The following is a 130,140-nucleotide window of genomic DNA, read 5'->3' on the forward strand; positions in this document are numbered from 1 at the left end:
CTGCCTCAGCCTCCCGAGTAGCTGGGACTACAGGTGCCAGCCACCACACCCGGCTAATTGTTTATATTTTTAGTAGAGACGGGGTTTCACCGTGTTAGCCAGGATGGTCTTGATCTCCTGACCTTGTGATCCGCCCGCATCGGCCTCCCAAAGTGCTGGGATTTGAGGCCTGAGCCACTGCACCCGGCCAAGAATTTAAAATTCTTAAAGCTAGTGGTGGGTGAGCTGAATGCATTTTAACTGTTTGTGTCATTGCCACACAGTGGCACCATCTCAGATGATGAAGAGGATATCCCATAATGGCAACGTTCCCTGGATCAGACCTCCTCCAAGTGGCTAAAGGGACATTCGTACCTGGTTTTCTCCTTCCCTCTTTCTCCTTTCATCTTTTTCTTTCTACACTTGCCATAATTAAAATATAAACCTACAACACTATCAGACAAGTTTTCTTCTTTTTTGGGGGGGTAGGGGTGCGGGGGAGATAGCGTCTTCCTCTGTTGCCCAGGCTGGAGTGCAGCGGTACAATCACGGCTCACTGCCGCCTCAAATCTCCAGGGCTCAAGCCATACTCCCAACTCAGCCTCGTAATCGAACACAGGCCTGGGACCACAGACGTGCTAATCTGACTACATCCAGCTAATTTTTTGATTTTTTGTAGAGGTCTTATTATGTTGCCCAGGCTGGTCTTGAACTCCTGGGCTCAAGCAAATGATACTCCTGCCTTGGCCTCCCAAAGTGCTGGGATTACAGATGTGCGCCACCACACTCGGCCCCAAATTTTCTTTATGTGGTGATGCCAAGGCTAGTGCTGAAAATGTGCCCCCAAGTGAAAAAAACACCATGAAGGCCAGATGCCAACCACAATACCCTGTGTCTTTCATACAGAGAGGTGCTTGCTACAAAATATTACAAAATTAAAAGTAGGATTGTGAGGTTCCCTGTTGTAATGGTGAGCACTCTGGACTCTGAAAATGAAAAGTAGGAATAAAGCAGAATCGGCTACAGCAGTCATAAACTTCAGTGCTCTGGCTGATGCTGACTGCTAGCTGGAAAGGCTCCTCCATAAACAGCCCTCTGCACTCACCTGGTGACCAGAGAAAACGCAGGCACCTACTCTCTCTCCTCCCAGAATCCCAAAATGTCATAAACACGGGCAAATGAGCATCTCCACTCTCGCTGCTTCTGTTGATGGCAATGGTCTCACACTTGAGGATCTGACTCTAAATATAGGGGTCAGCACCTCAGCACCCCAACTCACACCTCTACTGCTAGTCCCTGATCAGACCCAGCCATCCCCTAGAGGATCAGATTGGCTTCCTCCCTGGTCTGTTTCTAGTCCCCCCAGCACAACCCCTACCCTCACCCCATCTGCTGCTAGAAGGGACCTTACAAAGGCATCCCCTTCTCAAGCAAGTTCAGTGCCAAGTCCCAGACCCTCAGGAACATGCGCACGTTTAAGGTTCCTCTTCTCCCAACATCATCTCCCCTCAGCCCCTCACCTGACTTCCCAGCCCCTCAAACACGCCAGTTTTTTACAGACTTCTACCCTGGCCCAGCTAGAGAACTGTGAACAACTCTGCCATCTCCACGGCTCATTTTGTGGGAAAGGAAACCCAGGCTCAGGAACTGCATGACCTGCTAAAAGCCCCAGGAGTTGCAGCAGAGAAGCAGGACTCAGAGTGCCAGGCCAGCCCTCCACGGACACTGCCTTCTGCATCCTTTCGGGTGGAGCAGGCAGGCAGCAAGTGAGATGCCAAAAGGAGCTGGGTGCCGCTGCCCGCCCCCCTGGATCCTTCTGCTTGCTAGTCGGCTGTGTGCTGGGCCAGGCCTGATGTCCATCCAGGCGGGTTCCTGCTTTCAGTGCTGTGCAGTGAGCAGGGTGAGGAGCCCCCGCTCGGGTCCAGAATCTGCCAGTGTTTTAGGGAATGGGGTGGGCATGCACAGGACTGCAGGGCAAGTGCAGGGCAAGAGGAGAAAGGTTGGCCGGGCGCGGTGGCTCACGCTTGTAATCCCAGCACTTTGGGAGGCCGAGGTGGGCGGATCACGAGGTCAGGAGATCGAGACCACAGTGAAACCCTGTCTCTACTAAACACACAAAAAATTAGCCGGGCGTGGTGGCGGGCGCCTGTAGTCCCAGCTACTCGGAGAGGCTGAGGCAGGAGAATGGCGTGAACCCGGGAGGCGGAGCTTGCAGTGAGCCGAGATTGCGCCACTGCACTCCAGCCTGGGCGACAGAGCGAGACTCCGTCTCAAAAAAAAAAAAAAAAGAGGAGAAAGGTTTTCATTTCTTCTTTGTTTATAAATTGCCCAAGGGCAGGTGGGGTCAGCCAGTTGGGGATGCAGGGGGAGGAAGTCCAGGAGGCCTGGGTGGGGATGCTGTGACTAGTCTTAAAGCAAAACAGGAGGGAGGTGGTGTGTTTTAGACACCGGAGGACAGGCAGTGTGAGGGAAGAAGGAAGTTGATGGAAACATGACTATGAAAAAGTAGCTTTTCGGGAAACCACAGGCAGAGCCAAAGCTAATATAAACCAATCAGCAGATTTTATTAACCAAACAAAGCCTCCTGAGACTGGTTCTGTCACCTTGGAGCCACAAGCTGGGAAAAGATGACCATACCCACCCAGCCAGCTTCCCCCAACCCCAGCTGTTTCCAGGCCTGGGACTGGAGCCCTGCTGAGACCTTGTCCCACATCTAGGACCCTCTAGGGCCTTTGGGCACAGACAAGTAGCAAGGGCCTCTGCCAGGAACACCTAGAGGATGTCCAGCTGGGTGCTTTTCCACTCTCAGTGTTTCCTCAAATGTGGAATCCTAATCCCTGGCCAGTTTGCATCCCAGGGAGCCCTGAAGAAATCCTAGGAGGGGAGTGCTTTGTGCACTGAAGGCCTAGAACAGGGCACTGGAGGAGGAAGGCCCAGAGCCCTGGCTCTCAAGACAGGCCTGGCTCCAAGCACCTGCCATCCTTCCCAGGGAGAAGGAAGGCCTGATGTCTGAATTCCCCATTCTCTTCTGAATGCCAAAGCACCAGAGTGCACGTGTGCCCCTTGGAAGACAAACCACAACCAGGCCTGTCTGAGCCCGGCCATCCACACATTCCCCCGAGGCTCAGACCTGGGCCAGTCTGTCCCTAGGACCCTCTGAGGCCTCTGCCCAAACCACACGACTGCCCAGACCCCAGAGCAAACTGAGACAGCACAGGTCCATTCCTTGACTTCAAAGTATGGAAGGTGAGGCTGGGCCCACAGGGTCTTGCTCAAAGCCCCCACGATGTTCACTCCTGAGCCCCCACCTGCAAGTCCAAGCTGGGTGCTGGGTGCTGGGTCCCAGAGGCAAGTCTGCTTTGCTGCCTCCAAGGGCTCCCAAAGCTCCAACCTGGACGCCTCTCCTCCCTGCACACATTTGCCTCCGGGCTTGACTGAGGGCTGGGATTGGCCAGCCCCGCCCTCAGGGAAGCCAGGAGGCAGGGGGGCCCCTTCCCCATCCTCACCTACACCCTGGCTACCCCCATCCCCACCAAGCCCACCCACCTCCAGCCAAGGCCTCTACCCCAGCGTCCTCCTGACCTGGTCCTGCCTGGGCCTCTCCTTGTGGCCGCATGGAGCGTCCTCAAGCAAGTCCCTTAGCCACTAGGTCCCAACTCTCTCACTCAGACCTTTTCCACAGTCCTTGTGGCCCTTAGGCTCCTTAGAGAGGGCCCAGCACTGGCCACTCTCCCGACTTGGCCACCCCCAGTCTGAGCTGCTCCCCACAGACCGACCATCCCAGGCCTCCCGCTGTGTGATGGGCTTTTCCAAGCCAAGAGTTCCTCCTATTCCCAAACAGCCTGAGCTGGAGCCCCAGGCCCCAGGAACAGCCATCTGGCCCTGACCCTGAGCTCCCAGACACTCCCATGACCCTGCAGAGGGCAGGAGGCCAGGCCCCATCTTGCCCAGGGGCTGCAGCCGCTGACCATGGTTCCCCACTGGAGAGCTAAGCCCCAGTTCAGAGGAAGCTCTGGACTCAGCTCCTGTCCACTGTGTGCTTTCAGCAGGCCACGGTGCGGCCCACTGCAAGGAGCCCTGCCTACAGCTGCGGCCACAGACGCCACAGTGGGTCGGCTCACTCCCACCTAGGCTCCTGAGATCTGGTCCTGTCTTTGCCACACTTGAGGCTGGGGCTTCAGGGACTCCCCTGCAGGCAGTGCCCCTCAGTGACTGGCCACACATCCTAATGCCACTGTCACCTCAGAGCAGTCGGCCCAGGGAACAAGTTGAAGACATGGAGGTTTCCCTTTCTTATAAAAATCTTTAATAAAAATAGGTTTCTGCAGAACAGGTTATAAAACAGGAGTAGCAAACTCAAATTCCTGCCACCCAGGCAGGAGTGAGTGGAGCAGGTGGAGGGCGGCTAATGGAGAGCCCAGAGCAGCAACCAACACAGAGGGACCAGGTCATTGACTTCTGGGTTGCATGCTCAGGGCTGACATATCATCTCCTTTTTTGGGGGGTGGGGGACAGAGTCTCACTCTGTCACCAGGCTGGAGTGCAGTGGCACGATCTCGGCTCACTTCAACCTCCACCTCTCGGGTTCAAGTGATTCTCCTGCCTCAGCCTCCCAAGTAGCTGGGACTACAGGTGCATGCCACTACACCCAGCTAATTTTTTGCATTTTTAGTAGACATGGGGTTTCACCATGTTGGCCAGGATGGTCTCGATCTCTTGACCTCGCGACCCGCCCGCCTCAGCCTCCCAAAGTGTTGGGGTTACAGGCATGAGCCACTGCGCCTGGCCATATCATCTCATTTTTCAAGAGATGTGTCTTTTAGAAAATTTGCATTTTTTAAAATTATACTTTGGTCTGCAAAAAATTGCATTTTTAAATGTTTGCCACTAATTGATTCTTCTCCCCTCAAAATAGCAATGCAAGTCAAAATAAGACACAGGCAGCCAGTTCGCAACCTGTTGCATACACTCCACAATAAAAATAAATGGATCCACACAGTAGCAAAATATGTGTACAAAACCTACCAGGAAGACCAGGGATAGACCCATACCCTCCGGTCAACATGAGACAAGGAGAGGGAAGGAAGGCTGAGAATGGAGCAGGAGCCCTTGCGGCACCAGCCTGCCTGTCTGCAGCCCTGGGTCCTGAGGTACCACTGGGGGATGGAAGAACTCCAAGGAGAGCTCCAGCTGGGTCCTAATACCCCAGGAGCCTTCTGGCTTCTTCACTTTGGGCCTGTAGGGTCTCGCTTGCATACTTCTGGAGGAGTTCCATTTTCTTCCTTCGCACCAGTGCCTCCTCGATCTGTGGAAATTAAGAGTGCAGGGCTCACTCCTCGGCAAAGCCCTCCAACCCCTGCCAGACCCAGCCAGGAGGAAGTCCCCGCGGGAGAAGTCCATTGAGGAGTCTGATTTAAATATGCAGAGTAGTCTCCAAGAGTCTTAACTCCCTCCCATTGGAAACATTTGAACAATAGAATGGCCTAGAGCAGAGGGTCCTGCCATTTTTGGAGCCCACACCCTGAGCACAATGACAGGTGTCATGTGGTCAGGACCCTGAGCTGCCCTGATGGGTAGGAAGGACAACGAAAACCCACTACAGTGCTCTGTGCAATCTGCTTTAGAGAAGCCCCCGGCGCCCAGGCAGCTCTTAGCTGTGGTCCTACCTCTTGCTGCGAGGGAACGGGGACATGAGCAATGAACTTCTGCTGGCCGTCATCCCCTCCTTTCTCCTGGCTGCCTTCCTCGTCCGACTACAAACAGAACAAGCGAAAGTCCATCAGTAGGCGGCCAGCAAGGTAAATGCTGGCAACTCTATAAAACACACTACTCTGCAACTATTTAAAAGAAAAAAAACTAAGAAAGTTCTATACTTACAGAAAGACACTTGAGCCACAAGATTAAGTAAAAAAAGTCACAGAACACGGTGTATATTATGCTACCTTTTGTCTAAGGAGGAAATAAGAATCGAAATTACTGACGGCAGTGAGAACAAGGTAGATGAGGGACAGGAAGAGGAAAGAGAATCTTTGTGGAATATTTTTATATACTTTTTCACTTTTGAACCTTGTGAATGTATCACTATTTTTAAAAATTTAAATGTAAAATAATGCACCATGTATAGAAAAATAATCAACTCAGAGGTTGCCTATGAGTCAATACAAATTTCTAATAACAAAGAAAACAACATGGACTTGGAAAGAGAGAAGGGGTCTTGTGGCGAGTCGGGAGTCCACTGCTTGCTGTGCTCTGCCAGACACCGTGCATGACCCATTCCCTGACTGGCTCCCAGTGGCGATGACTTCAAATGCCTCTTGAGGAACCTCTCATCCACTGCTGGCACTTGGAGAAACTGGTTGTATCTAACACTAAACACATACCTACCCTGATCTGGTGGTTCCACTCCTCAGCATGTACTCAAGAGAAACACTGCACAGGAACAAGAAAATTCCCAGCAACCCTATCTGCCAAAACCCCAAGCTGGACACAACACAAATACCCATAAACATTAGACACAAAAGAGTACACGCGACTCCACATATGTAAAGTTCAGACACAAGTGACACGTATGGGTCACGAGAGGTCAGAAGGGTGACCCCTGAGGCAGTAGTGAGCTTCTGGTGTTGTGGTCCTGTTCTGTTTCTTCACTGGTATTTGCTGTGTGTGTGTGTTCACCCTGTGAAAATCCAGTGACCCACACATTTAGCAGGTGTGTACTTTTCTGTATACGGAACAACACTCAGCAGTGAAAAGGAATGAACTATTGAACTCAACAACCAGAGGGACGGCAAGGGCATCATGTTGAGTGTCAAGGCCATCGCGAAAGGTGACCCACAGCATGATCCCATTTATAAAACATTCTGGAATGACAAAATCAGAGATGGAGAACAGGTTAGGGTTCAGCTACGAGAAGAGACAGTGAGGACAGGGAGGTGTGAACTGTGAAGGGGTGGCACCAGGGATCTTTGTAGTAAGGGGATAGTTCCCAGGCTGGAATGCAGTGGTGCAATCACAGCTCACTGTAATCTGAACCCCCTGAGCTCAAGCAATTCTCATACCTCAGCCTCCTGAGTAGCTGGGACTATAGGCATGTCCAACCACACCCAGCTAATTGTTTTTATTTTTGATAGAAACAGGGCCTCATTGTGTTGCCAGACTGGTCTTGAACTCCTGAGTTCAAGCAATCCTCCCACCTTAGCCTCCCAAAGTATTAGGATTACAGGCGTGACCACCACCCCTGGCCAGTTCTGTATCTGGATTGTCATCATGGCCACATGGATCTCCACACATGGAGACAAATGACACAGAACTCCACACGCTCATTATGCCAATGTCAACCTCCCAGTTTTACTACTGTGCTAGAACTACATGAGATACAACCACTGGGGGAACTGGGTGAAGCATACGCAAGATCTCTCTGTACTCTTTGCAACTTCCTGTATCTCTATAATTATTTGAAAAGAAAAAAAAAAAATTCTGCTGTGGGTTTCCACTGCTCTTCCCCACAACGCCAGCTCCCCATCAGCCTCCACTCACACCCAGCACCCACTCTCTGCACTCCAGCACACTGGGCCGTCCTTTGTCTCTCACTCATCACAGGATCTCTCAGCACACGATGCGCCCCTGCTGGGAGCCCTCTCTCCTCATCTCCTCCTTCCTTGGTTAAGTTCACTGGATCGTCCTAATCTTAGCTGAGGGGTTAGCTTCCCAGCAGAGCGTCTGCAGGCTGTCCCTGCACCAGGCTGTATTGAGGGACTGTTGCTCACTGTCTCTCTTACTGGACTGCCTCCCCCGGACTATGAGCTACACTCCAAGCCTCTGTACCACTATGCCCCTGCACCTGGAATGGGGCTGGCTCACAGGAGCCATGAATTAAACACCTGCTGAGAGAGCAAATGAGTATTTGTACCTAAAGGAAATCCTCCTAAGGCTTGCTGCCATCCTGCTTCAGACCTGCACTGAACCCCCGTGCTGGCCCAGCTGGACATGAGCAGGAACGTCAGGCCTGTTATATCCCGTGTGACATTGATTAAGTCACTAAACCTGAGCCTGCTTCTTCACCAGTGGTGTCTCAGCAAGCTCCTCATGTGGAACCTGAGCCATCATCCGTGTGTGGGTGGTCCCCTCCCTTCTCTCAGTCCAGCAAATCAGATCCACCTAGACCTGTGCAGGCAGCAAGGACTCCAAATATAGGGCCCTGCAGAAGAGGTCTGCCTGGGAGGCAGAGATTTCAAATGCTGAGTTTTCCTTGTTTCAGAATACCTCCTTTAATGCAGTGAAGTTTTGGTAATGTTTCATAGAAAAAATAAAAGGTGTAGCACAGACAGATATGTCAAGTTTACTTACATGGTGGCTATAATAAAAAGTAATAACTAAGATATATAATGAGTATTTCCTACAGATCAGAAAATATGCAAAAGATCAGAAAATATGCAAAAGGTCTGAGAATATGCAAAGATTCCCCAACCATGACCCTCTGAGAAAGTTTCTTCTCTGCTCTGCGTTTCTTTCCATGTGTAAGACGGGGGTGTTAGGGCTGGGCATGATGGTTCACGCCTGTCATCCCAGCACTTTGGGAGGCCAAGGCGGGTGGATCACGAGGTCACGAGTTCGAGACCAGCCTGGCCAATATGGTGAAACCCTGTCTCTACTAAAAATACAAAAATTAGCCAGGCGTGGTGGCACTCGCCTGTAGTCCCAGCTACTTGGGAGGTTGAGGCAGAAGAATTGCTTGAACCCAGGAGGCAGAGGTTGCAGTGAGCCAAGATCGTGCCACTGCACTCCAGCCTGGGCAACAGAGCGAGACTCCGTCTCAAAAAAAATAAAAAAGATGGGGGTGTTCAACTACGGAAGAGCAACTGCCACTGCCATGTGAACAGAAGTGATGAGGTCATGGGCTAAAGCTCATGGCTTCCTCTGTGTTTATCAATCTAATTCTAGTATATGCAGGAGGGCCTGTCTTTAAGAAGCAAAGAAGGAAGCCCTGGTGTAAAGCACAGCCGACAGGGCACTCTCATGGCTGCTGCCTCCTGAAACCCTCCTGTAATCTCACAAGTGTTTTCACAGCCATCCTGCAGGTGAGCAAGCTAGGCTGTGAACCCTGACTGCGTTTTGGAGCCAAGCTTCCTCCCTGCCACACTTCATGGCTTGGAGCAGATGGCAGTGAGTGCCAGAGGGGGCCAACCCCAATACCTCCTCCTCGGTGACTGCATAGATGTTGATCTCTTCCTCCTCTTCCTCCTCTTCTTCCTTTTCTCCTCTTGCCAGCCGAGCCTCTCTCTCTGCTTTCCACTTTTCCACTAACTCGGCTCTGACTGAACACAAGAGAGGGTAGGTGCTATTTATTTCAGTCTCTAAATGAGCTTTCAACACTATGCAGGGAAAGGCCAACACTATGCAGGGAAAGTCTAGACATCCCCTCTAGAAAAGGACACCCTTCATTCTGCCCCCGTGGGTGGAAATGGATGTGAGGCATGGTAGTCCTACAACAGCTGTGGCCTTCAGTCACTACAAAGCAGCTTTTTAGGGAACATTCCTAAATCCTCCCCACTTCCACAACCTGAGTGGCTTCCCAACATGTCCACATGAAAACAGAGAAGGCAGGGGCAGAGCATGCTAGAAAGCAGCTCCAGCTCCAGACCACTTGCTTCCAAAGTCCTGGCTTGATGTGTCACATGGGCACTGGTATTAGCATGAATCCAGATGGTGACCTCCCATCAGACAGGGACCGGTCAGACGTGGCTCTCACGGCTTCCCCAACCTGTTACCTCTGGCCCACACAGCTTTGACTGCCTCACAGGGGTCAGGGAATTAGCAGACCCTCACGCCTGAAGACCATTAGCAACAAAGAAAACTCCCTTCTGGCATAAAGCACTATTGAAAATCCTGTTTTCAAAGGAGACAACAGAAAACAGATGCCATCTATTATGAAATGAAATGCCCAGAGACCTACGTTTCTTTTCATATTCCTGTTCCAAAGGCACAATAACACCATCATCTTCATCTAGGTAACCATAGTACTCAAAATCGATTGCCTTCATGAGCTCAGCACGTGTCTTTCTGGGAGGAGGAAGAGCTATAAGAAACAGAAATGGAGCTGAGTTTCCAAGTCATAATCACACTCCAGCGAAGCTGTCTCCTGATGCAACGCTATACACCCACGTGGCACGTATGTTCATGAAAATACCAGGTGGGCACGGTGGCTCACGCCTGTAATCCTAGCGCTTTGGGAGGCCGAGGCAGGTGGCTCACGAGGTCAGGAGTTCGAGACCAGCCTGACCAACATGGTGAAACCCCACCTCTACTAAAAATACAAAAATTAGCCGGGCATGGTGGTGTGCACCTGTAATCCCAGCTACTCAGGCTGTGGCAGGAGAATCGCTTGAACCCGGGAGGCAGTTTGCAGTGAGCCGAGATCATGCCACTGCACTCCAGCCTGGGCAACAAAGCAAGACTCCATCACACACAAAAAAGAAAATATTATGGATAGACACTTTTCTATACTATTCATGGGATTATTTAAGTGGTAGAGCCCTTTTTAAAATCAGTACTTGGACCCATTAATCCATTTAAAAGCAATCTACCTAAGTAAAAAACAAAACCAGGCTGGGCACGGTGGCTCATGCCTGTAATCCCAGCACTTTGGGAGGCCGAGGCGGGAGAATCACGAGGTCAGCAGTTCAAGACCAGCGTGGCCAACATGATGAAACTCTACTAAAAATACAAAACTTAGTCAGGCATGGTGGTGGGGGCCCCTGTAATCCCAGCTACTCTGGAGGCTGAGGCAGGAGAATCGCTTGAACCCGGGAGGCGAAGGTTGCAGTGAGCCAAGATCGCGCCATTGCACTCCAGCCTGGGTGACAGAGCAAGACTCCATCTCAAAAAACAAAAACAAAAACAAAAAAAACCAAAGACAAGATAGCAAAAAGCTTCATGGACAGAAATATGCATCACAGTATTATTTATATAATAGAGAAAACTTGGGAATAACCTAGGATTGTAAATTGCAGAATACATATGGGATGGGATATCCTGCAGCCCCTGTAATGCTATTTCACAAAGTATTTTAATAACACAGGAACTGCCACAATGTTTAATGAAAAAGCATGAAACGTAAGTAAACAAAAAAGACAAAAGAAACTATAAGCAAACAAAAAAGACACATGAGAAAGCCCTAAAGAAGATATTTTCAGACTAAGACTACAATCCAGAATATTTAAGTAATTCTTTTTTTTTGAGATGGAATTTCACTCTTGTTGTACAGGCTGGAGTGCAATGGCATGATCTTGGCTCACTGCAACCTCTGCATCCCTGGTTCAATCGATTCTCCTGTCTCAGCCTCCCGAGTAGCTGGGATTACAGGCACCCGCCACCACACCCAGCTAATTTTTGTATTTTTAGTAGAGACGGGGTTTCACCATGTTGGGCAGGCAAGTCTCGAACTCCTGACCTCAGGTGATCCACCCACTTAGGCTTCCAAAGTGCTAAGATTATAGGTGTGAGCCACTGCACCCGGCTAAGTAATTATTAAAAATGAAAAACAAAATGACAACCAACCAGATGGGTCAAATAATAAAAGCTGGCCAGGCGCAGTGACTCATGCCTGTAATCCCCGCATTTTTTTTTTTTTTTTTTTTTGAGACGGAGTCTCGCTCTTGTTGCCCAGACTGGAGTGCAATGGCGCTATCTCAGCTCACCGCAACCTCCGCCTCCCGGGTTCAAGCAATTCTCCTGCCTCAGCCTCCCAAGTAGCTGGGATTACAGGCACGCACCACCATGCCCAGCTAATTTTGTATTTTCTTCTTCTTCTTCTTCTTTTTTTTTTTTTTTTTTTTTTTTTTAAGACAGAGCCTTGCTCTGTCACCCAGGCGGGAGTGCAATGGCACGATCTCAGCTCACTGCAAGCTCTGCCTCCTGGGTTCACACCATTCTCCTGCCTTAGCCTCCCGAGTAGCTGGGATTACAGGCACCTGCCACCATGACCAGCTAATTTTGTATTTTCTTCTTCTCCTTTTCTTTTTTTTTTTTTTTTTTAGACAGAGCCTCACTCTGCCACCCAGGCTGGAGTGCAATGGCACGATCTCAGCTCACTGCAAGCTCCACCTCCCAGGTTCACGCCATTCTCCTGCCTCAGCCTCCCGAGTAGCTGGGATTACAGGTGCCCACCACCATGCCCAGCTAATTTTTTGTATTTTTTTTTTTTTTTTTAGCAGAGACGGGGTTTCACCATGTTAGCCAGGATGGTCTTGATCTCCTGACCTTGTGATCCACCCGCCTCGGCCTCCCAAAGTGCTGGGATTACAGGCGTGAGCCACCGCGCCTGGCCTAAAAAAATAAAAAAAATTTTTAAGGGCGGAAAGGAACATACCAAACAGATAATAATGGTTATCAGTTACCTCTAGGAGGGGCACTGGGATGAGTGTAGAGGTAAGAGGACTTTAACTCTATCTGTACTATTTGAATTATAACCAGTAAAATTAACTTATGCATTTTCTTTTTAAAACAAAAATCTTTTCAATAGATGACAAAAAAGGAAAAATAAATTAAAAAACCCAAAAATCTATCACTGGAATAAGCAAAAATACATTTGGAAAAATGTAAATGCAAAAAACCTAACATATAGAGCATAATCACAATATAGGAGCCGCCCCAATACAACCTTTTAGAAACTGGAAGGAACAGCCAGGCGAGGTGGCTCACTCCGGTAATCCCAGCACTTTGGGAGGCCGAGGTGGGCAGATCATGACATCAAGAGTTTGAGACCGGCCGGGAGCAGTGGCTCACACCTGTAATCCCAGCATTTTGGGAGGCCGAGGCGGGCGGATCACAAGGTCAGGAGATCGAGACCATCCTGGCTAACACGGTGAAACCCCGTCTCTACTAAAAAAATACAAAAACTTTGCCGGGCATGGTGGTGGGCGCCTATAGTCCCAGCTACTCAGGAGGCTGAGGCAGGAGAATGGCGTGAACCTGGGAGGCAGAGTTTGCAGCAGTGAGCCGAGATCGCATCACTGCACTCCAGCCTGGGCAACACAGCAAGACTCCATCTTAAAAAAAAAAAAAAAAAAAGAAAGAAAAAAAAAAAAGCTCGAGACCACTCTGGCCAACATTGTGAAACCCTGTCTCTACTAAAAATACAAATTAGTACCGGGCACGGTGGCTCACGCCTGTAATCCCAGCACTTTGGGAGGCCAAGGCAGGCAGATCACGAGGTCAGGAGATCGAGACCATCCTGGCTAACATGGTGAAACCCCGTCTCTACTAAAAAAATACAAAAACTGCTGGGCGTGGTGGCGGACGCCTATAGTACCAGCTACTCAGGAGGCTGAGGCAGGAGAATGGTGTGAACCTGGGAGGCGGAGCTTGCAGCAGTGAGCCGAGACTGCGTCACTGTACTCCAGCCTGGGCAACAGAGCAAGACTCCATCTCAAAAAAAAAGAGCTCGAGACCACCCTGGCGCCAACATAGTGAAACCTCGTCTCTACTAAAAATACAAATTAGTACTGGTCGCGGTGGCTCACGCCTGTAATCCCAGCACTTTGGGAAGCTGAGGCAGGTGGATCACGAGGTCAGGAGATCGAGGCCATCCTAGCTAACATGGTGAAACCCCGTCTCTACTAAAAATACAAAAAAATTAGCTGGGCATGGTGGCAGACGCCTGTAGTCCCAGCTACTCGGGAGCCTGAGGCAGGAGAATGGTGTGAACCCAGGAGGTGGAGCTTGCAGTGAGCCAAGATTGGGCCACTGTACTCCAGCCTTGGCGACAGAGCGAGACTCCAACTCAAAAAATATATATATATATATAAATTAGCTGGGCATGGTGGCATGAGCCTGTAATCCCAGCTACTTCGGAGGCTGAGGCAGGAGAATAGCTTGAACCCGGGAGGCAGAGGTTGCAGTGAGCCGAGATTGCACAACTACACTCCAGCCTGCGCAACAGAGCAAGACTCTATCTCAAAAACAAAGAAAAAAGAAAGAAAGAAACGGGAAGGAACAATGCCCTAATGTATTAACAATCATCACACATAAAGTGTGAAAATGTGAGTGGTTTTTTTCTGATTGTCTGTATTTTATAACTTCTTTTTTTTGTTTGAGACGGAGTCTTGCTCTGCTGCCCAGGCTGGAGCGCAGTGGGACGATCTCAGCTCACTGCAACCTCCGCCTCCCAGGTTCAAGTGATTCTCCTGCCTCAGCCTCCTGAGTAGCTGGGATTACAGGTGCCTGCCACTATGCCCAGCTAATTTTTTTTGTATTTTTAGTAGAGACAGGGTTTCACCATGTTGGCCAGGCTGGTCTCGAACTCCTGACCTTGTGATTCTCCCACCTCAGCCTCCCAAAGTGCTGGGATTACAGGGGTGAGCCACTGCGCCTGGCTATAACTCCTCTGTAGTAAAAAATATATTGCTTCATAATTAATGGCACAATATTTAAACTCTGAATTATTTTTAAGTGATGGTAGTGACCTATGCAAAACTAGTTTTGGAATAATGAATTTTAAAATAAGCAGCGTTTAATAAAAATAGAACTATATATTTTTTTAAAATGGAAAAGCCAACTAGAAGGAGATATAACAAAACGCTAATAATGGTGAAAATACTGGCATCATTCTTCTCTGCCTCTCGTACTTTTTCCTATGAAGTGTTGACTACCTTTCTAAAACACAAAATCAAAACAGACTAAAACTCCAGACTAACAGTTTCAAATTATGTTCAGGAGGTTTGGCTGAAAGAAGGAGGAAAGGTGGGGTGCCCTATTTGGATTCACACAAAGTAGCTCCACTTTTCTCCTTTTTTTTTTTTTTTTTGAGATGGAGTTTCGCTCTTGTTGTCCAGGCTGGAGTGCGATGGCGCGATCTCGGCTTACCGCAACCTCCACCCCTCAGATTCAAGCAATTCTCCTGTCTCAGTCTCCTGAGTAGCTGGGAGTACAGGCATGCACCACCATGCCCAGCTAATTTTGTATGTTTAGTGGAGACAGGGTTTCTCCATGTTGGTCAAGCTGGTCTCTAACTCCCTACACCTCAGGTGATCCGCCCACCTCAGCCTCCCAAAGTGCTGGGATTACAGGCATGAGCCACGGTGCCGGGCCTCACTTTTCTCCATTTTTACATGTTAGGGTTTGGCCCAAGATTTTATTTGTTCTTTGGTTATCATTTTTTCAACTAGTAAGTAACTGAAACATGAACCTGATTCAATGAACTTCAGAGCCTGCCCCAATTGTTCTGGGAAACTTCAAATGGGGAAACTCCTTGTCCAGACTGACAGATTAGCACCTGCCAAAGGCAGAATCCTGCACCAGCCAATCCTGGGCGTACTTTCCAGCCCCAATTGTATGGCATGGGCCTATGATTCTATCCCAGTTCTTAAGAATTCTCAGTTAAAATCTGGGAACAATAATTCCTACACTGTAAGGCTGTTATCCAACTAAGAAAAAAAAAAGTAAGAGCAATTAGCATATAGTATATCTACTCTTATGATTATTACCAATGAAAGGCTAAAACTGTTACAAACTTAGTTACTTACGTTCTTTTTCAAACAGCTCTCTAACACCAGGCAAATCTTTTGCTGCTCCAAAGTACTTGTAACCTCGGTTTCCTGGGACTTCTTTTCCTTCATGATCCAGCATTTTAGGGCCGACTTTCTTATTAGGAAGAAAAAAGAGAAAATGGATCTGTTAGTTAGTTATTATTATTTATTTGAGGCAGAGTCTCACTCTGTTTCCCATTTATTTGAGCTGGAGTCTCGCTCTGTTGCCCAGGCTGGAGTGCAGTAGCACAATCTCACTGCAACCTCCGCCTCCTGGGTTCAAACGATTCTCCTGCCTCAGCCTCCTGAGTAGCTGGGATTACAGGTGCGTGCCACCACGTCTGGCTAATTTTTGTATTTTTAGTAGAGACAGGGTTTCACCATGTTGGTCAGGATGGTCTTGAACTCCTGACCTCATGATCCGCCCACGTCAGCCTCCCAAAGTGCTGGGATTACAGGCATGAGCCACTGCGCCTGGTGGATCTGATCTTTAAACCCACTATTTCCATGTTTGCAAATACATTTTAAGATAACAGCCGGAAGCAGTGGCTCACACCTGTAATCCTAGCACTTTGGGAGGCCAAGGTAGGCGGATCACTTCAGCTTAGGAGTTCAAGACCAGCCTGGGCAACATGGCAAAACCCTGTCTCTACTAAATATACAAAAATTAGCTGGGTGTGGTGAGACACGCCTGTAATCCCAGCTACTCAAGAGACTGGGGCAGGAAGAATTGCTTGAACCTGGGAGGTGGAGATTGCAGTGAGCCAAGATCATGCCACTGTACTCCAGCCAGGGCGACAGAGCGAGACTCTGTCTCAAAAATAAAATTAAATAAATAAATAAATAAATAAATAAATAACACTTATGGGCTGGGCACGGTGGCTCACACCTGTAATCCCAGCACTCTGGGACACCGAGGTGGGAAGATCACTTGAGGCCAGGAGTTCACGACCAGCTTGGGCAATATGGCGAAACCCTGTCTCTACAAAAAAATGCAAAAATTAGCCAGGCATGGTGACACACGCCTATCGTGCCACTGCATTCCAGCCTGGGTGACAGAGCGAGACCCTGTCTGAAAAAAAATAAATAAAAATAGGCCGGGCATGGTGGCTCACGCCTGTAATACCAGCATTTTGGGAGGCCAAGGCGGGCAGATCACGAGGTCAGGCAATCGAGACCATCCTGGCTAACATGGTGAAACCCCATCTCTACTATAAATACAAAAAATTAGCCGGGCGTGGTGGCGGGCGCCTGTAGTCCCAGCTACTCGGGAGGCTAAGGCAGGAGAATGGCATGAATCTGGGAGGCGGAGCTTGCAGTGAGCTGAGATCACACCACTGCACTCCAGCCTGGATGACAGAGCAAGACTCCATCTCAAAAAAATAAAATAATTAAAAAATAAATAAATAAATAAAAATAAAAAACACGATGCTAAGTGACAAAACCTTTAAAAAGATTACAAACAACCTATATGACAATCAGTAGAAAACAAATGAAATACATCCAGAAGATACAACTATATCTATTAAAACCGATGATTTGATGGGTGCGGTGGCTCACATCTGTAATCCCAGCACTCTGGGAGACCAAGGCGGGAAGATCACCTGAGGTCAGGAGTTCAAGACCAGCCCGGCCAACATGGTAAAATCCCATCTCTACTAAAAATACAAAAATTAGCAGGGTATGGTGGCGCACATCTGTAATCCCAGCTACTTGGGAGGCTGGAGCACAAGAATCACTTGATGGAGCACAAGAATCACTTGAACCTGGGAGGTGGAGGTTAGGGTGAGCTGAGATCGCGTGCCACTGCACTCCAGCTTGGACAACAGAGCAAGACTCTGTCTCGAAAAAAAAAAAAAAAAGATGATTTGACAACTACATGTAGTATGTGACCCCGGATCAGGTCCTGTACTGCAGGGGAAATGCTACCAAGGACATTACTGGGAAAATTGATGAAATGCCACATGGATTCAATTATTGTAGCCAAGTTAAATTTCTTAAACTTGATAGCTCTACCATGGTTACATAAGAGAATATTCTTCTTCTTAGGAAATACACATATATTAAAGGGTAAAGAAGCATGATGCATTGTAACCTACCTTTCAAATGGTTCACAAAAAATAAATCTCAAGGTACACAAAGAAAATAAAGCAAATACAAGCAAAATGTTAAATACGGTAAATCTGTATAAAGGGTATATAAAAGTTCTCTGTATATTTTTGCAATGTTCTTTGAGTTAAAAAACATTTTTTTTTTTTTGAGATGGAGTCTCGCTCTGTCGCCCAGGCTGGAGTGCAGTGGCACAATCTCAGCTCACCGCAAGCTCCGCCTCCCGGGTTCACACCATTCTCCTGCCTCAGCCTCCGAGTGGCTGGGACTACAGGTGCCCACCACCACGCCCGGCTAATTTTTTGTATTTTTAGTAGAGACAGGGTTTCACCGTGGTCTCGATCTCCTAACTTCGTGATCCGCCCGCCTCGGCCTCCCAAAGTGCTGGGATTACAAGCGTGAGCCACCGCGCCCGGCCAAAAAACATTTTTTAAAATCATACAATTTGGCTGAGCACAGCAGCTCATGCCTGTAATCCCAGTACTTTGGGAGGCTGAGGCAGGATGACTGATTGACTCCAGGAGCTCAAGACCAGCCTGGGCAACATAATGGGACACCATTTCTACAAAAAATTTAAAAATTATCTGGGCATGGCCAGGCACAGTAGCTCATGCCTATAATCCCAGCAGGTTGGGGAGCCAAGGGAGGTGGATCACCTGAGGTAGGGAGTTCAAGACCAGCCTGGCCAACATGGTAAAACCCTGTCTCTACTAAAAATACAAAAATTAGCTGGGCATGGTGGGCACCTGTAATCCCAGCTACTCTGGAGGCTGAGGCATTGAGAATCGCTTGAACCCAGGAGGGGAAGGTTGCATTGAGTCGAAATCACACTCCTGCACTCCAGCCTGGGTGACAGAGTGAGACTGTCTCAAAAAAAAAAAAAAAAAAAAAAAAAAAAAAAAATTAGCTGAGCATGGTGGCACACATCTGTCATCTCAGCTGCTCGGGAGGCTGAGGTAAAAGGATTACTTGCACCTGGAGTCAAGGCTTCAGTGAGCCATGATCGTGCCACTGCACTCCAGCCTGGGGTGACAGAGTAAGATCTTGTCTCAAAAACTAAGAGGCTGGGTGCAGTGGCTCACACCTATAATTCCAGCACTTTGGGAGACCAAGGCAGGCAGATCACCAGAGGTCAGGAGTTCGAGACCAGCCTGGCCAACATGGTCAAACCCCAACTCTACTAAAATATAAAAATTAGCCAGGTGTGGTGGCGCACACCTGTAATCTCAGCTGCTCCGGAGGCTGGGGCACAAGAATTGCTTGAATCCAGGAGGCGGAGGTTGCAGTGAGCCAAGATCACACCACTGCACTCCAGCCTGGGTGATGAAGCGAGACTCTGTCTCAAAAAAAAAAAAAAAAAAAACTAAACTAGAATAAAACAATTTAATATACATATCTATCATATGATTATTTATTGACATGAAACTGTATTCCTTATACAGTTTAGAGAATAAAGCACATAGTTAGAATATTAATGAATTTCTATAATGTATATACTAATATGTATTTTTTATTTTATAATTTTTATATTTATATTTTTTCTCTATACAAAAATATGTACTGTTTATATAATGAAAACTACCATTTTGAAAAGAAAAAGAAAATCCAGAACCAAAATTGTAAATACAGTGAGTATGGTTTCAATTATGACATTCATACAAAAACAACGGAAGGAAAAAAAAAGATAAAGAGCATATTCAAGTGGCTGCACTTATGTAATGGGATTGTGACTGAGTGTTGTTCTGCTTCTTTGTACTTTTCTGAACTTAGTGATAATATATTACTTTTATATGTAGAAAATAAAAAAATTATTAAGCATTAAAAATCTCTGGAAAAAATATATAAAAATATTAATAGTGTTGAATTTGGGTGGTGGAACTTAACATTTCACATATGAATTTTTTCATACCTGAGACCACTTTTCTAGGTGGATTAATGAGCTGCTTCTAAGCCACCTCACAGGAAAAATAAAATCTCCACCACACAACTGCTGAAGAGATCAGGCAAGTGCTCACTCTGGCAGGACATATACTAAAATCGGAATGATACAGAGAAGATTGGCGTATAAAAATAAAAAACAACAAAAATAAAATAAATGAAAAGAAAAAAAGAAGTCAGGCAAGACACCCAAGAGAAGTCTCCTAGTGCAGTGCCCGGACACAAAAGGTGCTTCAGAAATGGGAGTGCCTTTCCTGTTCTGCAGTGGGAAGGCTGAATACTCCCATTTGTATGTACTAGGGTGAGAATTATGGTTATGTGTTAGACTTTCTCAAAGGTGAAAAGATCAACACGTAGAAAACCTGCATGTGTTTCTTACATAACACGTTATAGTCCATTGATTACATACTGTTTCCAGTGATCTGAGGTAGGTCTCATCACAAAAGTGTGAACGAATTAGGCTCTGGGGCAGGAGTTTTCAAAACCAAGACCCATTAGTGCGTCATGAAATCAGTTAAGCAGGTCACAAACATCAAATTTTTAAAAACCAAAATATAACAGAATAAAAAATATACCATACTTATTGTTTTTTTCAGCACCTTTGTGTGCCGGCTTGTGATTGTGTGTGTTTCTGTGTTTTGCAATGGGCCATGTTCTTAAAAGTTTGAAAGCTATGATTCTAGAGTATTGCATTTACAGAAGTCCAAAAAAAGGACAGAATGTAGTGTCTCTATGGCTCTCAGATAACAAAGCCAACAAACGGCTGTCTCCAGTTCCTAAGGCACTCAAAGAATGTGAGGAACCATGGTCATTTTATCTTTTTTTTTTGAGACAGCATCTTGCTCTGGCACCCAGGCTGAGGTGCAGTGGCATGATGACAGCTCACTGCAGCCTCCACCTCCCAGGCTCAAGCCATCCTCCCACTTCATCCTTCTGAGCAGCTGGGACTATAAGCATGTGCTACCATGCCTAGCTGATTTTTAAATATTTTGTAGACTCTGGGTCCCACAACACTGCCCAGGCTGCTCTCAAACTTCTGTGCTCAAGGGCTCATCCTGTCTCAGCTTCCCGATGTGCCAGGATTACAGGCGTGAGCCACTGCACCCAGTGAAGGACCATAGTCACTTTTTATTTTTTTTTGAGGACGGAGTCTAACTCTGTCGCCCAGGCTGGAGTGCAGTGGCGATCTGGGCTCACTGCAACCTCCATCTTCCAGGTTTGAGTGATTCTCCTGCCTCAGCCTCCCAAGTAGCTGGGATTACAGGCGTGCACCACCACACACAGCTAATTTTTGTATTTTTTGAAAAGATGGGCTTTTGCCATACTGGCCAGGCTGGACTTGAACACCTGACCTCAAGTGATCCTCCCGCCTCAGCCTCCCAAAGTGCTGGGATTATAGGAGTGAGCTACCGCGCCCGGCTGGTACATACAGATGCCCTGTCTGCTGTGATGCATGTGCTGTGAGGTCTTCCAGCATCATCCTACCCATCCTGTTCATAGGTTTCCTGTATCAAGGGACTACTATGGCAGGAATGGGCTGGGAACTGCTGCGGGTGGAAAACTAGACAAGACCCACCACTGGGGCTGCCATGTACTCACTCCATAATCAGGACCGCCCAGCTCCTTTATCCGGACCTCCCAGTGTCCTTTCTCCCTTAGCAGCTTGTTAATTTCATCATTCAGGTCACGAATTCGAAATTCACCTAAACCAGCTAGAAAACAAAAAGGTTAACAATATCATTCCATAAAAATGTACGTCAACACCTCTAACACGTACACTCAGTATCATACCCTTAAAATGAATGTCAACACCTACAAAGGTATACTACATAAAAATACTCATCTAAATTGATAAGAAAAACCACCCAAATAAATGAAAGGACAAGAATTATAAACAAATTATAAACAAACTAGTGTAAGAAAAAAAATCCTTGAAAATAACTTCATCCTCATTAGCAACCAAAAAAACATAAACAACCCTGAAACAACCCGGCAGTTCCATTTATACAACTACTGAAATAACAAGCTCTTAAGAGAGAGGGGGAAACAGCAACCAAGGCCAGCAAAGACAAAATGAGGCTGGGATACGCACCTAGGGATAGCAGCATTCTATGATGGTTTAGCGTTTTCAGGAAAGCAATGTATTGCTATATGGGAAAAATTTTTGGCAAGGATTATAGGACTAAGAATTAAGCCTAAGGGATTAATTGAAAGGGATGTGCACAACAGATTTCGCTGTGGTGCGGCTGGGGCATCACACCACAGAGAAGGTGGGAAAATGGTTAATGAACCCTAATATGTTGAAATGAAACATCATGTAACTTTTGAAAGGGACAATTTGCACACAGTGGAGACACAGCAAGGCCTTTATGAGGTAATGCTGGATGACAACAGCAAGCCCAGAAGGGCTCTTACACCTGGGTTACAGCTAAGACTGATGCTCTAGAAGATGGGCATGAGAGGACTTCTAGGGGTGATGGATACTGCTTGTGGAGGTGGTAGCTTTCACAGGTATAAAAATCTGCTGCAACTCACCCAACTCTACATTAAAAACAGGTGAATTTTATTACATGTAATTCCTGCCTGGATAAAGTCAATTTTTTTTAAAAAGTCAAACAGGCCAGGTGCAGTGGCTCATGCCTGTAATCCCGGCACTCTGGGAAGCAGAGGTGGGTGGACTGCTTGAGCTCAGGAGTTCAAGACCAGCCTGGGCAACATAGTGAAATCCCATCTCCACCAAAAATATGAAAAATTAACTGGGTGTGGTGGCACATGCCTGTGGTTCCAGCTACTTGGGAGACTTAGGTGGGAGAATCGCTTGAGCCCAGGAGGCGGAGACTGCAGTGAGCTGTAATAGCACCACTGCACTCCAGCTTGGGTGACAGAGTGAGACCTCCATTCAAAAAAAAAAAAAGTCAAGTAAGAAGAATACATTGTAACTGGGTGCGGTGGCTCACACCTGTAATCCCAGCCCTTTGGGAGGCAGAGGAGGGCAGATCACTTGAGGTCAGGAGTTCGAGACCAGCCTTGGCTAACATGGAGAGTCCTTGTCTCTACTAAAAATACAAAAATTAGCCGGGAGTGATGGTGCATGCTTGTAATCCCAGCTACTCAGGAAGCTGAGGTAGGAGAATAGCTTGAGCCTGGGAGGCAGAGGTTGCACTGAGCCAAGATCGCGCCACTGCACTGCAGCCTGGGCGACAGGGCAAGACTATCTCAAAAAAAAAAAAAAAAAAAAAAAAAAATATATATATATATATATATATATATATATACACATTTTAAAACCTCCCACTCCCATGTTCTGTTCTGTTAAGAAAGAAAAAGACCTGCCACCACCATGGTGAGACTTTCCAGTGCTAAAGACACAGAGAACTCAAGGCAGCCCAATCCTCTGAGAGCCTCAACCAAAGCAAAGGGAGAGGATTCCAGAAGCCTCTCCCAAAGCAAAGCCAAGGCATCTTGAAGAAAACAGGAATCACACTTTTTTTTTTATTGACTTTCCAAAATCTACATATAAAAACATTACTTTTTGGTACACAATTATGTGAGTTTTCACAAATGCATGTAATCATGTAATCATCATCACAATTAAGACACAGAAAAATTCCATTGCCCCAAAACATTCCCTTAAGAACCACTATAGTCAACCCCTCCCCCTACCCAACTTTTGGCCACCAGTAAACACAATGTATTCTGTTCCTATAATTTTGCTTTTCCAGAACGTCATATAAATGGGATCACAAACTATGCAGCATTTTGAGTTTTGTTTCTTTCACTCAGCATTATGCTCAAAAGCATGCTTTTGAGATTCATCCATATGTTTTAATTTTATTTATTTACTTTAATTATTATTATTATTTACAGAGATGAGGCCTTACTATGTTGCCCAAGCTGGTCTCCAACTCCTGGACTCAAAGCGATCCTCCCACCTTGGTCTCCCAAAGTGCTGGGGATTACAGGCATAAGCCACAGTGCCTAGCCTGTACGTTTGTTTTTACTACTGAATATTATTTTATTTTATAGACACACCTCAGTTTGTTTATTCATTCACCAGAAGGACCTCTGGGTTGCTTCCAGTTTTGGGGCTACTATAAACATTATGTAAGAGTTTTTGCATAACAGAAAAGTATTACATCTCTCTTGGAGAAATACCTAGGAGTGGAATTGATGGATCATAGGTTAAGTGTATGTTTAACTTTATAAGAAACCACCAAACCCCTTTCTAAAGTGGCTATTCCATTTTGCCTCCTCACTAGCAGTGCACGAGAGTTCATTACTTCACATATTCACCAGCACTTGGCATTGTCACCATTTGTGTAAGTCATTCTATTAAGTGTGTAGTATCCCACTGTTGTTTTAATCTGCATTTCCTTTATGACTATTATGTTAAACACATGAAAAGATGCTCATTTGCATCTACATTTTATTTTTTGAGACAGAGTCTCGCTCTGTTGCCCAGGCTGGAGTGCAGTGGTAAAATCTCAGCTCACTGCAACCTCTGCCTCTCAGGTTCAAGCTATCCTCATGCCTCAGCCTCCCAAGTAGTTGGGATTACAGGCGTGAGCCACCACACCCAGCTAATTTTTGTATTTTTAGTAGCGACAGGGTTTTGCCATGTTGGCCAGGCTGGTCTCAAACTCCTGGCCTCAAGTGATCCACCCATCTCGGCCTCCCAAAGTGCTGAGATTACAGACATGAGCCACCATGCCCACCCTACATATTTTCTTTGGTAAAGTATCTGTTCAAAATTTTGCCCACTTCTTAAAACAAATATTTTCTAATTGATGAATTTTTAAGAGTTGTCATCCCTTTCTCCATTGAATTGTTTTCATAACTTTGTCAAAAGTCAACTGACCAAACCAGACATAGTGGCTTATGCCTGTAATCCCAACACTTTGAGAGACACAGATGGGAAGACTGCTCAAGTCCAGCCTGGGCAACATAACAAGAGCCCATCTTTACCAAAAATTTAAAAATTAGCCAGGCAGGGCTGGGCACAGTGGCTCACACCTGTAATCTCAGCACTTTGGGAGGCCGAGGCAGGCAGATCACTTGAGGTTGGGAGTTCGAGACCAGTCTGACAAACAAGGATAAACCCTCTCTCTACTAAAAATACAAACAATTAGCTGGGCATGGTGACACATGCCTGTAACCCCAGCTACTTGGGAGGCTGAGGCAGGAGAATCACTTGTACCCAGGAGGTGGAGGTGCGGTGAGCTGAGATCACGCCACTGCACTCCAGCCTGGCGACAAGAACAAAACTCCATCTCCAAAAAATAATAAAATAAAATAAAAATTAGCCAGGTATGCCGGGCACAGCAGCTCACACCTGTAATCCCAGCACTTTGGGAGGCCAAGGTGTGTGGATCAGGAGGTCAGGAGATGGAGACCATCCTGGCTAACACAGTGAAATCCCGTCTCTACTAAAAAAAAAAAAAAAAAAAAAATATATATATATATATATATATATATATATATATACACACACAAAAAATCAGCTACGCATGGTGGCACGCACTTGTAGTCCCGGCTACTCGGGAGGCTGAGGCAGGCGAATCGCTTAAACCCTGGAGGCAGTGAGCCAAGATTGTGCCACTGCACTCCAGCCTGGGCGAAAGAGCAAGACTCCATCTCAAAAAAAAAAAAGAAAGAAAAAAATTAGCCAGGCATGGTGGCACGCGTCTGCAGTCTCAGCTACATGGGAGGCTGAGGCAAAAGGATCACTTGAGCCCAGGAGGTGGACGCTGCAGTGAGCTATGACTGCACCACTGTACTCCAGGCTGGGTGACAGAGAAAGGCTCTGTCTCCAAAAAAAAAAAAAAGTCAACTGACCATTCATGTGTGGCTCTATTTCTGGACTTCTACTGGACTTCTAATTCTGTTTCTTTGGTCTATGTGCCCTGTCCTTTCACCATTACCACATTATCTGGAAGCTGGAGCTTTCTATTACATCCTGAAATCAGGTGGAATGAATGCTCCAATTTTGTTCCTTTTCACAATTGTTTTGGCTATTGTAGTTCCTTTGCCTTTCCAATTAAATTTCAGACATAGAATGTCAACGTAAACAAAAAATCCTGTTAGAATTTTCATTGTGATATATTTGAAGAGAGAAAGAATTAACATCTATACTGTGTTAAGTCTTCCCATACAAGAGCACAGTGTATCTCCCCATTCATTCGGGTCTTCTTTGGTTTCTTTAGTCATTGCATCCTAGTTTTCAGCATACAGATCCTGACTGTATTTTGTTAGATTTATACCTAAGCATGGCCGGGCGCGGTGGCTCATGCCTGTAATCCCAGCACTTTGGGAGGCTGAGGCGGGTGGATCACAAGGTCAGGAGATTGAGACCATCCTGGCTAATACAGTGAAACCTCGTCTCTACTAAAAATACAAAAAAAATTAGCCAGGCATGGTGGCGGGCGCCTGTAGTCCCAGCTACTCGGGAGGCTGAGGCAGGAGAATGGCGTGAACCCGGGGGGCAGAGCTTGCAGTGAGCTGCACTCCAGCCTGGACGACACAGCAAGACTCCGTCTCAAAAAAATAAATAAATAAAATTAAAATAAAAAAGATTTATACCTAAGTTATTTCTTGTGTTTTGGTGCTTTTTTAAATAGCACTTTAAAAAAATGTTGTATTTCCAGCTGTTCAATGTTGGTATATAAAAACATAATTTTGAATCTGAGCATGGTGGCTCACACCTGTAATCCCAGCACTTTGAGAGGCTGAAGCAGGCAGATCACTTGAGCCCAGAAGTTCCAGACCAGCCTAGCCAACATGGTGAAACCCTGTCTCTACTAAAAATACAAAAATCAGCCAGGTGTGGTGGTGGATGCCTGTAGTCCCAGCTACTCGAGAGGCTGAGGCAGAATAGCTTGAACCTGGGAGGCGGAGGTTGCAGTGAGCCGAGACTGGGCCACTGCACTCCAGCATGGGTGACAGAGCAAGACTCTGTCTCAAAAAAAAAAAAAAAAAAAAAAAAAATATATATATATATATATATGGGTGTGTACGTGTATATATGTAATTCTGTATATTGAACATCTTTTCTGTGATCTTGATAAATTCACTTATTCATTTTAGAAGTCTTTCTGTAGGTTCCTTGGGATTTTCTACATAGAAAATTACGTAGGATTTTAGGCTGGGCGTGGTGGCTCACGCCTGTAATCCCAGTACTTTGGGAGGCAGAGGCGGGCGGATCACCTGAGGTTGGGAGTTCGAGACCAGGCTGGCCAATATGGCGAAACTCTGTCTCTACTAAAAATACAAAAATTAGCCGGACATGGTGGCGCATGCCTGTAGTCCTAGCTACTCAGGAGGCTGAGGCAGGAGAATCATTTGAACTCAGGGGGCAGAGGTTGCAGTGAGCTGAGACCGTGCCACTGCACTCCAGCCTGGACAACAGAGCAAGACTTCATCTCAAAAAAAAGAAAATTATATTGGATTTTCTATGTTACAATAAAGACAGTTTTATTCATTACTTTCTAATCTTTAAGCCTTTTATTTCCTTTTTTTACTTTACTGTACTGGCTAGGATTTCCAGCATCACACTGAATATAGTGGTGAGAATGGATGTCTTTGCCTCATTCCTGATCTTAAGAGGAAAGCATTCAATTCTTCACCATTAAATAGTTTATTGGCTATGGGTTTCTTTTTTTTTTTTTTTGAGACGGAGTCTCGCTCTGTCACCCAGGCTGGAGTGCAGTGGCGCAATCTCGGCTCACTGCAAGCTCCGTCTCCCAGGTTCACGCCATTCTCCTGCCTCAGCCTCTCCGAGTAGCTAGGACTACAGGTGCCTGCCACCACGCCCGGCTAATTTTTTTGTATTTTTAGTAGTACTTTATCAGGGCCGGGTGTGGTGGCTCATGCCTGTAATCCCAGCACTTAGGAAGGCCAAGGTGGGTGGATCACCTGAGGTTAGGAATTCGAGACCAGCCTTGCCAACCTGGTAAAACGCTGTCTCTACTGAAAATACAAAAATTAGCTAGGCATGGTAGCTGGCGCCTGTAATCCCAGCTACTCAGGAGGCTGAGGCAGGAGAATCACTTGAACCTGAGAGGCAGAGGTTGCATTGAGCTGAAATTGCACCACTGCACTCCAGCATGGGTGACAAGAGCAAAACTCCGTCTCAGAAAAAAAAAAAAGAAGTGCTTTATCAGGGTAAAGAGTTCCCTTTTATTCCCAGTTTGCTGAGTTCTTATCATGAATAAACGTCTGATTTTGTCAAATACTTTTTCTGCATCTACTTAGATCATCATACAGTTTTTCTTCTTTAGAATGACATAGTGAATTAACTTATTTTTGAATGTTGAATCAACTATGGTTTTCCAGAATAAATCCTACTTAGTTGTGATGTATTATCCTTTTTATACATTGCTAGGTTTTTTTTTTTTTTTTGAGACAGAGTCTTGCTCTGTCGCCCAGGCTGGAGTGCAGTGGTGGGATCTCGGCTCACTGCAAGCTCTGCCTCCCAGGTTCCAGCAATTCTCCTGCCTCAGCCTCCCGGGAAGCTGGGACTACAGGTACTCACCACCATGCCTGGCTAATTTTTTTCTATTTTTAGTAGAGACGGGGTTTCACCGTGTGTTAGCCAGGATGGTTTCGATCTCCTGATCTCTCAATCCACCCACCTCGGCCTCCCAAAGTGCTGGGATTACAGGCGTGAGCCACCACGCCCGGCCATACATTGCTAGGTTTGATATGCTAATATTTCATTAAAGATTTCCGTCTATATTCATAGGAAATATTGTCAGTAGTTATTTCTCATAATATCTTTTTCTGATTTTAGCATCAGGGTAATGCTGATACTAAAATTCATAAAATGAGTTAAAAAGTGTTCCCTCTTCCATTTTCTTGAGGAAACTATGTGGAGTTGGTATTATTTCTTCCTTAAATATTTAGTAGAACTGACCAGTGAAGCCATCTGGGCCTGGAATTTTCTTTTAGAAAGGTATTTAGAAATGAATTCAATTTCTTTCCATCTTGTTTTTTTTTTTTTTTTTTCCTGAGATGGACTGTCACTCTGTCACCCAGGCTGGAGTGCAGTGGCCCAATCTTGGTTCACTGCAACCTCTGCCTCCTGGGTTAAAGTGATTCTCCTGCCTCAGCCTCCCAAGTAGCTGGGACTACAGGCATGCGTCACCATGCCTGGCTAATTTTTCTATTTTTCGTAGAGACAGGGTTTCACCATGTTGGCCAGCCTGGTCTTGAACTCCTAACCTCAGGTGATCCACCCACCTCCGCTTCCCAAAGTGCTGCGGTTACGGGTGTGAGCCACGGTGCACAGCCCCAGTTTCTTTAACAGATATAGGACTACTCAAGTTTACCATTTCTTTTTGAACTGTGTCTCTAAACAGCAGAATTATTGACACTGTAGTTTATTTAGGATAATTATTTGTAGGATGCTTAGCACATCCCTGGCCTCTACCCACTGTGTGCCAGTAGCACCCTTCCAGTTCTAACAATCAAAAATTTCTTCAGGGCCAGGCGTGGTGGCTCACGCCTGTAATCCCAGCACTTTGGGAGGCTGAGGAGGGCAGACAATGAGGTCAGGAGATCGAGACCATCCTGGCTAACATGGTGAAACCCTGTCTCTACTAAAAATACAAAAAAAAATTAGTCGGGCGTGGCGGTGGGCACCTGTATGCCCAGTTACTCAGGAGGCTGAGGCAGGAGATTTGCTTGAACCCGGGAGGCAGAGGCTGCAGTGAGCCAAGATCATGCCACTGCACTCCAGCCTGGGCAACACAGCGAGACTCCGTCTCAAAACAAAACAAAACAAAAAAAATGAACTATTTCTCGGCCAGGCACCGTGGCTTACACCTGTAATCCTAGCACTTTGGAAGGCCGAGGAGGGTGGATCACCTGAGGTCAGGAATTGAAGACCAGCCTGTTCAACATGGTGAAACCCTGTCTCTACTAAAAAATTACAAAAATTAGCCAGGTATGATGGAGGGTGCCTGTAATCCCAGCTACTCAGGAGGCTGAGGCGGGAGAAACTGCTTGAACCCAGGGAGGTGGAGGTTGCAGTGAGCCGAGAACTCACCACTGCACGCTAGCCTGGGTGACAGAGCGAGACTCCATCTCAAAATAAAAAAGAACCACTTCTCTTAAGTGAGCTTTGGCCATTTGTGTCTTGTAAGGAATTGACCTATTTCATCTAAGTTGTCAAATTTATGGGCATAACATTGTCTGTAATATTTCCTTATTATCCTTTTAATGTATATAGATTCTATAGTAATATTCCCAATTTGGTTCCTAATATTCTTAATTTGTGTATATTTTTTCTTGGTCAGTCTGACTAGAAGTTTATCAATTTTACTGATCTTTTCAAAGAACCAGCTGTTGGTCTGTTTTCTCTATTCATCTTGTTTTCAATGTTATTGATTTCTTATCTTTACTATTTCCTTCCTTCTGCTTGCTTTGGGTTTAATTTGCTCTTCTTTTCTAATTTCATAGGGTAGAAGCTTAGATCACTGATTTGAAAACTTTCATAAATTTCTATTATTGCAGTGCTATATATATTTTGTTTGTTTGTTTGTTTGTTTTGAGATGGAGTCCTGGAGTGCAGTGGCACGATCTTGGCTCACTACAACTTCCGCCTCCTGGGTTCAAGCGATTCTCCTGCCTCAGCCTCCCAAGTAGCTGGGATTACAAGCATGCGCCACCACGCCCAACTAATTTTGTATTTTCAGTAGAGATGGGGTTTCTCCATGTTGGTCAGGCTGGTCTCAAACTCCAGACCTTAGGTGATCCTCCCTCCTCAGCCTCCCAAAGTGCTGGGATTACAAGCGTGAGCTAATGCGCCTGGCCTCAAATATTTTAAATTTGCTAACATTTGTTCTGCAGCCCAGAATATGTTTTATTTTGGTGAATGTTCCATGTGCTCTTTAAAAAAGACCATGTAGTAGGCCAGGCATAGTGGCTCATACCTGTAATCCCAGCACTTTGGGAGGCTGAGGCGGGCAAATCGCAAGGTCAGGAGATCAAGACCATCCTGGCTAACACAAACCTGTCTCTACTAAAAGTACCCTGTCTTTTAGTGAGGGTACTGTCTCTACTAAAAGTACAAAAAAATTAGCCGGGCGTGGTGGTGGGCGCCTGTAGTCCCAGCTATTCGGGAGGCTGAGGCAGGAGAATGGCATGAACCCAGGAGGCTGAGCTTGCAGTGAGCCAAGATCGCGCCACTGCACTCCAGCCTGGGTGACAGAGTGAGACTCTGTCTCAAAAAAAAAAAAAAAAAAAAAGACATATTCTTTTTTGTTAGGTGCAGTGTTGTGAGGTACAGTATTCTACAACTTTCAACTGCATCAAACTGACTGATTGTATTGATTGGCTCTTCTATGTCCTTACTGATTTACTGTCTACTTACTCTATTAATTATTGTGAGAGGAGTATTGAAGTCCTCAAGTCTAATTGTGGATTTGAGAATCAAGCACTTTAAAGGAACAAGTTTGCTTACCATTCTGAATCTGAGCCACTTTTTTAGAGATCTCTCCAATGATCTATTAAAAAAAAGTAATACATTTTAATGATTTTTGAATATGTTAGAAAGCACAGAAAAACTATAATGCAAAATTAGTATTTAAAAATACTTAGACATTTGGTCTAACAGTCATTTACATAATAAGAAGAAATGAGAGACTTGTTACTTCTACTGAAATCAGATTTACCCAGAACATACCTGTCGTCTCCACTTCTCAGCTTTAGGCAGCTCAGTACATTCTGAGGCCAGAAAGGGTCTTCGTTCCTAAAGGAGAAAAAAGTAACACATTTCCATTATACTATTTACAAGTTTCATACAACATTCACAACTGATTCAGGCCTTAAGCCTAAATCATCTAATGGCCTAAAAACATTTGAAGTTTTCATTCCAGATGATCCTCATCAAGCCGTAAACCTCATTCTACAATCTCTCCTTAGGAAAAACATTGATTGCATTGTATTTAGTATTGGAAAGAACTTAACTGTCCTGCAATAGACAGACAGCTAAACTAGGTTATAGCTATTTCATGGCATATTTATAGTACCTTAAGAAACAATTTCTATCAGTGTTTAAAACAAACATACATAAATATGGGTGTATTCATATACATGTGTGTATATAAAATTAAAAAAAATCCAAAGAATGGTATATATTATCTCTAATTTGGGTGAGTCTCTAAGAAATGAAATAATTTACCGGTTTCAGCTTACAGCTGTTCTCCACATCATACTCCAGTCCCTATTCAATATTAGAGCTGGAGTAATAAAGGACTCAGTCATCAGGCCAGGCATGGCGGTTCATCCCTGTAATCCCCACTTTGGGAGGTCGAGGCAGGCAGATTGCCTGAGGCCTGCAGTTTGAGACCACTCTGGCCAACATGGTGAAACCCCATCTCTACTAAAAATACAAAAAAATTAGCTGGGTGTGGTGATATGTGCCTATAATTCCAGCTACTCAGGAGACTGAGGCAGGGGAATTACTTGAACCAGGGAGATGGAGGTTGCAGTGAGCCAAGATCATGCCACTGCACTTCAGCCTAAGCGACAGAGCGTCCATCTCAAAAAAAAAAAAAAAGGTGGGGGGTGCGGGGTTGGGCCCAGTCATCATAATACAGAAGAAACTGAAAAACAAGCAGCCAGCTCCATCACCCTGCCTCAGCTATGGGGAGGTATTGGAATTCAAGTGTACAGACTCTCAAGAGCGTCAGCAGGTACAGATAAGAAACAGGAAATTTTGAAGTTTGAAGTCTGTTGACCTGGAGTGCAGCAGCGCGCTCTTGGTGCACTGCAACCTCCGTCTCCAGGGCTCAAGTGATTCTTCTGCCTCAGCCTCCCAAGTAGCTGGGATTACAGGTGCCTGCCACCATGCCCAGCTAATTTTTGTATTTTTAGTAGAGACAGGGTTTCACCATGTTAGCCAGGCTGGCCTCAAACTCCTGACTTCAAGTGATCCACCTCCCTCAGCCTCCCAAAGTGCTGGGATTACAGGCGTGAGCCACTGCACCCTGCTTTTTTTTTTTTTTTTTTTTTTTTTTTGACAGGTTCTCACTGTGTCACCCTGGCTGGAGTGCAGTGGCATGATCATGGCTCCCTGCAATGTAAGACTCCTGCATTCAAGCGATTCTCCTGCCTCATCCTCCCCAGTAGCTGGGACTACAGGCAGGCGCCACCATGCCTGGCTAGGCTAATCTTTGTATTTTTTGTAAAGAAGGGATTTTGCCATGTTGCCCAGACTGGTGTCAAACTCCTAGACTCAAGTGATCCACCCACCTCAGCCTCCCAAAGTATCAGGATTACAGGCATGAGCCACTGCGCCCAGCCTGCATTTATACTTGATACTTTACAATTCATGAGGAAGATTTACACCAACCTTCACTTTTCCCTCTTCCAGCTGAGCCTGGCGAAATCTTGCTAAGGCCGTCCTACCAGGGATAGAAAAGACTCCATTAGATCCTGCTCACACAGACTTCTCATTACCCATGTTCCTGGATGGGGTAGATATGCTTATGACCATATTTAATGTCATTCATATATATAGATTGTAATTAAGAAACCAGAGAGTAGTTGGCCGGGCGCGGTGGCTCACGCTTGTAATCCCAGCACTTTGGGAGGCCGAGGCAGGCGGATCATGAGGTCAGGAGATCGAGACTACGGTGAAACCCCGTCTCTACTAAAAATACAAAAAAAAATTAGCCGGGCGTAGTGGCGGGCGCCTGTAGTCCCAGCTACTCGGAGAGGCTGAGGCAGGAGAATGGCGTGAACCTGGGAGGCGGAGCTTGCAGTGAGCCGAGATTGCGCCACTGCACTCCAGCCTGGGTGACAGAGCGAGACTCCGTCTCAAAAAAAAAAGAAACCAGAGAGTAGTTAGGGATTTCCATGTTCTCAGGAGTAGGGATTATGAGGCAATTTGTATTCCTGAACACCCAAGAATCTATTTTACTTACACTACACATAAGGACTGTGGGAAACTCTACTTATCAGACCACTGTGATAAGCACTACATCCAGGTGTTAAAAGACTAACATCATGGTGTTCCCTGGCTGTCACTCTCACAACCCCTGCACCAACCACAGGTGAACAAATGTTCATCCAGTGTTTAAGTTCTGGAAACTGTAAGAAAACACATAAATGGAGAAAACAAATGGGCAAAAACAGGAATGCTATTTTTAACATATGTAAAGAAAGAAACAGCTTCTCAAAAGGCTCATATACCAAAAAGAGGAAATACACAAAGAGTTACATGGTGGTTATTAAGAAAAAATTTACAGCCAAAAACAAGTTGATACTTACATGGCCTTTTCTGCATTTCGGGCCTGGAAAGAGAGAAAAGAGAAGAAAAATGTCCATGTTTAAAATATATTTTTTTCTTGCCATTTACTTTTTAGTGAAAAGTTTTACAAGAATACAATCACAAGCAAACCACTTGAAGTACTATATGAACAACAATAAACAAAAATCAAAAGATGTCCAAATCCTGTGACCAAGGCTGCTCCTCCCTCTACTTAAAATCTTTACTCCTCCACTGACACTAACACCTTGTATCTGGCTAACTTGCATTATTCTTCCTTCAAATTTTACTTGTGTCATGACCACCCAGAACATTATTCTGTGACCCCTTCTTCCCAGTTAGGCTGGTGTCCTCTATCAAGGATTATACTTACTGTGGCATTTAACACCCAGCATCACAATTGCCTGTTCCCTGCCAGTGGTATTTGGGGAAAATAAGTCTGAAGACTGCCTTTCGTAAAGTAAGTTTTATGTAAGTACTGTCACACTAAATGTCAACTCAATTATCCCTGAAACACAGTGTCCGACAGAGAACGAGTTTTCTGGGTTGTAGTCTAGGTAGAAAGAGTCCTGGCTAAGTCAGGGACTTACATTCCCAGTTCTTCCACTTACCATCTGTGAGAAGTAGTCTCTCTATCACTCAGTTTCCCCATCTTTACAATAGAGATCATACCTCATCTTACAGAGCTGTCACGATATCTTCATGAGACAAATACACCAGGCATGCAATTTATAGACACTCAGCAAAATCGAGTTCAATTGAAATCTCTTTTGAGATTCTCTCCTTCAACTGACACAGAAACAAACTTGGCAAATGCTTGGTAGATAGGCGAACACAGCAGTAATTTGGGATATACCTTCTCACAGAAACGGCTACTACTTTTTTTTTTTTTTTTTTTTGAGACGGAGTCTCGCTCTGTCGCCCGGGCTAGAGTGCAGTGGCGCGACCTCGGCTCACTGCAAACTCCGCCTCCCGGGTTCACGCCATTCTCCTGCTTCAGCCTCCCGCGAAACCGCTACTTCTATTCCACTGGTTTCTCTCTTTTTCTTGGGAGCTTGTGCTCATCAATCTACAATGGCTTCCAATATATCTCTTATAACCTAACCGTGACACCCCGTGTTTCTTATAGGGGCTTCACTTAATGAAAATAAAACAGTAGCCAATATTACAGTAACCAATCATCATCTTTGTACCGGCACTACGTGTATTCTTATATTTACATGTCGTAAATGCCTCTTGAAGAAATAAAGAAACCAACAAATGACGCCAGACCACAGAGAGCACACCCTCATAGAACACTTTCTGTCTATGCCATTCATTTATTCAATAGTTACTGAACATCTGCAACGCCTCTGTGTCAGACATTAAGGAAGCAATAAGGAAAAGACCCTACCCTCGTGATGTCTGTATATTATGGAGCAGACTGAGAACGGACATAAATGAAATAATCCCAGAAACATATAGTCACAACTGCTCTTAATCTTCTCTGGTATTTAGGGACAAACAGCCGGCCCACACTATGCACCGTAACTCGGAGCGGGACCTAGCGCTTCTCTGTGTCTCAATTTCCTTCAGGTTAACGTAAAGAGCTTCATCCGGATTAAAACTGTCCAGGACGGTAAAGCGGCTCCCGAGTTTCCAGTTTTCCAATTTGTGACAGCTAACCGAGGCAGGAAGAGAATCCCCTCGTTACACCAAGGAACCTGAAGCCCTCAGCACTGCACGCCTGAGACTCTACCGAATGAGCACCCCAGGTGGACTGGGCGCCCCCCGTGCCCGCCCGCACATTCACTCGCTCCCTCACCCGCCCACCCTACTCACCATGGTGATGCTAAGGGCGCCGTCCTGGAGCCCCGCGGCCCCTGTCCAAGAAACTCCACAGGCCCAGAAGACGCCGACGCTCACAGGACCTGAAGATTCTAACTACCCACAGACACTGGCGTTTTGTCGGAAACGTAAAGGAAAGGGACCGGAGGTGAACTGGAGTACCGGAAGTGCCCAGACGAAGCGGAAACTCACAGGAACTGAAGATTCTAACTGCCCACAGACACTGTTTTGTCGGAAACGTAAAAGAAAGGACAGGAAGTGAACGGGAGTACCAGAAGTGCCCAGACGAAGCCGACGCTCACAGGAACTGAAGATTCTAACTGCCCACAGAGCCTGATGTTTTGTCGGAAACGTAAAAGAAAGGGACCGGAAGTGAAAGGGATGACCGGAAGTGACAGGCATGACCGGAAGTGACAGGGAGGGCCGGAAGTGAAAGGAAGGACCGGAAGTGAAAGGGAGATCCGGCCGGAGATTGGGAGAGAGGAAATTCCGGCGCTCCGGCATGTGATCGGGCTTGCGCAGAGGGGCTGGCCGTTTTCGGACTCAGCCCAGGCGGCGGGTCTTAGCTTTGGAAACAGGCGGTACAAAATGTCTTTCGTTCACTATCGGTACTGCGGGAGCAGGCGGCGCTGGGCGCGGTTATGTGGAAGGCTGAGTTATTGCCGCTACTCTAATCCCACTGGCTTCCTTCTTGGTTCTTCTGTGAGAACAAATATCCCCTTTTGGAAATTACTCGACCTCATCTCTGCGACGAGGGATCTACGGCCCTGGCAGCTCCCCTAGTGGGAGCTGGAGTGTGCGTCCTGCAGGAGTTGGAGCTGGCCGGGCTTCGTAAACTTCTTCACGTTTCCCTGTCACTTCTTAGGGCCATTTCTAGTTTTTCTGAGCTGGTCTGTTGGAACCGCGGGGCCTTTCAGAGCTGGACGATGCTTGAGGTCATCCTTTTTTAAAATAAAAATTTAAGTTCCAGGCAAAAAGTGCCACTTAGGGGAGGAGAGTGGTTGGATGAGTGCGGTCACTGTGTCCTGAGCACATTGCTGGGACCAGAAGATCGTTAGACAAGGACCAGGAAGACAGCAGAGGTCCCTGGTAGGAGACGTTCTAATGGTTACTCCCGCATGGTGTCAGCAACGAGGGGAACTGTGGTGGGGAATTCAGGTGAGGGCCCGCAGCAAATTCAGTTACAGCCGCTTTCCCCTTTCAAGCATGGTGCCTCAGCTGCAGGGACTCCCTCCACCACGGGACCTAACTAGTGATGGGCAACCTAGCAGCAGCCAGGAGGCACAAGCCAAAGAGAGAAGCAGCTGACATGTGGTTCAGGATCAGACAGGACAGGAAAAGTACTTAGAATAGTCACCAGAATCTCATACCTGAAATATGACAAGTTTTAAGTGGGCATACGACCACCCACTACAGACCCCATCCTCCCACCTGTCTGGTTTATGATTTATAATGGCCAATGAGAATCGAATCAGAGGAATGTGTGTCACTTAGATGAAGCCATGACAAAAATATACATCCCTTACCCTTTTCCTTTCTCTGCTGACTGACAGGTGTCCATGGGATCAGCCAACCTGAATTCAGAAATGGAAGTATTGTGAAGATGCCAGAGTCTCCCCCTCCCAGCCCTGGAACACTGAGCTCTGCAAAATGAGAAAAATAAAAACATGTCTTAAGGCCTCTGCATTTGGGGGTCTTTTGTTCAAGCAGCTTAACTTTTACCTTAAATACCTGATCTGAAACAAGCAGGGTCATTCCTCACTCAAATGAGGCCTTCTCAACATGTCCATACCACCTTTATCCATTAAGTCGCTGACTCTAGGATGCAGAGATCACATATTAACAGGATTCAAGAGGTGTTACCTATGTTGTCCTAGCATCTACTCCCCATACCCACTTATCTGTTCCATTTGGGGAGCCCTCTGGTTGTGGGGAAGGGAACTACATCCCCAGCTTTAAGTATGGATCAAGCGCTAGATTAAGCTAATCCATCCATCCCATCTCCCTAGGCATAGTGACTGGTAGGCTTAAGACCCAAGCTGACCTAGTCAGAATGAGTCTTGAGATCTGCTTGCAATGCTGGAGAAAATAGATCCTGCTGGATGTCAGAAAAAAGGTAATACCGTCAGCCACTTTAGAGCTCAGGAGACAAGATTTAGTGTTTGGTGATATCATTGGGTGGACGAGAATAAGGCTTTGCCTCGAGCCCACTTAAATCTTTAGTTATGTGAAGATTTATGTAAAATTCTTTAGGGTTGCAACCAATAAGAGTCAGACCTATCTTGCCAGTCTGCTAAATGGCCTTCCTTTCTCTGCTCACACTGATCTTGCCTTTGTTCATGAGGCTCCTTTTGCCTGCAGCACCCCATCCTTTATCCCCCCTGCCACTTGACTAATCTGACTGGTTGATGCCTACTTACCATTTGAGACAGTTTAAACATCCGGGATTCCAATCCCAACTATGATCTGTCATTGGATCACATCACTAATCCTAAAGCAGCAGTTGTAAACTGGCCAGCAGGCTGGATTTGGCCAACGAAGCTGCTATGATTTACATCTGGTTACAAAAATTAGAAAATCTCACAGATGCTGATGTGAGACAACATTGAGCCTACATTCCCGAACAGCAACCACACAGGTGAAAAAAATCTGGTTTTATTAGTTCATGTATTTTAAGTGGGATAGAATAATACATCAAATTGGGTGAAAAAAACTAATATTAAAAAGGTATTTTCCGGCTTCAGGCAGGACTTTTGCCTAACATTCACATATATGTCCCCTAGCATCCATGTAAGTGCCTCAAATGTTGTCCTCCACTAAACATGGATTCACTGGAGAGCAGGTATTGCAGGCAGAAAAACAGCCCCCCAAAATGTTCACATCCTAATCTCTGAAACCTGTTAGTATGTTACCTTACATGGCAAAAGGGATTTAGCAGGTTCAGTTAAGAAGCTTGAGATAGGGCTGGGTGTGGTGGCTCATGCCTGTAATGCTTTTGGGAGGCTGAGGCGGGTGGATTACCTGAGGTCATTAGTTCCAGACCAGCCTGTCCAACATGGTGAAACCTCATCTCTACTAAAAATACAAAAATCAGCTGGACACGGCGGTGAATGCCTGTAATCCCAGCTACTCAGGAGGCTAAGGCAGGAGAATCGCTTGAACCCAGGAGGTGGAGGTTGCAGTGAGCCAGATCACACCACTGCACTCCAGCCTGGGCAACAGAGTGAGACTCTGCCTCAAAAAAAAAAAAAAAAAAAAAAAAAAACATTTGAGGCCGGGTGCCGTGACTCATGCCTGTAATCCCAGCACTTTGGAAGGCCAAGGTGAGTGGATCACAAGGTCAGGAGATCGAGACCATCCTGGCTAACACGGTGAAACCACGTCTCTACTAAAAATACAAAAAATTAGCCGGCTGTGGTGGGGGGGTGCCTGTAGTCCCAGTTACTCGGCAGGCTGAGGCAGGAGAATGGCGTGAACCCGGGAGGCAGAGCTTGCAGTGAGCCGAGATTGCACCACTGCACTCCAGCCTGGGCAACAGAGTGAAACTGTCTTCAAAAACCAAAACAAAAAACAAAACAAAAAAGATTTGAGACAGAAAGATTATTTCGGATTATCCGACAGCCCCAATGCAACCACAAGTATCACAAGTATTCTTTTTTTTTTTGGAGACGGAGTCTCACACTGTCGCCCGGGCTGGAGTGCAATGGCGCAATCTCAGCTCACTGCAACATCCGCCTCTCGGGTTCAAGTGATTCTCCTGACTCAGCCTCCCAAGTAGCTGGGTGACAGGTGCCCACCACCATGCCCGGCTAATTTTTGTATTTTAAGTAGAGACGGGGTTTCACCATGTTGGCCAGGCTGGTCTCAAACTCCTGACCTCAAGATCACCCCCCTCACCTCCCTAAAGTGCTGGGATTACAGGCATGAGCCACTGCACCCGGCCAATCACAAGTAAACTTGTAAGAGGGGGGCCAGGCCGGGCGCGGTGGCTCACGCTTGTAATCCCAGCACTTTGGGAGGCCGAGGCGGGCAGATCACGAGGTCAGGAGATCGAGACCACGGTGAAACCCCGTCTCTACTAAAAATACAAAAAAATTAGCCAGGCGTGGTGGCAGGAGCCTGTAGTCCCAGCTACTCGGAGAGGCTGAGGCAGGAGAATGGCGTGAACCCGGGAGGCGGAGCTTGCAGTGAGCCGAGATTGCGCCACTGCACTCCAGCCTGGGCGACAGAGCGAGACTCCGTCTCAAAAAAAAAAAAAAAGATTTCACAAAAGTATCAATGCGCTGATACTTTGGGTAATTTGGAATAGAATACATGCATTTTGTATGTGAAATGGATGTGAAACTTTGGAGTCCAGAAGCCAGACAGAATAGTACCCTCCCAAAGATGTAAATTTTCTAACATCCAAACACTAGCAGCCAAACAACCAGAAACCACCATGATGATCTGAGATAGCATTCTACCCAGCACTTTGGGAGGCCAAGGCAGGAGGACTGCTTGAGCCCAGGAGTTTGAGACCAGCCTGGGCAACAGAACAAGACTCTGCCTTGAATAATATGTAACAGGCAGGCCGGGCAAGGTGGCTCATGCCTGTAATCCCAGCACTTTGGGAGGCCAAGGCGGGCGGATCACCTGAGGTCAGGAGTTCAAGACCAGCCTGGCCAACATGGTGAAACCCTGTCTCTACTAAAAATATAAGAATTAGCCAGGCGTGGTGGCAGGCACCTGTAATCCCAGCTACTCGGGAGGCTGAGGTAGGAGAATCGCGTGAACCCAGTAGGCAGAGGTTGCAGTGAGCCTAGATCGCGCCATTGTACTCCAGCCTGAGCAACAAGAGTGAAACTCCACCTCAGAAAAAAATAATAAAAAAAATAGGCCGGGCATGGTGGCTCACACCTGTAATCCCAGCACTTTGGGAGGCCAAGGTGGGTGGATCACCTGAGGTCACGAGTTAAAGACCAGCCTGGCCAACACGGTGAAACCCTGCCTCCACTAAAAATACAAAAATTAGCTGGGCGTGGTGGTGCACACCTGTTAATCCCAGCTACTTGCGAGGCTGAGGTGGAAGAATCACTTCAACCCGGGAGGCGGAGGTTGCAGTGAGCCGAGATAGCACCACTGCACTCCACCCTGAGCAACTGAGCGAGATTCCGTCTCAAAAAAAAAAAAAAAAAAAAAATTAGCCAGGCTTGGTGGTGGGCACCTGTAATCCCAGCTACTAGGGGGGCTGAGGCAGGAGGATTGCATGAACCTGGGAGGCGGAGGTTGCAGTGAACAGAGATTGTGCCACTGCACTCCAGCCTGGGAAACAGGGCGAGACTCTGTCAAAAAAAAAAAAAAAAAAAAAAAAATGGAAGGGAGGGAGGGACAGACAGAAGGAAAAAAGAAAAGAATGAGCACACATTAATTCCTGGGAGTCTTCTCCCCTGAGCTTGCATTTTAAATGATTTAGAATTCTTCCATTAATTGTTCCTAATAACTGAAGTCATCCAGGATATCTATCATCCATGGCTCTCAAACCGTAAAAACCACTTAGTACAAGATTAATGGGGAACTTCAAGATGAATGGACAAAACTGAAATCACCGAACCAACTGATTATGATCACCAAAACTAAAACCTGACATTTTGCACCTCTTGATATGATGCAACAGGAAGCACACTGCATTTCCTGTGATATATTTTTGTCTAAAAGAAAGAAAAAGAGGTCGGGTGAAGTGGCTCACGCCTCTAATCCCAGCACTCTGGGAGGCTGAAGCAGGCAGATCATTTGAAGTCCGGGGTTGGAAACCAGCCTGGCCAACATGCAGAAACCCCATCTCTAGTAAAAATACAAAAGTTAGCCCGGTATATTGCTTGAACCCGGGAGGTGGAGGTTGCAGTGAGCCAAGATCACGCTCCCACAGCACTCCAGCCTTAGCGACAGAGCGAGATTCCAATGCAAAGGAAAAAAAAAACTAGCCTGCCGTGGTGGCAAGGCACCTATAATCCCAGCTACTTGGGAGGCTGAGGCAGGAGAATTACTTGGGAATCAGAGGTTGTAATGAGCCGAGATAGCGCCACTACACTCCAACCTGGGCAACAAGGCAAGACTGTCTCAAAAAAGAAAGAAAAAAAAAAGAACAGAACATATATATATATATATATATATAGGTTTATATATACGTAAAATCAACCTTCTGAATTTACCATTTTACAAAAATCACGGGGATTAAAAATCATGTGAAACAATATCACAATGATACAATCAGCCAAATATAGGTCATAGGATCAACCTCAGGTTTTCTTCAGTAAAGACAAGAAACTGTTAAGAGACTTAGATATTTAAGAGACATTACAAAACACATGTATACAGAGCATTTGGATCTCGATTCAAAAAAAAACAAATTAGAAAAAATATTTTCATCAAGTGAAGAAAAAAAATTTTTTTTTTGAGACGGAGTCTCGCTCTGTTGCCCAGGCTGGAGTGCAGTGGCGGGATCTCGGCTCGCTGCAAGCTCCACCTCCCGGGTTCACGCGATTCTCCTGGCTTAGCCTCCCCAGTAGCTGGGACTACAGGCGCCCGCCACCATGCCCGGCTAATTTTAAGTGAAGAAAATTAAACACAGACTTATTCATGCCACTAAAGAATTACTAGGCTGGACACAGTGGCTCTTGTGTATAATTCCTGCACTTTAGGAGGCAAAGGCAGGAGGATCACTTCAGGCCAGTAGTTTCAGAGCAGCCCAGGCAACATAGCAAGACTTCATCTCTTTTTTTCTTTTTTTTGGAGGCAGAGTCTCGCGCTATCCCCCAGGCTAGAGTGCAGTGACACGATCTCGGCTCACTGCAACCTCCACCTCCCAGGTTCAAGTGATTCTTCTGCCTCAGCCTCCTGAGTAGCTGGGATTACAGAGACTGCCACCACACCCCGTTAATTTTTGTATTTTTGGTAGAGATGGGGTTTCGCCATGTTGGCCAGGCTGGTGTTGAATTCCTGACCTCAGGTGATCCGTCTGCCTCGGCTTCCCAAAGTGCTGGGATTACAAGCGTGAGCCACGGTGCCTGGCTGCAAGACTTCGTCTCTACCAAAAAATTAAAAAATTAGCCGGGCTTGGTGGCACACACCTGTAGTCCCAGCTACTATGGAGGCTGAAAGTGGGAGGATCCCTTGAGCCCAGGAGTTGAAGGCTACAGGGAGCTATGGTTAAGACACTGCACTCCAGCCTGGGTGCCCATAGCAAGACTCTCTCAAAAAAAAAAAAAAAAAAAAAAAAAGGCAAAAACTTTAAGCTGAACCTAATAATTTGGCCTCTAGACCAGGAAATACAGAGATATAGAAAAACAAGTTAAATGATACCATAAGGAAACCAGTAAACAGAGGACATTCCAAAAAAATTGTTATAGCCTCCTAACAGTTAAGTTAGGAGAGTAAGACAAACTAAAGAAACCGATTAATCTGGCCGGGCACAGTGGCTCACGCCTGTAATCCCAGCACTTTGGGGGGGCTGAGGTGGGCGGATCACTTGAGGTCAAGAGTTAGAGACCAACCTGCCCAACAGGGTGAAACCCTGTCTCTACTAAAAAAAAATTAGCTGGGCTTGGTGGCAGGCAGCTGTTATCTCAGCTACTCAGGAGGCTGAGGCACGAGAATTGCTTGAACCCAGGAGGCGCAGGTTGCAGTGGGCCAAGGTCATGCTACTGAGCTCCAGAGCGAGACTCCTTCTCAAAATAAGAAAAACACATTAACCTAATGCAACTCATAAACGCTGACTGGATCCTGGTTTGGAAAAAGTAGCTACATAACACTTCTTAGACACAATTATGCTATTTGAATATAGTATATCAGATACTAGTGAATAATGTTTAGATACATTAAGTATAATGGTATTGTTAAATCTAGATCGAGAACATATACGGGTTCATTGTACTGATTTTTTTTTTTTTTTTTTTTTGAGACAGAGTCTGTCTGTTCCCCAGAATGGAGTGCAATGGCGCCAATCTTGGCTCACTGCAACCTCTGCCTCCCAGTTCGAGGTATTCTCCTGCCTCAGCCTCCTGAGTAGCTGAGAAGGCATGTGACACCACACCTGGCTAATATTTGTATTTTCGGTAGAGATGGGGTTTCCCCATGTCGGCCAGGCTGGTCTCCAACTCCTGACCTCATGATCCACCCATCTTGGCTTCCCAAAGTGCTGGGATTACAGGCGTAAGCCACCGCGCCCAGCATGACTCCTTTTAATTAGCTGATTTCTCTGTAAAATATACATTTTCATGTTGCATTTGCTTTCCAGTCATCATGGTCAATGCAAATAAATTTTATCTTATAAAGGAACACTTTGTGGTCTCCTGTGAATAGGTCCTTATGTTGTTTCAAAAGGTCTCAAAAGGCAATTAAAGTACTACAAATTCAGCACAAGGAATGGGTGCATGAAGCAAAGGAGTTCTAAATTTTGACCAACCCACTTTACTTTTTCCCTTCCCAACACATAAAGCTGTGATTAACGCAGGAGAAAGTATTTTTTTTTTTTGAGACGGAGTCTCGCTCTGTCGCCCAGGCTGGAGTGCAGTGGCGCAATCTCGGCTCACTGCAAGCTCCGCCTCCCGGGTTCACGCCATTCTCCTGCCTCAGCCTCTCCGAGTAGCTGGGACTACAGGCACCCGCCACCACACCCGGCGAATTTTTTTTTTTTTTTTTTTTCATTTTTAGTAGAGACGGGGTTTCACTGTGGTCTCGATCTCCTGACCTTGTGATCCGCCCGCCTTGGCCTCCCAAAGTGCTGAGATTACAAGCATGAGCCACCGCGCCCGGCTGGAGAAAGTATTATTAACGAGAACTAAGCTGACCTAAAGAGCCATAACAACATATCCCATTTGCTATGTTTTAGGTTTTCCTACATGAGGCCCAGAATTTGGGGGGAAATAACTCCATGTGCACACCAGCCCCCAAACCTCATTTAACAGTGATGCCTTCAAAAATAAGTCTTTCCCCCAACCTAACAGTGATGCCTTCGAAAACAAGTCTTTCCTTATGCTGTTTCATACATATGGTAGAAAATAAAATTGTCAAGATATTTATTGTGTTAACATGAGACATACAATTTGCTCAGTAAAAATAGCACATGAAAAAATATTATAAGCTTATATTCATAAAGAAATGAGTATGTTATTACCTCTTTTTCTTGCTTGCTCGGGACTATTAATTTGACAAGATTGGAATGTGCACAGCACAGCTGAGACACCACCATTTTAACACTGAATCACTATACCATGAACTGACAGAACCCTGCAAGAAGGATGAAAAACTCATACCCAAAGGAAAGAATCACATGGAGGGGGAAAATTAACTAAATGGAAAAAGTATATGACGCTAACTGCATTTAATTTCAAAGTGGGGGGAAACAGAGGACATGCGGAGTGAATAATGGTTGAAGTTCCAGGCTCTAACTGTACATCCTCAAGTAAATTAAGTTTAACTCATCTATTAAAAAGTGAGTTAAAACAGATGAGTTTTAAGGTCCATCTCAACTCTAAATGAGATACTAGCAAAAACAAGGAATCCACCACTTCAGATCCTTATGAAACCCAGGAAAAGATGGGCACAGTGGATCACCTGAGGGCAACAGTTGGAGACCAGCCTGACCAACACGGTGAAACCCCATCTCTACTAAAAATAACAAAAATTAGCTGGGTGTGGTGGCGGACACCTGTAATCCCAGCTATTTGGGAGGCTGAGGCAGGAGAATTACTTGAACAGGGTGTGGGGGTGGGGGGTGGAGGCTGCAGTGAGCTGAGATCGCACCATTGCACTCTAGCCTGGGCAACAGAGCGAGACTCTGTCTCAAAAAAAAAAAAAAAAAAGCCCAGGAAAAACACAAAACACTAAAACAACAATGATATTAAAACTGTTCAGAATCGGCTGGACACGGTGGCTCGTGCCTGCAACACTAGCACTTTGGATGGGGGGCAAGTGGATCACCTGAGGTCAGGAGTTTGAGACCAGCCCCACCAACTTAATGAAACCCAGTCTCTACTAAAAATACAAAAAACTAGCAGGGGGTGGTGGCGGGTGCCTGTAATAATCTCAGCTACTCAGGAGGCTGAGGCAGAAGAATTGCTTGTACCCGGGAAGTGGAGGTTGCAGTGAGCCAAGATCACGTCACTATACTCCAGCCTGGGCAACAGAGCGAGACTCCGTCTCCAAAAAACAAAACAAAACCACCACCACCAAAAAACCTGTTCAGACTGAACACAGAACTCAAGGGCATTATTATAATAAATTACAAAGTGAATTTTCTATAGCTTTGCAAAAGTATCTAAATCCCATACATCCTTTTAACAGCAATTTTCATTATTGAAGACATAAGTACAAAAAGAAAAGTCCAAACTGTCAGCTTTCAGTCCTCCACATTCCCCTCTTTAATATGGTATTTTGCACTATATACATTAATGAAAATTTGAAACAAACAAAAAGAACTTTAGTCAAACTCCCCTTCCTCCTCCAGCTTTATTGGAATAGTTTAAAATTACATTTCTATTTTCTAGGACTTCAGTTGCTCTTTCCATCTGACTTTTAAAAACTGATTACAGCAAATGAAACACAGTTGTCTAAGTGATATAGTATACAAAAATAACATCTTGATTTCTGTGAAAATGCATTTCTCTGCAATTCCTGAATAGCTCCAAATTATGCTAACTCTGAGCATTGATGTTTACTCTGGGTTTTAGATTTAGTCTTTGAAAATAATGTGTTCTAAACCTTTGCCATCACCATCTATGTGTCCAACATCAACACTGATGAAGTTGTTCCTGTTTAGGCTTTTATTCCGATTTCTCTCGAACAGCCATTAACACGCATGTTTATCTTTTTGTTTACTCCCACTCAACTGTATGTTCTATGTAGGGCCTGATATAGATGTTACTTGATGTTATTTAATAGCTACTGAGGTCAGACAATCCAAGGCCATCATTATACTAAAATTAAAGTTATTTATGGAAGTTCATAGACACTTCCAGAATTGGTTTTACCTCCTACATGGGAACATGTTCAAGAAACCCAGGACGGGCTTACTGGTCTGACTCAACTCTTCCCATTCATCAATCCCTATTCACCAGTGGCACGGAAAGGGGGTTCTTTAACAAAGCATTATACATAACACCTCTACCAAACTAAACATAAACTTTTTTTGTAGTTAAATGCAGAAAGTCGGTTTTTTTCCACCCCTTTCCTCCTTTTACACGGCAAGTAAAGCTCACTGGCCTGGGAGTTGCCTCTATCTGCCAACCTTTGGCCAGTGAAGAGGATTCAGAGAAAATAATACAACCATCAATCAGAAAAAGGAGGGGCGACAAAGGAAAATAATTAGGCTGTAGCCTCAATTGTGCATTCCCGTGCAAGGTGCCCTGACTCGCCACAGCGGTAACAGTTGACTTCACTTGTCTTGCTGCAGTTGATGGCTACATGACCAGTTTCACCACACCTAAAAAAGAAATTAAAATAGTTTTCACAATGGGCCTCAGAACAAAACTGTCTACCAAAGCAACAGTCACCATGCAGAACAAAACGCCTGATCTTTGTTTTCATGCAATTAACCCCTAAGGTTTCACAGATATGTACACAACAACATTTATCAAATTATACACTTACATGTCACAAACAGGCAAAGATTTCTGGTTACATGATAAAAGATTTATGTATATTACAGAGCTTTCTATGAAGTCTCTGGAAGTTTCAAATTATAACACTCTTACTTTTATATATTAAAAAAGTCCAGTTGTGAAAACTGCCCAGGTACCATAAGCCACAGGATATCAGAGCAGAATACAGAATTATATACAGATAGACTGCCAGTTACATATGCTGAAAATTGGTCTTATCTGGTCACAGCTAACTTTCACTGAATTTACTAAGGCCCGTCTATTTATAGCTAATTCATCTCTGGAAGAATCTCTGCAATGAGTTTTCTTCTAACAACATTCTGACACCTTACCTATAGCACTTCACTTTGGTGCAGTCTTTTTGAATGTGTCCGAATTCTCCACAAGAATAGCATTTCTGCTCATCTGCATGGTCGCAGTCACGAGCCAGATGGCCTGGTTTGCCACAGTTGTAGCAGCATTGCTCTCGCTCTCTCTTGGGCTCCTTGCAGTCCTTGGCAATGTGGCCACCTCTACCGCAGTTATAGCAGGCTTCAACAATAAGGAAAAGAAACAGGCCAAGACTATAGAACCTTTACAAAGTGTTACGTTTTAAATTATACAATACAAAACCTCAAAGGTGGAAATGCTATACACAGTTGCATGTGCTCACCTCTCCAAGCTCTAGAGGGGTATGAAAAGGAAGTGTTAAATACTTACCATCCTCCTGAAGATCACAATCCTTGGCAAGGTGACCAGACTCACCACAGCGATAACAGATGTCTGGAAGAGACGAGGAAACAAACTGGAAACCTGTTTTGAGCAAAAACAAATAATTCGGCTAGTCAGATCAGTCTTGATACTAACAAATACTGAAGTACTTCAAATTTTTCTATTCGACAAAATACCTCTATCCGAGGTAAAACCACCTCTGCCACGGCTTCTCATTCCACGACCACGGCCTCCACCAGTAGGACATTCCCGGGCCCAGTGGCCAGATCGTCCACACTTGAAGCACTCATTGCTGCTCATGGCTGCAGTCAGATCTTTGAAATATTAAAAGTAACAGCATTAAACCACTGAAAGTTCTTTTAACTTTTATTCTCCATTAAATGTATTTTTGGAAAATTATTCTGGGGAAAAAAGCTAGCTAATATATTGGTTAAAAAAATAGCTGGGTGTGGTGGCTCACGCCGGTAATCCCAGCACTTTGGGAGGCCGAGGTGGGTGGATCATGAGATCGAGACCATCTTGGCTAACATGGTGAAACCCCGTCTCTGCTAAAAATACAAAAAATTAGCCAGGCGAGGTGGCGGGCGCCTGTAATCCCAACTACTTGGGAGGCTGAGGCAGGAGAATAGTGTGAACCCGGGAGGCGGAGCTTGCAGCGAGCTGAGATGGTGCCACTGTACTCCAGCCTGGGCAACAGTGTGACTCCGTCTCAAAAAATAATCACACAACTACATGCTTGGGTATTATAGACCTATTATAATATACACATTAATAGTTATTGATAGAAGTGATGGAATTTACAGGGTTAGGGTCAATGAAAATCCATTATGAGAAATAACTGGTAGTGGCTGGGCACGGTGGCTCATGCCAGTAATCCTAGCACTTTGGGAGGCCGAAGCGGGTGGACCATCTGAGGTCAGGAGTTTGAGACCAGCCTGGCCAACATGGCGAAACCCCGTCTCTACTAAAAATACAAAAAACAGCTGGGCGTGGTGGCATGCGCCTGTAATCCCAGCTACTCGGGAGGCTGAGGCAGAAGAATCGCTTGAACCCGGGAGGTGGAGGTTGCAGTGAGACGAGATCATGCCACTGCACTCCAACCTAGGGGACAAAGTAAGACAGACACACAAACACATACACACACACACACACACACACACACACAAGTTGGCAGTAATATTCACTCATTCCAGGTCCAACTTAATGGACACATCTGCATGGTTATAAGGCCTATATAAGCTTTATTTTGGGCACATAGAAGTAATTTATTTACTCACATCAGAAAATTGGAATAACCCAAACCAATGAAGCTGTAAAATGGATTCTCAGAGTGAGGAGTCAGTGAAGGAAAATACTCTCTTAACCTTAGCACCTGACGTAGTACATAGTTATACTGCAGCACTTGCCTGGTGACTCAGACATTCCTTAGAACAGATATGTTAAAACAAATGCAAGATACAAATCTTATCTCTAGATGGTACAAGTACAGTAGGCCCTCTATATCCATGGGTTCTGCATCCATGGCTTCAACCAACCTCGGAATAAAAATACTCAGTGGAAAAAAGTTGCATCTGTATTGAACATGCAGACTTTTCTTGCCATTATTCCCTAAACAATACAACGTTAACAACTACTTATTCAGCATTTACATTGTGTTAGGTATTGTAAGTAATCTAGAGATGATTTTAAAGTATATGGGAAGATGTGCAAAGGTTGTAATCCAAGTACTACACTATTTTATATCAGGAACTTGAGCATAGGAGGATTCTGGTATCTGAGGGAGTTCGTGGAACCACTTCACAGATACCAAGAGATGACTGTATAATAAAAATAGTAGGAAAACGACCATGAGTTACACCAAAGCGCTAATAATGGCACCTACAGCACTGGGAACATTTGTGTTTTGTTTTCTTTTCTTTTATTCTCCCCTTTCCAAATGTTTCTGTAATGTAATTTTACATTTTAAACAATGCTACTTAGAATTTCATAATAAACTCCTTTAATTGGGTATCATTTTAAAATAAAAATAAAACTCCCACTAAAGCAAATGGATTTTGTACTTCTTATGGAACAATCTAAAAATAAATTGAGGCTATTCTTAAAATAGAATGAAATGGAATAGAACGGAATGAAAACAATGCAACTATATTTTCACACTTCCATATCTAAATATTTTTACCCTTAATTCCACTGTCAAACAATGGCAACAAAGTCGTATTTTAAATATCCTCTCAAACCTAAGCACAGGCACCATCATCTAGAAAACGTATTTCCAACTGAGTAAAACTTGAGTGGATAATCGAATTAGCTAACCCAACCACAGTACCAAAGACCCAAAAGGCAGTCAGAAAAATGGCAAGGTTCTCCACTTTCAGTAACTGTTTAATCATTAACTTGTAGACAAATTTAGTGACTTAAAATTACGCTGAAGTTGAGTTTCAAAAAGTATTCATTGTCAAATATACAAAAGAAAATAACCCAATACTCACCCCAACTCTGTGCAATCTGATTTAGGATAAATTCTTAGAGAAATCTTTCTACTAACTCTTGCCACTTGCCTATGAACATATTACCAAAAAAATTATTTGGCTATGAGTTACTGGTGCTTTCAGATATACAAAACATTTCTAGTCAGAAGAAACAGCCAGTGAAGGATATTAAAAACAGATTTTTACAGAATTTGAAATAGTATCTGCTTTGTAATCATTCTTTTAACTGTACTAGTATTAGCATCCTAAATTATGTGAAGTATTTGCTGGTTTCCACCAGAGAAGAGTCAGAATTAAAAAAAAAAAAAAAAAAACAACGAATGGCAGGCAGGGCATGGTGGCTCACACCTGTAATCCCAGCACTCTGGGAGGCCGAGGAGGATGGTTCACCTGAGGTTGGGAGTTCAAGACCAGTCTGACCAACATGGAGAAACCCCATCTCTACTAAAAATGCAAAATTAGCCCGGCTTGGTGGTGCATGCCTATAATCCCAGCTACTCAGGAGGTGGAGGCAGGAGAATCTCTTGAACCTGGGAGGTGGAGGTTGTTGCAAGCCAAGCAACTGCACTCCAACCTGGGCTACGAGAGTGAAACTCATCTCAAAAAAAAAAAAAAAAAAAAAAAAAAAAAAGCATATAAAATGGTCAAAGAAAAAAAGCTGCTTATGGCACCACTTCCTCCCCATCTTCATTTTGTATCTTCTCCAGTTTAGTCAGATCAGCTTGAGCTCATCTAACTCAAGGAATTATTTGCACATAAATGATTACTTTTACAGTGTAATCCAGACAATTTGCAAGGCCTGAATATCTATAATTTAATATTTAAACAAGATACATATCTTTTAGAAAATACAAAACAAGGATGGGCACAGTGGTTCACACCTATAATCCCAGCACTTTGGGACACCAAGGCAGGAGGATCATCTGAGGTCAGGAGTTTGAGATCAGCCTGACTAACACAGTGAAACTCCATCTCTACTAAAAACACAAAATTAAGGCAGGCACGGTGGCTTACGCCTGTAATCTCAGCACTTTGGGAGGCAGGCGGATCATGAGGTCAGGAAATCAAGACCATCCTGGCCAACACGGTGAAACCCCAACTCTACTAAAATTAAAAAATTACCCGGGCGTGGTGGTACACGCCTGTAGTCCCAGCTACTCGAGAGGCTGAGGCAGGAGAATCGCTTGAACCCGGGAGGTGGAGGTTGCAGGGGGTTGAGACTGGGCCACTGCACTCCAGCCTGGGTGACAGAGCGAGACTCTGTCTTCAAAGAAAGAAAGAAAAAAAAAAAACTATTCTGTAAAACAGATATGCACCTCAGTGGCAAAGGCAGAACTTTACACACTAGAATAGAACAGAAGTTTTGGATGTTTTTCTTTTTTTTTTTTTTCTTTTTGAGACAGTCTCGCTCTCTCACCAGGCTGGAGCACGGTGGCGCAATCTTGGCTGACTGCAACCTTCACCTCCCGGGTTCAAGCGATTCCCCTGCCTCAGCCTCCCGCATAGCTGGGACTATAGGCGTGCACCACCATGCCCGGGTAATTTTTTGTATTTTAGTAGAGACGGGGTTTCACCATGTTGGCCAGGATGGTCTTGATCTCCTGACCTAGTGATCCACCCGCCTTGGCCTCCCAAAGTGCTGGGATTACAGGCGTGAGCCACTGCGCCCAGCCTGTTTTGCCATTTTTAGTCACACATAATTTTGTTTACTAAATTAATGCTAATAAAGAAAAAAAAACACTGTCTTAAAAGAAAAACATTAATAGCCTCCAAATGTCATCAATATGACACATGATTTTAAAAGAGGTCTTTGAGTGGCCTTAGGTACTATGTATGCAATCTGCCCTCTCCTCCCTTTGGCTAACCCTATCACAGTGAATCAGGTGGTCTACGGTTTCACTGGTAACTGGTCCCTTGTGATAGACTTGTCTCTTTAACAACATTATTAAACTAACCACTTTCCACAATGTTTTAGACTCACACTACTTATATTAGGCAGCAGGTCCCCATCCTAGCACTCATCTCATATGAATGTATTTAGTTTAAAGGTCTTTACAGAATTCCATGATATTCCTTACGAAAACTAAAGGTAAGACGGCTGAGAATCATGGCTCCATGAGTCTGTCTCATTGCCTATGACTGCTCCTGGCTGGAATTTCAATGCACTGTCCTGGTCTCCCCTGCTCCTTTTCCACCTGTCACAACTTTTTCCAACCTTCACGGGCCAACTCAAATGCCAACTCTATAAAAGAATCTGACTACATCTCCCAGCCTGGAACTACCCTTCCTATTAAGTCCCAGGACACTCTGTTAATATCTGTCCAATGGCAGTACCATATTGCCTTGTATCATATTCCTTGAAGGTAGAGACCAAGTAATTCACCTTTGAATCATCGAACACCCCATATAGTTATCCTTTTACTAGCCATTATGTTAACTCAGTATTTTAATTCTGGGGGGCAGGGGTCTTTAGTAATTTGGTGAAACTACTGACCTAATCCAATCTAATCCAGTACTAACAACAAAGCACCTAAATTATTGCTATCAGTCACAAGAGTTACTGCACCATTAAAGTAATGATGTATTCTCAATTTTGTACTCACTAAGGACTGACTACAGTCACTCTCTGAAACTCTCAGCTTTCTGAAATCATAGGTAAGATTCTGCCCAGATGAATTTAGGATCCACAACTTTCAGCTTCTGACAGGGATTAGGGCCAACCACTCAAAGGACATTCCCAATGTAATTATTTTTAAAATCCAGTAACAGAAGTATCTTCTACTTGTAAATGCTATTTTGGGGATTCCAATCTATAATAAAGCAAATACTAGAAAATATCAAAGGAAGAAAGCTGCTGAATCATAAAACCATGAAAATTAGATTTTTTTCAGATTATCTAACATAATCCCCACGTGTGGCTGAGAAATTTACACCCAAGACAACTAAAAAAGCCAGCAGCCACGGCCAGGCGCGGTGGCTCACACTTGTAATCCCAGCACTTTGGGAGGCCGAGGCGGGTGGATCACGAGGTCAGGAGATCGAGACCACGGTGAAACCCCGTCTCTACTAAAAATACAAAAAATTAGCCGGGCGTGGTGGCGGGCGCCTGTAGTCCCAGCTACTCGGAGAGGCTGAGGCAGGAGAATGGCGTAAACCCGGGAGGCGGCGCTTGCAGTGAGCCGAGATTGCGACACTGCACTCCAGCCTGGGGTGACAGAGCAAGACTCCGTCTCAAAAAAAAAAAAAAAAAATATATATATATATATATATTGTTTTTTACTTTTGTCAGGCAGCAGGAAAACAGTTTCTTCCTTTTGCTAAAAACCACTAATAAAAGGGACCACTTACTGAAGGTTCCTTGCGTTTGTGTTTTCTCTGGAAAAAATTTTTCGTGAAACCTGATATACGTATACTGCACTGATGTAGCCTGCCTGACACTGTAAGAGATTTTGGAACCATACTCAACCTGGGTTAATCAATTAACCCAGTTTAACTACTTGCTGTGTTACCTCAAAGACATCTGACTACCCATCTCTGTCTTATTTGTAAAAGGGAAATCATAAAACTGATGTGTGTGGTAAGAATTGTTACCTTGTGCTTAATAGATATTCAATTTAAAAACCAAAGTTTTGGTCTTCTGAGTACATATTCTTTCCGCTTTTGCCAATTACCTTGGATTGCTTACAGATAGTAGACAGAATTCAGTCCAATGTCTATTACATAGCAGGTTTGGAGTGAGGCTAACTGCTTATACTTGTTTCCCACCTTACAGTCTATTTCCTGAATGGAATGGAGAAGAGATTAAGAGGAGAAAACCTGGTGATTTCCAAATCAGTTCACATTTTCAGCTACCAGACATCAAGATATTTGTCCTAAGTTTCAATTTTTGTGTATCAAATGTTTATGACACAAACCACTTTAAAAGGTGGTAGGAGCACAGGGCATGTCAGGCAAGAGAATAAATGACTAAGACAGTCAAGATAAGGTCTGGGCTGGGCGGGGTGGCCCACGCCTGTAATCCCAGCATTTTGGGAGGCCGAGGCAGATGGATTACCTGAGGTCAGGAGTTCGAGACCAGCTGGCCAACATGGTGAAGCCCTGTCTCTACTAAAAATACAAAAATTAGCTGGACACGGTGGTGCGTGCCTGTAATCCCAGCTACTCAGGAGGCTGAGGCACAAGAATTGCTTGAACCCAGGAGGCAGAGGATGCAGTGAGCCGAGATCGCACCACTGCACTCCAGCCTGGGCAACAGAGCAAGATTCTGTCTCAAAAAAAAAAAAAAAAGATAAGGTCTGATAAGACTTAAGATTCACTGTGAGGAGCCATGTATGCTAAACTAAGAGGTGTAACTATTTTACAAATTTTGAACTTATCTTGGAATTAAAGAAACCACAAATGGTTACTATACCAAATTTGTCTTCCTTAATGTCAGTAATTGTACCATACTATTGATACTAAAAACAAATACAGTAAACTACTAAAATCTAACAGTATGTGGTCAAGACTAACAACCAGGGTTCTAATAAATAGAATGATCATAACTCTGTCCTAGAAAATACACTTAAAATAAAGTAGCAACAGGAAAGTTGGAGATAAAAATGACACTAGCAAAGTAGGGTATGATTCTGGCTATCTTTATTACTTTATATGGTTTTCCTAACACAGCTGTACACATTCACATTTGTATATATCCTTACTTTTCGCAAGCTCAGGGTTATCCCTGACTCATTCATGTTGTTCACTTAACTGCATTTAGACCATATTGGAGCTTTTGCCCTCTGAATGTTTATATGCATACGCATTATTATGCTCCATTAAGTCAGTTTACTGTTCCAACATGGTACTGAAACACTTCAGATTTTTTTTTTTGAGACAGAGTCTTGCTGTCGCCCAGGCTGGAGTGCAGTGGCAGGATCTCGGCTCACTGCAAGCTCCACCTCCCAGGTTCACCCCATTCTCCTGCCTCAACCTCTCGAGTAGCTGGGACTACAGATGCCTGCCACCACGACTGGCTACTTTTTTTTTTTTTTTTTTTGTATTTTTAGTAGAGATGGGGTTTCACTGTGTTACTGTGTTAGCCAGGATGGCCCAGATTGTTTTAATAAAAACAAACTACGGGGCCAGGTGTGGTGGCTCACACCTGTAATCCCAGCACTTTGGGAGGCTGAGGTGGGCGGATCACCTGAGGTCAGGAGCTCAGGACCAGCCTGACCAACATGGAGAAATCCCATCTCTACTAAAAACACAAAATTGGCCGGGTGTGGTGGCGCATGCCTGTAGTTCCAGATACTCAGGAGGCTGAGGCAGGAGAATCGCTTGAACCCAGGAGGCAGAGGTTGCGGTGAGCCCGAGATCACGCCATCGCACTCCAGCCTGGGCAACAAGAGCGAAACTCCACCTCAAAGGAAAAAAAAAAAAAAGGCAATGAAAGGAAGCAATATCCTTTCTGTATTACCTGCATTCCAGCCAGAATAGTGGAAAACAGAGTACCTACTCGGGAGCAATTCTATATTTTTATCCTGGTTCCTGAACTTACTGCCTGACCTTGGTTAATTACATCCATTTCCGCCTGCCCTGATTACTTCTTGAAGAGTTTTAATAGCTGGAGATCTATGAGTCAGGCATTAGTAAACATATCTATAATCTTACAACCTCACAAGTTATGTATTCTTGCTCCATTTTAATGACAAACTGAACATCTGACATTGGCCAGGGGCAGTGGCTCATGCCTGTAATCCCAGCACTTTGGGAGGCGGAGGCAGGAAGATCACTTGAGGTCAGCAGCCTGGCCAACATAGTGAAACCCTGTCTCTACCAAATATACAAAAATTAACTGGGCATGGTGGTGCGTGCCTATAATCTCAGCTATTCAGGAGACTGAGGCAAGAGAATCGCTTGAACCCAGGAGGTGGAGGCTGCAGTGAGCCGAGATCATGCCATTTGCACTCCAATGTGGATGACAAAGCGAGACTCCGTCTCCGAAGAAAAAAAAAAAAAAAAAAAACTAAAAAAACAAAAATTAGCCGGGCGTGGTGGCACATGCCTATAGTCCCAGCTACTCAGGAGGCTGAGGCAGGAGAATGGCTTAAACCCAGGAGGCAGAGGTTACAGTGAGCTGAGATTCTGCCATTGCACTCCAGCCTGGGTGACAGAGCAAGACTTTGTCTCAAAAAAAAAAAGTTAAGTGGCAAAGTACACAAAAATGCTATCGTAATATACGACAAAAATGCTATTGTGTAATATTTTTAAGGTAGGGAATTATACCAATTCACTCTCGACTTCAAAATCTTACATAAAGGTATTACTACCATATATCTAGTAATTAAGAAAAAGCCACACACATTTGAATTGTAATGCTGTAAGTATTCATTCTGTATTTCTCTTTAGATAAAAATCAAAGTAAAACTAGAACTGATAGCTTTTAAAAAAATCTAGTCATAATAATTTTGAATTCATTCACATAGGTTCCTTGAATCTTAAAAGATAGATATTTTCTTTAACTTCATGGCAGAACTTAGGAATCTCACCAAACAAACACTGGCAACTTGATTCGCTAGTTAACACCTCATTTGTATTTATGGAGCCATTCCAGGTGATCACTGTAGCACTCTCATATTCCTAATTAACAAAATCCTTCCAATTACAACTTAAAATTTGGTGGCCTCAAGTTCTCACTTTATTATCTCAGTAGTTTTAAACATGAAAATGCTGCATAGCTTACTGCAATCACTCAGTGGCATTCCCTTGCTGCTGCAGCATATGACACTGCCAGAACAGGAGTTCTATTAAGTGAGACAGTAAGGAAAGAGCATTCTCCACAGAGCAGGCCAGGATGCCTTGGCATCATTCTTCTGGCTCTCTATTTACTGTCAGGAAGCTAGGAAGAGAAAAAGGAACCAATCTTTTTTTTTTTTTTTTTTTAATTTTTCATCCCTGCAAGGAAAAAAAAGCAGAATCTCTCTGTGGTCAAATCTTCAGCCAATAGACAAATCATTCCAATTAGTCCAATGGTGGTTTCACTGCTTTTAGGCACCAGTTTGGTACTATCCCATATACATGCCACATATTTTTATTGAACTTTAAAAGACAAGTAGAATTGTCGGCAGGGCACGGTGGCTCAGGCCTGTAATCCCAGCACTTTGGGAGGCCGAGGCGGGTGAATTACCTGAGGTCAGGAGATCGAGACCAGCCTGGCCAACATGATGAAACCCCGTCTCTACAAAAAATACAAAAATTAGCCGGGCATGGTGGCACACGCCTGTAATCCCAGCTACTTGGGAGGCTGAGGCCAATTGCTTGAGCCCGGGAGATGGAGGTTGCAGTGAGCCGAGATTGTGCCACTGCATTCCGGCCTGGCCAACAAAGACTCTGTCTCAAAAAAAAAAAAAAAAAAAAAGACAAGTAGAATTGTCATAAATCATATAACAAAACACATTTATACTTTAAAAAAGACATCTCCCTGCCTGTTCCAGATGTTCAAATGCCAGTTTAAGAAAAACCTGGCCAGGCACGGTGGCTCATGCCTGTAATCCTAGCACTTTGAGAGGCCGAGGGAGTCGGATCACAAGGTCAGGAGTTCGAGACCAGCCTGGCCAACATGGTGAAACCCCGTCTCTACTAAAATACAAAAATTAGCTGGGTGTGGCGGCGGGCGCCTGTAATCCCAACTACTCCAGAGGCTGAGGTCGCAGTGAGCCGAGTTCGCGCCACTGCACTCCAGCCTGCGCGACAGAGTGAGACTCCGTCTCAAAAAAAAAAAAAAAAAAAAGAAAAACCCCTGGTCTTCCACTGATTTGGTTCAAAATATTTTACAGACTGCACCATCTGAAATACATTACCTCTCCTGTTACCAATATGAAAAAAAAGAGGACCTTTGGTTCCTCAGAAAAACACAAACTTATTTTTTTAAAGAAAAACTGTTATCAAGAGATGAAATCTGAAAAACTTAAGTCTTTAATTCTGCCCTTGGGAATTGTAATAAATTATTCCTTTTATATTCCAATACAAAAAGAACTCTTGTAGACAAGAATCAGGCTCAACAAACTAAAAACAGCATGTACCTAGGATCCTGGCAGTTTACAGGTGTTTGATTATCCTTAACCAGAGTAACTCATTAGAAGCATTTAAAACTATTTAGGAGGGGGGAGGGGGAAGCTCAGGAGATAAGGACTACACCTCGTATCTTTTTGAAACCCTGAAAGCTCTACACGCCAGTTATACTGCTTGAGCAAACAAATAACATAAAATTGCTAATTTAAATTCGAATGGAAATAGTAACTGTTACGTTTCACTCCAAAATTGGGTCAAACAATAGGAAAGGGGGAAAAATCTACTTATAAAAATGTAATTTAAAAGCAAGATGGGGATATTCATTAGACCTCCTTCACTCTGAAAAAGACAAAAAACAAATTCAGTTTTGGCTTATCTTACCTCTTCTGAGTCCTTCTGAATAATGCCCGAAACACACTAGCTAAAATCACAGACGATTACTGAGCAATGTTCTCTTTTTACAAGACCCCCAAGACCAGAAACAGTCATTTCCTTTGGAAGTGCCCTGTGGCTGAGGCCATGTGGTTAACATGTGGGAACAAGCACAAGCTTTACCCATAATAAAATCGACACCTAAACCCAAATGTGGACCATTATGCCATTCTAAAATAGGTTCTCACGATATGGAAAAACCTAGATGGAAGGGAGCTAGTTGAATTTCGTGTCTCGTTTGTAATTACATCCGTTTCATTAATCCAAGAAATGATGCAGACTACCGCCCGCTGCTGTGGTTTTGGAGGTTTGACAAATTCGTGTTTTTTCTGGTAATGGCGCTTTTAAAGGATCCCAGCAACTTAAATCGTGTTGACTCAGGGAAAGTGAGCCCCATCAGCCCCTTTTGGAATGGTAATGTAACACAAGCAACTTAGTATTTAAACGACGATAAAAATTCAAGAATCGGGAAACTATCAAGTATAGGGAGTATAAACTCTAAAGGCTCCCAAGTCTTCCAGCAGAGTCTCGCCACCCCAAACACAAAGACTTCTTCAAGAACCCTTTTCTTTCTTCTTTTTCTTTCTTTTTTTTTTTTCTTTAAGACGGAGTCTCTCTCTTGCCCAGGCTGGAGTGTAGTGGCGCGATCTCGGCTCACCACAACCTCCGCCTCCCGGGTTCACGCGATCTCCTGTCTCAGCCTCTCGAGTAGCTGGAACTACACGCGCCCGCCACCACGCCCGGCTAATTTTTGTATTTTTAGTACAGACAAGGTTTCACCATATTGGCCAGGCTGGTCTCGAACTCCTGACCTCGTGATGCGCCCGCCTGGGCCTCTCAAAGTGCTGGGATTACAGGCGTGAGCCTGGGCCTCTCAAAGTGCTGGGATTACAGGCGCCCGGCCTAAGAACCCTTTTCTAAGGCCCCCAAAACCCTTGGCACATGGCCCGCCAGGCGCACGACCCCAGCACATGGCCGGCACGACTATACCCACCCCATCCCCCCTTCATCCGCAGCCGGGAGCCTTTCCCCACCACACGGACTCCTTCCAGTGAGTTCCCGCCAAATCCACCCTCGGTCCCTCATTCCGCGACCCTCGAAGCGTCAGGGCCTCGGCCCCAAGGGCGCACGGGCGGGCCTCCTCTGCCGTAAGCCTGCGGCCTGGGGTGCGGCCCTGGCGCCGAAAGACCCGCATGCTCGGCGACCCAGCTTTCCAGGACAAAGAAAGGACAGAAGTGTCGTCCGACAGCGGTGCGCCAGAAACCCGGGTCCGAGGCGACGGCAGCAGCCGAGCTTCCCGCCTGACGCAGCACGGTGCAGGCCGAAGTGCGGCCGCCATCGCCACCTCGCCGCTCCCTACCCTCTCTGTCCGCCACAGAACCGACCCGCACTGCGGCTCCCTCAGCGCCGACCCCCTCCCCCAGCCCTCACCTTCCGCGTCGGTGCGGGCCCGCAGCGGCGGAGACTCGGACGCAGGCCTTGGGAAGACGGCTCGCAAGGTAGAGGCTGTTTATTTTGAGGGTCCTTGCCTGCGCCACACGCGGGTCTGCACACGGCCCCACATACGCCGCTGCGCACGGCTCTTCTCCGCCTCGCCCACGCGGCCAATCAGCGCGCGGGGTTCGGCAGGCCAATCAGAGCCGCCCGCGGGAGGGCCGCCCAGCAGAGCGCGGCGCGGCGCGGGGCGGGGCGGCTGTTTCTGCGCGCCGCGTCTTTTCCCGCAGTGCCCCGCGCGCGGCCTTTCCCGCCGGGATCCCGGTCCCGGTGCTTCTCGGGCCGTTCGCAGCTGGGTCCGGGCCCAGCCAGACTGGGTGGAAATCTGGCTGACCTTGGTGGTCTGTCTTGCCAGCTGGAGCAAAGGGATGCCAGGGGACGGGTCTCGGTGCAGTGACTGCCATTAGCTTGGGGCCGCAGAAAGTTTCTCCCCCTTCTCGGGCTCCTGCCAGGCCCTTGTCTTTCAGAGCCAGGCCCGATTTCCAGATAACATTTAAGTTTGCGGAAAAGGGGATGCCAGGTCACGGTGGTCACGGCTGTGGGATGCAGCCTCTGAGATTTGTATTAATTTTTGTGAGCCGGGGAAAGGGCTTGCTGCTTTCTCCGCCAGGACTGATGTATCTTCCCAAGATGAAAGTGCCTGGTAGGGGCGAGGGGCCTCCCTGGGAAGGTCATGAGCATGTAAGGTAATGGGGCCCAGACTGTGACTTTTAGCACGTTTATGAGTGACATCCCCCGGGAGGGCCAGGAGAACCATTTGACCTGGTCTATCATATTCAGGAATATACTTCAGTTTAGATGTGGTATTTTCTCTAAAAGAGATTTGTGTATATAACCCTAGATAGCCTTATCAAGATTAAACCCAATTTAAATTGTTAACTATAAAATATTTTAGAATTTTGTCTCATTCTAGAATGGATTTATTCGAAACAAAAAAAAGGAAGAGTCCCAAGTTTCGTCTCAGTGAAACCTCGCAGTTCAATACTATGATTTCTTTTTTTAAAGAGTAGGGTCTTGTTCTGTCGCTGGGATTACAGGCATGAGCCGCCACTCCCGAATCCCGGGGCTATGATTTTTGAAATCATGTTCGTGAGAAGGCAGAGCACATGTGTTGAGAGTCAGGCATTAAACCTGGGTTCAAATCGTTAGTGCTTAATCATTGTAAAGCAGTTAGGAGGTTGTGTTCAACATAGCCATTATCAAAGAATGAATGTATAACTTTAAGGACCAATGATATTTTAAACTTTTTTTTTTTTTTTTTTGAGAACAGAGTCTCGCTCCCTCACCCAGGCTGGAGTGCAATGGCAGGATCTTGGTTCACTGCAACCTCTGCCCCCCGGATTCAAACGATTCTCCTGCTTCAGCCTCCCCAGTAGCTGGGATTACAGGCGTGCGCCACCACGCCCGGCTAATTTCGTATTTTTAGTAGAGGCGGGGTTTTTCCATGTTGGTCAGGCTGGTCTCAAACTCCCAACCTCAGGTGATCTGCCCACCCAAAGTGGTGATCGGCCTCCCAAAGCGCTGGGATTACAGGCATGAGCCACCGCGCCTCGCCGAACTTTCTAAGTTTATTACTATTTTTTGAGAGAGTCTCCCTTTGTCGCCCAGGCTGGAGTGCTATCTCAGCTCACTGCAACCTCCGCCTCCCATGTTTGACAAATTCTGCCTCAGCCTCCTGAGTAGCTGGGACTGCAGGCGCCCACCACCATGCCTGGCTAATTTTTGTATTTTTAGTAGAGATAGGGTTTCATCATGTTGGCCAGGCTGGTCTTGAACTCCTGGCCTCAAGCGGTGCTAGGCCAAAGTGCTAGGATTACAGGTGTGAGCCACTGCACCCAGTGCTCCCAAAGTGCTAGGATTACAGGTGTGAGCCACCGCACCCAGCCTTAAACATTTTTTTAATTAACGCAACCTAAGGTAAAATTTTTTAACCAAATTTAACCCATTCCCAATCAGATTGAATAAATGCCTAGCAGCTTATGTGTTGTGCTAAAACACGATATATTATCTGCCAATAAAAAACAGTATTTTGTATTTATATAGTTTCATTACCAAGAAGCTTACTTAGCTTTATAGATTTCCCCTCTGTAATCTGATTAACCTTCATAGTATCTTGAGGTAATGTATACTGTAGCAATCAGACACTTAGGTAGTGACTTCGTGAGCTCTGACAATGAGTCAATATAATGCAAGAGGCTGTGTATGAAGTCCAACCTGGATGCGTCCACACCACACCAAGAGGACAAGTTAAAATTACCATAGGACCAAAAATTAATATTTTCTGACTTATTTTTGTTTAACATTCCAACCATAGTACTGTATAAAATGTTTGCTATTCATTATAGACCCAGGAATGGAATATTCCTAATATTTAAAACAAAAATTTTAACAGCTATAGAAAATGAAAGTGAGTGTGAGATAGAGATACTGGACATAATGTTCTATAGGTTTTAAAAGACTTGAGTAGAAGAAATGGAAACATAATGTCTTTACTTCTTGGCAGTGGAGTAGTAACAGCTAATGGCTCTTTCTACCTAGCATGCAGCTTCCTGTAATGACTATTATTAATAGAGCCAGGCTGATCGTGAAGCACCAGAAAAGGTGTATGGTGGAATTTAACTACAATGGCTTGTGTTGCCTGGATATGCCCTTTGGTATGCCTATTTTACTAGAGATGTTTGAAAATAGGAAAAAGCTCACTCAAAAGATAAGCTGCCAGTGGGACTTGAAGAGACTCCCATTACATTCCTCTTCCCTAGAGATGTTTTATTCTCCTCCTTTCCTCCAGTGTTTAGTCTCATGCTCAGCATTGCAAGGGTTACAAAGGTGACTAGTTAAGACACAGAGTTTGCCCTTGAAGAACTTGCAAGATAACAAGGGCCATAAGAAAGTATTAAGTGTCGGCCGGGTTCGGTGGCTCACGCCTGTAATCCAGCACTTTGGGAGGCCGAGGCGGGTGGATCACGAGGTCGGGAGATGAAGACCATCCTGGCTAACACAGTGAAACCCAATCTCTACTAAAAACACAAAAAACTTCCCAGCACTGGCCGGGCGCAGTGGCTCACAGCTGTAATCCCAGCACTTTGGGAGGCCGAGGTGGGCGGATCATGAGGTCAGCTGATCAAGACCATCCTGGCTAACACGATGAAATCCCATCTCTACTAAAAATACAAAAAATTAGCCAGTCGTGGTGGTGGGCACCTATAGTCCAAGCTACTCGAGAGGTTGAGGCAGGAGAATTGCTTGAACCTGAGAGGCGGAGGTAGCAGTGAGCCGAGATCACGCCACTGCACTCCAGCCTGGGTGACGGAGCGAGACTCAGTCTCAAAAAAAGAAAAGAAAAGAAAAAAAAGCTTCCCAGCACTTGGGAGGCTGAGGTAGGTGGATCACCTGAGGTCAGGAGTTTGAGAGCAGCCTGGACAACATGGTGAAAGCTTGTCTCTACTAATAACACAAATATTAGCCAAGTGTGGTGGTGGGCACCTGTAATCCCAGCTACTTGGGAAGCTGAGGCAGGAGAATCGCTTGCACCTGGGTGCAAGAGATTGGGCCACTGCACTCTGGCCTGCACAACAGAGGGAGACTCTGTCTCAAAAAAAAAAGTCTGGGCGCGGTGGCTCACGCCTGTAATCCCAGCACTTTGGGGGGCTGAGGCAGGTGGATCATGAGGTCAGGAGATCGAGACCATCCTGGCTAACAAGGTGAAATCCCGTCTCTACTAAAAATACAAAAAATTAGTATTAAGTATCCTGAGAGAAGACCAGATAAAATGCTATGATTCAGCATCATTCCTAAAATGTGTACCAGTTGAGCAATACCTGCCAACTCTTAATTTCTGCTTAAATGCCCAACTGCATAGTACATGCTGTTAAGTTGAGGGGATAGGTGATACTATGTAAACCTATGTCTTGCCCCTGCCAGCAAGGAAATGGTGCTCTGTGACTTTACTTGGAAAGTATGTAACTAAGACTGAGGAGAATAAATTGATGTTTTCACCTCTCATATTTGCTTCTGAAGCAGAAAGTTTACTAAGCTAAATCCTGAACTAGGAATTAGTAATACTAGTAATAGCTAATTGTTAATATATATACAGCTCTTATAACAGTTTCTGGCATAATTACTGTGCAAATATTATTTCTTATTATTTATTGGGTGCTTACTATATGCCAGGCAATGCTTTTAACCTCTTTATGAGTTTTCACAAACCCCCTAGAAGTACTTGTATTATCCCCATGAGGAAACAGGTCGAGAGAGTTTAAGTAATCTGCTCAAGGTCAGAAAGTGAGCAAATGACAGGTCAGGCTTCAAACACAGACAGCCTATGTGCTTGAACAGTGCTACTGGCCTCCCAGTACTTACTGAGGTGTACTATAAAATTCTGTTGACTCCCTAAAGCGATGGTGTAGGGAATGCTAACTGATGATAAAATATGAAACACTGACAAATCATTTAGTGAGCATTTCATTAGTTAGTTGGCTTCCTCTTCTGTGATCTTGAGTTGAAACTCTCTACTGCAAACTAACTGGTTAGAGAAAAATTTTATTTGCAAATAGTTAAAAGTTTCAAAGTAGGCCGGGCGCGGTGGCTCACGCCTGTAATCCAGCACTTTGGGAGGCCGAGGTGGGTGGATCACGAGGTCAGGAGATCAAGACCATCCTGGCTAACAAGGTGAAACCCCGTCTCTACTAAAAATACAAAAAATTACCCGCGTGGTGGCAGGTGCCTGTAGTCCCAGCTACTCGGGAGGCTGAGGCAGGAGAACGGCGTGAACCCAGGAGGCGGAGCTTGCAGCGAGCTGAGGCTGTGCAGCTGCACTCCAGCCTGGGTGATAGAGCGAGACTCCATCTCAAAAAAAAAAAAAAAAAAAGTTTGAAAGTAAAACCACCCATTCTTTTTCTTTGTATAAAGTAAAGGAATAAAGAAGGGCTACTCCATAAGCAAAGCAGCCTCTTTTTTTCCTTAAAAGAAAAATAGCTGGCCAGGTGCAGTGGCTCACGCCTGTAATTCCAACACTTTGAGAGGCTGCGGCAGGTGGATTGCCTGAGCTCGAGAGTTTCAGACCAGCCTCGGCAACATAGTGAAACCCTGTCTCTACCAAAAATACAGAAAATTAGCCAGACGTAGTGGCACCTGCCTGTAGTCCCAGCTACTCAGGAAGCTGAGGTGGGAGAATCACCTTAGCCCAGGGTGGAGGTTACAGTGAGCCGAGATAGCACCACTGAACTCCAAACTGGGTGACAGAGTGAGATTCCATCTCAAAAAAAAAAAAAAAAAAAAAAAAAGAGAAGGAAAAGAAAAGCTGCATTTTTTAAAAAAGTAATTTTATATCAAGTATCTACATAATTTAATTAAACTTGGAACTTAACAATGGATATCAAAATAATGAGGTTTTTTTGGTATGGTTTATTTATTTTTTTGAGACATAGTCTCACTCTGTTACCCAGGCTAGAGTGCACTGGTGCAACCTCGGCTCACTGCAACCTCTGCCGCCTGCTCAAGTGATTCTCCTGCCTTAGCCTCCCGAGTAGCTGGGATTACAGGCGCCCACCACCACGCCTGGCTAACTTTTTGTTTTTTTGAGACGAGGTCTCGCATTGTTGCCCAGGCTGGAGTGCAATGACGCAATCTTGGCTCACTGCAACCTCCACCTCCCGGGTTCAAGCAATTCTCCTGCCTCAGCCTCCTGAGTATCTGGGATTACAGGCATGTGCCACCACCCCCGTATAATTTTTTTCTTTTTCTTTTTCTTTTTTTTTGAGAAGGAGTCTCACTCTCTCGCCAGGCTGAAGTGCAGTGGCGCCATCTCAACTCACTGCAACCTCTTGATTCAAGCAGTTCTCCTGCCTCAGCCTCCCTCCCAAGTAGCTGGGATTACAGGCAAGTGCCACCATGCCCACCTAATTTTTGTATTTTTAGTGGAGACGGGGTTTCATCATGTAGGTTTTTGTATTTTTAGTAGAGACAGGGTTTCACTATGTTGGCCAGGCTGGTCTGAAACTCCTGACCTCAGGTGATCTGCCCACCTCGGCCTCCCAAAGTGCTGGGATTACAGGCGTGAGCCATCGCACCCGGCCATAATTTTTGTATTTTTAGTAAAGACAGGGTTTTACCATGTTGGCCAGGCTGGTCTTAAACTCCTGACCTCAGGTGATCCATCCTCCTCCACCTTCCAAAGTGCTGGGATTATAGGCGTAAGCCACCGTGCCCAGCCTTATTTAACTCTTAACAAAAGCCTCTGTGGCCTGGCGCTGATGACTCACACACACAAAAAAAAGAAATCCTGATTCTAGTACTTTCTAGCCATTTGTCTAGAGTTGGAGACCAGCCTGGCCAACATGGTGAAACCCCATCTCTATTAAAAATACAAAAATTAGCCGGGTGTGGCCGGCCCCTGTAATCCTAGCTACTCAGGAGGCTGAGGCAGGAGAATCAGAGCAGGAGGTTGCAGTGAGCTGAGATTGCTCTATTGCACTCCAGCCTGGGAGACGAGTGAGACTCCGTCTCAAAAATAGTAATAATAATAATAATAACAAATTTGTAAAAATTAAATTGAAAAAGAACTACTATATAATTGGGTGAATTAGAATCTAAGATCCAGAAAAGTATTTAGTCTAATCACAGATATTTAGCCTAATCCATTCATTTTAAATGAAAAAAGGAAACTTACAGAGTTGCACAGAGTTCCTACAAATCCCAAAAAGAGCAAATGTTTTGAACATGATCTAAACTAGGGTGCCAGCCACATCTCATAAGGGGCTTAATGCCTGATTAATGCAATTAATTGCAGTGATGATAAGAAAAGGAGAGCCTAGGTTTTATACTACCCATTTGTTCATTGAGTTTCTAGCCCCTTTCTTCAGAAATTAACACAAATGGCCATTCTAGTTTATAAATTAGTCACTCGTGAGTTTGGCAAGGATGAATCAATAAATACCTCAGTAGTTTTCAATCTTGAGAAATGTGCTCAGACCTCAATTTATGAAATATTAACTTAGACTCTAAATTTTTATACTATAAAAATATCTTTCATGGCTGGGCTCGGTGGCTCACACCTATAATCCCAGCACTTTGGGAGGCTGAGGTGGGCGGATCATGAGGTCAAGAGATTGAGACCATCCTGGCTAACACAGTGAAACCCCATCTCTAATAAAAATACAAAAAATTAGCCAGGCGTGGTGGTGGGCGCCTGTAGTCCCAGCTACTCGGGAGGCTGAGGCAGGAGAATGGCGTGAACCCAGGAGGCGGAGTTTGCAGTGAGCTGAGATCGTGCCACTGCACTCCAGCCTGGGCGACAGAGTGAGACTCTGTCTAAAAATATATATATATTTTTTTTCAATTATTAATTGTAACTACAAAAGAAAACATTTGTGTTTATACTTGGCCAAAGAATGGCTTTTAGATAATTAAAATATTGCAGATATAGTTAACATTCCCTTCAATCACCCCAAGTCCTACTTACTTTCCTTCCTCCCAATATCATAAAAATGGTATAAACTGGGCACAGATATGTGCCTGTAGTCCCAGCTACTCAGAAGGCTGAGGTGGAAGGACCCTTGAACTCAGGAGTTTAAGAGCAGCTTGGGCAACATAGCAAGACCCTGTCTCAAAAAAATTATGTATATCATTCTAGTCCATTTTAAAATATTATTTTTAAGATTTTATTTATTTATTTATTTATTTATTTCGAGATGTAGTCCTGCTCTGTTGCCCAGGCTGGAGTGCAATGGTGCCATCTTGGCTCAATGCAACCTCTGCCTTCCGGGTTCAAGTGATTCTCCTGCCTCAGCCTCCCAAGTAGCTGGGATTACAGGTGCACACCACCGTGCCCATCTAATTTTTGTAGTTTTAGTATACATGGGGTTTCACCTTGTTGGTCAGGCTGGGCTCGAACTCCTGACCTCAGATGATCCATCTGCCTTGGCCTCCCAAAGTGCTGTCATTACAGGCATGATCCACCATGCCCAGTGTTAAATATTATTTTTTAAAAAGTATGGCTTCCCTAGGCACACTGCTTTTAGGGTACCCCTGCTCCACAAGGAGCAGTTAAAAAATGTGCGTATACATTAACATATGTGTGTGTATGTGTATACATGTGATATATATTCCAAACCATACATGCACCCTTAACATTTTTACGTAAATAGTATCGTGTCTATTTGCTTGTGTTCCCGTACAAGAATGTAAGATATGTGAAGCAGACTTTATCTTGCTTTGTCTGTTTTCTGCTGTACTGCTAGCTCCTAGAACAGCTCCTGACACATGGTAAGCACCCAAGTATTTGTTGAATAAATAAATATCAATCCGTAACTTGCTTTTTAAATTTGATATTGTGTCTCTAAGATCTATCTGCGTGTGTGTGTGTGTGTATATATATATATACATGTTCATTCTCATCTAGTTCATTACTTTATGCTGCTTTATATTATAAATAAACTATGTTCTATTTGTTCATTCACCTATTAGAGGATATTTACATTATTTTCACTCCTTTGCTATCATAAACCCTTACATGCAAATTTGCAATTTTTTTCAGGCCCATGCAGAATCATTTCTCTAGAGTATATATGCCCCAGGAGGTGAATGTTGAGCAATGAAGGGTGATATTTTAAATTTCACTGGTTGCTTGTCATATTACTCTCAAAAGTGGCCATAGCTAATTATACTCTCAGTAGCAGTGGATGAAGGCTTCATGTTTCTTACACCCTTGCAAGAACTTTATACTGTGAGATTTTAAAATTTGTTTGCCAATCTCATGGGTGAAACATGGTGTCTCTTTTTATTTAAATTTTTATTCAGGTCGGGCACAGTGGCTCATGCCTGTAATCCCACCACTTTGGGAGGCCAAAGCGGGTGGATCACGAGGTCAGGAGATTGAGACCATCCTGGCCAATGTGGTGAAACCCCATCTCTACTAAAAATACAAAAAATTAGCTGGGTGTGGTGGTGAGCACCTGTAGTCCCAGCTACTCAGGAGGCTGAGGCAGGAGAATCGCTTGAACCTAGGAGCGGAGGTTGCAGTGAGCCAAGATTGTGCCACTGCGCTCCACCCTGAGCGAGACTCTGTCTCAAAAAAAAGATTTTATTCAGATAACTGTAGATTTCATATGTAGTCGAAAGAAATAATACGGAGAACTTGCATACCGTTAACCCAGATCCTACTAATGATAATACTTTGCGAAAGTATAGTCACAACCAGAACATCTTTGTACAAGTTTCCCTAGTTTTACTCAGACTCATTTTATGTGTATGTGAGTGCGTTTAATTATATAGAATTTTATGTCATATGTAGGTCCATGTATCCACCTCCACACTCAAGATACAGAACAGTTAAAACACAAGGATCTTCCTGTCGTGCGAAATCTCAGTTCACTGCAACCTCCACCTGCTGGGTTCAAGTGATTCTTGTGCCTCAGCCTCCCAAGTAGCTGGGACTACAGGGATGCATCACCACACCTGGCTAATTTTTGTGTTTTTAGTAAAGATGGGGTTTTACCATGTTGGCCAGGCTGGTCTGGAACTCCTGGCCTCAAGTGATCAGCCTGCCTCGACCTCCCAAAGTACTGGGATTACTGGTGTGAGCCACTGCATCTGGCCTCCCCCTCCTTTTTAATCTCTGTTCTTCATTTGCAAGATTTTATCCTTTCAGGCTGGGCAAGGTGGCTCATGCCTGTAATCCTAGCACTTTGGGAGGCTAAGGCAGGCAGATCACTTGAGGTCAGGAGTTCGAAACCAGCCTGGCCAACATGGTGAAACCGCGTCTCTACTAAAAAAAAAAAAAGAAGTACAAAAAATTAGGCCGGGCACGGTGGCTCACGCCTGTAATCCCAGCACTTTGGGAGGCCAAGGTGGGCAGATCACGAGGTCAGGAGTTTGAGACCAGCCTGGCCAATGTGGTGAAACCCTGTCTCAACTAAAAATACAAAAAATTAGCCGGGCGCAGTGGCACGTGCCTGTAGTCCCAGATACTAGGGAGTTTGAGGCAGGAGAATTGCTTGAACCCAGGAGGCAGAGGTTACAGTGAGCCGAGATTGCACCACTGCACTCCAGCCTGGATGACAGGGAGAGACTCCATCTAAAAAAAAAAAAAAAACTAGCCGGGTGTGGTGGTGGGCACCTGTAATCCCAGCTACTTGGGATGCTGAGGCAGAAGAATTGCTTGAACCCAGGAGGCAGAGGTTTCAGTGAGCTGATATCACACCACTGCACCCCAGCCTGGGTGACAGAGCAAGACTTCATCTCAAAAAAAAAAAAAAAAATTTATCTTTTCAAAAATGTTGATTCAATATTGTATGTGGAAACTTAAAAAGAAAAAGAAATAAAAATTAAACAAAATGTTGTATAAAAGGAACCATGTAGTATGTAACCGTTAGAGATTGGCTTTTTTCACTCAGCATATTCAGCATCCAAGTTGTTGCATGTATCAGTAATCCAAGGCCAGGCACAGTGGCTCACATCTTTAATCCTAGCACTTTGGGAGGCCGAGGCAGGCAGATCACTGAGGCCAGGAGTTTGAGACTAGCCTGGACAACATGGTGAAACCCTGTCTCTACTAAAAATACAAGAAGTAGGCCAGGTTCAGTGGCTCACGCCTATAATCCCAGCACTTTGGGAGGCAGAGGTGGGTGGATTACAAGGTCAGGAGTTCAAGACCAGGCTGGCCAAGATGGTGAAACCCCGTCTCTACTAAAAATATAAAAATTAGCTGGGCATGGTTGCACACGCCTGTAATCCCAGCTACTTGGGAGGCTAAGGCAAAGAACTGCTTAAACCTGGGAGGCGGAGGTTTCAGTGAGCCGAGATTGCACTACTGCACTCCAGCCTGGGTGACAGAGCAAGACTCCATCTCAAAAAATATATATATACAAAAATTAGCTGGGCGTGATGGTGCATGCCTATAGTCCCAGCTACTTGCGAGGCTGAGGCAGGAGCATTGCTTGAACCTGGGAGGCAGAGGTTGCAGTGAGCCAAGATTGCACCAGTGCACTCCAGCCTGGGTGATACAGCGAGACTCCATCTCAAAAAAAAACCAAGAAAAAAAAAAAAAAAACATCCCTTTTATTGTTGGTATTCCATGGTATGGATGGACCACAGTCTGTTCAACCATCACTCATTGAAGGACCTATGTTTATTTCCAAGTTTGGGCTATTACAAATAAAACTGCTGTTAACATTTATGTATAGGTTTTTTGTGCGAACATTAATTTCCATTTGGTGTCTCATTTTTTTCAATTAGCGTCTCCCAGATTACCAGTGGGGTTGAATATCTCTTCATAATATTTGTAGACTATTCAGGTTTCCTCTTTTGAGAAGGAGCTATTTTGCTTATTTCTTCTGTTGGGTTGTTTGTCTTTTTCTTACTACTTTGTAAGAGTTCTTTTTTTTTTTTTTTAAGACGGAGTTTTGTGCAATCTCGGCTCACTGCAACCTCCGCCTCCCAGGTTCGGGCGATTCTCCTGCCTCAGCCTTCTGAGTATCTGGGATTACAGGCATGCACTACCACGCCCGGCTAATTTTGTATTTTTAGTGGAGACGGGGTTTCTCCATGTTGGTCAGGCTGGTCTTGAACTCCTGACCTCAGGTGATCCACCTGCCTCAGCCTCCCAAAGTGTTGGGATTACAGGCATGAGCCACCGCCCCCAGCCTAAAAGTTCTTTATATGTTCTGCATAGCAATCTTTTGTCAGTTACATGAAATTGTTTGTGTTGACATTTTGGTGGTCATTGTTTCTGAACGTGCTGTAAAGTTTAGGAATAGATGAATGATTTCTGAAACTTGAATTTGGATCGCTGATGAAGTGACCAAGGGGTTTCATTCGGGGCTGCCCACCTTGTGGAAGTTTGGGCCTGCTGCACCTTACATGTAGCAGTGTTTTCTTTGCATCCTTGCATGCCAGCGATACACTTTAATTGGTGGCATGTTAGGTTCTAGGCACCCAATATCAAAACATCTACCTGCTTGAGGGCAGATGTCACGAGCACAAATCCTTTGCCTTGTTTTTTTGGAACATTCAGATACATTTATTGCATTGTAAAACCAGCCGTGTTTTCTGGCATTTTGACCAGCCCTTGGAAACTGCTGACATCATGATGTACTCCTTGCCTGGTGTTTCCATTTTCCCCAGCACTGCAGCTAGAATTTAGAATCCTGACTCACCCTTCAGCCAGCCACAGAGAATGCTGATTATTCTGGTACAGTCAATGCTCACGAAGTGACTTTGAAAGGGGAAATAGCTTTTGGACAAGTCAAAGCCAGTGCAATTTCAGATAATAGCCAAGCTTTTCTTTTCTAACTTTCTCATCTGCTCAGATGCTGCTGCTTTCTCCCCTGATGGAAGCGGAAGCCATGATTCTGCAGTCCTGGCCATAAAGCTGTGAATTGTACAAGCTGGCACAGCCAGTACTGCCCTACTGAGTTCAGTGAACTGTCCTTCTGATCTGCACTGAAAGAGCCTGGCTTTGGTGCAATGCTCACAGTGAAACCGTCTGCATAGCTGAGCTAACAATTCAAACTTCAGCTCTCATTTCAATAAATTACCTTATAAAACACTCACTGACCAAGATTACCTTGAGTAGCTTATTTATATGAATTTTGCAATTACCCCAAGTTAGCCATGGAGAAACTGATATACAATGTTTCTTTTTTTTTTTTTTTTTTTTTTTTTTTTTTTGAGACGGAGTCTCGCTCTGTCGCCCAGGCTGGAGTGCAGTGGCGCGATCTCGGCTCACTGCAAGCTCCACCTCCCGGGTTCACGCCATTCTCCTGCCTCAGCCTCTCCGAGTAGCTGGGACTACAGGCGCCCGCCACCACGCCCGGCTAATTTTTTGTATTTTTAGTAGAGACAGGGTTTCACCGTGGTCTCGATCTCCTGACCTCGTGATCCGCCCGCCTCGGCCTCCCAAAGTGCTGGGATTACAAGCGTGAGCCACCGCGCCCGGCTACAATGTTTCTTATAATTTCCCCTCAAACCATAGCAAAAACATGAAGGGAAGAACTAGGGTTTCTGGGAATATGGAATTTATATCTATGCCCCACAAACAATGTTAAAGAAAAAGTCATGAAATCAAGTCTACACTGATTTATTACATATAAGGAAATATTTTTGACATGTGAATAGGCAATCATAGAATTTCTATTGTATTCGAATAATGATTGAAAGTAATTTTCTTTTTGAGATTTTGACTTCCCCATTTGAGGTAATATTCTCAAGGGACTAAATGTTACTGATGTTGAAGATTTATCCCAAATGAGGTTTGCTTTGGGTGACACAGATTTCAAAGATAGCTCTGAACAAAACTGAAATGGTGGCTAATACGATCCTTTCTGTGCCTCCCTTTTCTTTCCTTTTGGATACTTCAAATACACAGCTAGTTTCCTTGGGACATTCTAGGGCAGTCAGGGCCATTTCCTTCTCTCTCCAAGACTGACCTGCCACAATCCATCAGGGACTATGATTTTGTTGTAAATATTTAGAAAGATGGTGCACAACAATAGATTTGGCAAAAACTGAGCTGATGGCATGCAAGTGGAGCCAAGTGTGGGAATCCATACTTGGAATAATCTAAAGGAATGTTTAACGGTGGTAAAAGAGAAGCGCAGGAGATAGGGCAGCATTTTCAGGGCCTCTCACCTAATGAAATATTGGCATCTTACAGGCTTGAGGGTCACCTGTCGGATGATTTGTGTGCTAATTCTGTTGGAAGAGAAGATTCTCAAGAAATACACTATTGCCATTAAAAGTAAAACACAAGATTGTTTCCTCCCTTGAATACAGCAAGAACTCTGTAATCAATGCTTTGGCCAGATATCCTTGAGAATTAGTGTGTTTTAGATTGCAGGGAGAAGAAAAGAGGACAGAAACAAGTTTCTGTTTCATATTCCTTCTGTGTGGGGTTAGAGCAGAAGAACCCTAGGGATTGCAGGGGCTGGGGCCTGGGACATGTGAGTGTCTGCACATTGGCAGTTCAGCAAGCTTTTCCTGTTGGCCTGCTATTCCCAGGAGACTGTCTATAGGGCTGCTTGGCAGTGGGTGAGGAATGTGTGTATGTCTGAAAAATTCAGGATAGACACAGGCAACATCCCAAGTTTTGAACAACAATCCAACTGTGTGTATGTGTGTGTGTACACGCACCCGCATGTTCACAGCTGCACACAGCACCTTGCACTTCTTTTATTAATGGAAAACTGGAAGAATAATACAGCAGGATTAAGCCCCAGGGTATTGACTGGGACTCGGAGAGACCTAAGGCACAACTAAAGGGTGGAATTTTTCTTTAATTTCTGTCTCTTTTTACACATCTCCCTTTCCCCTTCCTTCCTGTTACCTTTCCAGTACTCATAGGTTGTGGTCTCAGCTGAATAAGAACCAGTAAATAACTTCCCATTGAGAAGTTAGGGGACATTGGCCAAGGTCTTAGCATTTCCAGGGTTTCTTCCAAGGGTCTTTCTTGAAGGCCGCATTAAATCTCTTGTGGTAGATTTCCTAGAGAAGCCAAGGAGCAGTCTCCTTGAGTTTCCTCACATCAGACCTACAGACCCTTACTCACTTTCTCCTAATACCTACTTTGATATATTTCTTTTTTCCTTTTTTCTTTTTGAGACAGGGTCTCACTTTATCACCCAGGCTGGAGTGGTGCAGTGGCATGATCTTGACTCACTGCAACCTCCACCTCCTGAGTCTTTTTTTTTTTTTTTTTTGAGAAGGAGTTTCACTCTTGTTGCCCAGGCTGGAGTGCAATGGCAGGATCTCGGCTCACCGCAATCTCCGCCTCCCAGGTTCAAGCGATTCTCCTGCCTCAGCCTCCCTAGTAGCTGGGATTATAGGCATGTGCCACCACGCCCGGCTAATTTTTTGTATTTTTAGTAGAGACGGTGTTTCTCCATGTTGGTCAGGCTGGTCTCGAACTCCCAACCTCAGATGATCCGCCCGCCTCGGCCTCCCAAAGTGCTGTCCACCTCCTGAGTTTAAGTAATTCTCCTGCCTCAGCCTCCCAAGTAGCTGGAATTACAGGCACCCACCACCATGCCCAGCTAATTTTGTTGTTGTTGTTGTTTTGTTGTTGTTGTTGTTTTGTTGTTGTTGTTGTGAGACAGAGTTTCGCTCTGTCACCCAGGCTGGAATGCAGTGGTGTGATCACAGCTCACTGCAACCTCTGCCTCCCAGGTTCAAGTGATTCTCCTGCCTCAGCCTCCCAAGTAGCTGGGACTACAGGTGCCCGCCACCACGCCCTGCCCAGCTAATTTTTGTACTTTTAGTAGAGGCAGGGTTTCACCATGTTGGCCAGGCTGGTCTCAAACTCCTGACCTCAAGTGATCCGCCCACCTTGGCCTCCCAAAGTGCTGGGATTACAGGAGTGAGCCCCTGTGCCAAGCAATATGTTTCTATGTGAAGAATAATACACTGGGTTGTTACACAGGGGCATAAAAGGTGAAATTATATCTTAGGATTCACAGTAGAGAGGAAAAAAAGCTAACTCTGCCAACTGAAATCATAGAAGGTCTTAAAAACAAATCTCATCATTTCATTATATGTTTCTAAATTGCAGGCTGGGTGCAGTGGCTCACGCCTGTAATCCCAGCACTTTGAGAGACTGAGGTGAGATCACTTGAGGCCAGGAGTTTGAGACCAGACTGGGCAACAAAGTGAGACCCCTGTCTCTACAAAAAAATTAAAAAATAAAAATTAGCTGAGTGTGGTGGCACATACCTAGAGTACTCTAGCCTGGGTGACAGAGCAAGACTCTGTCCCTAAAATAAAATAAAATAAAATAAGAGCAGACTCTACAGGCCCAGGGTAGGCAAGGGCCTGGTATCTAACAGCATACTTGGCACATGGGCCTTCAATGAACTATTTTTTTTTTTTGAGATGGAGTCTCGCTCTGCTGCCCAGGCTGGAGCGCAGTGGCGCGATCTCGGCTCACTAAAAGCTCCGCCTCCCGGGTTCACGCCATTCTCCTGCCTCAGCCTCCCGAGTAGCTGGGACTACAGGCACCCGCCACCACGCCCGGCTAATTTTTTTTTTTCAGTGGAGATGGCATTTCACCGTATTGAATGGTTTCAATCTCCTGACCTCGTGATCCGCCCACCTTGGCCTCCCAAAGTGCTGGGTACAGACGTGAGCCACCGCGCCCAGCCAATGAGCTATTACTTTATGAATACCTCATTTTCCCTCTTGGCACCACACCTGAGATTGCCCGATTTATACGTTGTCCTCAGAGCCAGCATTTATTATATTGCATTTGAGAGTCGCTAAGACAAGGCATTTTCCACAGGCTTTTCCTGTTTTTTAAGTACCTTCCAACCTTGATTTGCTGATAACAGCAGTTGGCTTGTATTTTATGCTGGCCTTTGCAATGATACAGCAAATGGAATCTGGAATCTCCAGAATCGATGTCAATATGAATAGTTTCTAAATGGAACTGCCGTACAATGAGGAAGTTATCACTTACCCACAAGAGGTCTGTGAGTTTGGAATCAAGTATATATAAGAAGTACTGCCGGGCGCGGTGGCTCACGCTTGTAATCCCAGCACTTTGGGAGGCCGAGGCGGGCAGATCACGAGGTCAGGAGATCGAGACCACAGTGAAATCCCATCTCTACTAAAAATACAAAAAATTATCCGGGCGTGGTGGCGGGCGCCTGCAGTCCCAGCTACTCGGAGAGGCTGAGGCAGGAGAATGGCGTGAACCCGGGAGGCGGAGCTTGCGGTGAGCCGAGATCGCGCCACTGCACTCCAGCCTGGGCACAGAGCGACACTCCGTCTCAAAAGAAAAAAAAAAAAGAAGTACTTTTTACACTGTAATGTGCTACTCAAATGTTTTGTTGTTGTTATTATATCAGGAAACAACCCATAGGACCTTATAAAGAATGATTCCAGTCACGTTCATCCTATGTGACAAAGCAATGGTTCTCAACATTTTTGGTCAGTTAATCACTTTGGCAAAACATCTCAAAACTTCATATTTCAATTACCCATACTACCCAGTCCAAGAGTTTTGCCAGAATAAATAGGAAGAATAGAGCTACTTTTAATTTCTGGTTTCCATTAGCCTTCTGCTGGGAAAGAGAAAGGGGATAGAGTAGAAAAGAGCTTCAAGTACAAGGGTCCATGACCTCCAAAGTCAACTATGTTGAGATTCTTGATGGTGAAGCAACAAGACAGGAAGCCAGGCTAAACATTGGTGACCCAGAAAAGGAGATAGAAAGGCCAGAGAATGCAAGACCTGCCACCCCGTGGCTGCTTTCACCTCCTCATCTGTACTTGCTGGTGTTTCTTTTTTTTTTTTTTTTTTTTTTGAGACTGGGTCTTGCACTGTCGCCCAGGCTGAAGTGCACTGGTGTGATCTCGGCTCACTGCAAGCTCCGCCTTCCAGGTTCACGCCATTCTCCTGCCTCAGCCTCCCGAGTAGCTGGGACTACAGGCACCCGCCACCACGCCTGGCTAATTTTTTGTATTTTTAGTAGAGACAAGGTTTCACCATGTTAGCCAGGATGGTCTCGATCTCCTGACCTCATGATCCGCCCACCTTGGCCTCCCAAAGTGCTGGGATTACAGGCATGAGCCACCGTGCCTGGCCACTTGCTGGTGATTCTGAAGGATCTGTCCTTTGCCATGTCCCTCCTTGCTCTTCAGAATCTTCGTTTCAACTCTCATCTAAGATGAAAGGAGCCAACTAAGCTCACTTCAGGGCAGCTGGTCATTGCCTTTAGGGAACACGAGATTAGCGTTGCCAGATATCTGACTTTTTGGCAGAAGTTAAAATTCTTGATATTTTTGAGAATCTTTTAATTTTCAACTGTTGGCAACTTATTTAAAAGATTGTTCTGGCCAAATGAAACCCATTAGCAGGATGGATTTTGCTCACAGACCACTGGTGACTGATGACACCTTTTCAAGCTTTACCCCTCAGGTCTTTCTCTCTCACGCTCTCTTTTTTGTTGTTGTTGTTGAGATGGAGTTTCACTCTTGTTGCTCAGGCTGGAGTGCAATGGCACAATCTCGGGTCACTGCAACCTCTGCCTCCCAGGATCAAGCAATTCTCCTGCCTCAGCCTCCCAAATAGCTGGGATTTCAGGTATGCGACCACACCCAACTAATTTTGTATTTTTTTTTTAGTAGAGATGGGGTTTCACCATGTTGGCCAGGCTGGTTTCTAACTCCTGACCTCAGATAGTCCACCTGCTTCGGCCTCCCAAAGTGCTGGGATTACAGGTGTGAGCCACCACGCCCAGCCCTCATCTCCTTTTTGAGTTTGGGACTTGTATCTTTACTTAAAATTTGGATAGATTAAGCCGGGCATTTCCACACACTGCTCAAATACAACTCATTTAAACTACAATGTACTTTACCAAACATACAAACAAGCAAACAAAACCAGCTTATCATTTTAAAGTCTCTGTCGGCCATCACTCATCTGTTAGTCCAGATTAGAAGCCCTGGAGCCATCTGTGGTCCTTCTCTCTACTTTGTCTCTCACCTGCAATTCCTTCCTTAAGCACCAAATGCCAGGTATTATGCTAAGCACTGAGGATACAAAGCTTAGCTGGCGGTGGTGGTGGGCACTTTTACTCCCAGCTTACTTAGGAGGCCAAGGCAGGAGGATTGCTTGAGCCCAACAGGTCAAGTCTGCAGTGACCCATGATCATGCCACTGCACTCCAGCCTGGACAACAGAGTGAAACCCTGTCTCTAAAAAGTAAAATATAAAAATAAAACTAAAGTTGAAAAGACAGCCCAGGCCAGGCTCTGCAGGTGTTAATGTCTATGGGTAGAAGGCAACAAGTATTTACAAAACAATATTTACCAAGTATTATAACAGACATATATAAAATGCCACATGATCTTGTTTAATCCACACAATAATCTTGTGAAATAGTGTCTTTTTAATAACAGCTTTATTGAGATATAATTGACATACCATAAAAGCCACCCTTTTAAAATGTACAATTCAGTAGGTTTTAGTACATTCACAGTGCCATGACATCAAATTAGTTGTTATCACTAATTCCAGAACATTGGGTTTTTAAAAAATTTTGATAGAGATGAGGTTTCACTGTGTTGCTCAGGCTGGTCTCAAACTCCTGAACTCAAGTGATGCAAAGTGCCTCGGCCTCCCAAAGTGCTGAGATTACAGGTGTGAGCCATGGTGCCCAGCCCAGAACATTGTTTGGAGCAGTTTTAAGTTCACAGCAAAATTGAGCAGAAAGTACAGAGTTCCCATTCATCCCCTGCCCCCACACATGCATAAACAAGGATCAACATCTCCACTAGAGTGATAGATTTGTTACAATCAATGAACTTTCACTGATTCATCGTTACCCCCCAAAGTTCATAATTTACATTAGGGTTCACTCTTCGTGCCATACATTATATGGGTTTGGACAAAAGTATAACGATATGTATCCACCTTTGTAGTATCATACAGAGTGGTTGTCACTGCCCCCAAAATCTCTGTGCTCTGCCTATTCATCACTCTCTCCTAATCCTCGGCAACTTGAACTTCTCTGTATTTTTGCCTTTCCAGACTGTTATGTACAGTATTTGGAATCACACAGTATGTAGCCTTTTCAGATTGGCATCTTTTGCTTAGTGATACGCATTTATGGGTCCTCCATGTCTTTTCATGGCTTGATAGTTCATTTTTTTAGTGCTGAATGCTATTCCATTGTCTGAATGTACTACGGTTTATCCATTCACCTGCTGAAGGACATCTTGGTGACTTCCAAGTTTTGACAATCATGAATAAAGCTGGTATAAGCATCTGTGTGCAGGTTTTTTGTGGACCTATTTTCAGTTCATTTGGTTAAATAACCACAAAGCAAATTGCTGGTTCATATGGTAAGAGTATATTTAATTTTTGTTAGAAACTGCCAAATTGTCTTCCAAAGTGTCTGTACCATTTGCCCTTCCTCTGAGCAATGAATGAGAGTTCCTGTTGCTCAACATCCTTGTCAGCATTTGATATTGGCAGTGTTTTAGATTTTGGCCATTCTAATAGATGTGTAATAGTATCTTATTTTTGTTTTAATTTGCAATTCCCTAAGGGCATACGATATATAGTTTGGATATTTGTCCCCACTCAAATCTCATGTTGAAATGTAATCCTTAATGTTGGAGGTGGGGCCTGGTGGGAGGGGTTTGGGTCATGGAGCAGATCCTTCATGGCTTGGTGCTGTCCTTGCAATGGTGAGTGAGTTATCATGAGACTGGTTGTTTAAGCATGTGGCACCTTCCCCCCACACTCTCTTGCTCCTGCCTTCACCATGTGATGATGTGCCTGCTCCTGCTTCACCTTCCTCCATGAGTGAAAGCTCCCTGAGGCCTCCCCAGAAGCTGATCAGATGCTGGTGCCATGCTTGTACAGCCTACAGAACTGTGAGAAATTAAACCTCCTTTCTTAATAAAATACCCAGTCTCAGGTATTTCTTTCTTTTTTTTTTTTTTTTTTGAGATGGAGTCTCACTCTGTCGCCCAGGCTGTAGTGTGGTGGCGCAATCTTGGCTCACTGCAACCTCCACCTCCCAGGGTCAAGTGATTCTCCTGCCTCATCCTCCCAAGTAGCTGGGATTACAGGTGCATGCCACCATGCCCAGCTAATTTTTGTATTATTAGTAAAGACGGGGTTTCACCATGTTGGCCAGGCTGGTTTTGAACTTCTGGCCTCAAGTGATCCTCCTGTGTTGACCTCCCAAACTGCTGGGATTATAGGTGTGAGCCACCATGCCCAGCCTGGCTACTTTTAAGTTTCCATTTCTCTCCAGCAATAACTAATCTTTTCATTCATTATGTCTGTTGTAACCTTTAACATATTGATAATAGTTGCTTTATATTTAATTTTTTGTTAATTTATTTAGAGATGGGATCTTGCTCTGTTGCCCAGGCTGGAATGCAGTGGTACAATCATGGCTCACTACAGCCTCAAACTCCAGAAGTCAGGTAATCTTCCTGCTTCAGCCTCCTGAGTAGTTGGGACTGCAGGCAGGAGCTACTGTGCCCAGAGTGTCCTCATACCTTAAATACACAATTTCTGTTGCTTACAGTCCAACAACCATTACTGAGTGCTATAGAAATACCAAAAAAGCGGCCGGGCGCGGTGGCTCATGCTTGTAATCCCAGCACTTTGGGAGGCCGAGGCGGGCAGATCACGAGGTCAGGAGATCGAGACTGCAGTGAAACCCCGTCTCTACTAAAAATACAAAAAAAATTAGCCGGGCATGGTGGCGGGCACCTGTAGTCCCAGCTACTCGGAGAGGCTGAGGCAGGAGAATGGCGTGAACCCGGGAGGCGGAGCTTGCAGTGAGCCTAGATTGTGCCACTGCACTCCAGCCTGGGTGACAGAGCAAGACTCCATCTCAAAAATAATAATAATAATAATAGAAATGCCAAAAAAGCATACATTTTGAAAACAGTCAGAACAGGGTTTGAATCAGGACTTTATCTTGGAGCAAGTCCGTCAACCTCTGTGAGCTCAGTTTTCTTGTCTCCAAAACATAGATCATCTTCACATGACTTTGTGAGGCTTAAATGAAATGAGATCGCATATGTAAAAGTGCCCAGCTCGAGCCTAGTATTCACTGGCCACTGAATAATTATTAGTTTCATTCCCCCTGTACCTATATTATACAAAAAACAAAAGAGGCATTAAAATAGACATCATATTTCTTCATGTGAAAAGCTGTTTTATACAGTTTTATACACAGTTTGAATACATAGGAATAATCAATATACAAATTCTGATCAAAATAATAAAATAAAGCTAGGAAATTTTAATTAGTTGAAACTTTAGAAAAACTATGTAATTAAATAAACTAAATAACTGAATACATTTAGAATTAAAAAATAGATATTACTCGAATTTTGGTATGTAAATGAATGTAAAAAACATATAGCCCAAATCACATTAGCAAAAATTTTTTTGTTTCTGCATCAGCCCTGAACCTGCATTTGCTTATAAGCAACATGGTAATTTAACAGGATTCATTTAATTCTTGGCTCCTACTAAAGAGACACTGTCCCTGCCCACAGGCTACACTCCAGTAGAGAAGAATACAGAACCAAATGCAGTAGAACTCTGGCAAATGATTCAATAATTCATTCTTCAGTTAATAGGGTTGCAAAAAAAAAAAAGTACACTCAGCAAACATTTATTGAGAACCTACTGTGTGACAGGCATGTTCCAGGCACTGCAGATGACACAGAGGATCATCTGGCTTATGGAGTTGTTGTTGTTGTTGTTGTTGTTGTTTTTGAGACAGGGTCTCTCTCTGTTGCCCAGACTGGAGTGCAGTGGCATGATCTCGGCTCACTGCAACCTCCGCCTCCCAAGCTCAAATGATCCTCCCACCTCAGCCTCCCCAGTAGCTGGGACCACAGGTGTAAGTCCCAGCTAATTTCTGTATTTTTTGTAAAGGTAGGGTCTCCCTATGTTACCCAGGCTGGTCTTGAACTCCTGGCTTCAAGCAGTCCACCCACCTTGGCCTCCCAAAATGCTGGGATGATAGGTGTGAGCCACTGTGCCCAGCCTTATGGAGTTTACTTTACCAGGGCTGTGTTTAGAGAGAGCTTTGCCAAAACATAAATACACAAACACTGCCAACGGGAGAATGCCACGTAGTGAGGTAGGCAAACAATAGCAACAACAAAGTTCTCCCGCTCTCAGCCAAGAAAAGCCCAACTCTATGCCTTAGCAGAATGACCAGGTAACACTGTCCTGGGCCTTCAGGGTCACCAGAGAACAGGCCAAACTAAGACTGCTTCAGCCTACAAATGACAAGAGCCTACCATACAAGCAGAGTATCCTATGACGCCAGGACACGCTAAAGCCACGTGGGCCTCTGTGCTCTAGGTTTGCCTCTCCCTGCAGCCACACAGGCTGTGGAGAATTTTCGGGAGTTTCCTGCCTTCATGCCCTGCACATACTCTGCCTGGACCACTCTTGTGCTTGCCCCTCCTGCCAACTCCCAGGTGAATCACGCATCCTTGGGTCACGGTCTTTGCAGGCAGTGGCCCACACACCCTCAGGAGGAAATGCCCTGGCAGAGCCCCGCCCCCACTCCACCAGGTATGCTATGTACTGGGCTGAAAGGTTCTACAGAAACACATGGGGGCTTCCCCACCAGATGGCTGCTCCTAGGACAGGACTAGGTCACAAGTACTTTTCTGTCTCCCCAGTGCTGGTCTAGAGTAGGTGCTTACAGCCATTTGTTAAATTGAAAGGGACAAGTGTACAAAGGCAGGCTGAGCCCGTCATCAGCCTGGCTACATTGTGTACGTGGCAGAATGATGGCCCTGGATACTGACCCCCTGCGCCCACTGCATCTGACACCGAGTCTGACTTAGAACTTTAATCTGGAAGGATTTTTTTTTTAATTTCTAAGTCTCCACCTCACCACTTTTTTTTTTTTTTTTTGAGATGAAGTCTCACTTTGTTGCCCAGGCTGGAGTGCAGTGGCACAATCTCGGCTCACTGCAACCTCCGCCTCCTGGGTTCAAACAATTCTCCTGTCTCAGCCTCCTGAGTAGCTGGGACTACAGGCATGTACCACCATGTCCGACTACTTTTTGTGTTTTTGTAGAGAAGGGGTTTCATCATGTTGGCCAGGCTTGTCTTAAACTCCTGACCTCAAGTGATCCCCCAGCCTCAGCCTCCCTAAGTGCTAGGATTACAGACGTGAGCCACTGCGCCCTGCCCACCTCACTATATTTTAAGTTGATTTTTTTAAAAGGGTCAGTGTTCATTAAAGGAAGACTAAACAGATCTCTGGTTGTTTTTGTTGTTGTTGTTTTAGAGACAGGGTCTCCCTCTGTTGCCCAGGCTGGAATGTTGGGCTGCAGTGGCACAATCCTAGCTCACTGCAACCTTGAACTCTTGGGTTCAAGCGATTCTCCCATCTCAGCTTCCCAAGTGGCTAGGACTACAGGTATATACCACCATGCTTGGCTAGCAGATTTCTGTTTTACAAGCCAAGGCCTTCTGCGGCTTTGGAGTGGACTCTCTTTCTGAATGTTTTATTGTGGTAAAATATACATAATGGCTGGGCGCGGTGGCTCACGCTTGTAATCCCAGCATTTTGGGAGGCCGAGGCGGGCGGATCACGAGGTCAGGAGATCGAGACCATGGTGAAACCCCGTCTCTACTGAAAATACAAAAAAAATTAGCTGGGCGTGGTGGCGGGCGCCTGTAGTCCCAGCTACTCCTAGAAGCTGAGGCAGGAGAATGGCGTGAACCCGGGAGGCGGAGCTTGCAGTGAGCAGAGATCGCGCCAAAGCACTCCAGCCTGGGCGACAGAGCGAGACTCTTGTCTCAAAAAAAAACAAAACATATATATATATATTCACATAACATAAAATTTACCACTTTAAGTGAAGAGTCCAGTGGCACTAAGTACATTCACATTGTTGGGCAACCATCACCACCATCCGTCTCAGAACTTTTTTGTCTTCCTCAACTGAAACTCTGTCCCCATGAAACACTAACTCCCCATTTTCCCTCCCCCACCCCCTAGCAACTGTCATTCTTCCTTCTGTCTTTATGAATTTGACTACTCTAGGGCCCTCATGTAAGTAGAACCATACAGTGTTTTCCTTTTGTGACTGGCTTATTCACTTAGCATGATGTCCTCACGGTTCACCCATGTTGTAGCTCATGCTCAGAATTTATTTCCTTTTTAAGTCTCTAGTTGAATTCTTTTTTTTTTTTTTTTTTTTTTTTTTGAGACGGAGTCTCGCTCTGTCACCCAGGCTGGAGTGCGGTGGCGCGATCTCGGCTCACTGCAAGCTCCGCCTCCCGGGTTCACGCCATTCTCCTGCCTCAGCCTCTCCGAGTAGCTGGGACTACAGGCGCCCGCCACCACGCCCGGCTAATTTTTTGTATTTTTAGTAGAGACGGGGTTTCACCGTGGTCTCGATCTCCTGACCTCGTGATCCGCCCGCCTCGGCCTCCCAAAGTGCTGGGATTACAAACGTGAGCCACCGCGCCCGGCCTCTAGTTGAATTCTTATCCCTTCATTTCGCCTCAAATTAAAACAACACAAGTCAGCCCTGGTTTTGCAAACAAATGTGCCAAAGCGACATAAAGGCACGATGCAGCCTGAGAGGCCTGTCCACACTGGCTGCCAGCTACTGTCTCCAAAGGCTGCCTTTGCAAGGATGGTCACTTGGACAAGGTGCTTGAAGCTCTCCCTATTGATGGTGGCTGAGAAGTAGCAGAACATTAAGTATTCTTTGCCAAAACAGAATCTAAATTGTGCTGAATCAGAGCAACTATAAACATTGTTTGCTTTTAAATATTTTACTTTATCCAGCAGGCTTTCAGATAATCAGCCTGTGTTCTGGAACTGTCTTTCTGAGAAATAAACACAAATGAGTTGGCAGAGTCCACGTACAAAATATCTCAGGCTGTCCCAGCCTAGGACAAGCCAAGTAAATATAAATCATGGATTTTATAGCATTATATAAATCTTTATAAAAGGAATGCATTAATTGATTCAAGGACATTTGTAGTCTATATGAAACTAGCAATACATAAAATATTTTATGCTTTATTCTTATACTTTAATATTCTACTATATATTATAATATTATAATAATATATATTATATACATTATATATTATATATAATATATTATATATATTATATATTATATATATTATATATTATATATATTATATATATATTTTTATTTTTTTTTGAGATGGAGTCTCGCTCTGTTGCCCAGGCTGGATGGAGTGCAGTGGCGTGATCTCGGCTCACTGCAACCTCCGCCTTCTGGGTTCAGGCAATTATCCTGCCTCAGCCTCCCAAGTAGTTGGGACTGCAGGCGTCTGTCACCATGCTTAGCTAATTTTTTTTTTTTTTTTTTTTGAGATGGAGTCTCGCTCTGTCACCCAGGCTGGAGTGCAGTGGTGCGACCTCAGCTCACTGCAACCTCCACCTCCTGGGTCCAAGCGATTCTCCTGCCTCAGCCTCCTGAGTAGCTGGGCACGCCACCACACCTGGCCAATTTTTGTATTTTTAGTAGAGACAGGGTTCCTCCATGTTGGCCAGGCTGGTCTCAAACTCCTGACCTCAGATGATCTGCCCGCCTTGGCCTCCCAAAGTGTTGGGATTACAGGTGTGAGCCACCGTGCCTGGCCAGTTAATTTTTGTTTTTATTTTTATTTTATTTATTATTATTATTATTATTTTTTGAGACGGAGTCTCACTCTGTTGCCAGGCTGGAGTGCAGTGGCATGATCTCAGCTCACTGCAACCTCTGCCTCCTGGTTCAAGCAATTCTCCTGCCTCAGCCTCCCGAGTAGGTGGGACTGCAGGCGCATGCCGCCATGCCTGGCTAATTTTATTTTTTTATTTTAGTAGAAACAGGGTTTCACCATGTTGCCCAGGCTGGTCTCGAACTCCTGAGATCAGGCAATCTGCCCGCCTTGGCCTCCCAAAATGTTAGAATTACAGGCATGAGCCACTGTGCCCAGCCTATTTTATTTTCTTTGAGATGGAATTTCACTCTTGTCACCCAGCCTGGAGTGCATTGGCACAATCTGTGCTCACTGCAACCTCTGCCTCCCAGGTTCAGGCAATTCTTCTGCCTCAGCCTCCCAAATAGCTGGTACTACAGGTATCCGCCACCATGCCCAGCTAAGTTTTGTTTTTATTTTTATTTTATTTTATTTTGAGACAGAATTTCACTCTTGTCACCCAGGCTGGAGTGCAATGGCACGATCTCCACTCACTGCAACCTCCGCTTCCTGGGTTCAAGCTATTCTCTTGCCTCAGCCTCCTGCGTAGCTGGGATTACAGGCACCCGTCATCACGTCTGGCTAATTTTTGTGTTTTTAGTACAGACAGGGTTTCACCACATTGTCCAGACTGGTCTTGAACTCCTGACCACAAGTGATCGCCCACCTCAGCCTCCCAAAGTGCTGGGATTACAAGTGTGAACCACCACGCCCAGCCCCCCTATATATATATATTTCATATAATATTTTCTAAGTACAGTAATTTTATCACCTCTTCTAGTCGTCAGTTAATCAAACCAAAGTCAAAGAAATAACTGCTGGTGTCTCTAGAAAACAATCCAACCAGGCCAGGCACAGTGGCTAACACCTGTAATCCCAACACTTTGGGAGGCCGAGGTGGGTGGATCACTTGAGGTCAGGAGTTTGAGACCAGCCTGGCCAATATGGTGAAACCCCGTCTCTACTAAAATTACAAAAGTTAGCTGGGCGTGGTGATGGGTGCCTGTAATCCCAGCTACTCAAGAGGCTGAGGCAGGAAAATTGCTTGAACCTGGGAGGCAGAGGTTGCAGTGAGCCGAGATCATACCACCGCACTCCAGCCTGGGCGACAGAGCGAAACTCTGTCTCAAAAACAAAACAAAACAAAAAGTTAAACATCGACTTACCGTACGACCCAGCAATTCTACTCCTAGGTGTATACCCCAAAGAATTAAACACAGGGACACAAACACCAATGGTCATTGAAGCATTAGCATTGTTCACAACAGCCAAAAGGCAGAAACAACTCATGTTCATCAATAGATAAGCAGGTACACAAAACACGGTATATACTCTTCAATGGAAGATTACTTGGCCTTAAAATGGAATGAAAATAGGAAATAACAACTGGTGGCAAGAATGTGGACGAATTGGAACCCTCATGCATTGCTGGTGGGTCTCTCTGGAAAACAGTTTGATGAGTCCTTAAAAATATAAACCAAACCACCATATGATCCAGCAATTTCATTTTTAGGTATATATTGCAAGGAATCAAAAGCAAGGATTTTAACGGTTTTGTGTATACCAGTCATCATACCAGCATCATTTACAATAGCTGAAAGGCAGAAGTAACCCAAACATCCAACAATGGATTAATGGATAAACAAAATGCAGAATGGAGTATTATTGCACACACAATGAGATCTTATCCAGCCTTGAAAAGGAATGAGATTCTGACACATGCTGCAACAGGGGTAAACTTTGAGAAATGTATGCTAAGTGAAACAAACTAACTGCATATGGACAAATGAGATTCCACTTATATGAGGTATGCAGAATAGTCTAATTTCTTGAGACAGAAAGTACTGGTTGCCAGTGGCTGGGGTGAGAAAGAATGGGGAGTTAGTGTTTAATGAGTACAGAGTATCAGTTTGGGAAGATGAAAAATTCTGGAAATGGAGAGTTGTGATGGCTCACAACAATGTGAATACACTTAATGCCACTGAATTTTACATGTAAAAATGGTTAAAATGATAAATTCTAAGTTATGTATGTTTTACCACAATAAAAACAAACAAAAGCATGATATTGGCTGGCTGTGGTGGCTCACGGTTGTAATCCCAGCACTTTGGAAGGCCGAGGTGGGCGGATCAGGAGGTCAGGAGACCGAGACCATCCTGGCCAACATGGTGAAACCCCATCTCTACTAAAAATACAAAAATTAGTCGAGCATGGTGGCACGTGCCTATAGTCCCAGCTACTTAGGAGGCTGAGGCAGGAGAATCACTTGAACCCAGGAGGCGGAGGCTGCAGTGAGCCAAGATCGCACCACTGCACTCCAGCCTGGGTGACAGAGCGAGACTGTGTCTCAAAAAAAAAAAAAAAAAAAAAAAAAAAAAACCATGTTATATTCAGCCCCACCAAAAACCAAAAGAAATGAAATTCTGATACATGAGCTGGGCGCAGTGGCTCACGCTTGTAATCCCAGCACTTTGGGAGGCTGAGGCGGTCAGATCACGAGGTCAGGAGATCGAGACCATCCTGGCTAACACGTTGAAACCCCGTCTCTATGAAAAATACAAAAAATTAGCTGGGTGTGGTGGTGGGTGCCTGTAGTCCCAGCTATTTGGGAGGCTGAGGCAGAAGAATGGCGTGAACCCGGGAGGCAGAGCTTGCAGTGAGTTGAGATAGCGCCACTGCACTCCAGCCTGGGCGACAGAGCAAGACTCCATCTCAGAAAAAAAGGAAAAAGAAAAGAAATTCTGATACATGGTAGGTACAACACGGATGAATCTTTTTTTTTCTTGGCTGGAGTGCAGTAGCACGATCTCGGCTCACTGCACGCTCTGCCTCCCGGGTTCATGCCATTCTCCTGCCTCAGCCTCCCGAGTAGCTGGGACTACAGGCGCCCACCACCACGTCCAGCTAATTTTTTTTGTATTTTTAGTAGAGACAGGGTTTCACCGTGTTAGCCGGGATGGTCTCGATCTCCTGAGCTTGTGATCCACCCGCCTCGGCCTCCCAAAGTGCTGGGATCACAGGCGTGAGCCACCATGCCCAGCCAACACGGATGAATCTTAAAAACATTTCTAGGTTAAATGTGCCAGGCACAGAAGGACAAATATTGTATGATTCCAGTTATAAGAAACATCTGTAATAGGCAAAATCCAGGGAATTTGAGGCTGCAGTGAACTATGATGGCACCACTGCATTCCAGCCTGGGTAGTCGACTCAGCAAAACCCTGTCTTAAAAAAATAAATAAAAGGGGACAAATTCATAGAGACAGAAAGTGGGAGTTATTGCATAATGGGTACGGAGTTTCTGTTTGTGGTGATGGAAAAGTTTTGGAAATAGTTATCAGTGATAGTTGCACAATAATATAATTAATGTCACTGAATTGCTACCTAAAAATGATTAAAATGGCAAATTTTGTTATATACATTTGGCCACCAAAATAAGAAAGAAAACAGGCCGGGCGCGGTGGCTCACGCTTGTAATCCCAGCACTTTGGGAGGCCGAGGCAGGCGGATCACGAGGTCAGGAGATCGAGACCACGGTGAAACCCTGTCTCTACTAAAAATACAAAAAATTAGCCGGGCGTGGTGGCGGGCGCCTGTAGTCCCAGCTACTTGGAGAGGCTGAGGCAGGAGAATGGAGTGAACCCGGGAGGCGGAGCTTGCAGTGAGTGGAGATCGCGCCACTGCACTCCAGCCTGGGCGACAGAGCGAGACTCCGTCTCAAAAAAAAAAAAAAAAAAAAAAAAAAAGAAAGAAAACAAACCAACCAGCCCTTCAGTGGCTCTGCAGCTTTGCAGAATGAAAACTCCACAGCCCCATGACTGGCAGGGAGGCCCCATGCTGGCTCCGCTCGGCCTCTGCAGCCCTCTCTTCCCATCAGTTGCCTCCTCAGATCCTTCCTGTGCAGCTTCTAGGCTGCTCTTGGCCTGAGTCCAAAGCCGACTGGCCCTGCTCCATGAAGTCTTCCCAGGTTCCCGGTCTAAGAGCCTTTCTCCCTCTTGTGAGTAACCAGGCACTCCTGCACCACCTACTACCCCACCCTGACCCTCCTAACCCTCAGCTCTGAGTCACCTGGGCTTGCCCAGGGCTTTCTGCTCAATCATAAGGACCAGGAGAGGAAGCCAAGCAGGTGGAGGCAGGGCTGGCCATGGCCAGGCCTTAGGACTCGAGTTGCACTAGTCAGGAAGGTGGTTGAGCTTAGCGTCTCTGCCTCCAGTTCATTGGTGGCCCTGGAAGAGTCCCTGTCTCCCTGAGTCTGCTTTCTCTTCTGCAAAATGAGAGACTGAACTGGGATTACAAGGGTGTTTTTCACTCCAGGTTTTTTGTTTGTTTGTTTGTTTTTGAGACAGATTCTTGCTCTGTTGCCCAGGCTGGAGTGCAGTGGTGCGATCTTGGCTCACTGCAACCTCCATCTCCTGGTTCAAACAATTCCCCTGCCTCAGCCTCCTGAGTAGCTGGGATTACAGGCGCATGCCACCATGCCTGGCTATTTTTTTTGTATTTTTAGTAGAGACGAGGTTTCACCACGGTGGCCAAACTGGTCTCGAACTCCTGACCTCAGGCAATCTGCCCTCCTCGACTCCCAAAGTGCTGGGATTACAGGCGTGAGCCACCGCGCTCGGCCCATTCCAAGGTTTTGTGATTAAAATTGGGTAGCAAAGAACTGCAGGGTAGAGGTAACCTTCTTCAGAGGAGAAAGCCTTCCTGAAATGTTCAGTTGATGATTTTATTCTTATTGGGGCAGTCTTTAAAGTTTCTTGAGAGAAAAATGGAAACAAAATCTTTTTTTTTATTTTTTTTTGAGACAGTCTCTATGAGTCACCCAGGCTGGAGTGCAAATGGCATGATCATGGCTCATTGCTGCCTCAACCTCCCAGGAAGACCAGATCTTCCAGCTTCAGCTACCTGAGTAGCTGGGACCACAGGTGTGCACCACCACGCCTGGGTAATTTTTTTTTTCTTTTTGACAGGGGGCAGTCACACTATGTTGCCCAGGCTAGTCTGAACTCCTGGATTCAAGAAATTCTCCTGCCTTGGCTTCCCAAAGTGCTGGGATTACAGACGTGAGCCACTGCATTCAGCTGAAAAAAATCTTTAACTCACCAAAATTAAGAGTTTCGATATTGACTTAGTCAAGAATTTTAGTGTTTGTTACGTTATTAGGATTTCCACAAAATAAATTACCCAAAGGAAAATGATAGTTATTCTTGTTGGCCTTAGCTCATCAATGTAAGTCTAGGACTTTTGGTAGAATCTGGATATTAGCAACACATAGTTAAATGCAGAAGCAACTGCTGGGCCTGGTGGCATGCACCTATAGTCCCAGCTACTTGGAAGGCTGAGGCATGAGGATCACTTGAGCCCAGGACTTTGAATCTGTCCTGGGCAATGTAGTGAAACTACATGTCAATTTTTAAAAATTTTATAAGCAACTAAAAGGAGGTGGTGAAACAGGTAGGGTCATGGAATATGATACAGCAGGGAAAACAAACTAAGCACAACTGCCTGCAACAACATGAATGAGTCTCACAATCATACACGCTATATTACTCCCTTTATAAAACATTTAGAAATGGGTAAATATAGGCCGGGCGCGGTGGCTCAAGCCTGTAATCCCAGCACTTTGGGAGGCCGAGGCGGGCGGATAACGAGGTCAGGAGATCGAGACCATCCTGGGTAACACGGTGAAACCCCGTCTCTACTAAAAATACAAAAAAAAAAATTAGCCGAGCGTGTTGGCGGGCGCCTGTAGTCCCAGCTACTCGGGAGGCTGAGGCAGGAGAATGGCGTGAACCCGGGAGGCGGAGCTTGCAGTGAGCCAAGATCGCGCCACTGCACTCCAGCCTGGGGGACAAAGACTCCGTCTCACAAAAACAAACAAACAAAAAAAAAGAAATGGGTAAATATAATCAATGATGTTTTTCCTGATTTCAATTTGGATTAACACTTTAGTTTTTTGTTTTGTTTTGTTTTTTGAGATGACGTCTTGCTCAGTTGCCCAGGCTGGAGTGCAGTGGTGCGATCTCGGCTCACTGCAACCTCTACCTCCCAGGTTCAGGTGATTCTCCTGCTTCAGCCTCCTGAGTAGCTGGGATTACAGGCACATGCCACAATGCCCTGCTAATTTTTGTATTTTTAGTAGAGACGGGGTTTCACCATGTTGGCCAGGCTGGTCTCAAACTTCTGAGCTCAGGTGATCCACCCACCTTGGCCTCCCAAAGTGCTGGGATTACAGGCAGAAGCCACCACACCTGGCCAACACTTTGGTATTTAAAATACAATATGAAGCTGGGCACAGTGGCTCACACCTGTAATCTCAGCACTTTGGGAGGCCAACGTGGAAAGATTGTTTGAGCCCAGGAGGTAGAGGCTGCCATGAGCTATGATTGCACCATTATATTCCAGTCTGGATTACACAACTGAGACCCTGTCTCTAAAAAAAATAATAAAATGAAATATAATATATAACTGGACAAATATTTAAGATATAATTTTATTTATTTATTTTGAGATGTGTTCTGGTTGTGTTGCCCAGGCTGGGGTATAGTGGTGTGACCATAGCACAATGCAGTCTTGAACTCCTGGGGTCAAGCTATCTTCCCACCTAGGCCTCTTGAGTAGCTGGGACTACAGGTGCAAACCACCACACCCGGCAATTTTCTTTTTTAATTTTATTGTTTTGTGGAGATGGGGGTCTCCCTATGTTGCTCAGGCTGGCCTCAAATTCCTGGCCTCACATGATCCACCTGCCTTGGCCTCCCAAAGTGTTGAGATTACAGGTGTGAGCCACTGTGCCTGGCCTGGATTTTTTAATAATCTTGAAAAAGAACAAACAATCTAAATGTTTAAAGGTAAGGAATTGGTTTGTGTGTGTGTGTGTGTGTATATATAAACTATATAATGTATATGAAATCTTGATTAATACATATATCAGTATATAAATATATCAATATCTATGTCAGATATATCATATATAAGTAATGTATAGCATAAATAATATTTAAACACATTTATAATACGTAAATGTATGTTTATTTATACATATGCCAGTATATCAGAACAATGAAATGCTCTACAGCCATTTAAAATTTTGGAGAAAAATATTTTAAAATACTTAATTTACTAGACCTGTATTAAGCGCTTTATAGACATTATTTTATTTAATCCTGACAATACTCCTTGTGATTAAGATACTTGTATTTTTGGCTGGGCATGGTGGCTCACGCCTGTAATCCCAGCACTTTGGGAGGCTGAGGCGGGCGGATTGCTGGAGGTCAGGAGTTTGAGACCAGTCTGGCCAACGTGTGAACCCCATCTCTACTAAAAAAAATACAAAAAAATTAGCCAAGCATGGTGGAGTGCGCCTGTAATCCCAGCTACTCGGGAGGCTGAGGCAGGGGAATTGCTTGAACCAGGGAGGTGGAGGTTGCAGTGAGCCAAGATCGCGCCACTGCACTCAAGCCTGGGAGACAGAGCAAAGACTCCGTCTCAAAAAAAGATACTTATATTTTTATCTTTGTAGATGACAACACTGAAGCATGGGGAAAGTAACCTGCTCGAGACCACCTAATTAATCATTTCTGGGCAAACTCAGAAATATGTCCACTAATATGTGTTTATGTGAAAAATAAGGTATGCGACAGTATGCATAGTATTATCTCAATTTTATTGCTGTATTTTTTGTTTTAATTTTTTTCTTTTTTCTTGAGATGGAGTCTCATTCTGTGGCCCAGGCTGGAGTGCAGTGGCATCATCTCAGCTCAATGCAATCTCTGCCTCCCAGGCTTAAGTGATTCTTCTGCCTCAGCCTCCCAAGTAGCTGGGATTACAGGCACCTGCCACCACGCCCAGCTAATTTTTGTATTTTTAGTAGAGAAGGGGTTTCACCATGTTGCCCAGGCTGGTCTTGAACTCCTGACCTCTTGTGATCCGCCTGCCTCAGACTCCCAAAGTGCTGGGATCACAGGCATAAGCCACTGCGCCTGGCCTGTTGTGATGTTTTATATGCACAGATACATATTTTGAAAAAGTTAAAACAGCCCGAGTGCGGTGGCTCACGCCTGTAATCCGAGCACTTTGGGAGGCTGAGATGGGCGAATCACCTGAGGTCGGGAGTTCTAGACCAGCCTGACCAACATAGAGAAACTTCGTCTCGGCCGGGCGCGGTGGCTCACGCTTGTAATCCCAGCACTTTGGGAGGCCGAGGCGGGTGGATCACGAGGTCAGGAGATCGAGACCACGGTGAAACCCCGTCTCTACTAAAAATACAAAAAATTAGCCGGGCGTGGTGGCGGGCGCCTGTAGTCCCAGCTACTCGGAGAGGCTGAGGCAGGAGAATGGCGTGAACCCGGGAGGCGGAGCTTTCAGTGAACCGAGATCGCGCCACTGCACTCCAGCCTGGGTGAAAGAGCAAGACTCCGTCTCAAAAAAAAAAAAAAAAAAAAAAAAAAAGAGAAACTTCGTCTCTACTAAAAATACAAAATTAGCTGGGTGTGGGGGCGCATGCCTGTAATCCCAGCCACTTGGGTGGCTGAGGCAGGAGAATCGCTTGAACCTGGGAACTAGAGGTTGCGGTGAGCAGAGATCATGCCATTGCACTCCAGCCTGGGCAACAAGAGCAAAACCGTGTCTCAAAAAACCAAAAAAAAGACAAAAAAATCACAACAAATGCATGAATACATAAATGTGTGTAACCTCAAAAAACTGTTAGCTAGCGGAATTATGAGAAATTACGATTTTCTTCTTGTTCATTTATGCATGTAGAGTGGGTTGTTATATGAACTATGACCCTAGGTCTCAGTTCTGGGCACATTATCAATTCCAACATATGGGGGCTGCCCTACGTGACCCAGTGAGGGTCAACATATCTTTTATCACTATCAATATACTAGGACTGCCTACTTACATATTCATAAAATCTACATCAGAGCAAGGGGTGCATTTGTCATATCTGGGACCAGCATACTAGGGTTTACTAATTTGCAGGCAGCCCATCAGAGCAGCTTATGTGAGGCAACACCCCCAAAGAAATCAATCTCGGAAAGCCATTCCCCACTCCAGAGTGCAAGAGCCCTGAGCTGAGGGGCTGGGCATGGTGGCTCAAGCCTGTAATCCCAGAACTTTGGAAGGCTGAGGCAGGCAGATCACGAAGTCAGGAAATCGAGACCATCCTGGCTAACACGGTGAAACCCCGTCTCTACTAAAAATACAAAAAATTAGCCAGGTGTGGTGACGGGCGCCTGTAGTCCTAGCTACTCAGGAGGCTGAGGCAGGAGAATGGCGTGAACCTGGGAGATGGAGCTTGCAGTGAGCTGAGATCACGCCACTGCACTCCAGCCTGGGCGACAGAGTGAGACTCTGTCTCAAAAAAAAAAAAAAAAAAAAAAAGAGCCCTGAGCTTGCAGAGCTTGGTGGCATTTGCGCCCACCACAGCAGGAGTGGCATGCGGTCTCTCCACTGTCCTAACCCTTGCAGGTGGAGAGTCTCTGGCTGAGGGTTCTGGCCCTCCCTGTGACGAGGGAGCTCTTGTTCTGGATCCACTCCACAGGAAGGGAGCACATCGGCAGCTGCAGGGAGGGAGCATCCCTAATGCGACACCCACCTAGAAGTGAAGGGACTGTCTGGTCCTACCCTGCAGCGATATGCCTGTGTGTGCTGTTGTTTTCACAGGAAACTTGGCTATATCAGATACTTTTATATTGAACAAATGTTTTGTTATGTTGAATAATTTTATAAAAAATATAAGTAGTTGTTAAAGTTGCCTCTGTTTCCACATCATTAAATCAAAGCCAGTGGAGTGACTGTAACTCACCACACTAAATAACTTTGACAATGTCTACCTTTTTTTTCTTTTTTTTTAATTAAGAGATGGGGCTCTTGGCAGGGCATAGTGGCCCACGCCTGTAATCCCAGCACTTTGGGAGGCTGAGGCGGGCGGATCACAAGGTCCGAAGATCAAGACCATCCTGACTAACGCAGTGAAACCCCATCTCTACTAAAAATACAAAAAAATTATCCGGGCATGGTGGCGGGTGCCTGTAGTCCCAGCTACTCGGGAGGTTGAAGGAGGAAGATGGTGTGAATCCAGGAGGCGGAGCTTGCAGTGAGCCGAGATGGCACCACTGCACGCCAGCCTGGGTGGCAGAGCGAGACTCCGTCTCAAAAAAAAAGAGAGAGAGATGGGGGTCTCAGCCAGGCCTGGTGGCTTATGCCTGTAATACCAGCACTTTGGGAGGCCAAGGTGGGCGGATTGCTTGAGGCCAGGAGTTTGAGACCAGCCTAGTCAACATGGTGAAACCCTGTCTCTACTAAAAATACAAAAATTAGCTGGTATGGTGGTGTGAACCTGTAGTCCCAGCTACTCTGGAGGCTGAGGCAGGAGAATTGCTTGAATCCAGGAGGCGATCGATCCCAGGTGGTTGCAGTGAGCCCAGATTGCGCCACTGAACTCCAGCCTGGGTGACAAAGCCAGACTCTGTCTCAAAAAAACAAAAAGAGAGAGAGAGAGAGGGAGAGATGGGGGTCTCACCATATTGCGCAGGCTGGAATGGTTATCTATAGGCGCTATCATGGCTCACTGCAGCCTCAAACTCCTGGGCTCGAGCCATCCTCCTGCCTCAGCTTCCCAAGTAGCTGGGACTACAGGCATGTGCCACCACACCCAGGCATGACTTATAAAGTTCTTTTTTTTCAAATCCAAAATATGTTCACTTAGTTTGTGTCCCATGCACCTCAACTTGGGGCTCTTCCAATGCTGCTTCCATCTGAAGGAGCGTCCTTCCAGGAGCCTCACTTTCCCTCCTGTGGGCTGGCAGACAACAGTGGAGCAGCCAACACACAAAACTACAATTGGTGCATGGCCAGAGGCCATAGTGGCTTTCCAGCATCCTGGCGTTTCACATCTGTGAGGGAGGAATTGGGACTCTGCGCTAGGGGCTTCTTGTGTTTCCTTATCTCTTTTTCTGCAGAAGGATGAGGGAGCTCCTTTTCGAAAGGCATTTTCTCCTGGGGAGGTCGTCAGTGCCAGAAAGTTTGACTTGTAAAGTTTGTTTTGTTTTATTTGAGACAGAGTTTCGTTCTTGTTGCCCAGGCTGGAATGCAGTGGCACAATCTCGGCTCACTGCAACCTCCGCCTCCCGGGTTCAAACGATTCTCCTGCCTCAGGCTCCCGAGTAGGTGAGATTACAGGCATGTGCCACCAAGCCCGGCTAATTTTTGTATTTTTAGTAGTGATGGGATTTCTCGATGTTGGTCAGGCTCGGCTCGAACTCCTGATCTCAGGTGATCTGCCCGCCTCGGCCTCCCGAAATGCTAGGATTACAGGTGTGAGCCACCGCGCCTGGCCCTGACTTGTAAAGTTTTTAAGAGAGAAATCAGTCCTGAATAGCCACAGACACCACAGTGGCCAAAAATCGTTTCAAAACCTGATGTTTCTCTGAGATCCAGACACATCCTTGTCTTCCATCCCAGCTGCCTCTGCTAGGCACCTTGCTATCTGGACCCTATCGTCAGTCTGCACACTACCACGACTTACCAGGTCTGATCGTACTCAAGCCTCGCAGTCGGCTCCTGACTGACATGGGCTGGAGCCCAATCCCTTGCATAGCGAGCAAGGCTCTTGGTCACTGGCTGCGGCCAACTGTACCAGGTCTTTCCCACCTCCACCCCGCCCCACGCTGAACTCACCATGCGGCCCCTTCCCATGCTTAGCTAGCAAAGGCACAGCCAGCTCTTCTGATGAATTCAAAGTGGGAAGAGTAGCTGGGTTCAGTCAGGGAGACTGACACATAAACGACCCATGAAAATCAGTGGTGTGAGTGGTGTTACAGAAAGAGGAGTCACCATGCAGATAGAGAGAACCACTTGGAGAAGGAGGCATTTCATGCGAGTCTTGAAGAACGAGGAGGAACTCCCGGGAGGCCAGGAAGGCTGTGGAAGGGCTTTTGTAAACTAACAAGCTCCACAAATGCCACTTCACCTGTAGATACAGTGGAGGGACCGTGGGCTTTGGAGTTATAGTCACAGTTGGGATGCAATCCTGGGTCCACCCACTCAGACTGAGCTTGCTTACTCAGCTGTAAAAAGGAGATAAGAGAGTGGGTAGAGAACACTTAAATGAGATAAGGGAAAGAGCAAGCTCAGCGCAGGGGACACCAAGAGTCAGTTTCTTTTCTACCCTGAGCCAGGGGCAGCAGTGGATTGGTTCTTTCTCTCTCTTCCTTCCTTCCTTCCTTTCTTCTTTTCCTTTCTTTTTTTTTTTTTTTTTTTTTTTGAGTCTCCTTCTGTCGCTCATGCTGGAGTGCAGTGGCGTGATCTCCGCTCTCGGCAGCCTCCACCTCTCGGGTTCAAGCAATTCTCCCTGCCTCAGCCTCCGAGTAGCTGGGATTACAGGCACCCACCAACATACCTGGCTGATTTTTGGGTCTTTGTTTGTTTTTGTTTGAAATGAAGTCTCGCTCTTGTATCCAGGTTGGAGTGCAATGGCACAATCTTGGCTCACTGCAACCTCCGCCTCCTGGATTCAAGCAATTCTCCTGCCTCAACCTCTCGAGTAGCTGGGATTACCGGTGCCTGCCACCACACCCAGCTAATTTTTGTATTTTTAATAGAGGCGGGGTTTTGTCAGGCCTCTGAGCCCAAGCTAAGCCATCATATCCCCAGTGACCTGCACATATACATCCAGATGGCCTGAAGCAACTGAAGATCCATAGAAGTGAAAATAGCTTAACCAATGACATTCCACCATTGTGATTTGTTTCTGCCCCACCCTAATTGATCAATGTTCTTTATAATCTCCCCCACCCTTAAGAAGTTTCTTTGTAATTCTCCCTACCTTTGAGAATGTACTTTGTGAGATCCACTCCTTGCCCCCAAAACATTGCTCTTAACTCCACCGCCTATCCCAAAACCTATAAGAACTAATGATAATCCCACCCCCCTGTGCTGACTCCTTTTTTGGACTCAGCCCGCCTGCACCCAGGTGAAATAAACAGCCATGTTGCTCACACAAAGCCTGTTTGGTGGTCTCTTCACCCAGACACAAGAGACAGGTTTCACCATATTGGCCAAGCTGGTCTTGAACCCCTGACAGGTGATCCGCCTGCCTTGGCCTCCCAAAGTGTTGAGATTACAGGTGTAAGCCACCGCACCTGGCCTAATTTTTGTGTTTTTTATTACAGACGGGATTTTGCCACGTTGGCCAGGTGGTCTTGAACTCCTGACCTCAGGCAATCCACCCGCCTTGGCCTCCCAAAGTGCTGGGATTACAGGCATGAGCCACCATGCCCAGCCAGCAGTGGGTTCTAAGCACACTTGGGGTTGTTGTGGTCAACTCTTGAAACTCTAGGTCTATTATAAATGTCATTTTATACTGAACTATGAAATCTTTGCTGATGTTAGGCTGGTATTTCTTTACATTACTGTCTTTAAATTACATGTCTATTCAAAACCCAGGGCCTTACTCCTGGGAAATTATTGAAAGTAATTAATTGAATAAGTAGAAAAAGGCATGTGCACAAAGATGTTTCAATTAAAAATGAAAAATAGGCCAGGTGCAGTGGCTCATGCCTGTAATCCCAGCACTTGGGGAGGCCGAGGCGGGTGGATCATGAGGTCAGGAGATTGAGACCATCCTGGCTAACATGGTGGAAACCCCGCCTCCACCAAAAATACAAAAAATTAGCTGGGCGTGGTGGCCTATGCCTGTAATCCCAGCTACTCGGGAGGCTGAGGCAGGAGAATCACTGGAACCCGGGAAGTGGAGGGTACAGTGAGCCGAGATGGCACCACTGCACTCCAGCCTGGGTGACAGAGCAAGACTCCATCTCAAAAAAAAAAAAAAAAAAAAAAAAGAACAACCTAAATATACAGGAGAAGACTACTTTTAATTAATTTATGGGCCATCCACTGGATGGGATATTATGTAGCCATTAATACTTATAATTTTGAGAATTGCAACAAATGGGAAATATTTACATCTTACTTTTTTTGAGACAGGGTCTCACTCTATCATCCAGACTGGAGTGTAGTGGTATGACCATAGCTTACTGCAACCTTGAACTCCTGGGCTCCCACAACCCTCTCACCTCAGCCTCCTGAGTATCTGGGACTATAGGTACAAGCCACAAGGCCCAGCTTTTTTTTTTTTTTTTTTTTTTTTTTGAGACGGAGTCTCGCTCTGTCTCCCAGGCTTGAGTGCAGTGGCGCCATCTCAGCTCACTGCAACCTCCGCCTCCCGGGTTCACGCCATTCTCCTGCCTCAGCCTCCTGAGCGGCTGGGACTACAGGCGCCCGCCACCATGCCCGGCTAATTTTTTTTGTATTTTTAGTAGAGATGGGGTTTCACCGTGTTAGCCAAGATGGTCTCGATCTCTTGACCTTGTGATCTGCCCGCCTTGGCCTCCCAAAGTGCTGGGATTACAGGCGTGAGCCACAGCGCGCGGCCTTTTTTTTTTTTTTTAGAGACAAGGTCTCACTTGAGCCCAAGGTGGTCTTGAAGTCCTGGGCTGAAGTGATCTTCTGGCCCTCAGCCTCCCAAAGTGCTGGGATTATAGGCGTGAGCCACTGCACCTGGCCACTTATATCTTAAAAGGAAAAACAACACAAAAGAAATAAAATGCGTGATGCTTATCAGGGAATCCAGAAGCTATGGAAGCAAGCAAATATACTCATATTTGACTACTTAAAATGTTTAAAGTTTTGTGACAAAAGATACTATGAAGTCAAATGAACAAAGCATAGAGCAGAAAAAAAGTTGGCCGGGCGTGGTGGTTCACGCCTGTAATCCCAGCACTTTGGGAGGCCAACGCAGGTGGATCACGAGGTCAGGAGATCGAGACCATCCTGGCTAACAGGGTGAAACCCCGTCTCTACTAAAAATACAAAAAAATTAGCCGGGTGTGGTGGCGGGCGCCTGTAGTCTCAGCTGCTCAGGAGGCTGAGGCAGGAGAATGGCGTGAACCCGGGAGGCGGAGCTTGCAGTGAGCCGAGATTGCGCCACTGCACTCCAGCCTGGGCGACAGAGCGAGACTCCGTCTCAAAAAAAAAAAAAAAAAGTTATAATACCTACAATAAATGTTTTTTTTTTTTTTTTTGAGACGGAGTCTCGCTCTGTCGCCCAGCCTGGAGTGCAGTGGCGCAATCTCGGCTCACTGCAAGCTCCGCCTCCCGGGTTCAAGCCATTCTCCTGCCTCAGCCTCTCCGAGTAGCTGGGACTACAGGCTCCCGCCACCACGCCCGGCTAATTTTTTGTATTTTTAGTAGAGACGGGGTTTCACCGTGGTCTCCATTTCCTGACCTCATGATCCGCCTGCCTCGGCCTCCCAAAGTGTTGGGATTACAGGCGTGAACCACCGCGCCCGGCCTACAATAAATGTTAATATTGTTAGCATACCAAGAATTTCTACAAATTAAAATCCAATAGAAAAATGGATAAATAATATGTACAGATAATTCATAAAAGGAAATCCAAGAAACACAACCTCAGTCATCAAGGAAATGCAAATTCAGGTAATAATGAGATGGTAATATTCTTTTGTGAGATTGGCATAAACTAAAAAGCGAAATAAAATCCAGTACTTGCAAAGATTCAGGGAAAAAACCCTAGCACTTTGAGAGGCTTAGGCAGGTGGATTACCTGAGGTCAGGAGTTTGAGACCAGCCTGGACAACATGGTGAAACCCCCTGTTTCTACTAAAAATACAAAAAAATTAGCCGGGCTTTGTGGCTTGTGCCTGTAATCCCAGCTACTCAGGAGGCTTACTTTGAGACTCCGTCTCAAAAAAAAAGATTCAGAGAAAATGAAACTCCCATTCATTGCTGGTAGGAATGTGACTTGCTATAACCTTTTTTGTGTGTGTGCTGGAGTCGCCCGGCTAATTTTTTGTATTTTTAGTAGAGATGGGGTTTCACCATGTTGGCCAGGATGATCTCATTCTCCTGACCTTGTGATCCGCCCACATCGGCTTCCCAAAGTGCTGGGATTACAGGCGTGAGCCACCGCGCCTGGCCTTTTTTTTTTTTTTTTTGAGACGGAGTCTCGCGCTTTCACCAGGCTGGAGTGCAGTGGCGCGATCTGGGCTCACTGCAAGCTCCGCCTCCCGGGTTCACGCCATTCTCCTGCCTCAGCCTCTCCGAGTAGCTGGGACTACAGGCGCCCGCCACCACGCCCGGCTAATTTTTTGTATTTTTAGTAGAGACGGGGTTTCACTGTGGTCTCGATCTCCTGACCTCGTGATCCACCCGCCTCGGCCTCCCAAAGTGCTGGGATTACAAGCATGAGCCACCGCGCCCGGCCTTTTTTTTTTTTTTTTTTAAAGCAAGTTGCCAAGAAAGGTACATAGTCCATAGTCTCTTTTTTTTTTGAAGACAGAGTGTTGCTCTGTCACCTAGGCTGGAGTGCAGTGGCACAATCTTGACTCACTGCAACCTCTGCCTCCTGGGTTCAACCAATCTCCTGCCTAAGCCTCCCTAGTAGCTGGGATTACTGGTGCACACTACCATGTCCAGATAATTTTTGTATTTTTTAGTAGACAGCGGGTTTCACTAGTCTCAAACTAGTCTCAAACTCCTGACCTAGAGCAATCCACTTGCCTCAGCCTCCCGAAGTGCTGGGATTACAGGCCTGAGCCACAGCTCCCAGCCCCAGTTTTGTTTTAAGAAAAGCATTTGTAGGCCACGTGTAGTGGTTCATGCCTGTGATTCCAACACTCGTGGAGGCCAAGGTGGGCAGATTACTCGAGCTCAGGAGCTTGAGACCAACCTGGGCAACATGATGAAACACCGACTCTACAAAAAAATACAAAAAGTAGCCGGGTATGGTGGTGCACACCTATAGTCCCAGCTACTTGGGAGCCTGAGGTTGGAGGATCGCTTGAGCCCAGGTTGAGGCTACAATAAGCCAAGATCATGCCACTACACTTTAGCTTAGGCACCAGAGTGAGATCCTGTCTCAAAAAAATGGGCAAGTTTGGATATTGTTCATATAGGAAAGATGGAGAAAAAAAGATTTGAGATTATACACTTCATGTTGTTAATATTTATTACTTTAGGAGATGAAATTAGGGTAAGGTGGGGCAGATATCATTTTTCTTTCACATAATGTTGGATTTTGTGTGTAACAAATAAGCATAAATTACTTTTGTAATTCTTTCAATTCTTAAAGAAAATTTAAGGAAAAAATGACAAAGACTATAAGGAAATACTAATTTTTTATAATATAAAATGACAACAAAAATATTAAATTGAATTCCTGCTTTATTCACAACTGTAAAAATAAAATATGCATGTGAATAGGACTGGTAAGAACTTAAAAGTTTTTTAGGGTTTTTTAGAGTGCTATGAAGTATGTAATCTTTTTTATTTTAGTTTTTTTCTGTACCACTTATAAGCTAGGATATAGTCTTTTTAAAATAAATACTTGTGAATACTTGTGGGGAATAACCATAATAGCTCTATTATGTAAAAGATGCAAACTATGGATGCAGTGGACAAAGTGTAGATACAAAATGCAAAAATTAGGCTGGGCATGGTGGCTCACACCTGTAATCCCAGCATTTTGGGAGGCCAAGGTGGGCAGATCACATGGTCAAGAGATAGAGACCATCCTGGCCAACATGGTGAAATGCCATCTCTACTAAAAACACAAAAATTAGCTGGGCATGGTGGCACGCGCCTGTAGTCCCAGCTTCTCAGGAGGCTGAGGCAGGAGAATCCGGGAAGCAGAGGTTGCAGTGAGCCGAGATCGTGCCATTGCCCTCCAGTCTGGTGACAGAGCGAGACTCCGTCTCAAAAAAAAAAAAAAAAAAAAAAAAAAAGAATAAAATAAAATGCAAAAATTGGCTGAGCATGGTGGCTCAGGCCTATAATCCCAGCACTTTGGAGACCGAGGGGGATGGATTGCTTGAGCTCATGAGTTGGAGACCAGCTTGGGCAACATAGCAAAACCCCATCTGTACAAAAAAAAAAAAAAAAAAATTAGCTGGGCATGGTGGCAGGTAGTCCCAGCTACTCAGGAGGTTGAGGTGGGAGGATGACTTGAGGCCAGGAGGTGGAGGTTGCAGTGAGCCGAGATCACACCACTGCACTTCAACCTGGGTGATAGATCCAAACCTTGTTTCAAAAAAAAAAAAAGAGAAAAAGAAGAAGCTGTTAAGTAAGGATGACAGGCTTATGAATAATTTTTTTTTCAATTTCCTTAAACTTTATGTAATATTGCACTGCCTTTAGAATAAAAAGTAACTCCTACCCCATAAAAAGCTAGGTTTCCTTTTTTGGAATTTATTACAGGAGAGAAGACAGAACAGAAATTTGTATCCTGTTAGAATTACAGTGTTATCAAACTATAGTCCTATATGGATGAGGACTGAAGGAGGAATGCTGAGACTGTTGAGGGTTTTAAAATTTTTATTTCCTTTCCTGTTATAGTCCAAAAAGATACACATCAAGAATGGGAAGAACGAACTTTTAATTTGTTTTCTCAGTTTCCGGATGCTCTATCTTCTTTTTCAAATTATAAAAATTCTCTTTTTTAAATACGAGCTGACTGGGGCGTCCCTGAAACAATTCGCTCAAGCTTCTGACCTTTGGAAAGCAAATCAGCACTATGTTGTGAAAGAATTGTAATCAGCCTCGGTGACTGTGAGAGTTATTTAGGACACAGCCTCTTGCTCAGTTACAGCTCCAGCCTAGGGACAGCAGGGCACTGGGACATGCTGGCAGCCACTGCATACTGGGCACCAGAAGGAGGATCTGCAGCAAGCTGGGACGTGGAAGGAAGCCACAGGACTTCCTCTGCAAGCTCTGCCAAGCCAAACAAGTATTATCTGCCCTCAAGTTTGTTTTTGCCATGGCTAAACATGGACTGCAAGTTGAACGTAATCCAAGCAGATCACTTCCCTGCAATTTTAAAAAGCAACGTAAATCCTAGACTTGACATGGTTCAAATCAGCTGGAGCAGGGCATCTCAGGGGGTGAGAGAGACTTGGGCTACTTCTAATTTTGTTTATTGAATATGAGGAAATAGTAAATACAACTTAAAAATTTTGGTGTGCTATATTTTATTTATGAATTGTTTTTAGAGACAGGGTCTCAGTCTGTCTCCTGGGCTGGAGTGCAGTGGCACAATCATAGCTCACTGCAGCCTTGAACTTCTGGGCTCAAGCAATCCTCCTTCAGCCTCCCAAAGTGCTGGGATTATAGGTGTGAACCACCGTGCCTGGCCAGGTAAGCTTATTTTAAAATAGTAATATACAATTTTTTAAACCTTTAGTCACCTTTTCAAGTAAAGCACCTCTACATTTAAAACAATGGAGTTAGCCAGTCATGGTGGCTCATGCCTATAATCCTAATTTTAGGTAGGCTGAGGCAGGAGGATCAGTTGAAGCCAGGAGTTCAAGACCAGCCTTGGCAACAAAGTGATACCCCATTTCTACAAAAATTGTTTTTTCAAAAAAGTTAGCTAGGCACAGTGGTGAATGCCTGTAGTCCCAGCTACTGGCGAGGCTGAGGTAGGGGGATCACTTGAGCCTATGAGCAGAGATCACACTACTGCACTCCAGTCTAGGTGACAGAATGAGACTTGTCTTTTTTTTTTTTTTTTTGAAACGGGGTCTCGCTCTGTTGCCAGGCTGGAGTGCAGTGGCACAGTCTTGGCTCACTGCAACCTCTGCCTCCCGGGTTCAAGCGATTCTCCTGCCTCAGCCTCCCAAGTAGCTGGGATTACAGGCACGTGCCACCATGCCCGGCTAATTTTTGTATTTTTAGTAGAGATGGGGTTTCACCATGTTGGCCAGGCTGGTCTTGAACACCTGACCTCGTGATCCGCCCGCCTCGGCCTCCCAAAGTGCTGAGATTACAGGCATGAGCCACTGCGCCCAGCCTGAGACCCTGTCTTAAAAACAACAACAACAAAAACCCCACAAAATACAATGGAGTCCACTGTTAATTTGTAAAAGTATAGTGAACACACAGAAACATTTTATATATATCCTATCTACGCATAGTGTATTTCAGATGTTATGGTTGGATAAAGAAAGACAAATTCAAGGTAATATGATAAGCATCTTCTTTTAATCCTGCCAGCGTGTCTCTGACTCACGCACACCCTTGTATGGAGAGGAAGCTCTTGGAGAGTGTGCAGCCTGGCCACCCGCCCATGACATGCCCTGCTGTGGGAAAGCCAGAGCAGGGAGTGGATAGAGGCTGTGACTTGGAATCAAAAGACTCAGGGCGGAATTGCAGCTCTGCCACTTCTTGTGTCAACTCTGAGCCTATATCATCCACTGTAAGATGGAGATAGTAATAAAACCTTCTTCGCAGAGTTGTGGGGAAGATTCACCAAGATAACACATAGGAAAGCCCACAGCACACTTTAGCATGTAGGTTGCCCAAATGTTTGCTCCCTTTGACTGTCTCCTCCTGGCTGGATGTGAGGATTATGTTGGATGGTGTATGTGAAAACAAATGTTAGTTATAATTAGAAATGGGTAACAGGGTCCTGAATCTAATTCAAGACACCACATCTGATTGTGTGTATGTTGTGTCAGAGTGTCTGCAACAGGATGTTAGTCCTCCAATGCTACAATATTTTTTAACCTCCTTCTGAGCCCCTCCCTGTCTGGCAGTCCCCAGACCTAGCTAGCTTCTTAGAATAGGCTCTGGAAATGCAGAGGAGAACATTTAGGAGGCAGGCTCACGGCCTGAACAATAAGGGTCGCAGCTCCTGACTCAACTAATGCTTCAAGGCAGCGTCCAAAGATCCAACAAGACCTCTCACTGCATGCTCCCTCACACCTTGTCCGCAGGCTGGAGTGCAGTGGCGCGATCTCCGCTCACTGCAAGCTCCGCCTCCTGGGTTCATGCCATTCTCCTGCCTCAGCCTCCCGAGTAGCTGGGACTACAGGCGCCCGCCACCATGCCTGGCTAATTTTTTGTATTTTTAGTAGAGAGCTTTCACCGTGTTAGCCAGGATGGTCTCAATCTCCTGACCTCGTGATTTGCCCACTTCAGCCTCCCAAAGTGCTGGGATTACAGGTGTGAGCCACCGCGCCTGGCCTTTCCTCAAAGATTCAGAGGTAATTTCAATTCTCCTACGTCACCACCATAGCATTGTCACACTGAGGAAAATTCACTATATTTAGACAGAATCTTTGAAAAAGGGTTTTGGGGAAGGAGATAACTGAGATATCTGAAATCACAAGAAACTCAGCCAGGGTGCTAGGCCAAATGTAGGGAACGAAAGGGCTTTGTGCTTCTTGAAGGCTAGGACAAATGCTTGAAGTTAGCATCATTCAGAGCTGTGCTTAAAGCCATCTATGGGAGACCTCAGCTGCCTGGATCTTGAGCACATGTGATTAACTGCCTTGTGTATTAGCAAGCCCTGGGAAGACCCCACTGATGAACAGGGTGAAATGACATGAAAAACAGATGTGAATAAGCCTTTGAGTGATGAAACAAACTATACCCACAAGTCATCCTAGCAAGCAAGGGGAAAAAGACAGAAAAGATTCAGTGCAGACAATTTCTGCTGTGAATGGACCCAGGTCTTCCCAGGGGGAGAAATGGGTGGGGGCGATTTGATTGAGGAAGGAAATGAGGCTCCAGGCAGGAGGAAATTCTTTTTTTTTTTTTGAGACGGAGTCTTGCTCTCTGTCATCTAGGCTGGAGTACAATGGCTCCATCTGGGCTCACTGCAACCTCCACCTCCTGGGTTCAAGCAATTCTTCTGCCTCAGCCTTCCGAGTAGCTGGGACTACAGGCATGCGCCACCACCCCCGGCGAATTTTTGTATTTTTAGTAGAGACAGAGTTTCACTATATTGGCTAGGCTGGTCTCAAATTCCTGACCTTGTGATCTGCCCACCTCAGCCTCCCAAAGTGCTGGGATTAGGCATAAGCCACTGCGCCTGGCCTAATTTTTGTATTTTTAGTAGAGACAGCGTTTCCCCATGTTGGCCAGGCTGGTCTCGAACTCCTGACCTCACGTGATCCGCCCAGCTTGGTCTCCCAAAGTGCTGGGATTACAGGTGTGAGCCACCTCGCCACTGGCAGGAGAAAATCCTTTACTGTGTTAAGTTAGTAAAGAATGTGCTTCATGAATACCCTACTCTTCCCACCTGTAGCTCTGGCTACTGGGGGTCCTTCCTGCCCTGGAAGGTTTTCACAGGACATTCTGTGCATTCTATGACTGGGTGAAGCCCACAGCTCTCCTTCTTTTCCTCCAGCCCTCTTGCTCCATTTCCATTCCCAACAGACTGTTTTTCTTTACCAGAGTCCCTAAATTTCCTCACCCATAAAACTGAGATGGTGGTGTCTGCTTGCAGGGCAGTGCTCGTACAAGACTGTGTGGGATGGCAATGGTGGATGTGCCTGGCACGGTGTCAGGCACAGTGGAAAAGGCCCTAAGTGAATGGTGTGTGATAATTTCCTAGGAGTCCTCACTCCTGTGGACACTGCATTCCCAGGCTCCCTTGCCAATTGTTTTAGGCCGGGTCCAGCCGCTGGGAGATGCATGTGGGAGACTGGTGGCTTGGGGGAGGGAGTAACCAGGGTATTTCTCCGTTTCTCCCTCTGCCTGGGGTGGGACAGCAACTAATTCTCCTCTGAATACTGGTTCCCAGTAGGACAGCCCCTCTCTCTGTGGCTGCAGTGCCCACCAGGTGGCCCCCATCACGACCTTGGTTCCCACAGATGGCTCCAGCCCCTGGGCTCCACTTCCACCTCTATCCTAGAGGCATGAGAGGCTTCCTGTCCTCCCTGTTGCTGATCTCCCAGTTCCCTCACTGCTTCCTGCTTGGCTTCCCAGCTCCTCCATTCCTGTGTAATAATTCCTTGTACTGAATTCTGTCTGCTTCTGCCTGGGCTGTGGCTGATACACACAGTAATTGTTCAGACCAAGCTATGCAGTAAAGAGGTGACTCAGCAGGCTTGCGATGCTCAAACCCTGCACATCCCAAAGACTGGCTCCTGGAAGATAACCTATAAACAGTTGAAATATCCTGCCTGACAGAGTGGCTTTGCATACCTGGGGCCTTCGGCCCTGCCAGATACTTGTGCTAAAAATATGCTTTTGGGTGAATGTCTGTTTCTGTTTGCTTGGGGTCTTGGGCTGCACTGAGTTTGACGTGGTTGCAGGGTCATGCTGGAGACTAAGATCAACCAGGTGGGTGCTCCATGGCTGTGTGACTGACCCTCAATAAAAAACCTGCACACTGAGGCTTGGGTGAGCTTCCCTGTTGGCAACACTCCCTGCAGGCTGCCACACATCCTTTCGGGAGAATGAAGCACGGTCCCTACAAGTCTTCCAGTAAGGCCACATGGAAACTCGCACCTGCTGTCTCCTGGATTCTGCCCTAAGCACGTTTTCCTGTGCTGATTTTAATCTGTATCCTTTTGCTGTAATAAACTATAACTATGAGTATAGCAGCTTTTCTGAGTTCTGTGAGTCTCCCTAGCAAATCACTGAACCTGGGACCCCCACACACCAGTTAAAAAGGACACTTTTTGGGTTGGGCGCGGTGGCTCACGCCTGTAATCCCAGCACTCTGGGAGGCCAGGGCGGGCGGATCACAAGGTCAGGAGATGGATACCATCCTGGCTAACACAGTGAAACCCCATCTCTACTAAAAATACAAAAAAATTAGCCAGGCGTGGTGGCAGGTGCCTGCAGTCCCAGCTACTCGGGAGGCTGAGGCAGGAGAGTGGCGTGAACCTGGGAGGCGGAGCTTGCAGTGAGTCGAGATTGTGCCACTGCACTCCAGCCTGGGCTACAGAGCAAGACTCTGTCTCAAAAAAAAAAAGGACACTTTTTTCTTTTACAGACAAAATGTCGAGAGTCCCCGGAACTTAAGTAATTTTCCTGAACTGAATGTAGGTTCTTGATTTTAAAGCCCTGTCTCTTGCTACCCTGCCCATTGACTCTCACAAGGATAGGGCAGGCAGTGAGAATGTGGAAGCAGAAAGACCACGTGACTGACAGTTTAAAGTATAGTCATGTGTCACTTAACGGTGGGGATATGTTCCGAGAAATGCCTCCTTAGGCAATTCTGTTGTGTGCACATCACAGAGTACACTTACACAAACCTAGATGGAAGAGCCTACTGCACACCTAGGCTGTATGGGACCAGCCTGGCCAACACATTGAAACCCCAACTCTACTAAAAATACAAAAATTAGCCAGGCTTGGTGGCGTGTGCCTGTAATCTCAGCTACTTGGGAGGCTGAGGCAGGAGAATCATTTGAACCTGGGGAGTGGAGGTTGCAGTGAGCTGAGATCACCCCACTGCACTCCAGCCTGGGCAACAGAGCGAGACTGACTCAATTAAAAAAAAAAAAAAGATAAAAATGGTGCATCTCGGCCGGGCGCGGTGGCTCACGCCTGTAATCCCAGCACTCTGGGAGGCCGATGGGGGCAGATCACGAGGTCAGGAGATCGAGACAATCCTGGCTAACACGGTGAAACCCCATCTCTACTAAAAATCCAAAAAATTAGCCAGGTGTGGTGGTGGGCACCTGTAGTCCCAGCTACTCCGGAGGCTGAGGCAGGAGAATGGCGTGAACCCGGGAGGCGGAGCTTGCAGTGAGCCGAGATAGCGCCACTGCACTCCGGCCTGGGCGAAAGGGCAAGACTCCGTCTCAAAAAAAAAAAAAAGATGCATCTCTGTAGGGCGCTTACCATGCCTGGAGCTTGTGGGACTGCAAGTTGCTGTGGTCACTGAGTGAGTGGTGAGTGAATGTGAAAGTCGAGGGCATGACTATGCCCTGTGGCAGACTTCATAAACATTGTATACTTAGGCTGCACAAATTTATAAAAGATATTTTTCTTTCTTCAATAGCAAATTATGCTTAGCTTATTATAACTTTTTTACTTTATAAACTTTTAAATGTTTTTAATTTTTTGACTCTTTTGTAATAACACTTAGCTTAAGACAAACACATTGTACAGCTGTACAAAATTATTTTCTTTTCCTTTTTTTTGTAGACATGGGGTCCCCCTATGTTGCCCAATTTATTTATGTCCTTATTTTATTTTTTTTTTTGAGACAGTCTTGCTCTGTCGCCCAGGCTGGAGTGCAGTGGCTCAATCTCAGCTCACTGCAATCTCCGCCTCCTGGGTTCACGCCATTCTCCTGCCTCAGCCTCCCGAGTAGCTGGGACTACAGGCCCCTGCCACCACGCCCGGCTAATTTTTGTATTTTTAGTAGAGACGGGGTTTCACCTTGTTAGCCAGGATGGTCTCGATCTCCTAACCTTGTGATCTGCCCACGTCGGCCTCCCAAAGTGCTGGGATTACAGGCGTGAGCCACCGCACCCGGCCTTTATGTCCTTATTCTATAAGCCTTTTTCCATTAATTTTTTCCTTTTTAAACTTTTTTGTTAAAAACTACAACACACACAATAGCTGAGACCCACACAGTGTCAGGATCATCAATACCTCTGTCTTCCACCTCCACACCTTGTCTGACTGGAAGGTCTTCAGAGGCAGGAAGCATGGAGCTGTTGTCTCCTATGATAACAATGCCTTCTTCTGAACACCTCCTGAAGAACCCGCCTGAGGCTGTTTTACAGTTAACTTTTGTTTTTAGTAAGTAGAAGGAGGCCAGGCATGGTGGTGCATGCCTGTAATCGCAGCAGTTTGGGAGGCTGAGGCAGGCAGATCACTTGAGGCCAGAAGTTCACAACCAGGCTGAGCAACATGGCGAAACTTCATCTCTACAAAAATTACAAATATTAGCTAGGCGTGGTGGCGTGTGCCTGTAATCCCAGCTACTTAGGTGGCTGAGCCATGAGAATCGCTTGAACTCAGAAGACAGAGGTTGCAGTGAGCCAAGATCATGCCACTGCACTCCAGCCTGGGTGACAGAGTGAGACGTCTCAAAAAAAAAAAAAAAAGTATGGTATTGGCTGGGCATAGTGGCGCATACCTGCAATCTCAGCACTTTGGGAGGATGAGGCAGGAGGATCGCTTAACTCCAGGAGTTCAAGATCAACCTGGGCCACATATTGAGACCCCATCTTTATTATTATTATTATTATTAATTATTATTATTATTTTTGAGATGGAGTCTCGCTCTGCCACCTAGGCTGGAGGGCAGTGGCACAATCTCGGCCCACTGCAGCCTCCGCCTCCCAGATTCAAGTGATTCTCCTGCCTCAGCCTCCTAAATAGCTGGGATTACAGGCATGCACTACCATGCCCAGCTAATTTTTGTATTTTTTTTTAGTAGAGACGGGATTTTACCATGTGGGCCAGGCTAGTCTCCATCTCCTGACCTCGTGATCCACCCGCCTTGGCCTCCCAAAGTGCTGGGATTACAGGCGTGAGCCACTGTGCCTGGCCTATATGCCCGGCTAATTTTTGTATTTTAAGTAGAGACAGAGTTTCACCATGTTGGCCAGCCTGATCTTGAACTCATGACCTCAGGTTATCCACCCACCTTGGCCTCCCAAAGTGTGAGACCCCATCTTTATTTTTTACATGTAAAAAAGTATAGTATAGTAAATACAGGCTGGGCATGGTGGCTTATGCCTATAATCCCACCACTTTCGGAGGCTGAGGTGGGTGGATGACTTGAGGTCTGGAGTTCAAGACCAGCCTGGCCAACATGGTGAAACCTGTCTCTACTAAAAATACAAAAATTAGCCAGGCATGGTGGTGCACGCCTGTAATCTCAGCTACTCAGGAGGCTGAGGCAGGAGAATCACTTGAACCCGGGAGGCAGAGGTTGCAGTGAGCCAAGATTGAGCCACTGCACTCCAGCCTGGGCAACTCTGTCTTAAAAACAACAAAAAAGTAAATACATAGACCAGTAACAGTTGTTTATTGTCACTATCAAGTATTATATACTGTACTTTTCTATGACTGGCAGCGCAGTAGGTGTGTTTACACCAGCATCACCACAAAAACATGAGTAATGCAGTGCAATATGACTTTAAGACAGCTACAGCATCACTAGGTGATGGGAATTTTTCAGCGCCATTGTAATCTTGTGGGCCACTGCTGCATATGCAATCCATCATTGACCAAAATGTTGTTACATGGCTTATGACTGCAGGTGGCTATTAAGGCTCCTTCTGGCTGCAACAGCCTATAAACCTGGCGGTCAATAAGCACTTGCTGAACTCTTAGACTGAGCAATTAATTGCTCACCAGGGGTGCCTGGAGGTTTGTGTGCACAAGGCCATCCTGGCTGCAGAGTGGAGGGAAGACTGGAGAGGGGTAGATGGGATGGAGGCTGCTTCAGGAGCCCAGGGAGGCAGACTGGGACCAGGGTGGCACAGGGAGGGAGGGTCAGGGTGGATCCTAGTGACCGTGTAGGAAATGGGCTACGGAACACCTCTCCTGGGAAGCTTGTTCCCCCAACCTGGTGCTGTCCGAGGTTTATCATTTCAATCAATGATGTTGGCTTATTAAAGCCAGGAACAGAGGTGTCACCTTGGATCCCTCTCACTGTCTTGCTTTACCCACCCATGTCAATTCTACTTCCAGATAGATCTGATAAGGGTCCTCTTTCCTCCCTCTCCACCTGCTCCACCTTAGTCCAGACCATTTGCCACCTTTTGTCTTTGCACTGGTTGATCTCCCCGCCTTCTCATTCCTCAGGTTTCATCTGCTACGTGGCCTCCTAAGAGAAGGCTTCTCTGCCCATCCCCATGACAGGAGGTCCTCTCTTGATTTCTGTCACAGCTTCCTGTTTTACCCCTTATGAGTTTGCTTACTTTCTCTAATAATAACAACTAGCATTTATTGAGAACCTACTGTGTGCCAGATGCGGTTCTAAGCACATTGCATTATAGTAACCCATGTAGTGCTCATTTACCCAACTCTGTTGTATAATCCTATTAAAAAAATTTTTTTTTTGAGATGGAGTCTTGCTCTGTTGCCCAGGCTGGAGTGCAGTGGCGCGATCTCAGCTCACTAAAAGCTCTGCCTCCCGGGTTCACACCATTCTCCTGCCTCAGCCTCCCAAGTAGCTGGGACTACAGGCACCCGCCACTATGCCTGGCTAATTTTTTTGTATTTTTAGTAGAGACAGTTTCACCGTGTTAGCCAGGATGGTCTTGATCTCCTGACCTCGTGATCTACCCGCCTCGGCCTCCCAAAGTGCTGGGATTACAGGCTTGAGCCACTGCGCCTGGCTTCCCTATTTAAAAATTTCAAAAATTTCTCTATTTAAAGTTAATTCCAAAGCTAAGGAAACTGGTTTAAAACTATCACCTCAGCTAGACTGTGGCCATTATGCAGGTAGAGATTTTGCCTGACTTGTTTATTTTTATTATTTTTATATATATATATATTTTTAGAAGCCATCTCACTCTGTTGCTCAGGCTGGAGTGCAAGTGGCACGATCTCGGCTCAACTGCAACCTCTGCCTCTTGGGTTCAAGCAATTTTCCTGTCTCAGCCTCCCAAGTAGCCGGGACTACAGGCGCACGCCACTATGCCTGGCTAATTTTTGTATTTTTAGTAGAGATGGGGTTTTGCCATGTTGGCCAGGCTGGTCTCAAACTCCTGATCTCAGGTGATCTGCCCACCTCAACCTCCCAAAATGCTGGGATTACAGGCATGAGGCTCTGCACCCAGGCTTGTTTCTGTTTTTATTTTTGTTTAATTTTTGTAAAGGAATCACTTCCTGGCTGGGAATTGAACCCAGACTGCTGCAGTGAAAGAGCATAATGTTAGCTACTGGCCCACAGCATGAGACTCCCGGTCCTGTTTGTTGCTCATCCCCAGACACGCAGCCTGGTCTACGGGAAGAATTCTATGTATATTTGCTGAAGAGACAAAGAAGGATGTGGATGAATTGGATGCGGAGAATGAGAGGAAAAAAATGTCAAGGATGGTTCTAGGTTTCTGGCTTATGCAACTGAGTGGTGCCATTGAGAGAGGTGAGCTGGTCTGCAGGGACTTGGAACAGGTTGATGAGTCTGGTTAGGGAAACATGGAGTTAGAAAGTCAGTTCCTATGTTGTGCTGTGTTGGGAGCTCTGGGCTGGGTGGTGGGTCTAGATTTAGGTGTCATCAGCACACCAGTGGTAGGTTGGTTGAAAATGATTGAGATCACCCAGGGAAGCTTGCTGAGTGAGAAGAGGAAGCCTAGGGCTGAGCCGTAAGCAAATGCCAACATCCAATGGGCAGCAGGAAGGACCCTACAAAACAGTGTGAGATGCAGCAGGCAAAAAAGGGAAGTGAGAAACCAGGGCAGGTGACCTCCGGAAGCCGAGGAAAAGAGAAGAGGGTACTATGTGGTACTTGCAAGCATTACAGGGCTGGAGCAAGCTTTTTTTTTTTTTTTTCCTTCTCTTTGGTCTGCATCATCTTGGCATGCACAATTTTTTTTTTTTTTTTGAAACGGAGTCTCACGTTGTCGCCCAGGCTGGAGTGCAGTGGCATGATCTCAGCTCACTGCAACCTCCACCTCCTGGCTTCAAGCAATTCTCCTGCCTCAGCCTCCTGAGTAGCTGGGATTGCAGGTGCATGCCACCACGCCCAGCTAATTTTTTTGTATTTTTAGTAGAGACAGGGTTTCACCGTGTTAGCCAGGGTGGTCTCCATCTCCTGACCTTGTGATCTGCCTGCCTCGGCCTCCCAAAGTGCTGGGATTACAGACATGAGCCACCGCACACGGCCGCAATTTTTTTTTTTTTTTTTTTTTTTTTTTTTTTTTTTTTTTTTTTTTTGAGACAGAGTTTCGCTCTGTCTCCCAGGCTGGAGTACAGTGGAGCAGTGTTGGCTCACTGCAACCTCTGCCTCTCAGGTTCAAGCGATTCTCCTGCCTCAATCACCCGAGTAGCTGGGACTAGAGGCATGCGCTACCATGCCTGGCTAATTTTTGTATTTTGAGTGCAGACAAGGTTTCACCATGTTGGTCAGGCTGTTCTCTGAACTCCTGACCTCAAGTGATATGCCTGCCTTGGCCTCCCAAAGTGCTGGAATTATAGGTGTGAGCCACCATGCCTGGCCCGCATGCACAATATTTTAAAACATGTTGAGTCTGTTGCTAAAAATGTAAAAATCAGGGTATTTCTTTTGAAATCTCCATTTCTAGTTTCTCTGGAAAAATCTGAAGATTGGCTATTCTGGGCCTGAATTCCTGCATACCAACAGCCAGGTACAGTGACTCACAGCCGTCCCATTACCTGAGGTGTGCACTCTCCTATTTGCCTCAGTCCCTACCTCTCCCTATCATATCCCTGCCACCAGAGGCCTAGCAGATATTATTCACCATCTCTCTTGCATTACTGCTTTTCTTCTAGTAAAGTTAAGAGAAGGGAGAGGACTTTTTAAGTTTATGTTACTCTTGAAAGTGAGAAAATGGTACACCCCTATAGTCCCAGCTACTGCAGAGGAGGATCCTTCAGCCTGGGGGTTGGAGGCTGCTGTGCCCTATGATAGTGCCTGTTAATAGCACTCCAGCCTGGGCAACATAGCAAGATCTTGATTCTTAAAAAAGAGACAGAAAAAAAAATAAAGTGGAAAAATAAAAGATAGACAGAGACAGTAAGTATCTCTTAAAAAATAAGAGGAAGCATATTTCTTTTTTGTCATTGTTGTTGTTGTTTGAGATAGGGTCTTTGTCACCCAGGCTGGAGTGCAGTGGGGTGATGACGGCTCACTGTACTCTTGACCTCCCAGGCTCAGGTGATCGTCCTACCTCAGCCTCTCAAAAAGTGTATTTCTTAATGAATATGAAGAATATTTCTATATTTTACTCACTTGCCTTCTCTGCTTAAGATAGTGCTTTTTTTTTTTTTTTAAAGCTTATAAATAACGCAAATTTATTTCTCACAGTTCTAGAGGTTGGAAGTCCGGCAGATTCAGTGACTGGTAAGGACCTGTTTCCTGGTTTGTAGATGGCATCTTCTTGCTGGGTCCTCACATGGTGGAAAGGCTGAGAGATTTCCAGTGATCTCTGCCTCCTGGGGTTTATGGCCTGTGTCAACTCCTCCCTTTGAAAGTGGGCTGGACCTAGTGACTTTATTCTACCCAACAGACTATGACTAAAGGTGATGGGATGCTCCTTTGTAATAAGGTTATCAAAAATTATTACTTCCCTCTGCCAGCAGACTCTCTCTCTTGCCTTCTTGGTTGGCACACTGGGGAGAAGCGAGCTGCAGCGTTGGAGAGGCCCATGTGGCAAGGGACTGAGAGCAGCCTCTGGCCAGCAGCTGGTGAGCAACCAGTGAGCAACCAAGGCCCTCAGTCCCACAGCATGTGAGGAACTGAGTCCTGCCAATGATCATGTGATATTGAAGGAGGGTCTTTCTTCAGCTGATCCTACAGATGAGACTCTAGCCCTTGTGCTGCCTCATGAGAGACCCTGGAACAGAGGCCCCAGCTGAGCTATGCCTGGATTCCTACCCACAGAAACTGAAAGACAATAAAAGTGCCGTTTACGTTTTTTTATATTCTGGTAAAAATCATATAACATGAAATTTTTCCATTCTAACCATTAAAAACATGTCTTTTTGTGTGTGTGAGACAGGGTTTTGTTCTCTCACCCAGGCTAGAGTGCAGTGGTGCAATCTCGACTCACTGCAACCTCTGCCTTTCAGGCTGTAATGATCCTCCCACCTGGTCAGCCTCCCAAGTAGCTGGGACTACAGGCGCACACCACCATGCCCAGCTAATTTTTGTTTGTATTTGTAGCAGATATGGGGTTTTGCCATTTTGCCTAGGCTGGTCTCAAACTCCTGGGCTCAGGCGATCCACCCTCAAAGTGCTGGGATTACAGGCGTGAGCCACTGTGCCCAACCTTATTTTTAAATTTTTTAAAATTTTTTTTGTAGAAAGGGGTCTCAATATGTTGCCCAAGCTAGTCTCAAACTCCTGGCCTCAAGCCATGTTCCCAATTTGGCTTCCTAAAGTGCTGGGATTACAGGTGTGAGCCACCATGCCTGACCATTTCTTTTCTCTTTTCTTTTTTTTTTTTTGAGACAGAGTCTCGCTCTGTCGCCCAGGCTGGAGTGCAGTGGCACCATCTCGGCTCACTGCAAGCTCTGCCTCCCAGGTTCACGCCATTCTCCTGCCTCGGCCTCCCAAGTAACTGGGACTACAGGTGCCCACCACCATGCCTGGCTAATTTTTTGTATTTTTAGTAGAGACGGGGTTTCACCGTGTTAGCCAGGATGGTCTTGATCTCCTGACCTCGTGATCTGCCCGCCTCAGCTTCCCAACGTGCTGGGATTACAGGCGTGAACCACCGCCCCTGGCCCATGCCTGGCCATTTCTAACCATTTCTTTTTGTTTATTTGAGACAGCATCTCACTCTGTCGCCCAGGCTAGAGTGCAATGGCAATATATCAGCTCACTGCAACCTCCACCTCCCGGGTTCAAGCAATTCTCCTGCCTCAGCCTCCCAATTAGCTGGGACTACAGGCGCATGCCACCACTCCTGGCTAATTTTTTGTATTTTTAGTAGAGATGGGATTTCAACGTGTTAGCCAGGATGGTCTTGATCTCCTGACCTCATGATCTGCCGCCTCAGCCTCCCAAAGTGCTGGGATTACAGGCGTAAGCAACTGTGCCTGGCCCATTTCTAACCATTTCTAAGAGTACACTTAGGCCACACATGGGGGCTCATGCCTGTAATCCCAGCACTTTGGGAGGCCAAAGCAGATGGATTGCTTGAGCCCAGGAGTTCAAGACCAGACTGGGCAGTATAGCAAAACCTTGTTTCTATAAAAAAAAAATTACAAAAATTAGCTTCACATGGCGACCCAAACCTATAGTCCCAGCTACTTGGGAGGCTGAGGTGGAGCATCACTTAGGCCCAGAGGCGGAGGTTGCAGTGAGCCGAGATCATGCCACTGCATTCCAACCTGGGTGACCAGATTGAGCTTTGTCTCAAAAAAAAAAAAAAAAAAAGTACACTTCAGCAGCATTAGCTATGTTCACATTGTGGTGTAAGAGATCTTCAGAACTTTTTCATCTTGTAAACTGAAAGTGTGTCCGGAATTGGTGGGTTCTTGGTCTCACTGACTTCAAGAATGAAGCCGCGGACCCTCGCGGTGAGTGTTACAGTTCTAAAGGCGGCGTGTCCGGAGTTTGTTTGTTCCTCCCGGTGGGCTCGTGGTCTCGCTGGCTTCAGGAGTGAAGCTGCAGACCTTCCCGGTGAGTGTTACAGCTCATAAAAGCAGTGTGGACCCAAAGAATGAGCAGTAGCAACACTTATTGCAAGGAACAAAGCTTCCACAATGTGGAAGGGGACCCGAGTGGGTTGCCACTGCTAGCTCGGGGAGCCTGCTTTTATTTTCTTATCTGGCCCCACCCACGTCCTGCTGATTGGTAGAGCTGAGTGGTCTGTTTTGACAGGGCGCTGACTGGTGCATTTACCATCCCTGAGCTAGACATAAAGGTTCTCCACGTCCCCATCAGATCAGTTAGATACAGAGTATGGACACAAAGTTTCTCCAAGGCCCCACCAGAGCAGCTAGATACAGAGTGTCGATTGGTGCACTCACAAACCCTGAGCTAGACACAGGGTGCTGATTGGTGTATTTATAATCCCTGAACTAGACATAAAGGTTCTCCACATCTCCACCAGACTCAGGAGCCCAGCTGGCTTCACCCAGTGGATCCTGCACCGGGGCTGCAGGTGGAGCTGCCTGCCAGTCCCGCGCCAGTCCTGCACTCGCACTCCTCAGCCCTTGGGTGGTCGATGGGACTGGGCGCCGTGGAGCAGGGGGTGGCGCTCGTCGGGGAGGCTCCGGCTGCAGAGGAGCCCATGGAGGGGGTGGGAGGCTCAGGCACGGCGGCCTGCAGTTCCCGAGCCCTGCCCCGTGGCAGCTAAGGCCCGGTGAGAAATCGAGTGCAGCGCTGGTGGGCTGGCACTGCTGGGGGACCCAGTACACCCTCCGCAGCCGCTGGCCCGGGTGCCAAGCCCCTCATTGCCCGGGGCCGGCAGGGCTGGCCGGCTGCTCTGAGTGAGGGGCCCGCCAAGCCCACGCCCACCCGGAACTCCAGCTGGCCCGCAAGCACCACGCGCAGCCGCGGTTCCCGCTCGCTCCTCTCCCTCCATACCTCCCTGCAAGCTGAGGGAACTGGCTCCTGCCTTGGCCAGCCCAGAATGGGGCTCCCACAGTGCAGGGGTGGGCTGAAGGGCTCCTCAAGTACCACTAAAGTGGGAGCCCAGGCAGAGGAGGTGCCGAGAGCGAGCGAGGGCTGTGAGGACTGCCAGCACACTGTCACCTCTCAAAAGTATATACTCATTGTTCAACAATTTCCATTTCCCTCCCTAAGCCCCTGGCAACTACCATTCTGTTTGAGTGTGACTACTTTAGGTACTCAAATAAATGGAATCATACAGTATTTGTCTTTTTTTTTTTTTTTTTTGAGATGGAGTCTCGCTCTGTCGCCCAGGCTGGAGTACACTGGCACCGTCTTGGCTCACTGCACTCCGCCTCCCGGGTTCACAGCATTCTCCTGCCTCAGCCTCCCGAGTAGCTGCGACTACAGGCGCCTGCCACCATGCATGGCTAATTTTTGCATTTTTTTTTTTTTTTTTAGTAGAGACAGGGTTTCACCGTGTTAGCTAGGATGGTCTTGATCTCCTGATCTTGTGATCTGCCTACCTCGGCCTCCCAAAGTGCTGGGATTACAGGTATGAGCCACTGCGCCCGCCCATATTTGTCTTTTTATGGCTGGCTTATTTACTTAACATAACATCCTCAAGGTTCATCCATATTGTAGTATGTGAATGATTTCCTTCTTTTTAAGGCTGAATAATATTCCATCATATGCCATATTTTTCTTATCCGTGTATCCTTCAATGGACACTTATGTTGGTTCCACATTTTGGCTATTGTGAATAATGTAGCAATGAATGTGAGTATGCAAATATTCTCATTGACATCCTGCTTTCCATTCTTTTGGGTATATATCCAGAAGTGGGATTGCTGCATTACATGATAATCCAATGTTTAATTTTTTTAGGAGCTGCCCTACAATTTTCCACAGCAGTTGTACCATTTTATATACCCTTCAACAGTGTAAAGGGAAGGCCAAGTATGGTGGCTCACGCCTGTAATCCCAGCACTTTGGGAGGCTGAGGCGGGTGGATCACCTGAGGTCAGGAGTTCAAGACCAGCTTGGCCAACATGGTGAAACACTATCTCTACTAAAATACAAAAAATTAGCCAGGCATGGTGGTGGGCACCTGTAATCCCAGCTACTCGGGAGGCTGAGGCATGAGAATCGCTTGAACCCAGGAGTTGGAGGTTGCAGTAAGCTGAGATTGCACCATTGCACTCCAGCCTGGACAACAGAGTGAGACTCTGTCTCAAACAAAACAAAACAAAGCAAAACAAAACAGTGTAAAGGGTTCCAATGTCTCTACATCCTCACTAACAATTGCTATCTTGTTTTTTTGGTAGTGGCCATCCTAATGGGCACAAGGTAGCATCTCATTAAATGTGCAGGGATTTTTGTAGGGTTTATTTGTGTGTGTGTGTTTTTTGAGGCAGGGTCTCTCTGTCTCCCAGGCTGGAGTGCAGTTGTACAATTATAGCTCACTGCAGTCTCTACCTTCTGGGCTCAAGCAGTCCTCCTGCCTCAGCTTCTCAAGTAGTTGGGACCACAGGCGTACACCACCCTGCTCAGTAATTTTTTACATTTTTTTTGTATAGATGGGGTCTCACTATGTTGCCCAGCCTGCTCTCAAACTCCTGGGGTCAAGTGATTCTCCCTCTCATCTTGTCCCCACAAGTGCTGGGATTACAGGCGTGAGCAACCACACCCAGCCCCAGCTTTCTCTTTGTGATGACTCCGGGGGAACTTTGTTTCACTTCTCTTGCTCAACCTTTCAGCAACATTTGAAACCAATGACCACTCCCTTCTTGGAATTCACCAAAGGAAATGGTACGTTACTTATCTATTGCTACTTAAAAATGATCTCAAAACTTAGCTGCTTAAAACAACACATGGTTGGGCACAGTGGCTCATGTCTGTAATCCCAGCATTTTCAGAGGCCAAGGTGGGAGGATCAATTGAGCCCAGGAATTTGTGACCAGCCTGGGCAACATAGCAAGACCCCATCTCTACAAAAAATACAAAAATTAGCTGGGTATGGTGGTGTGCACCTGTGGTCCCAGCTACTCGGAAGGCTGGGGTGGGAGGGTCGCTTGAGCCTAGGAGTTCGAGGTTGCAGTGAAACATGATTGAGTCACTGCACTCCAGCCTGGGTGACAGATCCAGACCTTGTCTCAGTAAGTAAATAAATAAGATAAAATAAAAAAGAGAAGGCTGGGGACATTGGGTAGAGCAGATCCTAGTGGAGATGTGGGAATAGTGGCTGGCCTAGAAGAGGCAGAGACAGGGAGTGAGTAACTGCCACTCTTTTTAAGGAGCCATCTCTAGATTTTTATGGGTTGTCTATATTCTTTCCTGTGAAGGCGAGAGAAATGAGGAGTAGGAGATGGTGAGAGAGAGGGTTTTGTTTTCTTTTTATTTTTATGATGGGAAAGAAACACCTCTGTCAGGGCACAGACCACAGCCCAGGGTGGATGGCTCCGGAGCTTGCACGTTACCCGGGATGCACTGCTGGCTTGCCTAGTTCTGAAGCAAAATAATGACTAACATAAACCAGCAATATCCTGATATTTTTTCCTGATGACTACTTTGAGTCTTTTTTTGGGAGTAAATATCAAATATTTAATCATTTCAGGTATTCTCCCTCCCTTCCTTGCTCTCTCGTCTTGGTGCCCCTGCTTGACTGGGGTACAAATACTTGTTTACTGTGTCTCTTGGGCAATCCAGCTCTGTGCTCTTCCTCCCCTACCCACCAACTCCTGTTTAGGGCTCTTCCAGCCAAGCTCACATATAGTAGGTCCCCAGTGACATGTTTTGCATGAGAAAACAGTCACCCAATGGCTGCACTTCCTGGGACTTCTAAGCTCAAGGCCCTTCCCAAATTGCTCCATAAACACCCTTCAGGGAGCTGATGGAATGGCATCAGGGCAAGGGGTAGCGAAGTGGGCAGTCCTTGCACAACAAATGCACATTGCTTTATTCACACGAAGTGATTTGTGTACACTCCATGATATCAGGCAGATTTTAGCTATTATGGAAAGGCAGACTTGTTCCAGGAGATTTTGACTACAAAATGTTATGGACCCAGGTACAATCCAATGTTTACTGTGCCCACGTATGATGGTTTGAACAAGGAAGTGCCACTGAGGGGTTGGGGTGGGGGCGTAGGCCTGGAAGACCTCATCATAAACACTCCCTTTTGGTTTTTTGGACTGTCATTATTCTCAGTCTGCTGGTGGGTGGAGATGTTCCAAACCCTTCCTGTTCATTGTCACCAGCTCCTGGTGAGTCACTAATAGCTATTCCACCACACCAGCCCTCCAGTCCTCCTGGAGGGTGGGGAGAGCTTGCAGACGGCTGCTTCTCCTACTCTACAGTGGCAGGAAAGCTGGCTGTTAGGAACCTGGAAGCTTTGCTGCAGGCCTCTTCAGCTTACAGTCACACACTCAGAAGAGCAGGATGGTGTTAATTTCGTTGCTTCAGAACTTGGGATCCATAAGAAGCTGGGTAGGTAGAGTGCCCTCAGATCCCCAGACCAGGGCTCTTTCAACTTTATCACATGAAAAGAAACTCAACCATTTGCACACAGATATTGATTAGACTTTAGATGTTATATTATGTTTTTCTTCTTAGTAAACCTTCAGTGATCAATGTAAAGTGATCTGGGGTTTTTTTTTTTAGAAACAGGGTCTTATTTTGTCATTCAGGTTGGAGTGCAGCAGCAGGATCACAGTTTACTGCAGCCTTGAATTCCTGGGCTCAAGTGGTCCTCCCACCTCAGCCTCCCAAGTAGGTAGGACTACAGGCACATGCCACCACACTTGGCTAATTTTTAAAATTTTTTTATGAATGGGTTCTTGCCATCTTGCCTAGGCTGGTCTTGAACTCCTGGGCTCAAGCGATCCTCCTGCCTTGGCCCCCCAAAGTGCTGGGATTTATAGGCGTGAGCCACTGCAACCAGCCTGGAATTTCTTTCTTTTTCTTTTTTTTTTTTTTTGAGATGGAGTCTTGCTCTGTCGCCCAGGCTGGAGTGCAGTGGCGTGATCTCGGCTCACTGCAAGCTCCGCCTCCAGGGTTCACGCCATTCTCCTGCCTCAGTCTCCTGAGCAGCTGGGACTACAGGTGCCCACCACCACGCCCAGCTAATTTTTTTGTATTTTTAGTAGAGACGGGTTTCATTGTGTTCACCAAGATGGTCTCCATCTCTTGACCTCGTGATCTGCCTGCCTCGGCCTCCCAAAGTGCTGGGATTACCGGTGTGAGCCACCGCGCCCGGCCCCAGCCTGGAATTTCTTATTGCAGAAAAAGAATAAACCTGGAGTTGCTCAGACCAGGGGGCTGGAATCTTGGTTCTGGCATTCATTCATTTAACTGATATGTACTGAGTACCTATTTTATGCCATGCCCTGCGGATATGGCAGACAAGGAACTTACATTCCAAAGGTAAACAGAAGATAAAAAACAAACGCTGACGTTGGGAGGACAAGGCGGGTGGATCGCCTGAGGTCGGGAGTTTGAGACCAGCCTGACCAACATGGAGAAACCCCGTCTCTACTAAAATTAGCTGGGCATGGTGGTGGCGCATGCCTGTAATCTCAGCTACTTGGGAAGCTGAGGCAGAATTGCTTCAACCTGGGAGGCGGAGGTTGTGCTGAGCTGAGATCGCACCACTGCACTCCAGCCTGGGCAACAAGAGAGAGACTCTGACTCAAAATAGTCATAATCATAATCATAATCATAATCATTAGTAGAGCATGATGGAGCATGCCTGTAATCCTGGGGAGGCTGAGGCATTAGAATCTCTTGAACCTGGGAGGTAGAGGTTGCAGTGAGCCGAGACTGGGCCACTGCACTCCAGCCTGGGCGACAGAATGAGACACCATCTCAAAAACAAACAAACAAAAAACAAGTGCAGTTAATTTTATGTGTCAACTTGACTGGGAGTCAGATGCCTAGATATTTGATCAAACATTATTCAGGGAAGAGCATGGTGGCTCATGCCTGTAATCCCAGTGTTTTGGGATGCCAAGGCAGGAGGATTGTTTGAGGCCAGGAGTTCAAGACCATCCTGGGCAACATAACAAAATCCTGTCTTTACAAAAAAATGGAAAACGAAAAAAAAAACATTAGCCAGGTGTGGTGGTGTGCAACTGTGGTCCTAGCTACTTTGGAGGCTGAGGTGTGAGGATTGCCCGAGCCCAGGAAGTTGAAGTTGCAGTGAGCCATGATCCTGCCACATGGATGGCACTTTAGCCTGGGCGACAGAACTAGATCCTGTCTCTAAACACACACACACACACACACACACACACACACACACACACGCACAATGACAACAACAAAACCACACACACATTATTCTGGATATTTGTGTGAGGGTATTTTTGGATGAGACAAACATTGAAATCAGTGGACTGAGTAAAGCAAACTGGACTTCTGTAACGTAGGTGGGCTTCATCCAGTTAGTTTCAGAGAAGTATCATGATTGTCCAATAAACAGATAAAAGATTTTCAGCTTCTGGAAAAGCAAGTTAGGCCCTAGTGAGATACCATTTAGATCCACTAGATTGGCAAAAAGTGAGTTTAATCATACCAAATTGGAGTGGATGTGGATCCATGGTGGGAGCATAATTGGTGGAAACACTTTGGAAAACAATTGTTCATCTTGTAAAGTTGAACAGCCTAGGCATTTCCCCTCCTTGGTGTGTATCCAAGAGGCAATCCTGCATATATGCATCAGAACACAGGCACAAGAACATTCATAATAGCATTTTTTTTAGTAATAAAAAAACTAGAAACCATGTAAATGCTCAGCAATAAGAAAACTGGTAAGAACATTGTGGTATATTTGCCCTAGAATATTATATAGTAGAGAAAAAGATAATGGTGATTACAGCAAGTCCTAGAATACTACCTATGGTATGATACCATTTTTATAAAGCTCAAAAACTACTAAACTCATTGTTTAAGCGTGTCTATATATATATATATTTTTTTTTTTTTTCCGAAAGGGAGGGAGACAATAAGTTAAAATTTCAAGATGGTAGAGTTACCTCTGGGGTGGGCAGGGCATGATGGCATAGGGGAAAAGCTCTGGTTATTGGTAACATTCTGAATTGGCATTTGGGAGGTGAGTTCATGGGTGTCCACGGCATCATTATGGTCTAAAACTTACACATGTTGACATATATTCCTTTGTTTGAATGAAGTATAAATAAAAAATGTACAAAGGAAAAAAGAATGGCTGATTTTCTGCTTGTTACTTTGCTGCATGTTCCTAAAGCTCCCTCCCCCCAAAATACATGTTTTTTTTTCTGATGAGAGAAAAATGAAATATATTAAGTAATCTTTTTTTTTTTTTTTTGAGACGGAGTCTCGCTATGTCACCTAGTCTTGCTATGTCACGCAATGGCGTGATCTTGGCTCACTGCAACTTCTGCCTCCCAGGTTCTAGCAATTCTCCTGCCTTAGCCTCCTGAGTAGCTGGGACTATAGGCGTGCATCACCACGGCCAGTTAATTTTTGTATTTTTTAGTAGAGACAGGGTTTCACTATGTCGGCCAGGCTGGTCTCGAACTCCTGACTGCAGGTGACTTCTTGCCTTGGCCTCTCAAAGTGCTAGGATTACAGGTATGAGCCACTGCACCTGGCCTATATTAAGTAATCTTTGAAATGCCTCTTGCTAAATTCAGGAATCATTACCAGTAGCATTGTGTTAGCATGCTCAGAGAAATGGTGTAATAGGTTGGGCTTGGTGGCTCATGCCTGTAATCTCAACACTTTGGAAGGCTGAGGGGGGAGGATCACGTGAGCCCAGGAGTTTGATACCAGCCTGGGCAACATAGTGAGACCCTGTCTCTATTTTATTATTTTTATTTTTCTTTCTTTTTTTTTTTTTTTGAGACGGAGTTTCTCTTGCCACCCAGGCTGGAGTGCAATGGCACAATCTCCAATCACTGCAACCTCTACCTCCCGGGTTCAAGTGATTCTCCTGCCTCAGCCTCCCGAGTAGCTGAGATCACAGGTGCTCACCACCATGCCTGGCTAATTTTTGTATTTTTAGTAGAGACGGGGTTTTACCACTTTGGCCAGGCTGGTCTCAAACTCCTGACCTCATGTGATCCACCTGCCTCAGCCTCCCAAAGTGCTGGGATACAGGTGTGAGCCACCGTGCCTGGCCCATCTCCATTTTTTTTTTTTTTTTTTTTTTTTGAGACAGAGTCTCACTCTGTCGCCCAGGTTGGAGTGCAGTGGTGCGATCTCCACTCACTGCAACCTCCGCCTCCTGGGTTGAAGTGATTCTCTGGTCTCAGCCTCCCGAGTAGCTGGGATTACAGGCGTGCACCACCACGCCCAGCTAATTGTTGTATTTTTAGTAGAGAGAGGGTTTCACCATGTTGGTCAGGCTGGTCTCGAACTCCTAACCTCAGGTGATCTGCCTGCCCTGGTCTCCCAAAGTGCTGGGATTACAGGCGTGAGCCACTGCACCCAGGCCCCTGTGTCTATTTTTACTTTTATTTTTTTTGAGACAGAGTCTGGCTCTGTCCCCCAGGCTGGAGTGCAGTGGCACCATCTCGGCTCACTGCAAGCTCTGCCTCCCGGGTTCACGCCATTCTCCTGCCTCATCCTCCCGAGTAGCTGGGACTACAGGCGCCCGCCCCCACGCCCGGCTAATTTTTTGTATTTTTAGTAGAGACGGGGTTTCACCGTGGTCTCGATCTCCTGACCTCGTGATCCGCCTGCCTCGGCCTCCCAAAGTGCTGGGATTACAAGTGTGAGCCACCGCGCCCAGTAAAAGTCTAATTTTTGTTAACAACAGCTCATATGTATAGAGTACTTGCTATTTTTACAAGTATTATGTAACAGTGGGTGCTCAACAAATGCCGAATGAGTGAGGGCATGGTTTCAAAAGTGGGTGTGGGTGGACAAGAAAACAGGTGACTTACTGGAAAACTCATTTTATGAGGCTGGAAGCTGCCTCTAAAGCAAGGGTAGTCCTGAGTCTCCCTGTTATATTGAAGGGATGCTCAGGTTAGTCCCCGGACTCTGAAACTGCCCTGGGTCACTCTAGTGGACAGACAGGGCCTGGCATGGGGGTTTCAAGCCTCTTCCAGCTGTGCCTTCGCTAAAAAACTAGAGGTAAAATTAGAGAGTTGGTGCCACCTAGAGGGCAAGAGAGTGCATCTCAGAAGAGGGCTGGGGAAATCCTTAGAATATGGAAGGTGGGGGTGGTTAGAAAGTATCATAAAAATAATCCCTATTGGCCTGGCATGGTGGCTCATGCCTGTAATCCCAACACTTTGGGAGGCCGAGGGGGGAGGATCACTTGAGGTCAGGAGTTCAAGACCAGCCTGGCCAACATGGTGAAACCCCGTCTCCACCAAAAATACAAAAATTAGCTGAGCCTGGTGGCACATGCCTGTAGTCCCAGCTACTAGGGAGGCTGAGGCATGAGAATCGCTTGAACCTGGGAGGCAGAGGTTGCAGCGAGCTGAGATTGTGCCACTGCACTCCAGCCTGGGTGACAGAGCTACACTCTGTCTAAAAAAAAAAAAAGGGGGGGGGTCTAGACTTACATAACTCATACAACTCTAATAAAAAGATAAAATAATTTTAAAACAAGCAAGGGATATGAACAGATATTTTTTCAAAGAAGATGTACAAATGACCAATAAGCACATGAAAAGATGCTCAACATCAGTAGCCATTAGGAAAGTGCAAATTGAAACCTCTTCACACCCACTAGCATGGCTATAATCAAAAAGACAGTAACAAGTGTTGACAAGGATGTAAAGAAATTGAAACCCCCATACACTGCTGGTGGGAATGTAAAATGGTGCAGCTGCTTTGGAAAAGCAGTTAGGCAGTTCTCAAAAAGTTAAACATAGTTACCACATGACCTAGTAATACCACTCTTAGGTATAGACCCAAGAGAAGTTAAAACCTAGGGTTGCACAAAAGCTTGTACATTAATGTTCACAGCATTCACAGCTTTGTTCACAAGAGCTAGACTGGAAACAACCCAAATGTCCATCGACTGATTAACAAACAAAATACAGTAAATCCATAAAATGGAATATTATCCAGCTACAAAAGGAATGAAGTACTGATTCATGCTATAACATGTCTTGAAAACATACTAAATGAAAGAAGCAAAACACACAAAAGACTATATAGCATATGATTCTGTTTATATGAAATACCCAGAATATGCAAATCTATAGACAGAAAGTAGATTAGTGGTTGCCAGGGGCTGGGCAGATGAGCAAATGGGAAGTGACTGCTAATGAATAGGTTTCTTTTTGGGATGATGAAAATGTTCTCCAATTAGTGCGGACAGGTGCATAAACTTTTTTTAGCATACTAAAACCCACTGAATTGTACACCTATATATATATGCATATGTGTGTGTGTGTATATATATATGTAT

The 130,140-nt window shown here is 45.6% G+C and overlaps 2 protein-coding genes and 1 long non-coding RNA gene across 6 annotated transcripts; 1 reads left to right on the top strand and 2 right to left on the bottom strand.

The window, feature by feature from the left end:
* Nucleotides 1-4,262: 4,262 nt before the first annotated feature.
* ISY1 (ISY1 splicing factor homolog) lies at nucleotides 4,263-35,974 on the bottom strand. Its single transcript, XM_004091749.3, has 11 exons — nucleotides 35,644-35,974; nucleotides 33,825-33,847; nucleotides 32,905-32,956; nucleotides 31,234-31,299; nucleotides 31,012-31,054; nucleotides 21,150-21,262; nucleotides 15,501-15,618; nucleotides 9,932-10,054; nucleotides 9,172-9,293; nucleotides 5,646-5,732; nucleotides 4,263-5,284 (listed from the first exon to the last, which is right to left on the bottom strand). The coding sequence occupies exons 1-11, from the start codon at nucleotides 35,644-35,646 to the stop codon at nucleotides 5,177-5,179; spliced, it is 858 nt and encodes a 285-aa protein (XP_004091797.1). The 5' UTR covers nucleotides 35,647-35,974; the 3' UTR covers nucleotides 4,263-5,176.
* Nucleotides 35,975-46,022: 10,048 nt separating this feature from the next.
* On the bottom strand, nucleotides 46,023-60,626 carry CNBP (CCHC-type zinc finger nucleic acid binding protein). 4 transcript variants are annotated; one of them, XM_004091750.3, is made up of 5 exons: nucleotides 60,401-60,626; nucleotides 48,173-48,310; nucleotides 47,985-48,077; nucleotides 47,618-47,816; nucleotides 46,023-47,107 (listed from the first exon to the last, which is right to left on the bottom strand). In XM_004091750.3, exons 2-5 carry the CDS (start codon nucleotides 48,294-48,296, stop codon nucleotides 46,990-46,992), a joined length of 534 nt encoding a protein of 177 aa, XP_004091798.1. In that variant the 5' UTR covers nucleotides 48,297-48,310; nucleotides 60,401-60,626; the 3' UTR covers nucleotides 46,023-46,989. The 4 variants fall into 4 exon arrangements, with proteins under 4 accessions (XP_004091798.1, XP_003279958.1, XP_030657874.1 ...); XM_003279910.4 differs by having other exon boundaries at nucleotides 48,194-48,310; nucleotides 60,401-60,592; XM_030802014.1 differs by having other exon boundaries at nucleotides 47,618-47,819; nucleotides 48,194-48,310; nucleotides 60,401-60,571.
* An 85-nt stretch (nucleotides 60,627-60,711) lies between these two features.
* LOC115832132 lies at nucleotides 60,712-73,007 on the top strand. The gene is made up of 2 exons (XR_004027573.1): nucleotides 60,712-61,106; nucleotides 72,769-73,007. It is a non-coding gene; the product is annotated as an uncharacterized LOC115832132 (long non-coding RNA).
* Nucleotides 73,008-130,140: the final 57,133 nt, after the last annotated feature.

This window comes from Nomascus leucogenys, chromosome 21 (assembly GCF_006542625.1).
Source record: "Nomascus leucogenys isolate Asia chromosome 21, Asia_NLE_v1, whole genome shotgun sequence".
NCBI lineage: Eukaryota > Metazoa > Chordata > Mammalia > Primates > Hylobatidae > Nomascus > Nomascus leucogenys.

Bases quoted from the DNA above. Each gene is read 5' to 3' on its own strand.
- CNBP (XM_030802013.1), bottom strand. From the start codon at position 48,296: ATGAGCAGCAATGAGTGCTTCAAGTGTGGACGATCTGGCCACTGGGCC. The intron at 48,078-48,172 runs GTATTTTGTCGA...TGCTCAAAACAG, and splicing joins TGGTTTTACCTCGGATAGAG to GTTTCCAGTTTGTTTCCTCG. The intron at 47,108-47,617 runs GTAAGGTGTCAG...TTTCTTTTTTAG, and splicing joins ACCAAAGTGAAGTGCTATAG to GTGTGGTGAAACTGGTCATG.
- ISY1 (XM_004091749.3), bottom strand. The intron at 31,300-32,904 runs GTTGGTGTAAAT...TTTCTCCTTTAG, and splicing joins TGGAAGAGGGAAAAGTGAAG to GAACGAAGACCCTTTCTGGC. The intron at 10,055-15,500 runs GTAAGTAACTAA...TGTTTCTTATAG, and splicing joins AGAGCTGTTTGAAAAAGAAC to CTCTTCCTCCTCCCAGAAAG.